The 110,717-nt window shown below is 42.0% G+C and overlaps 1 protein-coding gene across 6 annotated transcripts; it reads left to right on the forward strand.

Annotated features, from left to right (window-relative positions):
- The first annotated feature begins 284 nt into the window (after positions 1 to 284).
- On the forward strand, positions 285 to 94,004 carry LOC106565273 (ral GTPase-activating protein subunit beta). Of its 6 annotated transcripts, none has more exons than XM_014132196.3 (30): positions 285 to 502; positions 8,532 to 8,745; positions 16,381 to 16,583; positions 30,042 to 30,211; positions 30,512 to 30,698; positions 32,717 to 32,848; positions 33,259 to 33,440; positions 38,340 to 38,485; positions 38,757 to 38,973; positions 46,259 to 46,460; positions 50,568 to 50,735; positions 53,253 to 53,367; positions 53,698 to 53,845; positions 54,033 to 54,097; positions 54,430 to 54,568; positions 56,067 to 56,188; positions 56,701 to 56,883; positions 57,297 to 57,448; positions 65,742 to 65,929; positions 66,229 to 66,332; positions 66,968 to 67,123; positions 68,128 to 68,337; positions 71,265 to 71,423; positions 75,486 to 75,654; positions 77,160 to 77,282; positions 78,427 to 78,563; positions 89,579 to 89,684; positions 89,927 to 90,005; positions 91,263 to 91,411; positions 92,199 to 94,004. In XM_014132196.3, the coding sequence occupies exons 2-30, from the start codon at positions 8,569 to 8,571 to the stop codon at positions 92,411 to 92,413; spliced, it is 4,503 nt and encodes a 1,500-aa protein (XP_013987671.2). In that variant the 5' UTR covers positions 285 to 502; positions 8,532 to 8,568; the 3' UTR covers positions 92,414 to 94,004. The 6 variants fall into 6 exon arrangements, 5 of the variants coding, with proteins under 5 accessions (XP_013987671.2, XP_013987672.2, XP_045547378.1 ...); XM_014132197.3 differs by having other exon boundaries at positions 66,971 to 67,123; XM_014132192.3 differs by having other exon boundaries at positions 286 to 502; positions 56,055 to 56,188.
- Positions 94,005 to 110,717: the final 16,713 nt, after the last annotated feature.

Consider the following 110,717-nt stretch of genomic DNA (forward strand, 5'->3'; position numbering starts at 1 on the left):
AGCATAGACATGACATGAGTCAAAACACATGGAATCCTATAATCTGTCTATATGAACCAGAAAAAAGGAGCCAGTGAAATGTCTCGCTTTTTATTCTATCTCTGGTTCAGTTGCATAGAAATAGATAGAGGACGTATCTTTGTATCTGTGGCATTATAGCGTCTCTGACAGCATGGGCAGTGCCATTGAGACTATCTCTGCTCCCAACTCGTAGGAATCCCCACCCAGTTGACTACTTTAAAATGGTTGAAGCCCGCCATGGCAATTTTCATGCTAAAATGGGTATTATCCATGATGATTACTCTATCTATCTATCTCTATGTTCAGTTGCCAGTAGCTACTGAGGCTAGCCGTCAACCGGATGACGATTCGACGATTGACGTCGAATGTATGCTTGTCATTGGATGTGAATTTGCTTCAAAGATGGTTCTGTAATATCCTCGATAGTGTACAGTTTTCTGAAAACGGACGGTTGATATGACAGTATTTCCTTCCGACACAGGTAAATAGCAACACACAGCCAGCTGCGGTTGATCTGTTGTGTTATTGTTTTCATTAGCTTAGCCAACTAGCTACCGTTAGCTCCAGCTAGCCCGTGCGGCCTTCAATAACAGTGAGACACTGCTTCTCACAACGCTGGCTGAAACTTGCTTGCTAGCCCGCTTTGCTGGTTGTACAGGTTGTGACAGCGTAAGTTGCCTATAGCTAGCCATGCATTATGTTCATTTTCGACTGTGTTAGCTATATGCCATAACGCAAATTTTGCTACTTAGCTAAATGTCCCAATGCATTGGTACCATTGAAGACATAGCTAGCTCGCGTCTGTTGAAGATATCATCAGCTAGCTAACTTGGGTGTAACTAACGTTAATCATTAGTCCAAACATGTGGGTTTTGCAGAGAGAACGAGTTTCCATTAGACAAATTCATGTAGGTCCCTCCCCTTAGTTCGGGTTAAGGGTGTTTTCACATTTGATTCCTTTCAAATTTTGTGAACTCAGTGCGGTTCTCTTAATGTTTTGTTCAGTGTGAACACTGCAACGGAACTCAGACCCATTAAGAGCCCCCGAAGCGAATCGAACTGAGACCATTCCGAAAGTTGGTCTGAGTTCGGTTCGCTTGAGTTCCGCGATCCGGTTCCCTTTTTGGGGCATTGTGAAAACAAAGTCCCCCAGGTTCGCTTGTCATCAATCCCGCACCACACACCAGACCAGGGTTTTCCCAAACTCGGTCCTAGGCCCCCCCCCTGGGTACACGTTTTCGTTTTTGCTCTAGCACTACACAGCTGATTCAAAATAACCAACTCATCATCAAGCTTTGATTATTTGAAATCAACTGTGTAGTGCTAGGGCAACAATCAACTTGTATTGAGAAACCCTGCACTAGATGGTGCCACAAGACAGAAGATGATGTGCAGGTTCGGAGAAAAAAATGTCTGCTGTTTTTGGATATTGATTAGCGATTGTCAACGTGTGGAGTTTTTAGTTCTGATTATTTGTTTGCAATATGTAATCTATACGTTTAAAAAAAAACAACATTTTAGTAATTTAGCAGACTAATCCAGAGCGATTTACAGTAGTGAGTGCATACAGTTTCGAACTGATCCCCCGTGGGAAATTAACCCATAACCCTGGCGTCACAAGCTCCTTGGTCTACCAACGGACCACCTATAGGCTAAGAGAGCTTCCTAAACTGTTTATTAGATTGTGGAGTATGAATAGTGTGAGAAGACTACATAATTGGTGAGAATCACAACATGGGGTACAAAATTAATTCTAGCTCTTAAATGGGCAGTAGCCTACATTGGGTGTACAATTTTTCATGACAGCATTATTTAATCTGCATTTATTCTTCAAATAAAATAATTGTATTTGTCACATACACATGGTGAGCAGATCTTAATGTGAGTGTAGCGAAATGCTTGTGCTTCTAGTTCTGACCATGCAGTAATATCTAACCTAACAATTTCACAACAACTACCTTATACACACACGTGTAAAGGAATGAATAAGAATATGTACATAACAAAATATGAATGAGCGATGGCCGAACGGCATAGGCAAGATGCAGTAGATGGTATAGAGTACAGTATATAAGATGAGTAATGTAGGGTATGTAAACATTATAAAGTAGCATTGTAATAAATGTATCACTAGCCACTTTAAACATCAATTTTTTCATTATTAAAGTGGCTAGAGATGAGTCAGTATGTTGGCAGCAGCCACTCAATGTTAGTGATGGCTGTTTAACAGTCTGATGGCCTTGAGATAGAAGCTGTTTTTCAGTCTCTCGGTCCCCGCTTTGATGCACCTGTACTGACCTCGCCTTCTGGATGATAGCGGGGTGAACAGGCAGTGGCTCGGGTGGTTGGTCTCCTTGATCTTTTTGGCCTTCCTGTGACATCGGGTGGTGTAGGTGTCCTGGAGGGCAGGAAGTTTGCCCCCGGTGATGCGTTGTGCAGACCTCACTACCCTCTGGAGAGCCTTGCGGTTGTGGGCGGAGCAGTTGCGTACCAGGCTGTGAAACAGCCCGACAGGATGCTCTCGATTGTGCATGTGTAAAAGTTTGTGAGTGTTTTTGGTGACAAGCCAAATTTCTTCAGCCTCCTGAGGCAGCGCCTTCTCCACCACGCTGTCTGTGTTGGTGGACCATTTCAGTTTGTCCGTGATGTGTACGCCGAGGAACTTTCCACCTTCTCCACTGCTGTCCCGTCGATGTGGGTGGGGGGCTGCTCCCTCTGCGGTTTCCTGAAGTTCATCTCCTTTGTTTTGTTGACATTGAGTGTGAGGTTATTTTCCTGACACCACACTCCGAGGGCCCACACCTCCTCCCTGTAGGCCGTCTCATCGTTGTTGGTAATCAAGCCTACCACTGTAGTGTCGTCTGCAAACTTGATGATTGAGTTGGAGGCGTGCATGGCTACGCAGTCATGGGTGAACAGGGAGTACAGGAGAGGGCTCAGAACGCACCCTTGTGGGGCCCCAGTGTTGAGGATCAGCGGGGTGGAGATGTTGTTACTAGAGGTCGACCGATTATGATTTTTCAACGCCGATACCGATTATTGGAGGACCCAAAAAAAGCAGATTTTTATATTTAATTTAATTTTTATTATTTTTTATAAATGTTATTTTTTTTTATGTAAAATGTATTTCTTTTAATCTTTTTTGTTTTATTTTTTTTAAATTATTATTATTATTTTATATTTTATTGTAATAATGACAATTACAACAATACTGAATGAACACTTTATTTTAACTTAATATAATACATCAATAAAATAAATTTAGCCTCAAAGAAATAATGAAACATGTTCAATTTGGTTTAAATAATGCAAAAAAAAAAAGTGTTGGAGAAGAAAGTAAAAGTGCAATATGTGCCATGTAAGAAAGCTAACGTTTAAGTGCCTTGCTCAGAACATGTGAACATATGAAAGCTGGTGGTTCCTTTTAACATGAGTCTTCAATATTCCCAGGTAAGAAGTTTTAGGTTGTAGTTATTATAGGAATATTTCTCTCTATACGATTTGTATTTCATATACCTTTTGACTATTGGATGTTCTTATTGGCACTTTAGTATTGCCAGTGTAACAGTATAGCTTCCGTCCCTCTCCTCGCTCCTACCTGGGCTCAAACCAGGAACACATCGACAACCGCCACCCTCGAAGCAGCGTTACCCATGCAGACCAAGGGGAACAACTACTCCAAGTCTCAGAGCGAGTGACGTTTGAAACGCTATTAGCGCGCACCCGCTAACTAGCTAGCCATTTCACATCGGTTACACCAGCCTAATCTTGGGAGTTGACAGGCTTGAAGTCATAAACAGCGCAATGCATTGCGAAGAGCTGCTGGCAAAACGCACGAAAATGCTGTTTGAATGAATGCTTACGAGCCTGCTGGTGCCTACCACCGCTCAGTCAGACTGCTCTATCAAATCATAGACTTAATTATAATATAATAAACACACAGAAATACGAGCCTTAGGTCATTAATATGGGCTCAAACAAAACGTTTTTTTCTTTCAGTGAAATACGGAACCGGTCCGTATTTTATCTAACGGGTGGCATCCCTAAGTCTAAATATTCCTGTTACATTGCACAACCTTCAATGGTATGTTATAATTACGTAAAATTCTGGCAAATTAGTTCGTAACGAGCCAGACAATGAACGCAAGAGCAGTGACACAATTTCATGTTAGCAGGCAATATTAACTAAATATGCAGGTTTAAAAATATATACTTGTGTATTGATTTTAAAGAAAGGCATTGATGTTTATGGTTAGGTACATTGGTGCAACGACAGTGCTTTTTTAACAAAGACACCGCATCAATTATATGCAACGCAGGACACGTTAGATAAACTAGTAATATCATCAACCATGTGTAGTTAACTAGTGATTATGTTAAGATTGATAGTTTTTTTTATAAGATAAGTTTAATGCTAGCTAGCAACTTACCTTGGCTTCTTGCTGCCCTCGCGTAACAGGTAGTCAGCCTGCCATGCAGGCTCCTCGTGGAGTGCAATGTAAGGCAGGTGGTTAGAGCATTGTACTAGTAACCAGAAGGTTGCATAAACGAATCCCACCTGAACAAGGCAGTTAACCCCCGTTCCTAGGCCGTCATTGAAAATAAGAATGTGTTCTTAATCTAACTTGCCTAGTTAAATCTACAAAAAAAAAAAAAAAAATCTGCAAATCGGTGGCCAAAAATACCGATTACCGATTGTTATGAAAACTTGAAATTGGCCCTAATTAATCGGCCATTCTGATGAATCGGTCAACCTGTAGTTGTTACCTACACTCACCACCTGGGGGCGGCCCGTCAGGAAGTCCAGGACCCAGTTGCACAGGGCGGGGTCGAGACCCAGGGTCTTGAGCTTAATGACCAGTTTGGAGGGTACTATGGTGTTAAATGCTGAGCTGTAGTCGATGAATAGCATTCTTACATAGGTATACCTCTTGTCTCGATGGGTTAGGGCAGTGTGATTGCGATTGCATCGTCGGTGGACCTACTGGGGCGGTAAACAAATTGGAGTGGGTCTAGGGTGTCAGGTTGGGTGGAGGTGATATGGTCTTTAACTAGTCTCTCAAAGCACTTCATGATGACGGAAGTGAGTGCTACAGGGTGATAGTCATTTAGCTCAGTTACCTTCGCTTTCTTGGGAATAGGAACAATGGTGGCCCTCTTGAATCATGTGGGATCAGCAGACTGGGATAAGGATTGGTTGACTATGTCCGTAAACACACCAGCCAGCTGGTCTGCGCATGCTCTGAGGACGCGGCTGGGGATGCCGTCTGGGCTGGCAGCCTTGCGAGGGTTAACACGTTTAAATATTTTACTCACGTTGGCTGCAGTGAAGGAGAGCCCGCAGGTTTTGGTAGCGGGCCGTGTCAGTGACACTGTGTTGTCCTCAAAGCGAGCGAAGCACTTGTTTAGTTTGTCTCGGAGCAAGACATCGTAGTCCGCGACGGGGCTGGTTTTCCTTTTGTAGTCCGTGATTGACTGTAGACCCTGCCACATACCTCTCGTGTCTGCCAATATTTACGTTAATAGTATCTTCTGTTTACAATTGCTTTTAGTTAAAAGATTGTCTAATCTATTTGCTTCCAAAATGTAAGTAGGTATATCTACAAGACCATGGTGATTGCCTACGGAGCTGTGAAGGGAACGGCACCTCCATACCTTCAGGCTCTGATCAGGCCCTACACCCAAACAAGGGCACTGCGTTCATCCACCACTGGCCTGCTGGCCCCCCTACCTCTGAGGAAGCACAGTTCCCGCTCAGCCCAGTCAAAACTGTTCGCTGCTCTGGCACCCCAATGGTGGAACAAGCTCCCTCACGACGCCAGGACAGCGGAGTCAATCACCACCTTCCGGAGACACCTGAAACCCCACCTCTTTAAGGAATACCTAGGATAGGATAAAGTAATCCTTCTAACCCCCCCTCCCCCCTTAAAAGATTTAGATGCACTATTGTAAAGTGGTTGTTCCACTGGATATCATAAGGTGAATGCACCATTTTGTAAGTCGCTCTGGATAAGAGCGTCTGCTAAATGACTTAAATGTAAATGTAAATATCTAGCTGCATGTTCTTTTTTATGTTTCCAAATTATTTCCAAAAAATGAACTGAAATATTACATTTACATACGTTTTCAGCCCTTTTACTCTCAGTACTATGTTGAATCACCTTTGGCAGTGATTACAGCCTCAAGTCTTCTTGGGTATGATGCTACAAGCTTTGCACAACTGTAATTGGGGAGTTTGTCCCATTCTTCTCTGCAGATCCTCTCAAGCTCTCAGGTTGGATGGGGAGCAGCGTCACTGCACAGCTATTTTCAGGTCTCTCCAGAGATGTTAGATTGGGTTCAAGTCCGGGCTCTGGCTGGGCCATTCAGAGACTTGTCCCGAAGCCACTCCAGTGCTGTCTTGGCTGTCTACTTCGGGTCGTTGTCCTGTTGGAAGGTGAACCTTCGCCCCAGTCTGAGGTAGTGAGTGCTCTGGAGCAGGCTTTTATCAAGGATTTCTGTACTTTGCTCTGTTCATCCTTCCCTCGATCCTGACTAGTCTCACAGTCCCTGCCACTGAAAAACATCCCCACAGCATGATGCTGTCACCACCATGCTTCACCGTAGGGATGGTGCCAGGTTTCCTCTAGATGTGATGCTTGGCATTCATGCCAAAGAGTTCAATCTTGGTTTCATCAGACCAGAGAATCTTGTTTCTCATGGTCTGAGTCTTTACGTGCCTTTTGGCAAACTCCAAGCGGGCTGTCATGTGTATTTTTTTCTTCCATTTGTCCACTCTACCATAAAGCCCTGATTGGTGGAGTGCTGTAGAGATGGTTGTCCTTCTGGAAGGTTCTCCCATCTCCGCAGGGGAACTCTGGATCTCTGTCAGTTCTTGGTCACCTCCTTTCTCCCCTGATTGCTCAGTTTGGCTGGGTGGCCAACTCTAGGAAGAGTCTTGGTGGTTACAAACTACTTCCATTTAAGAATGATGGAGGCCGCTATGTTCTTGGACCTTCAATGCTGCAGAATTCTTTTGGTACCCTTCCCCAGATCTGTGCCTCAACACAATCCTGTCTCGGAGCTCTATGAACAATTCCTTCAACGTCTTGGCTTTATTTTTGCTCTTATATGCTCTATGGGACCTTATATAGATAGGTGTGTGCCTTTTTCAAATCAAGTCCAGTCAATTGAATTGTCCACAGGTGGACTGGAATCCAGTTGTAGAAACATCTCAAGGATGATCAATGGAAACAGGATGCACCTGTGCTCAATTTCAAGTCTCATAGCAAAGGGTCTGAATACTTATGTAAATAAGTTATTTCTCTTTTAAACAGTTTTATAAGTGTGCAACGTTTTCTTAAACCTGTTTTCACTTTGTCATTATGGGGTATTGTGTGAAGATTGAGGGGGATTTTTTTTTTAATCCGTTTTAGAATAATGCTGTAACGTAACAAAATGTGGAATAAGTCAAGGGGTCTGAATAATTTCACTATGCACAAAGTTGTTTACATCCCTGTTAGTGAGCATTTCTCCTTTGCCAAGATATGCCACACCTCTCAGGTGGAAGGTCTATCAATAAACTGATTTAAACAGCACGATCATTACACAGATGTACCTTGTGCTGGCAACATTAAAAGGTCACACAACACAATGCCACAGATGTCTCTAATTTTGAGGTAGTGCGCAATTGGCATGCTGAATTGCAGGAATATCCAACAGAGCTGTTGCCAGAGAATTGAATGTTAATTTCTCTACCATAAGCCAATGTTGTTTTAGGGAATTTGTCAGTATGTCCAACCGGCCTCACATCCGCCCTGGGGGGCTGGCTCCCTGCCCAGTCATGTGAAATCATAGATTAGAGCCTAATGAATTTATTTAAATTGACTGATTTCCTTCTATGAACTGTGCAACTCAGTAAAATCTTAGAAATTGTTGCATTTGTATTTCTGTTTAGTGTTGCCTAACCTTGAGTCAAAACATCTTTAGGCAACTTGGCTGGCTAGCTAATATGTTACTTCTATTTTGTTTTTAGGCTCAGCTAGCTAGCTAACTTATCTCTAGAAAGAACTGTGCACTAAATTATTGCACTAAGTTATTGCTGTGCACGTCTTCTATGCTTTTCAAGATGACCTTTTACTGTTGTGCACCTGAACAGTATCTGTGTCCAGTCCACTATTTGGCACTTGCAAAGTGCATTTGGCACTCTCAGTGTAGCCCTTTTTGTTAATATTAGCATTCCTTTTAGATAATTCTGGCGATAACACGTCAAGCCTCTCTCTGTTCAATGTCGTATTCACAGCGTGGGTCTACTTCAAATGTGCCTTTTCACACAGTTTGCCTTTGACATATTTGTACTTTTGAAGCTACATGAAAAGGTCAAACTGAATATGAACTTATGGGAATATCAAACATCAGGGTTCACCTTATATGTAATGGGCATTTGTTGTTGCTTGAATAAGTCTACTTCAGGCTAGCTCTGAGGCCACTTTGTTTACGCATATGCTGACTCCACTCCTCTGTACACACAGGTAACAATTGGACCCAGTAGAAGCAAAAGCCACCACCATGTATTCGGAATGGAGGTCTCTGCACCTGGTGGTGCAGAGCGACCTAGGCCACCTGAGTGTCCTTCACTCGTACCCTCCGCTGGTGGGACGCGACGTGGCCAATGCAGTGGTTAGACCTCTGGGGGTGACCCTGGGCACCCCGTCCACCGATAGCCTGCTCAAGACCGACAAAGAGGTAGGCAGACTGTGTGCTGAAAACAACCCAGATTATTTTGCATGGCTGAATCAGATGTGTATGTAGATGCATGTGTATGCCATACGGGTGAAGACTTTTTTTTTTTTTTTTTGACTTGGGCCATCTAGGGGAACTACCCTAGAACCCCAACATTCGAACTTGCATTTTACGCTCAAGGGGAATAAGCTAGCTACAGCTGTCAGTTGAAAGTGAAGTTGGAATGTTGGATTTCTAGGGTAGTTACCCAACTAGGCCTACTTGATTCTTTGCTGTAGGTATGGGGAGGGTATACTAATGTCAAGCTCCACTTCATTGCCACTCATTAGAATTGAAAAGTATAATTGAAAGGTTTCTTCCCTCTTTAGCTCCAAGTTCTTCTGACATTGTTCTGCCTATTTCCTCAAAAACATAGGCTACATGATACATCCAACACACCTTTCATAGGCTAGGCTTTGTCAGTCCCTTATTTTTAGAAAACCAAAGAGGCTGAATGGTCACCTGCACATTTGGACTAAGGCTACATCCTGGAAATTGAAATATTATATATTTTTTCTACTGTGCTTGATTGAAAAACACACCACCACCTCCCTCTCTAAATTTTGTTGTGTTTTCAAATCTCTTCTCTCTGATTGCTGCTGGGTGAAAAATAGCATTTTTGTCTGTGGAAAATGTGCTGCTCACTTCCCCATCATGTTTGCCTTGTAGCTCAGATAACCCCAGGCCTCTGGGCTTGCTTGATAACATAACAGGATTTCCTGAGTATACCCCCGGGGCATTCGACCCCTGCGGCTTTATAGTGAGTGTTTCTCAACCCCAGTGGAAAACGTCTCTTTGAGCCCAGTCCAATCTCAGTAGCCAGATCAGGCTTGTTTGTAATAGACGAAGGAAAATGTAAGCCATCTGCCAAAGAAGGTACGCATGGCCTTAAGCCCCTTCTCTTTCCTGCTAATTTTAGTTTGCCAGATAAGTCTCTTGTCATGCACTTATTTATATAGTACCAGTCAAAAGTTGACACATACTCATTCAAGGGTTTTTATTTTGACTATTTTCTACATTGTACAATAATAGTGAAGGCATAAACTATGAAATAACACATGGAATGTAGATACCAAAAAAGTGTTAAACAAATAAAAAATATATAGCCACCCTTTGCCTTGATGACAGCTTTGCACATTCTTTGCATTCTCTCAATCAGCTTTACCTGGAATGCTTTTCCAACAGTCTTGAAAGAGTTCCCACATGCTGAGCACTTGTTTGCTGCTTTTCCTCACTCTGCACTCCAACTCATCCCAAACCATCTTAATTGGGTTGAGGTCTGGTGATTGTGGAGTCCAGGTCATCTGATGCAGCACTCCATCTCTCCCCTTGATCAAATATCCTTCATACAGCCTGGAGGTGTGTTTTGGATCATTGTCCTGGTGAAAAACAAATGATAGTCCCTCTAAGTGCAAACCAGATGGGATGGTGCATCGCTACAGAATGCTGTGGTAGCCATGCTGGTTAGGTGTATCGTGAATTCTAAATAAGTCTGATGGTGTCACCATCACACCTCCTCCATGCTTCACGGTGGGAACCACACATGCGGAGATCATCCGTTCACCTACTCTGCACCTCACAAAGACACGGCGTTCGTAACCAAAAATCTCAAATTTGGACTCATCAGACCAAAGGACAGATTTCCCCTGGTCTAATGTCCATTGCTCATGTTTCTTGGCCAAGCAAGTCTCTTCTTATTGGTGTCCTTTTTTGTAGTGGTTTCTTACAGCAATTCGACCATGAAGGCCTGATTCACACAGTCTCCTCTGAACAGTTGATATTGAGATGTCTGTTACTTGAACTCTGAAGCATTTATTTTGGCTGCAATTTCTGAGGTAACTCTAATAAACTTCTCCTCTGCAGCAGAGGTAACTCTGGCTCTTCCTTACCTGTGGTGGTCCTCATGAGAGCCAGTTTCATCATAGGGCTTGATGATTTTTGTGACTGCACTTGAAGAAACGTTAAACATTCTTAATGTTCTGTATTGACTGACCTTCATGTCTTAATGTAATGATTGACAGTCGTTTCTCTTTGCTTATTTGAGCTGTTCCTGCATAATATGGACTTGGTCTTTTACCAAATAGCCCCATCTTCTGTATACCACCCATACCTTGACACAACCCAGTTGGATCAAACGCATTAAGAAGGAAAGAAATTCCACAAATGAACTTAAAAAGGCCCACCTGTTAATTGAAATGCATTCCAGGTGACTATCTCATGAGTAGTGGTTGAAGCTGGTTGCCAAGAGTGTACAAAGCTGTTATCAAGGCAAAGGGTGGCTATTTTGAAGAATATACAATTATATTTTGATTTGTTTAACACTTTGTTACTACAGAATTCCATATGTGTTATTTAATAGTTTTGAAAATAAAATAAATAATAATAAATAAATAAATAATAAATAATAAAAATACAGAAAAACTCTTGAATGAGTAAGTGTTCTAAAACTTTTGACCGGTTATTTATTTATTTATTTATATATATATATACACACACACACACACAGTTGAAGTCGGAAGTTTACATACACCTTAGCCAAATACATTTAAAATCAGTTTTTCACAATTCCTGACATTTAATATGAGTAAAAATTCCATGTCTTAGGTCAGTTAGGATCACCACTTTATTTTAAGAATGTGAAATGTTAGAATAATAGTAGAGACTAATTTATTTCAGATTTGATTTTTCATCACATTCCCAGTGGGTCAGAAGTTTACATAAATTCAATTAGTATTTGGTAGCATTGCCTTTAAATTCTTTAACTTGGGTCAAATGTTTTGTATAGCCTTCCACAAGCTTCCCACAATAAGTTGGGTGAATTTTGGCCCATTCCTCCTGACAGAGCTGGTGTAACTGAGTCAGGTTTGTAGGCCTTCTTGCTCGCACACGCTTTTTCAGTTCTGCCCACAAATTTTCTATGGGATTGAGGTCAGGGCTTTGTGATGGCCACTCCAATACCTTGACTTTGTTGTCCTTAAAACCTGTTAGGGACAGATGTTCCGCTAGCGGAACGCCTCTCCAATATCCAATGGTATAGAGTGGCGCGAATTACAAATACCTCAAAAATGCAAAAACTTCAATTTCTCAAACATATGACTATTTTACACCATTTTAAAGACAAGACTCTCCTTTATCTAACCACATTGTCCGATTTCAAAAAGGCTTTACAACGAAAGCAAAACATTAGATTATGTCAGAGTACCCAGCCAGAAATAATCACACACCCATTTTTCAAGCAAGCATATATGTCACAAAAACCAAAACCACAGCTAAATGCAGCACTAACCTTTGATGATCTTCATCAGATGACACTCCTAGGACATTGTTATACAATACATGCATGTTTTGTTCAATCAAGTTCATATTTATATCAAAAACCAGCTTTTTACATTAGCATGTTTTGTTCAGAACTAGCATACCCACCGAAAACTTCCGGTGAATTTACTAAATTACTCACGATAAACGTTGACAAAAAACATAACAATTATTTTAAGAATTATAGATACAGAACTCCTTTATGCAATCGCGGTGTCCGATTTTAAAATAGCTTTTCGGTGAAAGCACATTTTGCAATATTCTGAGTGGATAGCCCGGCCATCATGGCTAGCTATTTTGACACCCACCAAGTTTGGCACTCACCAAACTCAGATTTACTATAAGAAAAATTGGATTACCTTTGCTGTTCTTCATCAGAATGCACTCCCAGGACTTCTACTTAAACACCCAATGTTGTTTTGGTTCCAAATAATCCATAGTTATATCCAAATAGCTCCGTTTTGTTCGTACGTTCAAATCACTATCCGAAGGGTGATGCGTCGGCGCGTTTCGTGACAAAAAAATTAAAAATATTCCATTACTGTATTTCGAAGCATGTCAAACGCTGTTTAAAATCAATTTTTATGCGATTTTTCTCGTAAAATGGCGATAATATTCCAACCGGGAGACGTTGTATCCATTCAAACACTGAAAGAAGAAAATGGAGTCGTCACATGCACGCGTGCGCCAGTGTCATTGTTCTCAGAAGTACCACTCTCCAAAACCCTTACTGTTTTTCGCCCAGAGACTGCAGTGTCATCATTCAACGTTCTGGCACCTTCTGAGAACAAATGAAAGCCTTAGAAAATGTCACGTTACAGCAGAGATCCTGTATTTTCGATAGAAGCTACAGAAGGCCAAGAAATGGTCAGACAGGGCACTTCCCATATAGAATCTTCTCAGGTTTTGGCCTGCCATATGAGTTCTGTTATACTCACAGACACCATTCAAACAGTTTTAGAAACTTTAGGGTGTTTTCTATCAAAATCTACTAATTAGATGCATATTCTAGTTTCTGGGCAGGAGTAATAACCAGATTAAATCGGGTACGTTTTTTATCCGGCCGTGAAAATACTGCCCCCTATCCCAAACAGGTTAAGCCATTTTCCCACAACTTTGGAAGTATGCTTAGGGTCATTGTCTATTTGGAAGACCCATTTGCGACCAAGCTTTACCTTCCTGACTGATGTCTTGATGTTGCTTCAATATATCCACATAATTTTCCTCCCTCATGATGCCATCTATTTTGTGAAGTGCACCAGTCCCTCCTGCAGCAAAGCACCCTCACATCAGGATGCTGCTATCCCCGTGCTTCACGGTTGGGATGGTGTTCTTCGGCTTGCAAGCATCCCCCTTTTTCCTCCAAACATAACGATGGTCATTATGGCCAAACAGTTCTATTTTTGTTTCATCAGACCAGAGGACATTTCTCCAAAAAGTTCAGTCATTGTTCCCATGTGCAGTTGCAAACCGTAGTCTGAATTTTTTTATGGCGGTTTTGGAGCAGTGGTTTATTCCTTGCTGAGTGGCCTTTCAGGTTATGTTGATATAGGTACTTTTGTACCTGTTTCCTCCAGCATCTTTACAAGGCCTTTTGCTGCTGTTCTGGGATTGATGTGCATCTTTCGCACCAAGTACGTTCATCTCTAGAAGACAGAACGTGTCTCCTTCCTGAGCGGTATGACGGCTGCATGGTCCCATGGTGTTTGTACAGATGAACGTGGTACCTTCAGGCATTTGGAAATTGCTCCCAATGATGAATCAGACTTGTGGAGGTCTACAAAATTTTTTTCTGAGGTCTTGGCTGATTTCTTTTGATTTTCCCATGATGTCAAGCGTAGAGATATTGAGTTTGAAGGTAGGCCTTGAAATGCATCCACAGGTACACCTCCAATTTGACTCAAATGATGTCAATTAGCCAGAAGCTTTTAAAGCCATGACATAATTTTCTGGAATTTCCAAGCTGTTTAATGACAGTCAACTTAGTGTATGTAAACTTCTGATACAGTGAAATGATCTGTCTGTAAACAATTGTTGGAAAAATGACTTGTGTCATGCACAAAGTAGATGTCCTAACCGACTTGCCAAAACTATACTTTGTTAACAAGACATTTGTTGAGTTGTTGAAAAACGAGTGTTAATGACTCCAACCTAAGTGGTATGTAAACGTCCGACTTCAAATGTAAATGGTATAGTCGTTGTGCGTTCCCAATGGACATTCGGATGCGTTCGTAAATTCGCTATGGCTATCTACACCGATTTCAGAGCACTCTCGTCTGAGTGTACCGGAGAGAAGAATAATTAATTTACGAGCGCTCAACACCTGTTGAATATGGCCTGCAACAAAACCTAATTAAATTGTTTCCAGCAGCACAATTAGTCACCTACACTGTAGTTAACACAAACTGCCTAACCAGCTCTGCTAGGGCGAGTGGTCTCATTTGTGTCTGGAAGTAGCTAGCAAGCTAGCCAACGTTAGCTTGGGTGCTTGACTGCCGTTGTAAGGCCAGAACGCTCAAACCAACCCTACTCCTCTGTCCGGTGTGTGCTCCTAGAGCGAAACAATCTGAAAACGCTCTGAGTTTGTGAGCGCAGGCACTCCCGATTTGAATTTAAGAACACACCCAATAGTAATTTATGCTAGCAAGAGGTTGCAAAGCAACAGCATCAACTTCCAGTGGAGAAGTAGAAGTCAAAGAGCAAGTACGCTCAACTGAAAGTTCGGTTACACTACAATTAGGGTTTGGAAATGTTATACCCCTTAGATATTAATTTCGAATCCTCCAATCCTCTTATGCTGTATCCTACTCCCGACCGTCACGTTGTACAGCGCCATATTTTCCATTCCATCCTAACGGAAACCCTGTTGGTTTCATTTTTTGTTTTTCTCGGAATAGAAACACCATAATATATTAATCAAATGAATTAAGACACATTTCTTAATCAATCCCACTTACTATGTTATTACAAAAAAGGTTTTACATTTTCTGGTAATGCCAATATGGAAGACTAATGCTTCTCAAAGATGCCCTCTGGTAGTCAAACTAGCACTAGCAGAAAAAATGGCTGACAAATAAATAACGTGCCACAGAATGCTGCAGCAGCCCGCAAGGTGTGCTGCAGTATGACACAACTTTTAAAGGAGGAACCACTGTACATTTTTGGCAATTAAAAAAAATATATATATTATTTTAAAAAATGTTGAATTTTCTTCTATAGGCTATTACAACAATTTAAATATAGAATGTAGGTCCTTGAAAATTACAGTTAAGTCCTCAAATTTGACTTGTCAGTATACTTGCCTGGCCCGTAAATGAAAGATAAAATCACCTGCTATTGAAATTATGCACGCATCATTCACTGTAGTTGGTAAAAATGTAAAATGGTCCCCTTGTGTGGTTTTAAGCATTGTTGTGAACTTAGAACATCCAATTTTGTTGTTTTTCTATTAGTATGTTTTTGAGAGTGAAAACCTAAAAAAATCTGTCCTCCTGGTTTTTCTTTTTTTTTGTAATTTTTTTGCTTTGATTTCGTTTTGGTATCAAGTATCGTTTAGATTCTGCACTCTAGAGGATTTAGCATTTCACACTTTATGTCTCTTCTTTGGCTGTTACATTGATTTGGAAAGATTTACTGTAAGAACACAAGGACATGCTCATTTAAAAGATGGCTAGTCATTATTTGCCTGGTTCTGTATGGAATGCAGGCACATTATGGGACACAGGTCAGGCCATTATCCATTTTTAGTGTGACCAAATCATGGGCTGGTGCCACCAACTGAAAAAGTAAGTGTAGAACACTGTAGTTTATAAAGGGGCAGTTCACCTAGCTTGGCAGAACCACCCTGATTGCTGTGTTTTGAGACATGACATGACAGAATGTTGAACACCGCAATCAGGCTGGTTCCACTAGGCAATAGGCCTAGTTCACCTACATTTCTGAATGATTTGAATTCATTTTTGAAAGTAGCCTTGATCCACACTCTAGGTTTAGAATGCGACATATAGTCACGGTCACTCATGAGGATGAACCATCACTTTACCCCTGTGTTTGAAATTAAGTTAATTTCACTACAATCAGCATAATTAAGCCTAAAGAAAATTGTTTACCTCAATGCATCAATAGTTAATCATATTGTGGTCATCTTTCAAGTGTTAAGTCATTCACCCTTTCCCCAAGTACTCTGACAATGACTGACATGACATCTGACTGTCTAGCTTGCAGCAGTCCAATGCGCAATGTCTCTTTCTAACGACAGAGTTCTTGGTGTGGTGTGATTGACAGGTGAAGTGGACAATGGAGGTGCTGTGCTACGGCCTGACCCTGCCTTTGGACGGGGACACGGTCAAGCTGTGCGTGGATGTCTACACGGACTGGATCATGGCGCTGGTCGCTCCGCGCGACTCCATCCCCCAGCCAATCGCCAAGGAGCCCAACCTCTACGTGCAGACCATCCTCAAACACCTCCACAACCTCTTCCTGCCCAGGTACAAGCTAACTGTGTGCCTACGCTCTGGCTAGCCGCTAATTGTGTGCCTACGCTCTGTTAACCTCTAACGGTGTGTCTAGATTGTGTGTTGCATTTTCTTAATAGATACTGGCCACTCACAAAAGCTGTTGACGGATGTATGAGGTTGTGTATTGATTTGGTTTGATGAACTAATGGAGGGTATCTTATGTAACGTATTACAATTTCTTGACCTCAGGGATAGCTCACCCAAAATACAAAATTACATATTGGGTCTCTTTTCAAATACTCGTTTCAATGTATCACATATGGGGGTTCACTAAGGACTGCCTAATCCCAAAAGTACCAATCAAAACGTCTGTTGGAGACAGGTAGAATGCTGAATGAGGTGAGACCTTCACTTCCATAAAAGGAGCCACTCTCCAGGGCTCTGGTAATTCTCATTTCTCTTCCTCACAAAGAGTATCTCTATTCTAGCTCTCCTCATATTGACTGGATACCTGTTTTCCTGCTCACAAGTGAACCGTGAAGAATATCGCTGCCGAGCGTAGGTCTTCAGACCCTGTTGAGTACTAACCGGAAGGTTTTGTGTTGACATTTATTTTTACTTCTCAGTTACTGTTGGTAGCTATCTCCACGGCTAGCTTACCCTACCCACAACATGGTAGCATTGTTAGCTCCCTTCACCCTGAGGTAGCTGCTAGTTAGCTAACACCCAGGCAAGCTAACCAAACCAGCATTACTGCCTGCAACACAGTAAAATTGCTAGCTCCCTTCTCTAGAGTAGTTAAACCTACATTTATTTGTTTGTGTTAACTAGACTTACTGGCTAGCCTCACGGCTCTGTGGTTGTGAGAGAATACCTACCCGACGTCAAACTGCCCCCACGTGGATCCCTTCAGCCAGCACTATGCTAGCTACAGCATACCTTAGCCACGAGGTAATTACTAGCAAGCTTACACATTACTATGCTCATCCTAGCTAGCATTAGCCGTAAGGCTTCTACTAGCTAGCTTACAGTGGCTAGCGTTCTGGAACGCAAGCTAACCACACTAGCATTCCTACCTGCACATATGGTCGCATTAGCAGGGCTAGGTAACTCGGAAACAAGTTCCCTTACTGCCCAGACTGTAGTATTGCTAGCTCCCTTCTCTTGTTTAGTGCAACTTACATTCACTCGTTTGTGTTGACAAGACTTCACGTTTTGGCCTTACGGTATTATGGTCATTGGGAGATTTTCATCACAAATTCTAACAACGCACCCATGCTGTTCCCTTCGGCGAGCACAGTGCTAGCTATAGCTTACCCTAAGCCTCGAGGTCGTTTCTAGCTAGCTAACGCCTACCCTAGCCTCACAGCTATAGCATTCATACACAGTGCTCACTCCAGCTAGCCATTAGCCGCAAGGTATCTAATGAAAGCAGTGGGAGTATTTGTAGCCAAAGATTTGCAGCCCTATTCGGTGGTTACTGACTTGGGATTTCGTCACCTGTTGATTTTTATTTTTTACCGCGTTACAATGTCAGCTCCCGCACACATTTCAGCAGCAAAGTAATTCCCAAACTCTGAAACATCACAGAGAGAAATTGAAAACGAATTGACACGGACACGCTATCTAGCTCTCTCCACTGATAGTTGGACCTCCAGAGCAACTCAAAGCTACCTCACTGTGACGCTTCACTATGTACTGGATTGGGAGATGAAGAGCTACGTGTTGCAAACTCGTCCCCTGTATGACAGTCATACAAGCGCACACTTTTCTTAAATTAAAGATACCGTACTGTTACCGTGGGCAGGGGCGGTTCTGGGGGGGTGGGGGGGGGACAGTTTTGGACCCCCATGTGGCCCCCCTAAATGTGGAGTATGAAATAATTTTTACATAACTCATTTTTGCTATCGTTCTTTTTTTACATCCGTTATTAGACAGTGGCAACGCGGAACACTAATGATTTTGAACATGGTCTTTTGCCTGCTAATGCCTGCAACGCAGTGAAGAAAACGTTATGACAACAATAACATCTAATGTAACTGGCCCCTCTAACAGTACAACTGGCCCCAGCTTGGCCCCCCCAGTTGAAATGGTCTAGAACCGCCACTGACCGTGGGCCCACTGTACCGTTGCATCCCTAGTGAACACTAACACCAAATGCCTCACAGCTAAGCGTCGACTAGCACACGCATAACTCGGTTAAGCAATGCTTGTCCCTCTGAGTTATTATGGCCCTGCAATGGAAAACTAACTTGCTCATACAGGTCTCCAACAAGCCCTGCGAGTGTTAAGTTTTACAGAGTACCGGCTTGTGCTAAGCCAACAAGCACTGTCCCCACTCCATGCCTAACAGCACTGTGCCTCCAGAAATGCAAGGGCATAGGGCCATGATATTTCGATCAAAGTGTCTCTCTTTGATGCCAATAGAGGGTGCCACCCCACTACATCGGTTGAGTGCGAGTCATCAGGCTTGTGGAAAAGCTCTTTCTCACAGCGGAGAATCGACACGCAAGCACAGTTACTCCCTAAGGGCTGTCTACTATTACGAAGGGATACAAGCTTCAGTTCGCTATGAAATGACCCATTTTTCTACTGGGTTCTATTTCATTTTGTACTTTACTGATTTTATTGTCCCCATGGGGAAATGTTGTTGTAGTGTCATGTACATGTTTAAAGTGGCATTTTAAATACAAAACAAATTGACAATACAACTTTCATAAGTTACATACCAATAAAATGAGACTAGCCTGCTGGCCTTACTGGGTCGATAGGAATATTAGCCTGAGCTATTTAGGAGGGATATGGCACAAATGATTGTCTAGTTCTGTTTTTCCTGCCGAGGGGTGCCCTATACCTGCACCCAGAGGGGAGTATTTCAAATTCTGGGTACAGGGGGTGGCTTGGGTCTAAAATGATTGATTGAGCCTTGCGGAGGGCCCTGACCTTAAAGATCTCATCCAGGCCTTCCTGCCTGTCTGTTTGACTCCATGTACCTTGCTTGCTGTGGTGATAATCCTTCTCAGCATATTTCTCTGGCTGACAGTGGCATTGCCAAACCAACAAACAATACAAAAAGTTAATACTCTCAATGAAAGATTTGTTAAACAGAGTCAGTATAGTACAGTCAACATTAAAAGATCCCAGCTTTTTGAGAAAGTAGAGTCTCTGTTGACTCTTTTTGAAGATCAGGTCTGTACATTTACTCCACTGAAGCTTATTGTCCAAGAGGACACCCAGATATTTCTGATGTTCTGACCGGCAACATCTATCAGAGGTAGGTGCTGTACACTTCCTGAAGTCTATGCACATCTTGTTGTTATTGAGGACCAAGTGTGATTCGTCACACCACTCTACAAAGTCGTAATTTAGGACCGGGCCATAGTGTTCCACATTATCATGCAACAGGCTGATCAAACCAGTTTCATCAGCAAACTTAACGAGGTGTTTGTCAGGATGGGAACTAGTACAACTATTAGTGTACAGGAGTGGGGACAAAACACATCCCTGAGGAGAGCCTGTGTTGGTGGTGCGTATGTCTGACACGTGGGGACCTACTTTGACCCGCTGTGACCTCTGGCTCACCCACAAAACCAGCCCCCTATCTAAGGAGAAGTCCGTTATGAGTCTCTGTGCCAGAATGTAAGGCTGGATTGTGTTCAAGGCAGAAGAAAAGTCAACAAACAGAACCCTGACCCTCTAGATGTTTATAGACCATGTAGAGGAGAGTAAGTATGGCATCACCGAGTCTTCTGATGGGCAAGCTGAAACGGGTCGAGGAGCTTCTGGGTGGCTCAATTTTCTCAAGGCATTTCATTACTTACTAAGGATGTCAAAGTGACAGGGTGGTAGTCATTCAGCACAGATGGATTAGATGCTTTAGGAATGGGTATAACTATTGAGTTTGTTCACCAAACTGGCACGTTGTTGGTCGAGAGAGGGTTGGAAAATGTCTGTAAAAACACCAGCCAATTGTTCAGCACAGTGCTTTAACACATGTCTACTTATTTTGTCTGGGCCTGGGCTTTTGTGTGCGTTACTTCCCTTAAACAACTTCAAAACATCATCCTGCTTAACAACAACCCTCTCAAACATTTTGTAATGATGCTTCCATTTGTTTTACCTCTGACACAAAGTCGTCAGAATCAAATCTTGAGACAGTCAGTCAGTTCATTAGCCATGTTCTGGCCCTCATGTCTCCCAAGGTCAGCATTTGCCCCCCCCCCCCCCCCCCCCAGTACCTGTCTTTTGATCTCACGTTGTACATCTCTTAAAGCCTGTCTATTACCCTCAGCATGAACTGCCTTCTTCCTATTAAGTAGTGATTTTAGATTATTTTGATACCCACGGGTTATTGTTAGGATAGATATTACAGATTTTAGTAGGCACAACTGACTCAACACAAGTTTACATAGTCTGAAAAAACATCTGTGATCAGAGCTGCTGTTGCGCCATTTGAACCTAAACTTTGTTTTTTTTATCAAAATGTGTTTATTGGCAGAAATGCCTTCTTGAACATGTGAACTTTCAAGTGCCTTAACCTCTTACATCTAGACGTTCCGCTAGCGGAACACCTGCTCCAATATCCAATGATAGGCGTGGCGCGAATTACAAATTCCTCAAAAATACTAAAACTTCAATTTTTCAAACATATGACTATTTCACAGCATTTTAAAGACAAGACTCTCCTTTATCTAACCACACTGTCCGATTTCAAAAAGGCTTTACAGCGAAAGCAAAACATTAGATTATGTCAGCAGAGTACCAAGCCAGAAATAATCAGACACCCATTTTTCAAGCTAGCATATAATGTCACAAAAACCCAGAAGACAGCTAAATGCAGCACTAACCTTTGATCTTCATCAGATGACACACCTAGGACATTATGTTATACAATACATGCATGTTTTGTTCAATCAAGTTCATATTTATATCAAAAAACAGCTTTTTACATTAGCATGTGACGTTCAGAACTAGCATACCCCCCGCAAACCTCCGGAGGACTTTGCTAACAATTTATTAAATTACTCACGATAAACGTTCACAAAAAGCATAACAATTATTTTAAGAATTATAGATACAGAACTCCTCTATGCACTCGATATGTCCGATTTTAAAATAGCTTTTTGGTGAAAGCACATTTTGCAATATTCTAAGTACATAGCCCGGCCATCACGGGCTAGCTATTTAGACACCCGGCAAGTTTAGCACTCACCAATATCAGATTTACTATTATAAAAGTTTGATTACCTTTTGTTGTCTTCGTCAGAATGCACTCCCAGGACTGCCACTTCAATAACAAATGTTGATTTGGTCCAAAATAATCCATCGTTATATCCGAATAGCGGCGTTTTGTTCGTGCGTCCCAGACACTATCCCAAATGGTAAATAAGGGTCGCGCGCATGGCGCAATTCGTGACAAAAAAATTCTAAATATTCCATTACCGTACTTCGAAGCATGTCAACCGCTGTTTAAAATCAATTTTTATGCCATTTTTCTCGTAGAAAAGCGATAATATTCCGACCGGGAATCTCCTTTTCGGCAAACAGAGGAAAAAATCACAAAGACGGGGGCGGCCAGGTCACGCGCCTAAGCCCACAGTCCCTTGATCGGCCACTTGAGAAAGGCGATAATGTGTTTCAGCCTGGGGCTGGGATGACGACATTCTGTTTTTTCCCGGGCTCTGAGCGCCCATGGACGACGTAGGAAGTGTCACGTTAGAGCAGAGATCCTTTGTAAAAGATAGAGATGGCAAAGAAGTTCCAGAAATGGTCAGACAGGCCACTTCCTGTAAAGGAATCTCTCAGGTTTTGACCTGCCATTTGAGTTCTGTTATACTCACAGACACCATTCAAACAGTTTTAGAAACTTTAGGGTGTTTTCTATCCATATATAATAAGTATATGCATATTCTAGTTACTGGGTAGGATTAGTAACCAGATTAAATCGGGTACGTTTTTTATCCAGCCGTGAAAATACTGCCCCCTAGCCATAAGAGGTTAATAACAAACTTGTATGCCATCTGTAAATACCAATACAATTGTTAAATTACGAGCCTAGTTGGTTTAGCCATGGAAAAAGAGGGGAACCTTCCTGTTAGCCATGATTGGCTGAGATATTGAGTGGGCTGGACATGCCGAGAGATGATATGAGTTTGGATTAGTCTGCCATGTAGCACGCTTCTGTCAATAATATGAGCTGGTCAGTATGTGTAGGTAATACTTTCTAACTCTTTTTTTGAAAGATATCACATAGTAGAAATGCATAAGTGTTGCTCTCCACTTTTTGGAGGACCGAGTTTTGAAATCAGTGGCATTAAAGTATGATAGCTAAGGAGATGGAGAAAATTATGGCATTTGATTGCAAATATGCAGACTGAGTCGTAAAAGAGAACACACAGAAGGCTGGTGTTTTTATAAAACACCTGTATCCAGATTACATCTTCAAACTAAGGCAGCCATGGCATCCGTGACAGAGGGAGAAGCGTCCATCCATGTATAAGGGTAAGAGTCTAGCTAGCTACATTTTCAGATATTACAAATGTTGTCAGTCATTTTCATTTCAAGTTAGTGTACTGTTAGCTAGCTAATGTTATCTGGTTGGCTAGCATTACGTGTATGATCTGTGTAGCAATATTATTCATATCTCAGATCCATTTGCATTGTTAGTTATCCTAATCTTAGCTAGCTAACATTGAACCTGGTTGGTTAGCTACCTGCTGATTCACGCAGGGTAGTAATGTTATGAGTTGGGATTATGATTCGTTGTTTAGCTAGCTAGCTACATGCCTTAACAAAAGACTCTACAATGCAAGTAACTATTTCAGTAGAATGTTTACGATGTCACTGCGACAACTGTCGATAGACCTAGCTGGTAAATTCGCTCTGGCCATCTACTCCTGATTTCAGAGCACTCTTGTCTGATTGGGCTAGAGTGCAGAACAACTGACCAATTTACGAACGCTCAACACCTGTTGCATATGGCCGGTGTCCGTAAACGTTGGCAAAAAAGTGTAATTATAGTTTTGCCAGCAGCACAGTTGCAGTCCCCAACGGTCTGGATAACATAGCAACAGCCTAAAGCCAGTTCTGCTAGGGCAAGTAAAATGGTCAGAGTGAGCTGTTCTCTCATTTGTGTCTGGAAGTAGCTAGCAAGCTAGCCAAAGTTAGCCATTTAGCTTGGGTGCTTGACTGCTGCTATTAGGTCAGAACGCTTGGATCGACGTTACTCCTCGGCCAGAGCGTCCAGTGTGCACTCTGAACGCTCCGAGAGCGGAACACTCTGAATTTACGAACAGACAATCTGACAACCCTCTTGAGTTTACGAATGCCCAGAGCACACTCTGGCTCTCCAGATTAAATTTACGAACATACCCGTAGTATAAGCCAGCCTTTATTCTTGAAATCTTAGCCTCACGTGAATCCTTAAAGAGATTTGGTGGGGCTAAAGCTTAAAAGGGTGTGAACGATGCTGAATGGGTGTAGACAAAGAAGAGCCCTCCAGAAGGTACCAAAACATTCAAGGGCAATTTTCTCAAGTGAGGTTACAAGTTTATCAACTTTCAAAGCAGACTTACTTTCCAATTGTTCCTCAACTGTAATGTATGATATACCATTTTCTAGCTCTGAGTCTCTACTTTTATCCAATGTAAAAAACACCATTTCAAATTTTGCTACTTAAGATCGAGCCGGTCGGTCACATATGTGACTCACCACCTGGATTCGGTCTTATGTAGCAAAATTTGAAGAAAAAAAAAATGATGTTGCTAAACGTAGACTCAGAGCTACAAAATGGTATATCATACACTGCATTTTTTAGGAACCATGGGAAAGTAATTCTGCTTTTAAAGTTGATAAACTTGTTTACTCACTTTTGAGAAACTTAAATATATAAATCATTTCAAATTCATTGTTAAACCAGACTGCCAAATTTTTCTTTCTGTTATTGACGGATAGCCAGGGGCACACTCCAACACTCAGACATACTAAACACAAATGCTTTGTTTGTAAATTGAGTCTGCCAGATCAAATGCAGTAGGGATGACCAGGGATGTTCACTTGATAAGTGTGTGAATTGGACAATTTTCCTGTCAAAATGTAACAAGTACTTTTGGGTGTCAGGGAAATTATATGGAGTAAAAAGTACATTTTCTTTCGGAATGTAGTGAAGTAAAAGTTGCCAAAAATATAAATTAGTAATGTACAGATACCCCCCCAAAATACTGAAGTAGTACTTTCAAGTATTTTTACTAAAGTACTTTACACCACTGCCCAAATGCCTTCACACCAGTACATTAACATACAGTATATACTGTTACAAATGCACTTATCACATAGTATTCCATATATAAGTTAAGGCCATGCAACCTGAGATGAAACCTGAGTGAGGTGCACATGTAAAGTACATAAACAGATGCGTGTGCCATATATTTATGTGGTGGATACTTGATACGGTCACATGATATTGTTGTGGTATGTCACAAAATCATGTTATGACCACACGTATCAATTATTTATATTTATATATCAATATTTTTCTAAGTGGATGGGTCTCTACAGAAGGTGTTAACAGTACCAAATTGTTACTTGCATAGTAGCAATATCAGAAATAGATCCTGTCAATATAAATATACAGAATGTACAAGAACAGTATCAATAACAATATCAGTGATAGACAAGGTAGTTATGCATACAATCAGGGGTAAAGTGGCTGAGCAGCAGGATAAACAAAAGAAAATAGTAGCAGAAACCTATGGCTTGTGTGTTAGGAGAGAGTCATTTGAATAGAGGCACTGCAGACAGTGCTGATGACTGGTCCGTCACAAAACTCCCTGATCTTCTCAAAAAGATACGTTGTGTTCAATCCAGGTGGTGCTTGTATAGACAGACCATCTATGGGAGGAAGGATGTCAGCGTTGCGCAGCAGCTGAAACCTGGTCCCGACTGAGTTCGAACGCTCCTTGGCGACAACACCAGGCTCCAGAGCATCGAAGCTGTAAAACAGGGAATAATAACAAAACATCTGAAGACATTACAACCTTGCACAGCATCAATTCACCTCCCAAGTTTATATAAGAAGAATAACCTCATACAATTCAATGAAAAATGATTTTTCACCTGAAGTGCTGGTACTGCTTGATCTGTGGCAGCGGCCTGAAGTACGGAGTCAGGTGTTGTTGCCTGCAATAGCTTTCCACCAGCACCGTATTATCCTCCAGTCCAACCAGCTGTGGGATGTTGACCCCTGTCACAGTTGACCCCTTCACAACACCAGCAATATCAGACAAAAGTGTTCACTCTGGTCTTTCGGAAGCGCTGCTTTATGAGGCTGACACACCAGCCGGGGGCAAACTTGGTGTGGTTGCCTTTGCTGGATGTCGTGCCTTCATCAATCAAGTAGATGACTTGTTGTATTCCGTCACAGCAGACACCAAACAAGCCACACTTGCGACGAGTTAAAAAGTAGATGGGACCTGGAAACAATAGTGCACCTGAAAACAACAAAAGAACAGTAAGAGAAATTACAATGAATTATCTCACCCCTGTCAGTCTGTCTTCACACAGTTTAGTGAAAGGTATTTGCCTCCCTCCCATATATATATATATATATATATGAAATGTTGCTTACTTGTTGAGAAAAATCAAAGTTGTAATGCATCCTTATGTCTTTGCTTGCTGGTTCAGTGGGGCCCCCGAGAGACAACTGCAGGTCATGACAGGTGGTTTTGCAGTCAGCAACCATCTTCTGGTAGACAGACCGCTCTCTCTGAACAAGCAGGAGATGCTGCTCTTGCTTCTTCAGCTTGGCTGACTTAACAGCTTCTGGAAAATACAGAAGTAATGTGAGATCAATAAAAGTAGTGCCAATCATCTTGGAGGTCAATTAAATAATCAAAATGTGTTTATGCTTTACATACCAAGTGTTGTCATCGATTCCTTGTAGAGACGCCACATTGCTGCTTTTGTCACATGGGATGGCAGCAGCTTTCCACCAAAGTGTTTGTGTCCTGGGTGGCGTCCTGGTAATACTATTGCATTATTCTCTACGTAGTTGTTGAAGTTCACCACTCGCTGCAAGTCCTCATGCTTCAGGTGTAACCTGTGCTTGCTTGGGCCAGCTCTCTTTTTGATGAGAGGCATTAGACCATTCTCTTTGTGTGACTGGTGGAGGGGAGTGAAGCGTGTTCTACTGATACAATAGATGCGAAATGGCATTCTGAGAGAACCCCACTACACACAGTTCATACATGTCATGTTAGCTAGCTAACAGCAAGCTTCTTAGGGATAGGCGTCCCGCTAGCGGGACACCAGCCGACAACATTCGGTGAAATTGGAGGGCGCGCAATTCAAATAAATCATCGTAATATTAAACATTCATGAACATACAAGTATCTTATATAATTTAAAATGCGACTGTTGACATCTAGTGGAAGCCATAGGAATTGCAATCTGGGAGACGGATTTACATAGAAACAATAGGTTTCCATTATAAGAGTCTGGGGAGAGAAAAAATAGAAAATTCCCGGGTTGGATTTTCTTCGGATTTTCGCCTGCCATAACAATTCTGTTATAGTCTCAGACATTATTTTAACAGTTTTAGAAACTTCAAAGTGTTTTCTATCCAATGCTACCAATTATATGCGTATCCTGGCTTCTGGGCCTGAGTAACAGGCAGTTTACCTTGGGCACGTCAGTCAGGCGGAAATTCAGGAAACTAGACCCTATCCCTAAGAAGTTGTTAACTTGGGGTCTTTTGTTTAGACATGTAGCCAGCTAGCCAGCTAAACATTTAACCATAATCCCAAACCATAGAGTACTAGCAATACAAACCGATTGTCATAGCTAAAGTTAACAAAATAGGTTCAGTGTTAGCTAGCTAACATTAGGCTATAACAAAAGCAATGCGAAATTGCGTTGCACACAGTTCATACACTTAATTTAATGTTAGCTAGCAAGCCAGCCATCGAACCTCAGCTAATGTTAGCTAGCTAACAGCAAGCTTTAACTTGGTCTTTTGTTTAGACATTTAACATTAGCTAGCTAAATAATGAACTATAATATGGATACTTGCATACTGGAGTCTTTTTGTTAACCTGTTAGGGGTAGGGGGCAGTATTGACACGGCTGGATAAAAAACGTACCCGATTTAATCTGGTTACTACTCCTGCCCAGTAACTAGAATATGCATATAATTATTGGCTTTGGATAGAAAACACTCCAAAGTTTCTAAAACTGTTTGAATGGTGTCTGTGAGTATAACAGAACTCATTTGGCATGTCAAAACCTGAGAAGATTCTGTACAGGAAGTACCCTGTCTGACCATTTCTATCCAAAACAAAGGATCTCTGCTGTTACGTGACACTTCCTACGGCTCACATGGTCTCTCAGAAGGCGGCAAAAAGCTGAATCGTGGCTTTGCAGGCTCTGGCTGAAAAAAAGTAGCGCGTTTGGGTAGTGGCTGGTTACAGTACTGTGAGACTCAGGCGCGTGCCCGCGTCGACCGAATGCTTTGTTTTCTTTCCTCTGTTTACCTAAACGGAGATTCCCGGTCGGAATATTATCGCTTTTTTACGAGAAAAATGGCATAAAAATTGATTTTAAACAGCGGTTGACATGCTTCGAAGTACGGTAATGGAATATTTAGACATTTTTTGTCACGAATTGCGCCATGCTCGTAACCCTGATTTACCATTTCGGATAGTGTCTGGAACGCACGAACAAAACGCCGCTATTTGGATATAACGATGGATTATTTTGGACCAAACCAACATTTGTTATTGAAGTAGCAGTCCTGGGAGTGCATTCTGACGAAGACAACAAAAGGTAATCAAATTTTTGTAATAGTAAATCTGACTATGGTCAGGGCTAAACTTGGTCGGTGTCTAAATGGCTAGCCGTGATGGCTGGGCTATCTACTGAGAATATTGCCAAATGTGCTTTCACCGAAAAGCTATTTTAAAATCGGACACCTCGATTGCACAAAGGAGTTCTGTATCTATAATTCTTAAAATAATTGTTATGTTTTTTGTGAACGTTTATCGTGAGTAATTTAGTAAATTGTTAGTAAATTCCCCGGAAGTTTGCGGGGGGGTATGCTAGTTCTGAACGTCACATGCTAATGTAAAAAGCTGGTTTTTGATATAAATATGAACTTGATTGAACAAAACATGCATGTATTGTATAACATAATGTCCTAGGTGTGTCATCTGATGAAGATCATCAAAGGTTAGTGCTGCATTTAGCTGTCTTCTGGGTTTTTGTGACATTATAGGCTAGCTTGAAAAATGGGTGTCTGATTATTTCTGGCTGGGTACTCTGCTGACATAATCTAATGTTTTGCTTTCGTTGTAAAGCCTTTTTGAAATCGGACAGTGTGGTTAGATTAACGAGAGTCTTGTCTTTAAAATGCTGTAAAATAGTCATATGTTTGAGAAATTGAAGTAATAGCATTTCTAAGGTATTTGAAAATCGCGCCACGGGATTCAACTGGCTGTTGCGTAGGTGGGACGAATTCATCCCGCCTAGCCCAGAGAGGTTAAGTTTTAATACGCGATTAAAAAAAAACCTGCGTTAGACAGGATTACCCACCCTACACATACTGACCATCTCAAATGGACAGTAGTGTCCAGCCCACTCATTATCTCAGCCAATCATGGTTAGTGGGAAGGTTGCCTACTTTTTCTGTGGCTTAACCAACTAGGCTCCTAATTTAGCCATGTTATTCGTATTCACAGATGGCGTAAACGTTTGTTATTAAGGCACATGAAAGTTCACGTGTTCGAGTAGGCATTTCTGACAAAAAAACGCAATTTGATAAAAAAATGTTTTGCGTTCAAACGGCTCTCTTGTGACGTCGTGACTTGCGGCAGTTTCCTGAAACGGGTCACATGTGGAATGTGCCCTATCAGCTACTGTTTGCGCCTGCTGTCTTCAAAGGGGGTTTTCAGGTTTATTTACCTAACCCCTGTCTTTGGCTCGGGTTGACTTTTTCCCATTGTCGCACCATGGATCCTGTTGCCTTTCCTTGAATGGTGTCGTTGTCCAGTACGTGCGGTCCGCATCTAATTAGATTGTAGGCGAGCTCAGGCAACTGTGTCAGGCTCTTTGCATTTGTTGCACAAATCCCATGCAAGTCATTGTACTTAAATTAGCATATTTCGCACGTCGTAAACAAATCTTTTTTTTTTTTTTAGCTAAACAATTTGTTATTTTTATTTTATTTTGTAAGGTGGGTGAATTATCCGTTTTAAGGCCTTACCAACAATATCTTCTAAATATGTGTATGCGACTAAGATTTGATTTGAACCTACATTGCTTAAATAACATGGTAATTCTAAATAGGGACAGATACCCTCCATTAGTTCATCAAACTAAATCACAAGGCTTAGGGGAACGGAGCATTGAAGAGGGAATGGTCAATGGAGTGTATATTTTCGCTTCCTTTTACAGATGCGTTCCATTACTGTCTCTTTCTTTACCTCCTTCCCTCAGGCCGGAGCATTACAGCCCCATGCACTTCCGGCTGTGCCAACAGGTGCTGACGGCGGTGCAAAAGCTGGCCAGGGAATCGGGCGGCGGCATGGCCCGGGAGACCTGGGAGGTGCTGCTGCTCTTCCTGCTGCGCATCAACGACACCCTGCTGGCCCCGCCCACAGTCGGAGGTCAGCCAACTGGAACAGATGCAATTAGAGTACTTTTTGTAGTATTGTGGGGCAATTCCTCACATCTGCTTCGGTCACATTTTAGTCTTCCATTGATATCATACCATGACTAACATGTGGATGTTAGGATACGCCGCATAATCTTTTTGGCTTTGGTTAAATTAAATAACTTTGTTGCTAATATTACTATTTAGATGCAAATGATGATGTAGTCTGGGAGCATTTTTCCCCACCTAGACATTTTGGATGATGCAAATTCATCCTTACTCCACCATGTCCCCCATCCCCCAACTCGTTCAGGTGGGATAGCGGAGAAGCTGGCTGAGAAGCTGATCAGCGTGCTGTTTGAGGTGTGGTTCCTGGCCTGCATGCGCTGCTTCCCCACACCGCCCTACTGGAAGACGGCCAGGGAGATGCTGGCCAATTGGAGGCATCACCCGCCCGTGGTGGAGCAGTGGAGCAAGGTCATCGCATCCCTCACCTCCAGGTAGCCACACCACAACAAGAACAGTGGTTTCCAACCCTGGGATTGCAGGCTTTTGTTTAAGCTCAGTGCTTAAACATATGATTTAGCTTTTTTAAACAATGTGAGTGGATTTATTGGACACCTTCAGGTAAGACCAAATTAATTGGATAACAGGCAGTAGGAGTGTTTTCTGTCAACCACTAACCTGTGTTTTCTACAAGCACATGGAGTATCCAGCCAAATAGAAAATCAGCCAGCCAGAATCCCCTCAGGTGGTTAAGACAAGCCTCTGGTACATTCTAATGCCTTGATTCCATACGAAATACACAGTGAAATGATTGAATTGGGTTTACTGGTTTTACCTCCCAGATTGGAAAAATTAGTTGTGATATAGTGTTCACAATTTAAGTTACTGAAAATGTATGGATTCAGTGTATTGTTTGTTGTTTTGGATATTGTCTAGGCCTATACTATATGATCAGGACTATTTTCTGGATTTTTTGTTTTTTATAACCTTTAACCTGTTTTCTCTTGATTTAGAATGATCTAATATAGACACTAAGTAGTCAAACCCCTATGCTATGACACTCCAAATTGAGATCAGGTGCATCCAATTTCCTTTGATCATCCTTGAGATGTAACTAAAACTTGATTGGAGTCCACATGTGGCCAATTAAATTGTTTGGACATGATTTAGAAGGAAACACACCTGTCTATATAAGTCTAAGGAACTGTCCGTAGATCTCGGAGACAGAATTGTGACGAGCCATCTATCTGGGGAAGGGTGTAAAACAATTTCTAGAGTGTTGTACGTTTCCAAGAGCACAGTGGTCTCCATCATTGGGAAATGGAAAAAAATATGAAACTACACAGACTGCCTAGAGCTGGCTGTCCGACCAAACTGAGCAAGAAGGACCTTGGTCAGGGAGGTGACCAAGACCCCAATGACCACTGTGACAGAACCACAGAGTTCATTGAAGTACAACTGCCTCTACAGCACTAACCCAATCTGGCCTTTTTGGGAGAGTGGCCAGACAGAAGCAACTCCTGAGAAAAAGGCACATGCCAGCATGCCTGCAGTTTGTAAAAAGGCACGTGAAAGACTTAGAGCACAATGGAAAATATTCTGTGGTCTGATGAGATAAAAATGGAACTCTTTGGCCTAAATGCAAAGTGTTGTCTGGAGAAAACCAGGAACAATTCATCACCCGTCTAACGCCTTTCCTACCGTAAAGCATGGTGGTGGCACATCATGCTATGGGGATAATTTTCAGCGGCAGGGACTGGGAGACTGGTAAGGATAGAGGGAACAATGAATGGAGCCAAATACAGGCAAATCCTTGATGAGAACCTTCTTCAGAGTGCAAATGACCTCAGACTGGGGCGAAGATTTACGTTCCAACAGGACAATAACCCCAAGCATACAGCCAAAGCAACGCTGAAATGGCTTCAGAACAAGAATGTGAAACTCCTTGAGTGGCCCAGCCAAAGTCCAGACTTGAATCCCATTGAAAATCTGTGGAAAGACTTGAAGATTGCTGTTCACTGCCGTTCCCCATCTAACTTAACAGAGCTTGAGAAAATCTACAAGGAAGAATTGGAGAAAATCCCCAAATCCAGATGTGCAAAACTGATAGACACCCAACACGACTCAAAGCTGTAATCGCCGCCAAAGGTGCTTCTACAAAGTATTGACTTAAATAAATGAGATATTTCTGTGTTCCATTTTCAAGACATTTGTAAACATTTCTAAAATCATGTTTTCACTTTGTCATGGGGTATTGTGTGTAGAAAAAAATGTTTATTTAATCAATTTTGAATTCAGGCTTGTAACACAACAAAATGTGGAATAAGTCGAGGGCTGTGAATAGTTTCTGAAGGCACTGTACACGTACATGCAGGAATATTTATAAACACTTTACTAATGGTTAAAGTATTTGATAATGGATTATTAGCTGATTATAAGCACAAATTAATATCAAGCATTAATTATGTAAATGTATTCATAAGATTCATTTAAATGTTCTGTTTTGGCACAGACTGTTGCGGTTCACCTACGGTCCATCCTTCCCTCCATTCAAAGTCCCAGAGGAGGACGCCAACATGATCCCTACTGAGATGGACAATGACTGTGTGGCTCAGACCTGGTTCCGTTTTCTTCACATGCTGAGGTGAGTCCCACGGAGCTAGCTATATGTATATGTGTGGTACATTATGGGAGGTATTGCTGTTCAAATCTATACTGTATTCTGTGTAATTGCTCCCCAATGAAATAGTATAACTTTCTTCAATCATCATTTAAGAAACTTATCCTGGAAGTAACTTATTGTGTCTTTTTGATGAAGAACATACAAAAAAGTACATGATACATGATTCTAGACTCTTAATGGACCTCCAAAATTGTAACCTAAAGATCTTAGGCTACATCAATTTAACTGTTACTCTCTAGCAGTTGTTTTCGGCTAGGTTGTGGAGAGAATGAACATATTACTTTACCTACAGACTTTGGGAAATCCAGCCCAGAACCAATGTTTTTGCACCCCTATGCTAACAGTCCCCTCTACCTCTTTTCCTCTTGCAGTAACCCGGTGGACCTTAGCAACCCGCTGACGGTCAGCTCAACGCCAAAGTTCCAGGAGCAGCTGCTGGGGGTGAGCGGCGTGCCCCAGGAGGTGATCCAGCAGCATCCCTGTCTCAATCAGCTGCCCCAGATCTTCTTCAGGGCCATGCGGGGGGTCAGCTGCCTGGTGGATGCCTTCCTGGGTAAGACTACCTCACTTTATCATTTTTCTTTCTCCACATACTGTTACATTTGACTTTGGCCCTGTCCAGAGACAACCCCCAGCCCTTTCCCCTAGGCACTTCATGTAGATCTGGTCCTGTATTCAAGAAACAGTTCAGAGTAGGAATCTGGGTAGGAATGCTGATCTAGGATCAGTTTAGCATCATAGATCATAATGAATAAGATTACATGGACAGGGGGACCTGATCGTAGGTCAGCACTCCTACTATGAGACACTTTCTGAATACGGGCCCTGAAAAAATTGGATAGTTATGGTAGTAGTTCCTTCTCCCATAAGAGGCTGGAGATTTTTGCCCTGTTGCTTGAACCTATCCAATACTTTCATATCCTCATGTTTTGCTGGATCACATCTGACTAAGAGGCCACGTATATGTTTCCTTCTGGCTAGGTGTCGGACTTGCAAAAAGAGAGATTAGAGAGAAACTGCCTTAGGGTACTCAATAAACTTCAGCATTCAATTCAGGAGTAAAAGGGTTTAGATTCTGTGGACATTGATAATGTGAAGAAAATAAAAAAACATCAAGCAGACCTCCCTGCATTTTTGCCCTATACTTTATCTAAGCACTGTCACAGTGAAGGCTATATACCTCCCTAAATCTCTTGACATCCCCATGTTTAATGAAACGGCAGCGCAATGCCACTTTGATTTTTCTTTTGGTTAATGTATCAGTTTTCATTTTGAAAATCACAAACTAGTATTAGTGCCATCCGTTTTGTCACCAAAGCCCCATATACTACCCACCACTGCGACCTGTACGCTCTCGTTGGCTGGCCTTCGCTTCATAATCGTCGCCAAACACATTGGTTCCAGGTCATCTACAAGACCCTGCTAGGTAAAGTCCCCCCTTATCTCCGCTCACTGGTCACCATAGCAGCACCCACCTGTAGCACTCGCTCCAGCAGGTATATCTCTCTGGTCACCCCTAAAGCCAACTCCTCCTTTGGTCGTCTCTCCTTCCAGTTCTCTGCTGCCAATGACTGGAACGAACTACAAAAATCTCTGAAACTAGAAACACTTATCTCCCTCACTAGCTTTAAGCACCAGCTATCAGAGCAGCTCCCAGATCACTGCACCTGTACATAGCCCATCTCTAATTTAGCCCAAACTACTACCTCTTCCCCTACTGTATTTATTTATTTTATTTATTTTGCTCCTTTGCACCATATTATTTATATTTTAACTTTGAACTTTCTTCAAATAACAAATCTACCATTCCAGTGTTTTACTTGATATACTTTATTTACTCTGCCACCATGGCCTTTTTTTGCCTTTACCTCCCTTATCTCACATCATTTGCTCACATTGTATATAGTCTTATTTTTTTCTACTGTATCATTGATTGTATGTTGTTTTACTCCATGTGTAACTCTGTGTTTTTGTATGTTGTCGAACTGCTTTGCTTTATCTTGGCCAGGTCGCAATTGTAAATGAGAACTTGTTCTCAACTTGCCTACCTGGTTAAATAAAGGTGAAATAAAATAAATAAATAAAAATTAGCTATGTGGCCAATTATGTTCTACAGTGCCCAAACACACAGAATGTCTCAAATAAATACCTAACATGGCTTGAGTTGTTGAACAGTCATTTAACCCAATAACTAACCCTCCATTTTGTGTTTCTACTTCAGCTTTTGTTATTTTACTTTCTTTCCCAGAAACACCACTAGTGGACCAATATACGTGACAAACTTCCCCCTCTAGGTACACTATTAAACCAGATCTAACCCAATGAAATCCAATCACTAACATTATGTATATAACAAACAAGATTCCCTATAGTGTGGTGCCACACTTCTACAGTCACAAAAACAACCTATTCATACACATCTAGGAAAAACACATTATTCACTCTGTCAGAAAGACAAGCTGCCACGCTGTTTGATTCTTAATTTTGATCGATGGCCTTGTCAGCTGCCAAAAGAATTGGTTCATTTTGTCTTGGTTGGTTGGTCTATGTTGTGATTTTCCAGGCTGTGCTTTGGCCGCTGTCTTTCCTTCAGGTTTCGCTGTGTCTAGGAACAACTTCAAAGAAAGGCTTCCCTCCATGCCCTCCTATGGTACTCCATAGTAGTGTGCTCCCAACCAATGATAAAGGGAACTGAAGCATTTTGTTGGATTTGCTGGGGCTCGCAAAAATCTGACTGTGTGGTGAAGCTAGCTGGTGCATGCACTTAGTGGCTGTGTCCAAATCAATTGAATCTATAATCACTATCAGGACAGCAGTGACAGACAGTCTCAATCCTGAAAACTTCTTCTCTACCCCAGTATTTCTTGTTATTTTTATATACAGTGCCTTCAGAAAGTATTCACACCACTCAACTTTTTCCACATTTGTTGTGTTAAAAAGTTGGATTAAAATTGATTTAATTGTCATTTTTAGTCAACGATCTACACAATACGAATGTCGAAGTGGAAAAAAAACTCTAAAATGTATGATTAGATAAGTATTCAACCCCCAATGCATGCTAGAATCATCTTTTGGCAGCGATTACAGTTGTGAATCTTTCTGGGTAAATCTCTAAACACTTTCCACACCTGGATTGTGCAACATTTGCCCATTTATTCTTCAAGCTCTGTAAAATTGGTTGTTGATCATTGCCGTACAACCATTTTCATGTCTTGCATAGATTTTCAAGCAGATTTAAGTCAAAACTAACTTGGCCACTCAAGAACATTCGCTGTCTTGTAAGCAACTCGTGTGTAGATTTGGCCTTGTTTTAGGTTATTGTCCTACTGAAAGGTGAAGTCATCTCCCAGTGTCTGGTGGAAAGCAGACTGAACCTGGTTTGCCTCTAGGATTTTGCCTATGCTTAGGACCATTCTGTTTATTTTTTATCCTGAAACTCCACAGTCCTTAACGAGAACAAGCATACCCATAACATAATGCAGCCACCACCATGCTTGAAAATATGGAGTGGTAGTCATTAATGTGTTGTCAGTGTGGACAGTAAAGGGAACAGTAAGTACAGTTGAAGTCGGAAGTTTACATACACCTTAGCCAAATACATTTAAACTCAGTTTTTCACAATTCCTGACATTTAATCCTAATAAAAATGTCCTGTCTTAGTTCAGTTAGGATCACCACTTTTAAGAATGTGAAATGTCAGAATAATAGTAGAGAGAAGGATTTATTTCAACTTTTATTTATTTCATCACATTCCCAGTGGGTCAGAAGTTTACAGACACTCAATTAGTATTTGGTAGCATTGTTTTTAACTTGGGTCAAATGTTTCAGGTAGCCTTCTACAAGCTTCCCACAATGAGTTGGGTGAATTATTGCCCATTCCTCCTGACAGAGCTGGTGTAACTGAGTCAGGTTTGTAGGCCTCCTTTCTCGCACACGCTTTTTCAGTTCTGCCCACAAATTTTCTATGGGATTGAGGTCAGGGCTTTGTGATGGCCACTCCAATACCTTGACTTTGTTGTCCTTAAGCCATTTTTGCCACAACTTTGGAAGTATGCTTGGGGTCATTGTCTATTTGGGAGACCCATTTGCGACCAAGCTTTAACTTCCTGACTGATGCCTTGAGATGTTGCTTTCAATATATCCACATAATTTTCCTCCTCATGATGCCATCTATTTTGTGAAGTGCACCAGTCCCTCCTGCAGCAAAGCACCCCACAACATGATGCTGCCACCTCTGTGCTTCACGGTTGGGATTGTGTTCTTCGGCTTGCAAGCATCCCCCTTTTCCCTCCAAAGATAACGATGGTCATTATGGCCAAACAGTTCTATTTTTGTTTCATCAGACCAGAGGACATTTCTCCAAAAAGTACAATCTTTGTCCCCATGTGCAGTTGCAAACCGTAGTCTGGCTTTTTTTATGGCGGTTTTGGAGCAGTGCCTTCTTCCTTGCTGAGCGGCCTTTCAGGTTATGTTGATATAGGATTCGTTTTACTTTTCTTGTTTTACTTTGCACTTTTCGCACCAAAAGTATGTTCATCTCTAGGAGACAGTACTCGTCTCCTTCCTGAGCGGTATGACGGCTGCGTGGTCCCATGGTGTTTATACTTGCGTACTATTGTTTGTACAGATGAACGTGGTACCTTCAGGCGTTTGGAAATTGCTCCCAAGGATGAACCAGACTTGTGGAGGCCTACAATTCTGAGGTCTTGGCTGATTTCTTTTGATTTTCCCATGATGTCAAGCAAAGAGGCACTGAGTTTGAAGGTAGGCCTTGAAATACATCCACGGGTACACCTCCAATTGACTCAAATTATGTCAATTAGCCTATCAGAAGCTTGATATCATTTTCTGGAATTTTCCAAGCTGTTTAAAGGCACAGTCAACTTAGTGTATGGAAATTTCTGATCCACTGGAATTGTGATACAGTCAAATAATCTGTCTGTAAACAATTGTTGGAAGATTTTCTTGTGTCATGCACAAAGTAGATGTCCTAACCGACTTGCCAAAACTATAGTTCGTTAACAAGAAATTTATGGAGTGGTTGAAAGATTTGTTTTAATGACTCCAACCTAAGTGTATGTAAACTTCCGACTTCAACTGTATATGTTTGACAGGCTATGCCAAGCTTCTGAATAAATGAACTGTTGTCAATCAAAATTGGTCGTCAAAGCAATGAAGCGAAAATGTGAATCTTTTTCTCTGTAGATTTTTACTTTTAACGTTCCTTTATCTGTGTTGAGTATCTTGCAACAAAGACATCCATCCATATGAGATGGCTTGTGCATTTTAAGCATTTTTTTTCTGTCTGTGGAGGAAAGGAGAAACACAAAAATTACACGCTGCCAACATTGACGTTACTAACATCGGGAAACAGGCCGTGATTGGTTGTTGCTGTTTTCACTTCAAACACTTGAATGTCCTCTGTGCCTCGTTCCTTCTCTCTCTCCCTCAGGTGTCTCCCGTCCCCGGTCGGACAGTGCCCCGCCCACACCTGTCAACAGACTGAGCATGCTGCCACCCACCACCAACACCACGCCCCCTCACAGCCGTCGCCACAAACCTACAGGGGTCACAAAGACGGCCAGTAAAACCTCAACGGTAGGTTCCTACCCCAGAGTTTGTTGTACTTCTTTTGAGCTGCTGTTTATTAGTCTTTCCTAATTTGGCCCATTTGTTTCAGATTTAAAATGGAGAACTGAATTAAAATGGGGAAAAGACTTCATACCTTTGCCAAATAATGTTTTTTCCAATGTTTAAAATAAGGACTAAATCTTAATGTGACTGAATATTCCTATTTTTACTGTGTCAGTTTGATAGCCAGGAATTTATTAAATTAACTATCTACCACCCCCCTCCCCTACCCACCCAGGCAAGCATAACACACCAACCCAAAGTGTCCCACCAGCCGTCCTCCACCTCCCCCCTGTCCAGCCCCAACCAGACCAGCTCGGAGCCCCGGCCGCTGCCTGCCCCCACCAGGCCCAAGGTCAACAGTGTCCTCAACCTTTTTGGCCAGTGGCTTTTTGACGCCGCGTTGGTGCACTGCAAGCTCCACGCAGGCCTGAGCCGGGACAACAGCATGACTGGTAAGGCAAGGGTCAGAGGTTAAGGGTCAACAATTGGTCACAAACTGGTTTGACTAGAATTGTGTTGTACTGTAGTCAATAGTCTAAAGAGTCTTCCTCTCCTTTATTGTAGCCTCTTCTTTAGCTTTGAAAAATGTGTTCAGCAGGGCATGTTGTGGAACATTCATATACAGTGCCTTCGGAAAGTACTCAGACCCCTTGACTTTTTCCACATTTTGTTACGTTACATCCTTATTCTAAAATGGATTAAAAACTAAAAATCCTCAACAATCTGCACTTGATACCCCATTATGACAAAGCGAAAACAGGTTTTTAGACATTTTTGTATGTATTAAAAAGAAAAAACACATACCTTATTTACATAAGTATTTAGACCCTTTACTATGAGACTCAAAATTTAGCTCAGGTGCATCCTGTTTCCATTGATCATCCTTGAGATGTTTCTACAATTTGATTGAGGTCAACCTGTGGTAAATTCAATTGGTTGGACATGATTTGGAAAGGCACACACATGTCTATATAAGGTCCCACAGTTGACAGTGCATGTCAGAGATAAAACAAGCCATGAGATTGAAGGAATTGTCCATAGAGCTTCGAGGCACAGATCTGTGGAAGGGTACCAAAACATTTCTGCATTATTGACGGTCCCCAAGAAGAGGGAGGTGACCAACAACCATCACAGCCCGCTTGGAGTTTGCCGAAAGGCACGTAAAGACTCAGACCATGAGGAAACAAGATTCTCTGGTCTGATGAAACCAAGATTGAACTCTTTGGCCTGAATGGCATGTGTCATGTCTGGTGGAAATCTGGCACCATCCCTACGGTGAAGCATGGTGGTGGCAGCATTCATGCTGTGTGGATGTTTTTCAGGGGCAGGGACTGGGAGACTAGTCAGGATCGAGGCAAAGATGAACGGAGCAAAGTACAGAGAGATTCTTGATGAAATCCGGCTCCAGAGTGCTCAGGACCGCACGACCCTAAGCACACAGCCAAGACAACGCAGGAGTGGCTTTGGGACAAGTCTCTGAATGTCCTTGAGTGGCCCAGCCAGCGCCCGGACTTGAACCCGATCGAACATCTCTGGAGAGACCTGCAAATAGCTGTGCAGCAACGCTCCCCATCCAACCTGACTGAGCTTGAGAGGATCTGCAGAGAAGAATGGAAGAAACTCCCCAAATACAGATGTGCCAAGCTTGTAGCGTTGTACCCAAGAAGACTCAAGGCTGTAATTGCTCCCAAAGGTGCTTCAACCAAGTACTGAGTAAAGGGTCTAAATACTTGGGTAAATAAAATATTTCAGTTTTTTATCTTTTAATACATTTAAAAAAAATTCTAAACCTGTTTTTGCTTTGTCATTATGGTGTATTGTGTGTAGTTTGAGGGGGGGAACAATTTAATCATTTTTAGAATAAGGAATAATTTAACCATGTTCTGTGTTTTCAGTAAATGTATGTAAATCATGAAGCTCATCTGCATTTCCTGCGGTACAGGAAAATTCTCAGCAACAAGAGTGATCAAATTAAGATCCTACATCCTATATACATGTGTTTTCTGGGTCTGCGGCACTAACTGCTGGACCACACAAGCCACACTATTGAGCCAGTTTTTTTTATCATGGGAAATGAGCAAGTGGCGGTCTTAAGTTGGATAAAGTAGCAGGCAGAGGTGTGTGTGAAGGTAATGGTGTTGATTTATCCTGGATTGTAGGCCGAGCTCAGGCTTCCACTCAGGTTTGTAGAGAGGCGTCTCTACAAACAAAACCCTGAGCTGGTCTTACTTTTATTAATGGACAGTTCATAGTTTCAAGTTACCAACGGGAATTTCAGTTGGGAATTCAGTCAATCTTAATGTGTTTTCCACCACCTATTGCAGATTATGCTAATATTAGTATTCATCTTCAATTGTGAGAAATGGGTAGGATGGCTGCCAGTATCATTGTTTTAAGTTCTATCCTCCATTTTGATGGACTGTGGTTTTTCAGTTGATCTAGGCCAGGGGTCGGCAACCCGCGGCTCTTAAGCCACATGCAGCTCTTCAACCCTTCTCTTGCGGCTCCCTGGTTATTTATAGATTACAGTGCATTTAGAAAGTATTCAGACCCCTTCACTTTTTGCACATTTTGTTACGTTACAGCCTTATTCTAAAATTGATTAAATAGTTTTTTTCCCCCTCATCAATCTATACACCATACCCCATAATAATAAGAAAATACAGGTTGTTTTTTTGTTGCAAATTTATAAAAAAAAAATTAACTGATTTAAATTACATTTACATAACTATTCAGACCCTTTAGTCAGTACTTTGTTGAAGCACCTTTGGCAGTGATTACAACCTCAAGTCTTCTTGGGTGTGACGCTATAAGCTTGACACACCTGTATTTGGGGAGTTTCTCCTATTCTTCTATGCCATCCTCTCAAGCTCTGTCCGGTTGGATGGGGAGTGTCGCTGCACAGCTATTTTCAGGTCTCTCTAGAGATGTTCAAGTCCGGGCTCTGGCACTCAAGGACATTCAGAGACTTGTCCTGAAGCCACTCCTGCGTTGTCTTGGCTGTGTGCTTAGGGTCGTTGTCCTGTTGGAAGGTGAGCCTTCGCCCCAGTCTAAGGTCCTGAGCACTCTGGAGCCGGTTTTCATCAAGGATCTCTCTGTACTTTGCTCCGATCATCTTTCCCTTGATTTCCCAGTCCCTGCCGCTGAAAATCATCCCCACAGCATGATGCTGCCACCACCATACTTCACTGTAGGGATGGTATTGGCCAAGTGATGAGCGGTGCCTGGTTTCTTCCAGACGTGACGCTTGGCATTCAGGCCAGAGAGTTCAATATTGGTTTCATCAGACCAGAAAATCTTGTTTCATGGTCAGTCTTCCGTCTGGCCACTCTACCATAGTGGCTTCCGTCAGGCCCCCATAAAGGGCTGATTGGTGGAGTGCTGCAGAGATGGTTGTCCTTCTAGAACAGGGGGGCCTGATTTGGTGTCACAGTTTTTCCCCAGCCCCAGCTAATACACCTGTCTCCAATAATCACCTAATCATGATCTTCAGTTTAGAATGCATTTGATTAATCAGCTGTCTTTGCTAGGGATGGAGAAAGTGTGACACCAATCAGGCCCTCGAGGACTGGAGTTGCCCACCCCTTTTCTAGAAGGTTCTCCCATCTCCACAGAGGAACTCTGGAGCTCTGTCAGAGTGACCGTCGGGTTCTTGGTCACCTCCCTGACCAGGGCCCTTCTCCCCCAATTGCTCAGTTTGGCAGGGTGGTTAGCTCTAGAAAGAGTCTTGGTGGTTCCAAACTTCTTCCATTTAAGAACGATGGAGGCCACTGTGTTGTTGGGGACCTTCAATGCTGCAGAAATGTTTTGGTACCCTTCCCCAGACCTGTGCCTCGACACAATCCTGTCTCGAAGCTCTTTGGACAATTCCTTTGACCTCATGGCTTGGTTTTTGCTCTGACATGCACTGTCATCTGTGGGACCTTATATAGACAGATGTGTGCCTTTCCAAATCATGTCCAATCAATTGAATTTATCACAGGTGGACTCCAATCAAGTTGTAGAAAGAGCTCAAGGATGATCAATGGAAACAGGTTGTACCTGAGCTCAATTTCGAGGCTCATAGGAAAGAGTCTGAATACTTATGTAGATAAGGTATTTCTGTTTTAATTTTTTATAAATTTGCAAACATTTCTGAAAAACATTTTCCCTTTGTCATTATCAGGTATTGTGTGTAGATTATTATTTTTATGACATTTTTCAAATCGGAAAAGTTAGTAAACCCCCCCCCCCCCCACCACCCCCCCCAAAAAAAATAAGGTTAATAAAAAAATTACTTCATTTCGTTAGGAATGCAGCCAGGCACCTGCACCTACTGGTGTGAGGCTATTAGATATATTCTCACGCAAAGCTGCAAAAGGCAGCAATACACAGTGTCCAGTCTCGCCAACATACAGGAAGGACAAGGACATATGGGTGTCGAAATTCAAAGGCCTGAGAACAATCTTGTGCCAGAAATCGCACTGAACCAGTAAATTCTGCTATTTATGTATTAATTTCATTTGTAAGAATTTTTCATAATACTGTTAGAAATACCAGTTGTTTAGATGTGAATTAATAGAATATTTGTAATCTAGCCGACACAATCATTTGTTTTATAGGCTCACAGCTGGCACTCAGAGGGGAGCAAAGAAAAAAGGTGGACCTTTCTTAGAAAACCATATTTATTTGTTATTATAGGGCCTCCCGAGTGGCGCAGCGGTCTGAGGCACTGCATCGCATTGCTTGAGGCGTTACTACAGATCCGGGTTCGATCCCGGGCTGTGTCGCAGCCGGCCGAAACCAGGAGACCCATGAGACGGCACACAGTCAGCCCAGCGTCGTCCGGGTTAAGGGAGGGTTTGGTTGGCTGGGATGTCCTTGTCTCATCGCGCTCCAGCGACTCCTTGTGGTGGCCGGGTGCATGCACGCTGACTTTGGTCGCCAGCTGTACGCCTCTGACACTTTGATGCGGCTGGCTTCCGGGTTAAGCGAGCAGTGTGTCAAGAAGCAGTGCGGCTTGGCGGGCTCGTGTTTCGGAGAATGCATGGCTCTCGACCTTCGCCTCTCCCAAGTCCGTACGGGAGTTGCAGCGATGGGACAAGACTGTAACTACCAATTGGATATCATGAAAAGGGGTTAAAAAGAACAACATATATTTAAAAATGTAAAGAAAAAATGTGATTAACAAATCAGCCATTGTAATCAAAATAGGCAGCTCCACGAGAGATCACTTTCTCCAAAACAATATGGTCGCTGTCGAGGCCAGAGGTGTTGAAAATGGTCTGCAGTCTGCAGTTTTTTTGAAACAAGTTATTTTTTTCATTTCACTTCACCAATTTGGACTATTTTGTGTTACATGAAATCCAAATAAAAATACATTTTAATTCCAGGTTGTAAGGCAACAAAATAGGAAAAATGCCAAGGGGGGTGAATACTTTCGCAAGGCACTGTATGTGTTATTTCATAGTTTTAATGTTTTCACTATTATTCAACAATGTAGAAAATAGTAAAAATAAATAAAAAGCCTTGAATTTCGCTACACCCGCAGTAACATCTGTTAAACACATGTGATGTGACAAATTAAAATTCGATTTTGATTTGTGTCCAAACTTGACTGGTACTGTATATTTATTACCATCAAACATTATTTTTTCATTATAATACTTGTGTATCTGTGTTTGATTATTACATTTCTTGCTGGGCTTGATGTTGGTATTTCAATTAATTCCGTTTGTTGGTAGGTTTTTAAATAAAAAAGTAATGTCACTATGTTATTGTATGTTCACAAGATTCGATTCTCTCCAACTTCACCAGACAGCCGCTGTGCTCTGCTCTGTGACCCTGAATGTCAGATTTAGTGGTAATTTAATCTGACTGGTATCTGTGGCACTATTGCCCCCTTTGCACATGAAAAGGGCTTGAATGTATTGTGCGGCTCCCTGAACACTTGGCTTTTCCAGTCATAAAAGTTGCCGACCCCTAATCTAGGCTGTTGCATTTTTCGTTATATTTCATTATCTTCTAGTTTAGTTTTAAATTTCAGTTTTTGCATGTTGGTTATTTGTCATGATGGTTGTTTCGACTATCTATCTTTGTTGACAATGATGTTAAGAGCACTTAGAAATATCACTATGAAAGTCCTGAAAACAAAACAAAGAACCATTTGAGAAATTGAACCACGAATAAGACTTCATCATATCACTGCTGTTCTATGATTTGTTTCCCATTTTTTTATTTCTATTTTGCAGCTACATTTGTCCAAATTCTTCTTTCTTATTCTTGTAAGTAGGAATACAAGCTTCCCGTACCTTTTTTAACTTGCAGTTTTCCTGTATTTGATTGGCATTTTTTGTTTAGAATTTTCTTTGTGCCCATTGTCATCGCCACTGAGTCGTTATACATTTACATTTAAGTCATTTAGCAGACGCTCTTATCCAGAGCGACTTACAAATTGGTGCATTCACCTTATGATATTAGGTTGCCAGGGGTGTATTCATTAGCCACCAAATGGAAGAAAACAGATGGAAACAAGGAGAGGGACTACCTGAACCTGTCCGATAAGAAACACTTGTTTTTGTTTTCCGTCACAAACCATTTTGCTATGGTATGCTCTAATGAATACGACCCTGAACTTCCCAGTCCCAAATCACCCCCCATTCTGCCTGGAATCAAACTGACCTGCTACACCTGGATCATACCCATGTAATCTCCCCCCCAGAGGATCTCACACACTAATACTTGTTTTCCAAAGAAACCAACAAACGTTCCGTTTTTCTGCCGTAGCTTTCTTTGCTCCTCAGTTGATGACCTTGAATTTGTATGTACTGTATGTTACATATGTATGTGGTGGATGTCTGTTCCATATATTTGTGCTATATATCGTGCCTCGTGTGCACTTCCAAGGAGCTAATAAGTAGACATGGCAAACTGAATTTTGCCATTGATGAGAAAATATATTCACCTGTGTCAGTTCTTTGTGGGCTGCTACACAGAGCTCACAAAGAGGCTGCTGTGTGTTTTACATATCTCTTTTTGGCTCAGAAAACATAATGAAACTTTACGTAATCCAAATCGGTTGTTGTCGGCAGAGCAAAATGCCCAGGCAGAAGTATTGTAAATGCTCCCTTTCAAACCGTATGGGGTGCATTCCAAATGGCACCCTGTTCCTTATTAAGTGCACTATATTTGACTGGGGCACATAGCACTGCTGTATGGAATAGGGTGCCATTTGGGATGGAGACCTAGAGTGCAGCTTCACATGAAAGCACCGTAGCGGGGGCGCACCATCCTGGCAGGACATTTCATCAAGGTTGCAGCAGTAGAGCAGTCAGGCCAAAGTAAGTAACAATGGACTTGAAAGTAAATATCCTCCACTGGATGAATCCATTAGCACATCATATTTTGGGATTAATTATTCATTTTACCACTGAGCTACCACCGACCTCAGAGGCCTTATTGGAAATTATGGAAAATTACCTAACTTTTTAAGTTCCTTTTCAATTGAAAAACAGGTACTTCACATATCCACTTTGTGTCAGTGGTTTCTGCCTTTGACCTATGACCTAACACAATTTTTCTCTCATTCTTCCCGTCTTCTGTCCGCTCTCACCACTTTCCTTTTCCTCTATCGGTCCTCTCTTTTCTACCCCCACCCTCTCTCCTTCACCCCCTCCATTCATGTCCTTCTCTCTCTCCCTTATTTCTACTCCCCCTCTTCCTATGAACCTCTCTCTCTCTCTCTCTCTCTTTTGCCAGCCCTGGCCACTCAGACAGGTGTGGAGCTGAGGAGGAAGGGCTCCCAGATGTCCACAGATACCATGGTGTCCAATCCCATGTTCGACGCCAACGAGTTCCCCGACAACTACGAGTCGGGCCGGGCCGAGGCCTGTGGAACCCTCTGTAGGATCTTCTGCAGCAAGAAGACTGGCGAGGAGATACTGCCCGTTTATCTGTCCAGGTACCCACATGTTTTACCCTGATACAGTCAAAACAGAAAGGCAATATAGTAGTTTTATATAAGTATTCTTTTTAAATGAGTACCCAAATCTCCACAGATTACGTATTTTATTTTTGTAAGTATACTGAACAAAAATATAAAAGCAACATGGAACGTGTTGGTACCATGTTTCATGAGCTGAAATAAAAGATCCCAGAAATGTTCCATACTCACAAAAAGCCTATTTCTTTCAAATTTTGTGAACAGATTTGTTTACTTCCCCGTTAGTATTTCTCCTTTGCCAAGGTAATCCATCCACCTGACAGGTGTTGCAAATTAAGAAACTGATTAAATAGCATGATCATTACTCAGGTGCTTCTTGTGCTGAGGACAATAAAAGGCCACTCTAAAATGTGCAGATTTGTCACACAACACAATGCCACAGATGTCTCAAGTTGAGGGAGCGTGCAATTGGCATGATGACTGCAGGAATATCCACCAGAGCTGTTGCCAGATCATTTTATGTTAATATCTCTACCATAAGCCAATGTCGTTTTAAAGAATTTGGCAGTACGTCCAACTGGCCTCACAACTGCACGCCAGCCCAGGATCTCCACATCCGGCTTCTTCATCTGCGGGATGGTCTGAGACCAGCCACCCGGACAGCTGATGAAACTGGGTTTGCATAACTGAAGAATTTCTGCACAAACTCTCAGAAACCGTCTCAGGGAAGCTCATCTGTGTGCTTATCGTCCTCACCAGGGTCTTGACCTGACTGCAGTTGGCGTTGTAACTGACTTCAGTGGGCAAATGGTCACCTTCGATGGCCACTGGCACACTGTAGAAGTGTGCTCTTCACGGATGAATCCCAGTTTCAACTGTACCGGGCAGATGGCTGACTGTGTATGGTGTCGTGTGGGAAAGCGGTTTGCTGACATCAACGTTGTGAACAGTGTGTCCTATGGTGGGTTTATGGTATGGACAGGCATAAGCTACTGACAACTAACACAATTGCATTTTATCGAAGGCAATTTTTATTTTGTTTAACCATTTATTTAACTAGGCAAGTCAGTTAAGAACAAATTCTTACTTACAATGAAGGCCTACATCGACCAACCCCGGACAATACTGGGCCAATTGTGTGCTGCCCTATGGGACTCCCAATCATGGCCGGTTGTGATACAGCCTGGATTCGAACCAGGGTGTCTGTAGTGACGCCTCTAGCGCTGAGATTCAGTGTCTTATCTTAGACCGCTGCGCCACTCGGGACCTCCACTTGAATGCACGGAGATACCGTGACGAGACCCTGAGGCCCATTGTCGTGCCATTTATCCAACATATGCATATCTGTATTCCCAGTCATGTGAAATCCATAGATTTATTTTTTTATTTCAATTGACTGATTTCCTTACAATGAACTGTAACTCAGTAAAATCTTTGAAATTGTTTCGTTTTATATTTTAGTTCAGTGTAGTAACATAGTTAACATGGTAAAATGTTAAAAGCACGTTTATCCTACCAACGGGACATCAAAAATGGTAATATCTTATGTTTCACTGAGTCGTGGCTGAACGACGACATTATTAGCATGAAGCAGGTGGGGTTACCCACTGCATCGACAGGATAGAACAGCAGCCTCTGGTAAGACAAGGGGTGGCGGTCTATGTATATTTGTAAACATCAGCTGGTGCACGATATCTAAGGAAGTCTCAAGATTTTGCTTGCCTGAGGTAGTGTGGTCTACAGCTTATCATGAGATACTCTATCTACAGAGTTTCTGTATTTTTCATAGTTGTCAACATACCACCACAGACCGATGCTGGCACGAAGACCGCACTCAATGATCTGTAAACCGCCATAAGCAAACAGGAAAACGCTCATCCGGAGGCGGTGCTCCTAGTGGCCGGGGATTTTAATGCAGGGACACTTAAATCAGTTTTACCTAATTTCTATCAGCAGGTTAAATGTGCAACCAGAGGGGGGGAAAAACTCTAGACCACCTTTACTCCACACACAGAGACACGTACAAAGCTCTCCCTCGCCCTCCATTTGGCAAATCTGACCATAATTATATCCTCCTGATTCCTGCTTACAAGTAAAAATTAAAGCAGGAAGCACTAGTGACTCGGTCAATAAAAAAGTGGTCAGAAGAAGCAGATGCTAAGCTACAGGACTGTTTTTCTAGCACAGACTGGAATATGTTCTGGGATTCTTCCGATGGCATTGAGGAGTACACCACATCAGTCACTGGCTTCATCAATAAGTGCATCGATGACGTCGTCCCCACAGTGGCTACGTACATACCCCAACCAGAAGCCATGGATTAAAGGCAAAATCCACACTGAGCTAAAGGGTACAGCTGCCACTTTCAAGTAGCTTTAAGAAATCCCGCTATGCCCTCTGACGAACCATCAAACAGGCAAAGCTTCAATACAGGACTAAGATCGAATCATACTACACCGGCTCCGACGCTCGTCGGATGTGGCAGCAAACTATTAGACCACAAAGGGAAGCACAGCCGAGAGCTTCCCATTGACACAAGCCTACCAGACGAGCTAAATTACTTCTATGCTCGCTTCGAGGCAAGTTACACTGGAACATGCATGAGAGCATCAGCTGTTCTGGATGACAGCGTGATCACGCTCTCCGCAGCCGATGTGAGTAAGACCTTTAAACAGGTCAACATTCACAAGGCCGCAGGGCCAAACAGATTACCAGGACGTGTACTCCGAGCATGCGCTGACCAACTGGCAAGTGTCTTCACTGACATTTTCAGTGAAGACAGTACAGACTCTCCCTGTCTGAGTCTGTAATACCAACATGTTTCAAGCAGACCACCATATTCCATGTGCCCAAGAAAACTAAGGTAACCGACCCTAAATGACTACCGACTCGTGGCACTCGCGTCTCTAGCCATTATCATTATCCCAGAAACCCTAGACCCACTCCAATTTGCATTCCGCCCCAACAGATCCACAGATTATGAAATCTCTATTGCACTCCACACAGCCCTTTCACACCTGGACAAAAGGAACACCTATGTGAGAATGCTATTCATTGACTATAGCTCAGCATTCAACACCATAGTGCCCTCAAAGCTCATCACTAAGCTAAGGACCCTGGGACTAAACACCTCCCTCTGCAACTGCATCCTGGACTTTCTGACGGGCTGCCCCCAGGTGGTAAGGGTAGGCACCAACACATCAGCCAAGCTGATCCTTAACATGAGGTCCCCTAAGGGGTGCGTGCTCAGTCCCCTCCTGGTACTCCCTGTTCACTCATGACTGCAAGGCCAGGCATGACTCCAACTCCACCATTAAGTTTGCCGATGACACAACAGTGGTAGGCCTGATCACCAACGACGAGACGGCATATAGGGAGGAGGTCAGAGACCTGGCCGTGTGGTGCCAGGACAACAACCTCTCCCTCAACTTAATCAAGACTAAGGAGGATTGTGGACTACAGGAAAATGAGGACCGAGCATGACCCATTCTCATCAACGGGGCTGTAGTGGAGCAGGTTGAGAGCTTCAAATTTCTTGGTGTCCACATCACCAACAAACTAACATGGTCCAAGCACCCCAAGACAGTCGTGAAGAGGGCACAACAAAACCTATTCCCCCTCAGGAGACTGAAAAGATTTGTCATGGGTCCTCAGATCCTCAAAAGGTTCTACAGCTGCACCATCGAGAGCATCTTGACTGGTTACATCACTGCCTGGTATGGCAACTGCTTGGCCTCCGACTGCAAGGCACTACAAAGGGTTGTGCGTACAGCCCAGTACATCACTGGGGCCAAGCTTCCTGCTTTCCAGGACCTCTATATCAGGCGGTGTTAGAGGAGGGCCCTAAAAATGTCAGACTCCAGCCACCTTAGTCATAAACCGTCCTCTCTGCTCCCGCACGGGAAGCGGTACCGGCGAGCCAAGTCTAGGTCCAAGAGGCTTCTAAACAGCTTCTACCCCCAAGCCACAAGACTACTGAACATCTAATCAAATGGCTACCCAGACTACTTGCAAATGGCTACCCAGACTGCTATGAAGTTTCTAAATCTGTTCCCCTTTTCCACAGCTTTTCCATGCACGTGTTCTAGCTCCAGACTGACTCCTCCAGTCTCTTTCCTCCCCCAGGTTCTACATGGTTCTGATCCAGGGCCTCCAGATCTCCGACTACATCTGCCGACCGGTGCTGGCCAGCATCATCCTCAACTCCTCAGCCCTCTTCTGCTCCGATATTAAGGGCATCAATGTGGTGGTCCCCTACTTCATCTCAGCCCTGGAGAACGTCCTCCCTGACCGGTGAGGAATGCAATGTCTATATTTGGTGTGCTTGTTGAAAGAACACTTATTCCCCATACTTCTCATTATTCTGCACTCTCCTGCGCTGACTCCACTTATACTGCTTATAAGAAACGATATTACAACAAACAATTCGGTACAAGATTTGTTACTTTCGGTTCTTCTATTAAATGTCTCACGCCATACACTGAATGACAGGATCAAGTCTGTCTAGTAATTTGTCGACCAGGCCAGTAATGTTTCAGCACATTTGGTGTTCTAGTTAGACATTTATGTGCTCTGTCACAGTCTGCCATAGAAAACTGCTAGTGTCACTTCCTAGTCAGTGCTGCATTGTTTAGATTACACATGGAAAAAGCTATAATTGAGCAATATGATTGAATGAATGGCCAAACACCACCACGCGAGTCACAATTTAATAAGCAGTACATGATTGATGCATTCAACATGGCACACAGGAACTGTCCAGACTAGCAAAACTTTCAATTATTAATATATTAGCAACTTAGGAATAGGCTCCAGAAAGACGCCTAGCATTCGTCTTCGCTACTGTAGCCAGATCATAGAGATGGATAGAGGACTCTAGTTCCCAAAAGCCATTTTTAGAATGGGCTGAAACCCATATGGGTTAAGGAAGGATCACATGATTCCATCCGGGTCATCAGGAGGCTGGGCTCCCGACAGTGACCATTAAGTCGTAATTTGCGACCTTTTAAATTGGCTGTGCGAGTTACATTTTTTTATAATTGGTCACATCGGCGCGAGCTGCACGTTCACCTCACTTCAAATGTCCTATTATTTTAGGAGGCTAAAACCATGATTTGGTCAAACAGTAATGTGCATTATCCTTATGATTCCTGTAATGAAAGTCTCTGCCCTGCGGCTGTTTCACTCAGGCCTGCTGCTCTGATGAGAGTGCCACTCTCTTCCTCTCCCCCGCACTCTGAGAGAAAATGCATTTGTAGGCTTTAACAGTTCAAAATCCATTTGGGGGAAAGAAAATACAGCTTTGGAAGCAACTACTGTTGTCACTTTATTTAGCTCTATAGCAACTATTTTACAACCAAGATATTTGATATGGCTTCAAAATACGCAGCGAGCGAAATTCGCAACAGCCTTTGCGAGTGCGTCGGACTCATTGGGTACTGCTGAAACGTTTTAAGACCTTTAATTTTCTGTTAGATTAATACATGGCTACCAGCAGTGGGTATTATGTTTAGCGTTAACGATCCAGTTAGTGTGTTTTGAGTTTCCACTTACTCATGCAGTGAATTGGCCCCAAATAAATTAGCCTATGATATTGGTGCCCATAAAGATATAAGCAAATTCATCTCTATTGAACGAAATATTCAGATAATTCTGGAGCCGTATTTTGACAGAGCAAAAATGTTTCCGTTGACATCACTGGTGTGCATCGTGTGATTTTAACCAATTTTGAATAGGCATTGCCTACTAATTGGTTGATGTCATTGGAAACATCTTTACTACAAAACATAAATGTTCTATTTTCACATATGTTGATGTTAGGGTGGTGCTGGAGATGATGAATATAAAGTAGACATTTAAAAAAATATATATATATCTTATTAACTTCTATGGGCTAGGTGGGACGTTTGCGTCCCACCCTAGTCAACAGCCAGTGGAATCGCGTGGCGCGAAATACAAATACCTCAAAAATGCTATAATTTCAATTTCTCAAACATATGACTATTTTACACCATTTTAAAGACAAGACTCTGGTTAATCTAACCACATTGTCCGATTTCAAAAAGACTTTACAGCGAAAGCAAAACATTAGATTATGTCAGGAGAGTACCCTGCCAAAAATAATCACACAGCCATTTTCAAAGCAAGCATATATGTCACAAAAACCAAAACCACAGCTAAATGCAGCACTAACCTTTGATGATCTTCATCAGATGACACTCCTAGGACATTATGTTATACAATACATGCATGTTTTGTTCAATCATGTTCATATTTATATCAAAAACTATCTTTTTACATTAGCATGTGATGTTCAGAACTAGCATACCCACCGAAAACTTCCGGTGAATTTACTAAATTACTCATGATAAACGTTGACAAAATACATAATTATTTTAAGAATTATAGATACAGAACTCCTTTATGCAAACGCTATGTCAGATTTTGAAATAGATTTTCGGCGAAAGCACATTTTGCAATATTCTGAGTACATAGCTCGGCCATCACAGGCTAGCTAATTTGACACCCACCAAGTTTGGGGCTCACTAAACTCAGAATTACTATTAGAAAAATTGGATTACCTTTGCTGTTCTTTGTCAGAATGCACTCCCAGGACTTCTACTTCAACAACAAATGTTGTTTTGGTTCCAAATAATCCATAGTTATATCCAAATAGCTCCGTTTTGTTCGTGCGTTCAGGTCACTATCCAAAGGGGACAATTGATTGTTGGTTAAACATGGTATCTGACTGCTGTATCTTTTGAATGTTTGACATTTGAGTTAACTTAACTTGTTCTTTCCTCCCCCCAGAGAGCTGTCAAAGTTTAAGACATACGTGAACCCCACTGACCTGAGGAGAGCCTCCATTAACATCCTGTTGTCCATGCTGCCTCTGCCACACCACTTTGGCAAGGTCAAGTCAGAGGTAAACCTGTTAATTATAAGAGAGTTTAAAGGGACATCACAGTTCAAAATTGAAATTTGAATCACACCATCAGTTGTGTAGAGACCGCTAATATGCTTCATATCAACCCTAAATACATGGAAAATATTAGCATAAAATGAGGAAATGATATAGCTTTTATAGTTAACATTCAATTTCGATTGAGGCGTATAGATACAATAGATGGACTTGGACTTATCGCAACATTAGTGTTTTGTTCTGGCTCTGTTTTAGTTAATCATTTGCAATGCCCTGCAGTTCTGAGGTTGCCTAAGTGCAAAGTAACCCTTGTGTATTATTTGTATGTTCCAGGTGCTCTTGGAGGGCAAGTTTAGCAATGATGACAACTCGCTGCACGACAAGGCCGTCACCTTCCTCTCCTTCAAGCTGCGATTGGTCAACATCCTAATAGGAGCGTTACAGACGGAGACGGACCCCACCAATACGCAGATGATTCTGGGTTAAGTTGATCTCAATTTTATCTGCAGCAATTTTTTTACTTTGATTGTTTACACTGAATAATGTGTTATAAATGAAATGTATTTTGTAATTTGACATCTTTCTCTTTTAAGTAATACAGAATCAATGAATTGCAATAACTATTCCATAACTAGAATGGAATGACTAAAGGCCTTTTTTCTGTACAGGTGCCATGCTCAACATTGTCCAAGACTCTGCTCTCCTGGAGTCCATCGGTGCCCAAGCGGAGGTGGTAAGACCTAATACTTTTGTACTCCACGCTGTAGAAGTGCTCACTCAACTAGAAAGAAATGTGTAAGTAGCTAAGAGGGATCGTTAAAAAAAAGGTTGTAACCTTTATTGAACAATGAAAGACCCCTTGACGTTAGAAACCTCTTTTATGGGGGCGACCTGGCAAGAGGTCATCAATAAATCAGTATTTAAAGGATATTTTACTCAAACATATATATTTTTTAATTTTGTTCATTAGTCCACTGTTTATCCAAAATGCTTTTTGAGTAAAATATCCCTTTTAATCATCTGAGCAGACTATGACCACTGAACATTCTAATGCCACCCCAATAGGGCAGTGTGGATGGCAGCCATGCGCTGGCTAAAAGCCACAGCAGGAACAACAGTGGCATCAGCAACGCCAGCGGGGGCAGCTCTGAGGCCACCACCCCTGACAGCGAGAGGCCCGCCCAGGCCCTCCTCAGAGACTACGGTGAGCCCCTTCGAGAACGCACTCATGAGCCCTTTTTCCAAAATCCTGACCTGGGTTAATATGTTTAATTGGCAAAATTGTGCCGGGGAAATTCAATCATGCGCACCTGAAGAATCTTAAAAGGAAACAAATTTATATTTGGACCTAGGTGTGCCAAAAATCAACCAACCGTCAGCCCTTCCTTGTTAGTAGCTCTGAAGATGAGGCCTTAGCAAAGTTTCTTGACTAGTGTAACAAGCTAGATGTGCGCAATGTAAAATCAAAATTGTTTTGAATGTTGACACTGTGTTTTCACCTTTTTCATTCCGGTCAGCCATGCTTTAATTGTATAGTGGACATGTATGACGTTGACTAAAGGTGATTCCATGATGAACCAAAAATGCATTATTATTCTCATATTTGCAGTGATGCCGTGTCATTTGAATGATACTATACTACTGTTATCAGAATGGAGAAAGTTCTGTGTATTGTCACTTGCTAGATTTTCTCCCTATACAGTGTGCAACTTGTTCATTAACGTCTTCTTTAACTGCATGCGTTATGGTATTCAGCATATGCATGTCGTTTTATGGGAGCTGGACTATGAACCAAGACCTGGAGTTGAATGTTTAAGTATTTCTTTGATTCCTCACATAATCCTTGCTTGTCTCCTTCTCAAAGCACATTGGAGCAGAAGATCTAAGGTTCCGTCCCTAGGATCTTCTCCTCCAATGCATTTTGAGTAGGTGGTGAGAACACGAGGAATCAAGCACATATACAATTGAGATTCATCCCATGTTATTCCCACTGACTGGCTGCAAATATATGATAAAATAAGTAGATAATGGGCAAAAATTCTGAAAATCCACAAAAAATCCACTAAATGCAGGCTCCCTCTTGTGTGCAGCAGTTGTACTGCAATTTCTTGTGTTCTCTGACAAGTTCATTTCAAACAGAATCTTCTAAAAACTTTGTTGAAATGTTAAGTGTTTGTCCATCTTCATTTTAACACCGACGCGTCTGAAAGACAATTGAAACACTTACATGCAACACTATTTGTTGATTCTTTGATTATTATTATACATTTTTTGTAAAGATGCATGTTCTTGGTCGATAAAATTGTCCAAGTTTTGGCTACCACTTTATTGGCATCGTGCACGGTTGGACATGGTTTATACCAGTGTTGGTGTGAATTCACGAATGTAACATTTCTAATGGGGATTTTTAGATTTCAATGAGTTGAAAACTGAATTTGACCCCCAACCCTGGTTTACACAACCACAATATCTAACCTCATACCTAACAAAAAAAAGCCATTACTTCAATTACCAATGGTTTGAGTATGCCCGTTTGTCCTCATACGGTACTGTCGACATGCCGATTGCTGTGTATCTGATGCTTATTAGACATGTTCTGCCTGGTCCGGTAGTTACTAACCCCAGCTCTCCTTCTCTGCTTGTGGCGTGACGTGGTATGGTGTCGTCATCTGGGGGTGTCATATCCCTAGCTCTCCACACAGATACAGCCGCCGGCCTACTGATCCGCAGCATCCACCTGGTCACCCAGAGGCTCAACTCCCAGTGGAGGCCCGACATGAGCATCTCCCTGGCCGCCCTGGAGCTGCTGGCTGGCCTAGCCAAGGTAAGAGCCCCCGGGGTCTTGTTCATTAAGGCACGCAACATTTTAAAACGTCTTGCAACGGGATCAAGAATGAGTGTTTCAGGTAGGTGGACATGCGTATTTCCTTAGGGTTTGCAACATTTGAACCAAGGTCTCTTTTACAGAATGACATAAATTACAGGAAATACACACATCAATATAATTGCAAGCAGAAAGAAAAACAGTCAAATAAATGAAGACATTCATTAGTAAGGTCCTCAATCCGCTTTCTGAATTGCCCTCGAGGCACCAAAACGTCAAATTTAAGAAAATTTTGAAGATTGTTCCACAAATAAGATGCAAAAAAACTAAAAGCTGATTTATCTAACTCAGTAGAGACCAAAGGAATTTCCATTTCCTATAGGGTGGTGGGACATATGGAAAGGCTACGAAAATGAACACAAGTGTTGCAATGAAAATGAAGGAGTAGGCAAAAAAGTGAATAAGAACCAGTCGTAGTTCACTGATCCCTGCTGTATCTCCCTCTTCCTCAGGTGAGGGCGAGTGTGGAGTCTGCGGACCGTAAACGTGCAGTCAGCTCGGTGTGCAGTTATATCGTGTATCAGTGCAGCCGGCCGGCCCCCCTCCACTCCCGAGACCTGCACTCTATGATTGTGGCGGCCTTCCAGTGCCTGTGTGTGTGGCTGACAGAGCACCCCGACATGCTCAACGAAAAGGTAGGGGAACACCACCTGCTTTCTACCTACAGTACTTCCTGCTAGTCTTATTGTTCTGTCCATCTAAGCATGTGGTGGTGAATCGTAACTTCCGTTTAAGTCGATTTTTCACTTAGTCTCTCATTGATTTCAATGTATGACGGTGGAAATTAGACTTAAAGGGAAGTTAGGATTCACCCCTTGGACTACGCTGCTGCTACTAATACTATAGATGCAAATATCGACCTTTGAGGTGTGGGTCAAATCTTCCCTTTTGAATCATTCATCATTCAAATGGTCACAAATCCTCCATTGGCAATGTCATGATTTACTATTTTATCGTCATTATTCTCTGCCTTATGAGCTGCGCTCTCTAAAGACTAAACTCACCTCCCGATTTTTGTGCCATGCAATTACATAGTGTTTTGTTGCAGGACTGTTTGATAGAGGTGCTGGAGATCGTGGAGCTGGGAATATCGGGCAGCAAGTCTAAGACCAGTGACCAGGAAGTGCGGTACAAAGGGGACAAGGAGCACAATCCGGCCTCCATGAGGGTGAAGGATGCTGCCGAGGCCACCCTGTCATGGTGAGTGCCACCTGACAGGTGTAATGGGAATATACAGTTACGTTTCTTAGGGAAAAATGCATTGCCTTTTGCTCTCTCTTAAAGGGGCAATCTGTGGTTGGTATATACATTTTTTTAAATTTAAAGCCATTGATTCTTGAAGAATATAACTTATCCATGGAACGCAGGACGCTTTCATTGGCACACATTCAACAAATTTGATATTCGTAATAATCCATCATGGTTTATGTATTGTAATAACAGGCCCACAATGTGGTTACTAAAGTGCAAATGTGGATATATTTAGCTGATTTCACTGCATAACATTTAGAAGTTGTCCTTTAAGCTGAGAAGAAGTGAAGCTAGTATATGGCCCTACAAATTCTGCAATATGGAGAACGCGGACGGAATCACTGAACCCAGATATTAAAGCGGAATTCACATTTTTATTTTTACTCATTGAACTTAGCAGGGGATTGAACTTAGTAACACAGTTTATCATAAGACATGAACAGAAAGCATCAGTGATTCGTAATTCCTGCAACTTTCTGAAGAGACAATGAGAATTCCTTGTCTGTGTATGTGCGGATCTACCACTGTGTAGTCATTAGCGATGATGCTAAGGAAAAGTCTTCTGGTAGATGGAAAGGTTTTCTCAAAAACCTCAATTAAATAAAGGAAAACTTAATTTAGATTAAAATGTGTGGGTTGTGTAAACCTTTAATTCCAGTGTGCACCAGCAGGAGGCTGTTTTTGTGGCTGTGTTTTTGCATACGTGATGGTAGCGTTTGCAAAACAAATACCCATGATATCATTCTGCCAGGTAAGCATAGACTACTTTGTAGTTAAAGGAAATGTATCACCCCAAAACTATCTTTTGGTATTTGTTTCATTAGTCCATTGTTAAAATATTCCCAAAATGTTGTTTGTCAGCAATCAAGTTTAAGATGTGTAACTTTCAAAATACAGAAATCAACCCCGTATTATGTATTTTGAAAGTTACATATCAATCCAGTGGGTATTTGTTTTGCAAACTCTACCCTCACATGTATGCTAAAACACTGCTAATAAACACTCTTGTTGGTGCACACTGGAATTAAAAGGTTACTACACCCAAGAATGAAGTATTTTTATTTTATTTCTCCCAGACATCAAAAGTGGACTCAAGCATTGTTTTGAACTTAGAAAAACAACTAGTTAGAATTCTCTATAAAACACTTTTTTTGAGAGAGAGAGAGCAGAAAACGGCAATTGGGGGAAAATGTGATGGATTTTATAGGGCCCTACTAGTAGTGATGTGCATCTTTTCCTTTCAAGACGATTTGATACGCATCTAGATACATGGGCTCCGATACAGGAACGATAAGGTTTAGTTTTACCCAGCAGCGTTGCAGTTCTTGATACAAACCAATGAGCCTGGCACCTACTACCATACCCCATTTTTAAGGGCACTTAAATATTTTGTCTTACCCATTCACCCTCTAAATGGCACACATACACAATCCTTGTCTCAAGGCTTAAAAATCCCTCTTTAACCTGTCTCCTCCCCTTCATCTACACTGATTTGAAATGGATTTAACAAGTGACATCAGTAATGGATCATAGCTTTTACCTGGATTCACCTGATCAGTATGTCATGGAAAGAGAGGGTGTTATTCATGTTTTGTATACTCAGTGTACACTGATTGTTTAAAGAAAAACTACTAAAACTATTGCTGATGGTGAACCTTATCAAAATGAAATGTATTGTAAGCCTCGTTCAGCAGGTATAGCCAGGTGAGAGTTGTCTCCGATAGCTTACCTTTATTCCAATAAAAAAAAAAAAACGTTTTCAACAGCGCATAGATAATAACCTAGCAAATGACATAGGTTGTCACTCAACTAATAAAGCCTAATATGATGCAAGCCATTTTAGCATTTGAAGGCTGAAGGTGCCGCGCCGATGTGCAAGAATAGAAGCAAGCCGCCCATCTCGGGTTGGTCAGCGCGTAAGACTGGGCACAGTGCATAGCTTGACGAAGCTGCTGATATTGCCTGGGGATATTGCCGGCATGCAAAATGACTTGTAGATCAATGACTGTCAACACAGTTGCATGCAGTTCGACAGGACGGATCAGTTGTCACAAAATAAGGTACTTTCAGAAGCTAGAATGTAATATGAACAAAACCTTTTAGTGAGCCGGTGATTCATAATGTTTGAATCGATTTTCGGCCCGATGCATGATGTATTCGGATCGGTTCAGGATCTGCGGACCGATGCGCTTGTATTTAAAACATTTGTAGGCTATGTGCTAAAAGGACTGTCCATATTAGGGCTATAAGAAAGAGCGTGTATAGAAATGTGTTTTAAAGTTCAGATTGGTGGTCAGCTAGAGCATTCCATAGGCAAGGGAGCAGAAGGCTCGGTCCCCCATAGTACGAAGATGTGTCTTGGGGACACTACGTCTTTACAGCATGTATAGCCCAAAACATTTTTTAAACTATACTTTTGATGTCATTGTTCACCACTCCTTGCATCTATAGCTCTGTCTATGAATTTGAGGTTACATTTCTCCAGCCCCATCCATCAGCTGTTTAGCAAAACCGCTTTGTTGCTGATTGCCCCGTATCCCTTTACACTTGAACCCGTATATGGGTTGAAAATAGCAGATTTGGACACTGATAAGCGCCTAAATTGGAACGCAGTGCCTGTACAGTAACATGCTATGACGTCAGAGCTCGCTGTCTCTGCTTCACAGCGCTGTATAGGTTGACTGACAGCCGTTCGAAACTTGAGCACTGCGCGCGACAAGAAGTTGTCCCAATCCCTCCTGTTAATTGGCCAACTTTTGAAATAGTTTTTCATGGAAATGCTGTAAATTACGAGGACTATGTATTTTGAAATGAGACGTTAATGGATTATAATAAATACCACTGATGTGCACTTCACATTTCCTTATCATAAAACGCATGTAATATATACAGTGTTTAGTTTATTAGGTACACCTCTCAGTTAATGAAAATGGATTTGGAGTCACACTCAAAATTAAAGTGGAAAACCACACTACAGGCTGATCCAACTTTGATGTAATGTCCTTAAAACAAGTCAAAATGAGGCTCAGTAGTGTGTGTGGCCTCCACGTGCCTGTATGACCTCCCTACAACGCCTGGGCATGCTCCTGATGAGGTGGCGGATGGTCTCCTGAGGGATCTCCTCCCAGACCTGGACTAAAGCATCCGCCAACTCCTGGACAGTCTGTGGTGCAACGTGGCGATGGTGGGTGGAGCGAGACATGATGTCCCAGATGTGCTCAATTGGATTCAGGTCTGGGGAATGGGCGGGCCAGTCCATAGCATCAATGCCTTCCTCTTGCAGGAACTGCTGACACACTCCAGCCACATGAGGTCTAGCATTGTCTTGCATTAGGAGGAACCCAGGGCCAACCGCACCAGCATATGGTCTCACAAGGGGTCTGAGGATCTCATCCCGGTACCTAATGGCAGTCAGGCTACCTCTGGCGAGCACATGGAGGGCTGTGCGGCCCCCCAAAGAAATGCCACCCCACACCATGACTGACCCACTGCCAAACCGGTCATGCTGGAGGATGTTGCAGGCAGCAGAACGTTCTCCACGGCGTCTACAGACCCTGTCACGTCTGTCACATGTGCTCAGTGTGAACCTGCTTTCATCTGTGAAGAGCACAGGGCGCCAGTGGCGAATTTGCCAATCTTGGTGTTCTCTGGCATATGCCAAACGTCCTGCACGGTGTTGGGCTGTAAGCACAACCCCCGCCTGTGGACGTCGGGCCCTCATACCACCCACATGGAGTCTGTTTCTGACCCCTCTCACTGGTGCTGTGAAGACACCTGCATCAGAGGAAAAGCAGAGAGAGATCAACACCACCGTGTCTCTCATAGACACTGGAGCAAATCAAATGTAACAGTAGCGATGAGTCAAAAGAGTTCATGCAAAGGGGGGGGGTCAATGCAGATATTCCGTGTAGCTATTTCGTTAACTATTTAGCAGTCTTATGGCTTGGGGGTAAAAGCTTTCGATAACGCTTGCTGTGCGGTAGCAGAAAAAAGGTCTATGACTTGGGTGACTGGAGTCTTTGACAATTTTTAGGGCCTCCCTCTGACACCGCCTGATAGAGGTCCTGGATGTTAGGGAGTTTGACCCCAGTGATGTACTGGGCTGTACGTACTACCCTCTGTAGCACCAAGCAGTTGCAATACCAAGCGGTGATGCAGCCAGTCAAGATGCTCTCAATGGTACAGCTGTAGAACTTTTTTAGGATCTGAGGGCCCATGCCGAGTCTTTTCAAATACAGAAATATGTCATTTACATCCCTGAGTCTACTTTGTAGAAGCACCTTTGGTAGCGATTACCGCTGTGAGTCTTGCTGGGTAAGTTTCTAGATTTGTCCTTGTGTTTTATGTTATCGTCCTGCTAAAAGGTGAATTAATCTCCCATTGTCTGGTAGAAAGCAGACTGAACCAGGTTTTCGTCTTGGATTTTGCCTGTGCTTAGCTCAATTCCGTTCTTTTTTTTAATCCAAAACGTCACCAGTCCTTAACGATTACAAGCATACCGATAACATGATGCAGCCACCACTATGCTTGAAAATATGGAGAGTAGTTCCATAATGTATTGCATTTGCCCCAAACATAAGACTTTTTTTTCAAGTTAATAAGTAAAAAATGTGCCTTTTTTTTCTCTTCTCAGTATTACTTTAGTGCCTTGTTGCAAACAGGATGCATGTTTTAGAATATTTGTATTCTGTACAGGCTTCCTTCTTTTCACTCTGTCAATTAAGTTAGTATTGTGGAGTAACTACATTCTCAGTTTTGTGCTATCTCAGCCATTAAACTAACTGTTTTAACATCACCATTGGCCTCATGGCGAAATCCCTGGTTGGTTTCCTTCCTCTCCAGCAACAGAGTTAAGAAGGACACCTGTATCTTTGTAGTGACAGGGTGTAATTACACGGTATTACTTTACTCACATGAAAACGTGGTTACAGTTCCTTTACCATGACAACCACCAAACAATGTAATGTCAGGTCGTGCAAAAAAACTAACTTCAGTGCAAAAAAAAAGCAGATCCGAGCGTTCAGACAAGGTGTGCAATGGGAGGGTATATTACTGTTAACTTTCTAAATTTACCAGTAATCTGCCAGAATTTTGTTAAATTACATACGATTCTTGAAAGTTAAAGACATCTAGTGGCTGTTTTAGGTACTTCAGATTATCACAGGTATTTGTAATTATCTCTCGGCCTCTGTGTGGCCTTATCACATGTAAAATAAATGAAGTAAAGTTTAAAAGAAATGGAATGACAAAGCTGTAAAACATTATCCTAAATATAAACCAACTTAGTGAATAGCATTTGGTGTTTTAGCATGAAATATCCAGAGGTGCGAGGGGGCTTATTTTATTATGCCATTATGTATTTGTTGTCAATGTTTTTGCATTAGACTGGTGGCAGCTGTGAAAAACATAAATAGTTGTATTGTCAATGTGAATTAGATGCTTTTTTCCCCATTAATTTGGCTATTTTTAGCTACAACCATATGGTCTATCCACTAGAAACTCATGGACAATATGGACAGATATAAAATATTTATTTATAAGAAGTAACTTTGCAACCCGAGTCCAGACAGCGGTTGAATATGGAGGATCGGGTTTGTATCCAGATTCAGATCCACATATGGAGGTGGTATAAATTGGAAGTCAAAATATCAGATTCCATGTTTTCTTTACTGTTTACACATTAGGGGAAGGTCATATGGGTATCAAATATGGAAATAATTGGCAAAAGATCTGAATAGGCCTGATGGCCCTGATGCACTATAGCCATTGTGCGTCTGGCATTGCCGTCAACCATTAAGGAAATGCTTCCTTTGAAGTCAATGAAAGCTGCTTCACTGCCCATATTGTGCTCGCGTTGCGTCGTCCAATGGCAGCATCCAAGTCCAGACAGAGCTTGGATTTGGCCGAATCGTCGAGGTTCAATTCTTGATGGCTGACATGCTTCTATCTTGTGAATTTAAATAATTTTAGTTGCATATGGCCTCGACTATACACCACTGGTTATTTTACTAAGATTTATAAAGTCAAGAAGCTACTACTACTAGCTAGCTACATTGAGTAGCTAGGTTCACAATGTAGGCAAAAGCAACTTGTGCAATTAGAGGATAATTTAGTACAACCACTAGCAACAATTCAATGAGTACTTGCGAAAAACTGGACCAAAGCTATTGTACTTACACATAATCAATTAATATGGTACAGTAGGGGAAAATAGAAGAAAGACTGTCTTCCCCTCCGCTCCTCTCCACTTTCAAAACAACGCGCTCTGTGCAGCAGGTAGAAGGTCACAGTGACAACGCTGATGGAAATGCAATGCTTATAGTGGAGCTGCAGTGTTACTGATGTGGACATGTCAGGTGTGTTGTATTATGTTGATTGGTGTGTGAGAAGCAGTACCTGTAATTGGGCTGTAGGCTTGGCCGATGTTTGTAATGACATTGGAGTAGACCAAAATGGTTTACAATAGGGTCCCATTGTTCTATCTAAAGCAGCGAAGAATGCCACCTTTGGCCACTCTGTGAACACAGGGAAGGGATGCAGATTTCTTTATATAGAGCACAATATACACTTGACTGACTGACTGACTACACCTTACTCCTAGGGCTAAAAGATTCAGAACCACATTAAGCATTGTTTAAATATGATACATTGGGGAAATTAAAATCATACGATCCCATTTCTCTAAGTAGAAATAGAGACAACACATTACATACCTAGCGTCACTACTAGAATGACCATGTATGACGTTAAAAAGATTGTTTTTCATACCTGCATTCTCTCTCTTCAGCTCCTCCACCTCCCTCTCACTGGCTGTCAGTCTGGCCTCCAGAGCTAGAATATGTCAAAAAATACAAATGAAATGTTAATGAATTCAACACACCACTGTTTTCCTAATCATAATACAGAAGTCGTTTAAACAAAGCTGCCTCACTTTACCTGCGTTCCTTCTCTCCAACTCCTCCAACTTGTTCTTGTGGACCTGTATTTCATTCTTATTAACGCTCAGCTCCACTCTCTGATCCTCCACCTGGCTCTCACTAGCTGTCAGTCTGGCCCCCATGGCTGAAAGTTCTGTGGCTTGGGCTGGAAATACAAATATAGGAAACATGTCTTGAGCATTGTTCTGATACTAACCAAATGATCAACAAAATCCTCTTTTTATACTATCATATCCCGACATTTACCTGTGTTCTGTCTCTTCAGCGTCTCCACCTGGCTCTCACTGGCTGTCAGTCTGTTACCCATGTACCTCAGCTCCACTCTCTGTTCCACCACCATGTATCTGAGCTCCTTCAGCTCAGTCCAGATGTCAGGCTGGGTGGTCAACTGTTGAACATCATTCTCCCTGCTCCCTCCCCTGTCACTGTTACCCTGTTGAGGGATGTCACTCTCTCCCTGAGCCCATGACCCAGACAGACAGAACAGCATCACCAGCAAAGCTACAGCACCCCTCATTCTGAAACAATGCCTCTTCAGAACTGATGTAGTCTACTGGGCTCAGGCCCTGTCTTTATATACAAACTGGTCTTGGTGAACCAGTACATGGGAACTTTAACAGGTGATATCAGTGGAGCATTTTGAGAACATTACCAAGAACGATGTGTGATGTAACACAACACAGATGAAACATATGAGGTGTTTTAAGGACATGAGAAAATCAAACCTGTAACTCAGTTTAAAGTCTCTATTTTTCTCCTTAAAGGGGCAGCAATTTGGTATTCGGTCACTTGTTTTGGGAAACCGCTAAGGGATGGGGCTGGAGTAATGTAACCACTATCAAATTCATAGACTGAGCTATGGATGCAAAGACCATGTTTTTTTTAAAGCTATCAAGTCTTTGTTTACAATTACACTCTTTGCAAACAATGAATTAAAACAAGCATATATTTCAGGTTCTGTTTGGGTAAGACAGTTGAACTAAGCTCATGAGGCAATTATAAGTTATATTTTTTCAAGAATCTATGGCTATATATTATTAATTTAAAAGTAAAAAAAAAAATGTATGTACCAAATGCGGACTGTAGCTTTAAATTCATTTCAACCATTTTACCTGCCAGTATTTATGGATAATTCCCTTTTTTTCCCTCTTTTTTTTTTGTGACCAATCCTGTATTCTTATCCGCTTAGTTCAGGGTTGCTATTTTTATTCATACAATTCTGCTTTTGAAAATGTTTTATAGTGGGGATTCCTGCCTCGTGTATATTTTGTCTTTTGAATGCACAGCACCTCTGTCCCTGTCAGCATAATGCAGGTCCTGGGGGCGTTCCCGTCGCCCAGTGGCCCCGCCTCCCCCTGCAGCCTGCTGAACGAGGACACCCTGATCAAGTACTCCAGGCTGACCTCTACCAGCCGCAAGAACTTCCGCTACTTCGTCCTAGACAACTCTGTCATCCTGGCCATGCTGGAGCAGCCGCTGGGCAACGAACAGAGTCAGTTATGTTACCCCAAATCCACTTCAACAAATATCTTTGACATATTATTGGCAATCCTTCACATGTTATCCCAGAACCATTTTGACAGTCGTCATCCACATGTTATCAGTCATCAACCACGTTTTCAGTCATGTTTATTAACATTTTAAATGTTTAAAAGTGGTTTTGCACTATAAAACAAAAATTGGAGTTTCGCATTGGACATGTCCAATGTCTTCTGTTTTGTGCCTAATGAACACAACCCTGTTGACCTGGTTGCCGTGTGTGTGTGTGTGTGTGTGTGTGTGTGTGAGCAGATCCCTGTCCATCCGTGACCATGTTGATCAGGGGGATGTCTGGTAGACACGCCTGGACCATGCAGCTCTTCCACCAACCCAGGGGGGCCCGTGCCAGCCAGAAGGTAACACACACTTTAGCTAACCCTTTAGATTCGTTATGTTGATATGTTTCCGTACATTTCTATTACGCGCCAGTCACAAGGTAACACACACTTTAGCTAACCCTTTAGATTCGTTATGTTGATATGTTTCCGTACATTTCTATTACGCGCCAGTCACAAGGTAACACACACACTTTAGCTAACCCTTTAGATTCGTTATGTTGATATGTTTCCGTACATTTCTATTACGCGCCAGTCACAAGGTAACACACACCGTAGTTAACCCTTTATATGAATTATGTTAGTATGTTTCAGCACATTTCTATTAGTGTCAAGGTTCACATTGACATCTTATTAACCAGCAACTCCATTGTTAGGAACCAGGTTTTCACATTGCTGTAATGAACAAATGATCTCTAATCTCATTCAACGTTAACCATGATTGCTGGTGCCAGATCTGTTTGGAAAACATTTCTGCATCAGGGAATTGATATTCATCAGATGCTTATCGTAGACCTTTAACAATGCTAAATGATCACATGTCAGTCCGTGTTTCTTGCTGAGTTTTCCCAGTTCCTTTCTCAGGGGTCTGTATCTCATCAGAAGTGTCTCCCTCTTTCTCCCCCCCCTTCTGTCTGTCTCGCTCTTCTCTGTAGCAGGTGTTTATACCAGAGAGTCGGCCCACTCCCAAAAATGATGTGGGGATCCGGTTAAACGTCAAACACAGACCCTTCCCGGAAGAAGTGGACAAAATTCCATTTGTGAAAGCAGACCTGAGCATTCCGGACCTACACGATATCGTAGATAAGGAGGTAGGCTGGCATTGTTTGTCCATCCTTATTAGAATAATGTTGTCTCCATTGCCCTAATGAGAATTGTATTGTAGCGTAGAGGTGGTGTTTGCAGCAGCCATTGCCTGGATTTACAAAGTGACTCAAAATAGAAGTGCTTATCTAGAATCAAGGTCCCCCCTGTTATTTATTATTTAGTAAAAACGGATCTAAGATCAGCACTGCTATAGACCCATAGGAGTGATGGGACACCTGAATCCACTTTGCACAACTAGGACAACTAGCCCATTTAATGTTAAACAAAATGTAGGCTAACCTTTGAGTTTCATTCTCTGTGAACTTGTCCACTTCAATGAACAAGTCTCTGTCTGAAAGAAATGTAAAAAAAAATATTCTCAACTGACAAGCCAAACACTTCATGACACATAGCTACTACACTGATGTACAGTGATCCGGACGTGAGTTGTCCTCACACACGAAATGTGACATGATTCACTAACGTCACCTACCACCAAACCTTTTTCTCTTTATCAGAGCCAGCTGATATTGGTTACTCCTCAGTATTTTCCAGTTTGACTATGACTGTGGGAGAGAAAAGGTGTTGGGATTGGGTGCGCACTGTATTGATTGTGTGAGATTTTATTGGGTGTTTTGGGAAGGTTTGTCTGCGTTGATGGTTCATTCATGTCAGGTGAGTGGTTGTGGGTGTTTGATGTTTTGTGAGGTGCTTTGAGGAGGGGATTGTCTGTGAATGGGTGCATTTCGGTGGATGTATGCAATGACACTTGCCAGCAATGCAATGGCATTCTTTCTTTTGGGGTATCCACAATAATGACTATTTGTCATTACTACTATAAGATGAAGATCAGAATGAGCAACAGCCATAGGATCCACTCCCATTGACCTTTGGCACCGATCTAGGACCAGCCACTTCTAATCTTAACCATTTTTAGAGGGTGAAAAATGTCAAACTGACCTTGGATAAGTGTCAAGGGGCGATACCATCATCCATTCCTCACTCTCAGCTGGAGATGCAGCACGACAAGCTGCGAGGTGTGATGGCCAAGCAGATCGAGTACGAGACGACGCTGGAGCACGGCAGCGAGGAGCGCAGGGGCAGCAAGAGCTTCCCAGACGTGCTGACGGACTGCAAGCCCCCGTCTCCCTCGCAGGAGTTCCAGACGGCCCGCCTCTTCCTGTCGCACTTTGGCTTCCTGTCGCTGGAGGCACTCAAGGTACTGGGGAAAGAGAACTGCCTATGTGGCATCGATATGAGTCAAACAGTTATTCTAGTGGCAGAATTGACTATAAAGTGTAAAGATGATAATTCTGGTCAAAAAGTCAGTCTCATCTAACTGATTTTGGAAAATCCATGCTCCACAACAGGTAAACGAAGGTTGGGTTTTAATTTGACGATGTCCATTTGCCCACTAACATGGGGTGAACAGTTGCGGTGATTGCTCTCTATCCAATAGCATAGACAGTGTGACAGACCTGCTCAGGAGCACCAACTGTTTACATAAGACAACACGTCGCGCAATACTGCACCAAACACCTTAGTTAGATGAAAAATTGCGCAACTGAAACATCCTCTGTAAAAATGTCTAAATTAATTTTAGATTTCTTGAGTTATCTTAAATTCATTCTGGGGATTTTGAGTTATTGAAATAGGCTTCCACATCTACAGTGTCTCATTGGGGACAAACATTAACCAAACACTGAATCGTTTAGGAAACACACCTCCAAGGCTGAAATCTCGTTTTCCTAATGAGCAACAGAAAAACACACATGCGAATCAGCGTGTTCAGTGGCTCTAAGGGATTTAAAAGGATGTACATGTGTAGTGGAACTAGGATTTAACGATTCACCGATACGCATCATCTGGGGTTCAAATGTTTAAGATACAAGTGCATCTGTCCGCGGGAGCCCAAACCGATCCAAATGAAGCATGCATTAATCAGAAAACCAATTCAAAAGGTTCCTAATGTTGTTTTTTTTATTCATATTTTATTCTGAAAATACCTCATCTGTTTTGACTGAATTGATGCGTCCTCTCCTTCAGATCTATAGACTATTAAACTTCTTTTTTCCCCCTTTTTTTTAACATCTAACTGCTGATTGAAAACTCCAATCATTCAAATGTTATTAACATTGTTCAGGTTCACCATAAGACATCGTTTTCGTAGTTCTGCTTTAAACAATCAGTTTATTTGTTAATTTCATGAAGGACAATCATTTTTGCGAGCTATGACAAAATTCCAAAAGTCTAAACCATTTCTCTTTTGAGATGGGGGGGGTAAAATCCAGTTGCATTTTATTAATTGGCTAAATGTCATTCTAATTTCAAAAGATAAATATTGACATAGTACTAGCTCAAAAACAAATATCTGCAAAATGACACGTGAATCAGTAAATTACAGTGATTTCACATAGAAACTGGGGGGATAGTGGGGTGGTACGCGCTCAGCCTGCTCTAAGGCTGCTTAGGTGCCTACACATACCATTGAGACACACACACACACACACACACACTGAGGGCCACTCAGCTTAGAGAAGTAATCTCAGACAGATCCAGCTCAGAGAGGCCCAGCTCCTGAGCTCCCATTGGCAGCAGATAAATCATTTAAAAATGGAAAATGTTGTTATGCCACAAAAGAAAAAATGGTGTATCGAACCGAATCGCATCTATTATTGTTCCTCTAATCAAACCGAATCGCGGCGAATTGTTTCAAACTAGACTGAACAAAAATATACACGCAACATGCAACAATTTCAACCATTTTACTGAGTTACAGTTCATTTAACGAAATCAGTCAATTGAAATGCATTCATTAGGCCCTAATATATGGATTTCACACGACTGAACAGGGGTGCAGCCACGGGTGGGCTTGGGAGGGCATAGACCCACCCACTGGGGAGCCAGGCCCAGCCAATCAGAATGAGTTTTTCCCCACAAAAGGGCTTTATTACAAGACAGAAATACTCCTCAGTTTCATCAGCTGTCCAGGCGGCTAGTCTCCGATGATCCGCAGGTAAAGAAGCTGGATGTGGAGGTCCTGGGCTGGCATGGTTACACGTGGTCTGCAATTGTGAGGCCGGTAGGACGTACTGCCAAGTTCTCTAAAACAACGTTGGAGGCAGCTTAAAATAACATTAAATTCCCTGGCAACAGTTCTGGTGGACATTCATGCAGTCAGCATGCCAATTGCACTCTCCCTCAAAACTTGAGACATCTGTGGCATTGTGTTGTGTGACAAAACTGCACATTTTAGTGGCCTTTTATTGTCCCCAGCACAAGGTGCACATACGACACCTGTCAGATGGATGGTTTATCTTAGAAAAGGAGAAATGCTCACTAACAGGGATGTAAATACATTTATGCGCTTAATTTGAGAGCAATAAGCTTTTTGTGCGTATGAACATTTCTGGGATCTTTTATTTCAGCTCATGATACATGGGATCAACTCTTTACATGTTGGGTTTATATTTTTGTTCAGTTTATATCAACTAGAAAGTATGCAATCAATGACTATTTATTCAGTTAAAACATAATTTAAGACAAACTCACATTTTAAGCATTTATTAGAAAATAGATGACAATGCATTTGGTCTTGGTGTTTTTGGCTCTGTTCCTTCAGGGGAGCCTGCTGCTAGAGCAATGCATCAATTATTATCATTATAATCAACTACAGGCAGTGAGCAAGATACCAATCCCCCTGATGGGGGGAAAAAAGAAGAACCAAACAGGTGGAAGCTGGGGTGGTGGAGGGCTAGCCAAAAACAGTACACATATCTGGTGGCAGCAATGTTACAGCAGCAATATTAAGCAGCCAAAAAAAGCCTATTGCATAGCTTAGCGCAGCAGCAAGGCAACAGCAGAGGATGTGGGTGCAGAGCTGGTCAACTTAAATAGAACGCCATATTAAGGTGAATCTGATTGGTGCAATCTCAGCTGATGCTATCACAAACACTTGAGTTTCCCGTCTGAAATGGCTTCGCTTAATTTAGCTTATTTTGATCCTCGGTGTAATCACCAAGTAGCAAATTATAGTCAACCAAATACAGCAGCTAAACCGGCCAATTCATACGTGAAGTCATTTTAAGGTTGTATTAGCTGATGAACCAGCCAATTACATTTAACTTGATGTTTCCTGCCTTCCAGGAGCCCGGCAACAGTCGCCTACCTCCCCACCTGATTGCACTGGACTCTGGGTTGCCGGGCTTCTTTGACGACATGAGCTACCTGGACCTGCTGCCCTGCCGGCCCTGTGACACGGTCTTCCTCTTCTACATGAAGGCCGGCCAGAAGAGCAGCCAGGAGGTGAGAAGTTTTAAGGGGAGGGCATCAACAGGGTTGTGTTCAGTAGGACTAGTCACTTTAAACAATGTCATTTTATATAATGTTTACATACCCTAAATTACTCATCTCATATGTATAGTTGAAGTCGGAAGTTTACATACACCTTAGCCAAATACATTTAAACTCAGTTTTTCACAATTCCTGACATTTAATCCAGTAAAAATGCCCTGTCTTAGGTCAGTTAGGAACACCACTTTATTTTACGAATGTGAAATGTCAGAATAATAGTAGAGAGAATGATTTATTTCAGCTTTTATTTCTTTCATCACATTCCCAGTGGGTCAGAAGTTTACATACACTCAATTAGTATTTGGTAGCATTGCCTTTAAAATGTTTAACTTGGGTCAAACGTTTCGGGTAGCCTTCCACAAGCTTCCCACAATAAGTTGGGTGAATTTTGGCCCATTCCTCCTGACAGAGCTGGTGTAACTGAGTCAGGTTTGTAGACATCCTTGCTCGCACATGCTTTTTCAGTTTTTCCCACAAATTTTCTATAGGATTGAGGTCAGGGCTTTGTGATGGCCACTCCAATACCTTGACTTTGTTGTCCTTAAGCCATTTTGCCACAACTTTGGAAGTATGCTTGGGGTCATTGTCCATTTGGAAGACCCATTTGCGACCAAGCTTTAACTTCCTGACTGATGTCTTGATGTTGCTTCAATATATCCACATAATTTTCCTCCCTCATGATGCCATCTATTTTGTGACGTGCAACAGTCCCTCCTGCAGCAAAGCACCCCACAACATGATGCTGCCACCCCCGTGCTTCACGGTTGGGATGGTGTTCTTCGGCTTGCAAGCCTCCCCCTTTTTCCTCCAAACATAATGATGGTCATTATGGCCAAACAGTTCTATTTTTGTTTCATCAGACCAGAGGACATTTCTCCAAAAAGTAGGATCTTTATCCCCATGGACAGTTTGTCCCCAACTGTAGTCTGGCTTTTTTATGGCGGTTTTGGAGCAGTGGCATCTTCCATGCTGAGCGGCCTTTCAAGTTATGTCGATATAGGACTCGTTTTACTGTCGATATGATACTTTTGTACCCGTTTCCTCCAGCATCTTCACAAGGTACTTTGCTGTTGTTCTGGTTTTGATTTGCACTTTTCGCACAAAGTCCGTTCATCTCTAGGAGACAGAACACGTCTCCTTCCTGAGCGGTATGACGGCTGTGTGGTCCCAAGGTGTTTATACTTGCTTACTATTGTTTGTACAGATGAACTTGGTATCTTCAGGTGTTTGGAAATTGCTCCCAAGGATGAACCAGACGTGTGGAGGTCTACAATGTTTTTTCTGAGGTCTTGGCTGATTTCTTTTGATTTTCCCATGATGTCAAACAAAGATGCACTGAGTTTGAAGGTAGGCCTTGAAATACATCCACAGGTACACCTCCAATTGACTCAAATGATGTCAATTAGCCTATCAGAAGCTTCTAAAGCCATGCTATCATTTTCTGGAATTTTCCAAGCTGTTTAAAGGCACAGTCAACTTAGTGTATGGAAACTTCTGACCCACTGGAATTGTGATACAGTGAATTATAAGTGAAATAATCTGTCTGTCAACAATTGTTGGAAAAATTACTTGTGTCATGCAGAAAGTACATGTCCTAACCGACTATAGTTATACTATATAGTTTGTTAACAAGAAATTTGTGGAGTGGTTGAAAAACAAGTTTTAATGACTCCAACCTAAGTGTATGTAAACTTCCGACTTCAACTGTATATACTGTGCTCTATACCATCTACTGCATCTTGCCTATGCCGTTCGGCCATCGCTCATCCATATATTTGTATGTACATATTCTTATTCATTACTTTACACTTGTGTGTATAAGGTAGTTGTGAAATTGTTAGATATTACTGCATGGTCGGAACTAGAAGCACAAGCATTTCGCTACACTCTCATTAACATCTGCTAACCATGTGTATGTGACCAATAACATTTTATTTGATTAGGAACAAACAGAAGAAAAAGGTCAAACTGTTTTTCCATTGCTGAAACTTTTTAACTTTTTGCTACAATGTGCCCTAATGAGCATGGCTCAGGAGTTATGGACCAGTGCAAAAGTCTTGATTAACTTCTTTCATGCCCTGATATTATAGTCTACTTTCTCTGAAATTCCTTCTAGACAGTTGCGCTAAACTATTCAAAAATGGTTGAAAAAAAAAAAAACATTAGGTGCCCGAGTCTGGTCTATTGGTAAATCTGCAGACTCCTTCTCATTTCAAACCTATTAATAAAACCAGCAAAATAAAACTGAAATTTTGACCAAAAACTTTTAGTCTAAAACCATTTACAGAAAATGAAATATTTCATGTTCACGTCTCCTCTGATAATGGACTGTCTGCCCCTGTGTCCCATGCATAGAGTTAGTTAGAGGGCGGATCTTTGTACCTGTCCCATTATGGCTTCTGTGAGAGCAAGGCCACGCCATTGAGTCTTATCTCCATTTTAAAGTAGTACATTTTCTTATTCTTTTTGTTTGAAAAAAGTAGTAACGCTAATATTGATGATTTCACCACCATCTGGCGTCCTGAACAAAAATCTTTTCATTCATTAATTTTTGCCACTAGATGGCGGTGATATAGTTTCAAGCCATTTGTGACTCACAACCTGGATTCGGTCTTATGTAGCAAAATTTGAATTTCTGTTTTTACATTGGATTAAAGTAGAGACTCAGAGCTACAAAATGCTATATCATACACTGCATTTTAGGAACAATGGGAAAGTAAGTCTGCTTTGAAAGTCGATAGACTTGTAAACTAGAAAATTGTATTTTAGTGTTTCGGTGAGAGGGGTTTTCTTTGTCTACACCCATTCAGCATCGTTCACACCCTCTTAAGCTTTAGCCCCACCCATCTCGTTTCGTTCTCGGAGCAGACACTTGACGCTCTGGCCGATGATTTGTTTACCACTGGAAAACATGAAAACAGCCTAACCAGCTCTGTTGGCAGCAATTTTATTATGCTTTTTTGCCGACTTTACTGACACCGGCTATATTTAACGGGTGTTGTACACTTTAGCTTAACACATTAAACAATGAACCTAGCTGGGTAAAAACATGTAAGATCACACACATCAGCTAACGAGCCAGCCACCTAACGTTAGCTGGGGAGCCAGCAAGCTAACGCTACCTAACAGTAACTACACGTTAGCTCAAGACATGTAGCTAGCTAGCTAGGTAGACAATGAATCTAGCTAGGTAAACAACGTGTAATATCACACATCACGAGCCAGCAAGCTAACGTTAGCTAGTTAAACAACAATGAATAATGTCATACACATATTAAAAAAAACACTTTGTCAAAATTAGAAACGTGTAATATCTGAAAATGTAGCTAGCTAGACAATCTTACCCTATACATCATCATGCATGATGGACCCGTCTCCCTGTCACGAATCCATGCCACAAATGCCCTTAGTTTGACGATGTAATCAGGAAACGGGTGTTTTCGCCATCTCTTTAGCTGTCATACTCTCATTGCACTAATTTCAATACTCGATCCTCCAGAAAGTGGAGAGCAACACTTATGCAGCTACATAAAAAAAAATAATATCCGTATTCAACAGGATTACCAACACAGACTGAGCTCAAATATAATCCTGTCTCGGCATGTCCAGCCCACTCATTATCTCAGCCAATCATGGCTAGTGGGAAGGTTACTGGCTTTTTCTGTGGTTTACCAACAAGGCTCATAATTTAACAATTTCATTCGCTATTTAAGGGACATGAAAGTTTACATGTTCAAGAAGGTATTTCTGCTCCAAAGAAAACACATTTTGCTAAATAAATACAAAAACATTAAAATGGCTCTCCTGTGAAGTCGTGACTTGCGACATACGCCTAGTTTCCTGAAACGGGTCACATTTACAAACCATAGCACCCAATTTGTATAAGACAATGCTCTGATCATTGGCTGATCACTCCCAACCCATAGGAATCCCTACCCTGTTGACGCTCTCAATGTCCGTGCAAAAACAGGTTATATCGATGATGAGGCCTCTAACTCTATGGTCCTATGCCAGATCCTGAGAAATGTGGAGTCGAGCGCCAACGTGCAGCATCACTTCCTGGAGTTCCTGATGTCGCTGGGCTGGCCCGTGGAGGTGGGGCAGCACCCGGGCTGGACGGGCAGCGTCTACACTAGCTGGTCCATCAACAACAACAACAATAACGGAGACAGCATCCCACCAGGTGAGGGAGAGAGCATTATGCTAACCTGAGAATATACAGTACCAGTCAAAAGTTAGGGTTTTTCTTTATTTTAACTTTTTTCAACTTTTTTTTTATAATAGTGAGACATCAAAACTATGAATTAACACATGGAATCATGTAGTAACTGAAAAAGTTTTAAACGAATCCAAATCAAACTCATCAATCTGCATCATGCTAGCTGTCCCTCAAATGGCAAGGGACTGAAGCACATTGACTGGAACTCGAATTGATAGGGGCTGACCTACGTGGGCCAAGCTTGCATTACTCAAAATGGCGCTGCACAGCTTCCAGTAAAGTCGCTTCCAAACTAGGGATTTTGTTTCTAATTGAGGTAAGACAGTAATGCCGACCCTATTTGACACATTTCCTGCCCTAGAGCGTAAATGCATTTTTAGGTTCCACCTCCAGGCTCCTCATACAGTACCAGTCAAAGTCTGGATACACCTACTCATTCCAGGGTTTTTTATTTGTATTTTTTTCCACATTGTAGAATAATAGTGAAGACAAAAAAACTATGAAATAACACATATAGAATCATGTAGTAACCAAAAGTGTAAAACAAATCAAAATATATTTTATATTTTAATTCTTCAAAGTAGCCACCTTTTGCCTTGATAACAGCTTTGCACACTCTTGGCATTCTCTCAACCAACTTCATGAGGTCGTCACCTGGAATGCATTTCAATTAACAGGTGTGCCTTCTTAAAAGTTAATTTGTTTGAGGCTTTAAAATTGTTCTTACCCTATGATTTTGAACATTCAAAGCATCTGGAAAATGTCCATCACAGGCATTTAGCTTGCTAAATAACTTCTGAGTGATGGGAAGCACAAGCACCAACACCAATCTGCCTACAACACTGCACACACACACCAGTTCTTACTATGACAACTAATGTAGCATTGTCAGCAAATGACTGAGGTCTCAACACACATATCCGATTTGGTCACTTGTAACTTGCTGTTTGGACATTCAGTAGTCCAAAATGGATTTCAGAAACAAAACTGATTTGAACATTAAGGCCTGCAGTGTGAACAAGGTTTAACAGTCAAGAGGCTCCATATGTAGCCTAGCAGATGAAGTGGGATATTTCTAGTCAATGAAAATTGGAATAAAAATTACAAAATTATTAATGGTGTTGTTGTAGAAAAGGACGAGAAGCGCAGCTAAATGGCTTCAATTAGCCTTCACTAACTTAGCTGGCAGCGTAGCTAGCTCCTTGACATTCTTGATGCAGTCAAGACTATCGATGTTATGATAGATATGGCCACAACAAGTTTGTCTAACTAGCGCAAGTATGGCGCCCTGCTGCTCAAGCAGAGCAGCACCCTCTCTGCCGAGTCGCGCAGCAAACAATATTTATTTTTCGCACGTGTGTATTTCGACTGTCAGGATATCCGGAAAAATGTAACGATATTATTTGAATAGTGAAAATATTTAAAATGCCAAAAACCTAATAGTAAGGAAGTTCTTTTTGTCCCCACAGATGATACTATCACCCTGGGAGACACAGGCGGGGGCGTGTTCAATGGAGAGAAGCGGGTGCTGTACTACGCCGACGCCCTGACCGAGATCGCCTTTGTCGTTCCCTCGCTCACAGACTGCTCCGGTGGGCCTCATCCCTTTCTCCCATCTTCCTCTATTACTTTCTCTCCTGTACTCCTCATCCATCTCTCCCATCATCACATCTTATTTTCTCTCCTCCACTCCTCATCTGGATTGTGTTGTTTGGGAGGGGAGATCAGCTATGAAACTAGCAGACAGATTAGTCTATAAAATAACATTACTTGCATCATTTCTTATCCCATTTTTTATTTTTTACCCCTACCACCCCATCCCCTGGTTGGAGGACCTGGTGGAAAACATTCAAATTCAACATATATACACATGTAGCCTTATTTCTACAGGACTCCCAAGTGCATCGTCAAATCAACCAATCCCTTTAATCTTAATTCCATCCCTCAGATGTCCACAGACTAACCCATCTTTCCCAGTATTGCCATTTCACTATTTCCCTTTGCAATACAACCTTCTATTTTACTGTGGTGTCTTACGAGGGTCTTGAACCTCTCCATTTGTACTATTTCTATTGAGTTTGCCCTAAAAATAAATACTTTACCTAAGAATATAATCATATTTCACATTGATTGATTGTGGTTTTTCAGATCTCCTAACAGTACTGTTTGTAGGTCCATCTGAACACAGACATTATGACTCAACAACCACTCTGGACCTGACTCCAAAAGCGAGCTATCAAAGGACAGTACCAAAAGAGATTATCTATTGATTCTGTTTCTTCATTGCAGAGTCTGCACAGGGCTGACTGTTTAATCCCCCATATATTGAGTGTTCTTTTTGTGGGGAGAATTTTACATAAGTTTAAATTAAATTGATTTCCTTTAATTTTATCAACAAATGTTCTTTTAGAGCTTTGTAACTGTATTAGAAAGTCATTGAGCAGGGGTGTATTCATTAGGCACTAAACAGAAGAAAATGGACTCATCTTTTTTTCTGTTGTCAAACATTTAGCCACATTATGCCGTGACTGATGAAGTTGCGTGGGTTCATCTGTGTGTGTCTCAAATGTCACCCTATTCCCTATATAGTGCGCTACTTTTGACCAAAACCCTGGTTAAAAGTAGTGCACTAATGTTATATAGGGGTCCTGCTCAAAAGTAGTGCACTATCTAGGGAATAGGGTGCCGTTTGGGGTGCAGACTGTGTTCTCACTTGTCTTTGTGTTGTTCCTATAGCTGAGTCGTCGGAGAGCAGTTTCCCCACAGTGGACTCTGACTCTCAGATGGAACTGCTACCCAACCTGCTGAAACAGTCCAACCTCACACTGGAGCTCTTCCCCAACCACTCTGACAACGTGGCCCCCGCACAGAGGGTAAGACGCACTTCAACCCATTATAAGGGACACTTTTTTTTTTTACATTATTATCATTATCTCCAACCATACCAGTGTCTACATGAAGTGTGTTCAGAAAGTATTCATACCCCTTGACTTTTTACACATTTTGTTACGTTAGCCTTATTCTTAAATGGAATAAATGCATTTTTTCCCCTAATCAATCTACACACAATACCACATAATTAAAAAGCAAAAACAGTTGTTGTTTTTTTTACCTTATTTACATAAGTATTCAGAGTCTTTGCTATGAGACTCGAAATTGAGCTGAGGTGAATCTTGTTTCCATTGATCATCCTTGAGATGTTTCTACAACTTGATTGGCGTCCACCTGTGGTAAATTCAATTGGTTGGACATGATTTGGAAAGGCAAATACCTGTCTATATAAGTCCCACAGTTGACTATGCATGTCAGAGCAAAAGCCAAGCCATGAGTTCGAAGGAATTGTCTGTAGAGCTCCGAGACAGGATTGTGTCGAGGCACAGATCTGGGGAAGGGTACCAACAATTTCTACAGCATTGAAGGTCCCCAAGAACACAGTGGCCTCCATTCTTAAATGGAAGAAGTTTAAAACCACTAAGACTCTTCCTAGAGAAGGGTCTTGATCAGGGTGGTGACCAAGAACCCGATGGTCACTCTGAAAGAGCTCCAGAGTTCCTCTCTGGAGATGGGAGAATCTTCCAGAAGGACAACAATCTCTGCAGCACTCCACCAATCAGGCTTTTATGGTAGAGTGGCCAGACGGAAGCCACTCCTCAGTCAAAGGCATATGCCAGCCCGCTTGGAGTTTGCCAAAAGGCACCTAAAGGACTCAGACCATTACAAACAAGATTATCTGGTTTGATGAAACCAAGATTGAACTCTTTGACCTGAATGCCAAGCGTCACGTCTGGAGGAAACCTGGCACAATCTCTACAGTGAAGCATGGTGGTGGCAGCATCATGCTGTGGGGATGGTTTTCCGCGACAAGGACTGGGAGACTAGTCAGGATCGAGGGAAGGATGAACGGAGCAAAGTACAGAGAGATCCTTGATGAAAACCGGCTCCAGAGTGCTCAGGACCTCAAACTGGGGCGAAGGTTCACCTTTCAACAGGACAACGACCCTAAGCACACAGCCAAGACAACGCAGGAGTGTCCGGGCTCTGGCAGGTGTGCCAAGCTTGTAGCGTCATACACAAGAAGACCCGAGGCTGTAATCGCTGCCAAAGGTGCTTCAATAAAGTACTGAGTAAAGGGTCTGAATACTTATGTAAATGTATTATTTCAATTTTTCTATGTATTTGCATACAATCCTAAACAGTTTTTGCTTTGTCATTATGGGGTATTGTGTGTAGATTGATAAGGGGGGAAAAAACAATTTAATACATTTTCGAATAAGGCTGTAACTTAACACAATGTGTATTATTTTCCTGTCAGACCCACCTGGTCAATGCCCAAAGCCCACCTGAACCCTACCCCAGTGTTATTTGATTCTGGTCCTGGAGGGCCAAAACAACCCTAACCGTTTCATTCAATGTAACAGTGTAGGTTCCGTCCCTCTCTGCCCCAACCTGGGCTCGAACCAGGGACCCTTGCACACATCAACAACTGACACCCCACGAAGCATCGTTACCCATCGCGCCACAAAAGCCGCGGCTTCTGAATAGGGACGCTGTGCCTTTTCCGACTCACAGCTTTTTAGATGGGGTCAATGAATGGTGATAGCCAGGGGTCGAATCTTTAAAGTTAGCAAGGGATAGGAGCTACAGTAGCGGGGTCCGGTTGGCATGGCGCCGACAGAGGGCTGCCGCGCTTCTAGTCCTGAGGAAGCTTTGCAGTATTTGTTTTTTTATGTTTTATTTCTTACATTGTTAGCCCAGAAAATGTTGCGTTATTACATACAGCCGGGAAGAACTATTAGATATCAGAGCAGTGTCAACTTACCAGCACTACAACCAGGAATACTACTTTCCCGAAGCGGATCCTTTGTCCGAACTACCTAGGGCATTTGAGCTGATTCCAGAGGCTGATCCAAAACAACACTGCCAGAGAAGAGGTAGGCGGAGCAGTCTTCTGGTGCACACACCACCCACCTCTTCCGAGTATATTACTCGCTAATGTCCAGTTTCTAGATAACAAGGTAGACAAAATTAGGGCAAGGGTGACTTTCCAGAGAGACATCAGGGATTGTAACATGCTCTGTTTCATGGATACATGGCTCTCTCGGGATATGCTGTCGGAGTCGATACAGCCACCTGGATTCTTTGTACGTCGCACTGACAGGAATAAACATCTCTCCAGGAAGAACGGCGGGGGTGTATGTTTCATGATTAACGTCTCATAGTGTAATTGTAACAACATAAAGGAACTCAAGTCCTTTTGTTCACCTGACCTAGAATTCCTCAATCAAATGCCGACCGTATTATCTCCCAAGAGAATTCTCCTCGGTTATTGTCACAGCTGTGTATATCCCCCCTCAACCAATACCACGACGGCCCTCAAGGAACTTCACTGGACTTTATGCAAACTGGAAACCATATATCCTGAGGCTGCATTTATTGTAGCTGGGGATTTTAACAAAGCAAATTTGAGAACAAGGCTACCTAAATTCTATCAGCATATTGACTGTAGTACTCGTGCTGGCAGAACTCTGGATCACTGCTACTCGAACTTCCGCGATGCATAAGGCCCTTCCCCGCCCTCCTTTTGGCAAATCTGACCACGACTCCATTTTTCTCCTCCCCTCCTATAGGCAGAAACTCAAACAGGATGTACACGTGTTAAGAACTATTCAACGCTGGTCTGACCAATCGGAATCCACGCTTCAAGATTGTTTTGATCACGCGGACTGGGACATGTTCCGGGTAGACTCAGAGAATAATATCGACATGTATGCTGATTCGGTGAGTGAGTTTATAAGGAAGTGCATAGATGTACCCACTGTGACTATTAAAACCTACCCTAACCAGAAACCGTGGATAGATGGCGGCATTCACGCAAAAGTGAAAGCGCGAACCACCGCATTTAACCATGGAAAGGTAACTGGGATTATGGCTGAATACAAACAGTGTAGTTATTCCCTCCGCAAGGCAATCAAACAAGCGAAATGCCAGTACAGGGACAAGGTGGAGTCGCAATTCAACGGCTCAGACACGAGATGTATGTGGCAGGGTCTACAGACAATAAAAAGAAAACCAGCCACGTCACGGACAACGACATCTTGCTTCCAGACAAACTAAACACCACCTTATTTGCCCGCTTTGAGGATAATACAGTGCCACCTATGCGGCCGCTACCAAGGACTGTGGGCTCTCCTTCTCCGTGGCCGATGTGAGTAAGAGATTTAAACGTGTTAACACTCGCAAGGCTGTCGGCCCAGACGGCATCCCTAGCCGCGTCCTCAGAGCAAGCGCAGACCAGCTGGCTGGTGTGTTTACGGACATATTCAATCTCTCCCTATCCCAGTCTGCTGTCCCCACATGCTTCAAGATGGCCACCATTGTTCCTGTACCCAAGAAGGCAAAGGTAATTGAACTAAATTACTATCGCCCCGTAGCACTCACTTCTGTCATCATGAAGTGCTTTGAGAGGCTAGTCAAGGATCATATCACCTCCACCTTAACTATCACCCTAGACCCACTTCAATTTGCCTTCCACCCCAATAGGTTCACAGACGATGCAATCGCCTTAACACTGCACACTGCCCTATCCCATCTGGACAAGAGGAATACCTATGTAAGTGTGCTGTTGACTATAGCTCAGCATTCAATACCATAGTACCCTTCAAACTCATCATTAAGCTAGAGGTCCTGGGTCTCAACCCCGCCCTGTCCAATTGGGTCCTGAACTTCTTGGCAGACCGCCCCCAGGTGGTGAAGGTAGGAAACACCATCTCCACTTCGCTGATCCTCAACACTGGGGCCCCACAAGGGTGCATGCTCATTCCCCTCCTGTACTCCCTGTTCACCCATGATTGTGTGGCCATGCATGCCTCCAACTCAATCATCAAGTTTGCAGTCGACACAACAGTTGTAGGTTTGATTACCAACAATGACGAGACAGCCTACAGGGAGGAGGTGAGGGCTCTCGAGTGTGGTGTCAGCAAAACAACCTCACTCAACGTCAACAAAACAAAGGAGATGATCGTGGACTTAAGGAAACGGCAGAGGGAGCACCCCCTATCCACATCGACGGGACAGCAGTGGAGAAGGTGGAAAGTTCCTCGGCATACATATCACGGACAAACTAAAATGGTCCACCCACACAGACAGTGTGGTGAAGAAGGCGAAACAGCACCTCTTCAACCTCAGGAGGCTGAAGAAATGTCTTGTCACCTGAAACCCTCACAAACTTTTACAGATGCACTATTGAGAGCATCCTGTCGGGCTGCATCACCGCCTGGTACGGCAACTGCACCGCCCTCAACTGCAAGGCTCTCCAGAGAGTGGTGCGGTCTGCACAACACATCACCGGGGGCACACTACCTGCCCTCCAGGACACCTACAGCAACCAATGTCACAGGAAGGCCAAAAAGATCATCAAGGACAACAACCACCCGAGCCACTGCCTGTTCACCCTGCTACCATCCAGAAGGCGAGGTCAGTACAGGTGCATCAAAGCTGGGACCAAAAGACTAAAAAACAGCTTCTATCTCAAGGCCATCAGACTGTTAAACAGCCATCACTAACACAGAGAGGCTGCTGCATACATCGACTTGAAATCATTGGCCACTTTAATAAATGGATCCCTAGTCACTTTAATAATGTTTACATATCCTGCATGACTCATCTCATATGTATATACTGTATTTTATACCATCTATTGCATCTTGCCTATGCCGCTTAGTCATTGTTCATCCATATATGTATATGTGACCAGATTCAGGGAACTAAGGCGTATGTCGCAAGTCACGACTTCACTGGAGAGCCTTTTGAACTTACTTTTTTTATTTATGTTTTTATGAAAATGCTTTTTTTTTTGGCAGAAATGCCTTCTCGAACATGTGAACTTTCATGTGCCTTAATATCAAACGTGTATGTCATCTGTAAATATGAATACAATTGTTAAATTACAAGCCTAGTTGGTTTAGCCACAGAGAAAGCCTGCAACCTTCCAGCTAGCCATGATTGGCTGAGTTAACCTGTTGGGGCTACAGGTTAGCAATGAACCCCGAGTCGGGATTGCTAACAAGGCTGGAAATTCAAAACATCAAAAATCTAATAATTTCAATTTCTCAAACAATCAACTATTTTACACAATTTAAAAGATAAACATCTCCTTAATCTAACCACATTGTTCGATTTTCAAAGAGGCTTTTCGGCAAAAGCATAAAGTTAGATTATGTTAGGATAGTACATAGCCACAAAAGTACAAACATCCATTTTCAATTCAAGGTCAGGCGTCACCAAAAGCAGAAACCAGCTAGAATTATGCACTAACCTTTGTCAATCTCCATCAGATGACACTCCTAGGACATTATGTTATACAATACATGCATTTTTTGTTCCATCAAGTTCATATTTATATCCAAAAACAGCATTTTACAGTAGCGTGAAATTCAGATTTTTTTCTTCTCTGAAATGCTTCCGGTGAACATAACAAAATTACTATTCGAAAACATTGGTAAATTATAATATTGTCATTCAAAGAATAATATATTATCATCTCGTAATTGCTACCGAATGGCCAGATCTCAAAATAACTTTACTGGGAAATCACATTTTGCAATAAACGGGGTGCTATGCTAAGAACAATAAGCTATGCTATACAGTTAGCATCATCTAATATCGATAATAACATTGTAAATATCCCCTTACCTTTGATTATCTCCATCAGAAGGCAGGCATCCCAGGTCCGGAAGGCATCCCAGGTCCAGAACAAATGTGGTTTCTTTTGACAAAGTTCATAATTGATGTCCAAATAACACCAAGTACTTAGCGTTCATTATGCTCCCACAAAACGTGGTGGGGGGGGTGTAAAATCACGCTGAAAAGCTAAAAAAACCTAGTAAATAATCTATTTACGTTCGTTCAAACATGTCAAATGTTGTTTAGCATTAATCTTTTGGTCCATTTTTAACGTTAAACATCAGTAATATTTTCACACAACCTATCCTATGTCTAGATAAACAATGATGACAAACTCACGCTTCTCAGATTTATGCGCAGGCGCAAAAAAATGAAGTGATGATGTCAACTTCCTCGCATTCTAATTTGCTCTCTGTTTATCATAGACGCTTCAAACAACTTTATAAAGATCGTTGACATCTAGTGGAAGCCGTAGGTGTTGCGAAATGAATCGTTTCTCACTATGGTATCTATAAAACAATGACACTAAATAGTACAGTCACAAAATTCAAATTTTTTTGGATCTATTTTTCACAGGTTTTTGCCTGCAATATGAGTTTTGTTATACTTACAGACACCATTCAAACTGTTTTAGAAAATTCAGAGTGTTTTCTATCCGAATGTGTTAATAATCTGCATATCCTAGCTTCTGAGTTGGTGTAGGAGGCAGTTAAAAATGGGCACATATTTTTTTCAAAATGTCTCAATACTGCCCCCGAGCCCCAACAGGTTTTAATGAGTGGACTGGACATGCAGAGAGATGAGTTTGGATTGGTCTGCGGTATTGCATCTTGTGTCGATAAAATGAGCTGCTCATAATGATTAGATACTCCTTTCTACTGCATTTTTTTTTTAGATAAACGTTAGCCGTGGAGAACTGCAAATATTTTGCTACTGCTCTCAATAACATTTCTGCCCAGAATTTATTAGGCGCTATCAACAAACCTTTGTTGATAGCGCCTGATAAATTGTGGGAAAAAGTTGTGATGGACTACTTTCTGGATGACGATCGTGCTATGCAATGGTGACTCTCTCTGAAAATAACATGTTTTGAAATCAGCGGAACACAATGGGCCAAACAAGCTGTGCAAACTAAACGGGAACAACACCGGGTGTCTTTTAAAAGGCGTTGCAGTCTGCCGTGAACCTTTCATCCATGTATACAGGTAAGAATCTAGCTATAGATTCAGATATTATACATTTGTAGTTTTGTCAGAAAGTTGTTTTCATTGCAAGCTAAAGCTTGCTGTTAGCTAGCCAGCTGGAGTTCGATGGCTGGCTTGTTAACCAAATAACATTAGGTTCAATGTTAGTTAACTTTAGCTTGCTATGACAATCAGTTTGTATTGCTAGTAACGTTACTCTATGGATTGGTATTATAGTTAATTGTTTTGCTTGCTAACGCCATCGCTCATCCATATATTTATATGTATATATTGTTATTCATCCCTTTACATTTGTGTGTATTTGTTTGTATAAGGTAGTTGTTGTGTATTTGTTAGATTACTTGTTAGATTTTACTGCATAGTCGGAGCTAGAAGCACAAGCATTTCGCTACACTCGCATTAACATCTGTTAACCATGTGTATGTGACCAACAAAATTTGATTTGATTTTGAAGACACCAGCTTGCTGTTAGCTAGCTAATGTTAGCTGGATTTCTATCTAACATTAGCTTATGTGTATGAGGTGTGTGTAAAGTTAGTGATTTCTCAGAATGCCATTTCGCATTGCTTGTTATAGCCTAATGTTAGCTAGCTAACTATCTAACATTGAACCTATTGGTTAACTTTAGCTAGCTATGACAATTGGTTTGTATTGCCAGTTAAAGCTTGCTGTTAGCTAGCCAGCTGACATTAGATGGCTGGCTAGCTACAGTAGCTAACATTACCTGTATGAACTGTGTGTAGTGATATTATCTCAGAATGCCATTTCGCATCTATTGTATAATTATGCCAAAAAAATTGTCTTTGGAATTTGTCTTTCAGCATCAATCAGTAGAACCGGCCTGACTCTAATCCGCCAGTCAGTCATCAAAAAGAGAGCTGGCCCAGGCAAGCAAAGGCAGCAGCGCAGTCATCAACTACATGCACCATTTCTTCACCAACTACAGAGTTGAGAAAACATGTGTGGACATGAATTGTGATAACTGCAGTGGCCAAAACAAGAACAAGTTTGTGCTCTGGTATTGTGCCTAGTGGACCATGCACAAGCTCCACCACAATCTGGACCTTCACTTCCTGATCACAGGCCACACCAAGTGTGCCCCTGACTGGTGCTTTGGCCTCATCAAGCAGTGATTCAGAAAGACCAGAGTGAACACTTTGTCTGAGATTGCTGGTGTTGTGAAGGACAGCACTGTGACGGGTCAACATCCCACAGCTGGTTGGACTGGAGGATAATACGGTGCTGGTGGAAAGCTATGGCTGACTCCGTACTTCAGGCCGCTGCCACAGATCAAGCAGTACCAGCACTTCAGGTGAAAATATTTGAATTGCATTGTATGAGGTTATTCTTCTTATATAAACTTGGGAGGTGAATTGATGTTGTGCAATGTTGTAATGTCTTTGATTTGTTGTTGTTATTCCCTGTTTTACAGCTTTGATGCTCTGGAGCCTGGTGTTGTCGCCAAGGAGCTTTCGGACTCAGTTGGGACCAGGTTTTAGCTGCTGCGCAACTCTGACATTCCGTAGATGGTCTGCCTATACAAGCACCACCTGGACATAGCTAGACAAACGTATATTTTTGAGAAGATCAGGGTGTTTTGCGACGGATCAGTCATCAGCACTATCTGCGGTGCCTCTATTCAAATGACTCTCTCCTAACACACACGGCATACGTTGCTGCTACAATTTTTGGGGTTTATCCTGCTTCTCAGCCACTTTACCCCCGATTGTATGCATATAACTACCTCGTCCATCACTGATATCATTATTGATATTGTTGTTGTACATTCTGCATATTTGATTTATATTGACACTATGCAAGTAACCATTTGGCTGTACCATTTACAGCTTCTGTAGAGACCATCCACTTAGCAAGACTTAGCAAAATATTGATATATATAAAGTTAATATTTATGTGTGGTCGTAACATGATTTTGTACATACCACAACAATATCATGTGACCGTATCAAGTGTCCAGCACATAAATATATGGCGCATGCATCTGTTTATGTACTGTACATGTGCAAAATAAATAAACATATGTATGGAATACTGTGATAAGTGCATGTGTAACAGTATATGCGAATGTTCTGGTGTGAAGGCATTTGGGCAGTGGTGTAAAGTACTTAAATAAAAATACTTCAAAGTACTACTTAAGTAGTTTTTGTGGTATCTGTACATTACTTTATTTATATTTTTGGCAACTTTTACTATAATACATTCGTAAAGAAAATATTTACTTTTTACTCCATACATTTTCCTTGACACCCAAAACTACTTGTTACATTTTGACAGGAAAATGGTCCAATTCAAACACTTATCAAGAGAACATCCCTGATCATTAAACACAAATGCTTTGTTTGTAAATTATGTCTAAGTGTTGGAGTGTGCCCCTGGCTATCCATCAAAAAAATAAAAATAATTGTGCCGTCTGGTTTGCTTAATATAAGGAACTTGAAATGGTTTATATTTTTACTTTTGATACTTAAGTACATTGTGCTCCTGGCTATCCGTCAATAAAAAAAATACAATTGTGCCGTCTGGTTTAATATTAGGAATTTTAAATGATTCATACTTTTACTCAAGTATGACAATTTAGTACTTTTCCCACCACTGGATCTGGCTGGGGGTTGTAGCATTTAGTTCACATGACCCATCAATTTAGACAAGTGTATTTGGGTAAGCGTCATCTAATATTTATAAAATATTTTTATCTGGACACTTTCTGTTTACTTGGAATGTTTTCTTATTGTAGGCTACTACCACTTTTAGTCTTAATTTTTACTACACTACTCACTGTTTAGCACATGCCCTCGTGAATCCTTAAAGAGATGGGTGGGGCTGGCTTAAGAGGGTGTGAACAATGGGTGTAGACAAAGGAGAGCTCTCTAGTAGGTACCAAAACATTCAAAGGTCCTTTTCTCAAAAGTGACTTTTCAAGTGTATCACCTTTCAAAGTATAATTACTTTCCCATTGTTCCTCAAAAATGCTGTGTATGATATACCATTTTGTAGCTCTGAGTCTCTACTTTTATCCAATGTAAAAACATTGCTGCACTGTCGTAACTAGATGCACAAGCATTTCGCTACACCCGCAATAACATCTGCTAACCATGTGTATGTGACCAATAAAATGTGATTTTATTTGCTTGTTTCTAGCCTAAAGCATCGCTGATTAAAGTGTAGTTATAGATCGGTTATTGTAAACTGTGTGGTTCGAGCCCTGAATGCTGATTGGCTGAAAGCCGTGGTATATCACACCATATACCACAGGTGTGAGAACATTTCATTTTACAATTCTAATTACGTTGTTAACTAGTTTAGAATAGCAATAAGGCACCTTGGGAGTTTGTGGTATATGGCCAATATACCACGGCTAAGGGCTGTATCCAGGCATTGCGTTATGCATAAAAACATAACACCCCCTTATTGCTTAAATATATTTGGGATATGTTTTTCCCCCTCAAACTAGGGGTGTGCATTTTGCAAATTTTTTCAAACAAGGGGTACAGCGTACCCCCTCAATTCAAGCACTAATAATAGCTAGGCATAACTTTGTAAAGGCCCCATATTTGTTTTTGTTTTTCTGCTCTTTTGCACACCAGTATTTTTACTTGCACATCCTCATCTGCACATCTATCACTCCAGTGTAAATTGCTAAATTGTAATTACTTTGCCACTATCGGCCTATTTATTGCCTTACCTCCTTAAGTTGCACACACTGTATACAGATTTTTCTCTTGTGTTATTGACCGTACGATTGTTTATCCCATGTGTAACTCTGTGTTGATTTTGTCACACTGCTTTGCTTTATCTTGGCCAGGTCGCAGTTGTAAATGAGAACTTGTTCTCAACTGGCCTACCTGGTTAAATAAAGGTGAAATGAAAAATATGTAGGTTGGATTATTTCGACAATCTGGAATTCAAACATCAACAAAGCACTTTTCTTGTTTTTCCTTTTTCTAGCTTGTTTACATGATTTTGGCTTGTCTGTCCCTCAGAGTCCTACAGTGAAGTCTAAGAAGATGCCTCCCGGCAGGACCATCCCTCCAATGGGACCAGAGACCAAAGTACTGGTGGTCTGGGTGGAGCGCTACGATGATATCGGTAGGCTAACCTCCTGCGTCACGCTGGAACTGACCTCAATTGGCAGCCATTTTGGTTCTTTATAAAATTATTGGATCCAGTTGATGAGTCTATTCTATAGAACTGTTAATTTTGATATTTTATTGAGAAGTATTTTATAGAATGTCCTCATTTCTGGTAATTACTGACTTCAGTTCATCTTAATAGATTTTGTGCACCTAATTTGTTTTAACCGCAGTGTATGTTGAATTATTGTATTGTAGAGAACTTTCCCCTGGCTGACCTGCTGGTAGAGACGAGCACTGGAGTGGAAACCACGGCCAACAGTAGCACCTCAACAAGGTACTACAGGCTCCCATCCATCACTTCTTAACACAGAGACTGTCTGACATTTTTTCCAGCTGTGAAGTCCTTGCTTCCTCCTCCTTCTGTTCCTCGCCTCCCTCTCAAAGCTCATTGGAAAAGAAGGTCAAGGGAGGGACCATTGGATCGTCAAGGATTTGACAGCTAGAAACTTTTTCAGACATACTTAGAGTTGAGTCGATAGAGAATTGAACTGAGAAAGCAGTTGCTACAACAATTATGGAGCATTGCAGATTTGAAGAATTCTCAATCAGTCAAACAAAATTGTATTTTACTTATTCATATTCACGAAGTGGTCATACTTTTTTTTTTAGCAAGCGAGGGTGACAATGATAAGGACAAAACCCTAGAAATAAAAGTATCCTCTTCTGACATGCTAGGTAGAAGCTCCAAGTATATACACCACAGCAAAGTCCTGTACAAATGGCATGTATTATTACGTCAGTGCAAGGTGTAGTGATGTGGGCTCAGCATGGTGGCGGGGGGACCAACGGGGTCAGACGAGTACTAGTGTTTATGTAGCAGAGACAGGGCAGTGTAGGTCAGGGGGCTGGGTATCTTGCCAGGTCAGCATATAGAACAGGAGACAGGCGCAAGGGGTCGAACTAGAGGCCGTACAGAACCAAAGCCTAGCTAATGTGGATGGTGGCTGACCTCAGAAGGCAGGATGGTAAGAGGTGCTCATAGCACCTCTGCAGCGGGGACAGTGTCTCATATCTGCTCTGTTCCACTTTTCTTCTCTCCCTCGTCGTCCGATCTGCCTCTCTCTCCCTTTTTCTCAAATACATTTTATGTCATATGCACCGAATACAACAGGTGTACACTTTACTGTGAAACGCTTGCTTATGAGCACTTTCCCAACAATGCAGAGTTAAAAAGTAAGACAATTTAGCAAAAATGGAAATAGTAACACAATAAAATAACAATAACGAGACTATATACTAGGAGTACCGGTACTGAGTCAAGGTGAAGTGGTATGAGGTAATTGAGGTAATATGTACATGTATGTTGGTATAAAAGTGACTGGCCATTCAGGATCGATAATAAACAGAGTAGCAGCAGTGTATGTGAAAGTGTGCGTGTGTGTGTGTGTGTGGGACGGTCAGTGTAATATGTGTGAGTGGAGTCCAGTGAGTGTGCATAGAGCCGTTGCAAGAGAGGCACATTAACCTCTCTCTCTATGCCTGTCCAACCCTCTTCCTCCTCCTCCACCCCCCCCCCCCCCCCCTTCCTCAGACCCACGACGTCCGGTCAGGATGTGCAGGTGATCTTCATCCACCCTCTGAAGACGGGCCTTTTCCGGATCCGCCTGCATGGGGCCCTGGGAAAGTTCAGCATGGTCGTCCCCCTGGTGGACGGCATGGTAGTCAGCAGGAGGTCACTAGGTGAGAGAGGTTGGGGGTGAGGAGGTGTTTTGGGGCAGGGGGGTGTGTAAAGGTATGGGGAGGGGTGAAAGGTGTGTGTGTGAGCTACCACGATGACTTGTGACTAGTACAACTGTGTGCGTGCCTGCGAGAGCAAACTGCGAGTGTCTGCAAGAGATGCTGCACTCTTCAACAGTGTTGACTAATAGAACATTACTATTGAAGAATAGGAATTAGTTATGCCAGAGAGAGAGGTTGCTACCAGGCGGTGATCTTAGAGACCCCAGTCCCCGCTTCTCTTCTTCACACATGCCAAATGTGGGTGTGAGTCATCCCAGATGCAGAGGCCTAGCATCAGGCCTAGCTGCACCACGTCTCTCTCCAAGTCGGTGCTGAGCCATCGGTCGCCTCTCTCCCTCTCTTCTATTCTCTCTTTTCTCTCATTTTGAGTTCCTGGTGAGGCAGACTGTAATAATATATGCAGTTTAGTAGACGCTTTTATCCAGAGCAACTTAGTCATGTGTGCATACATATGGGTGGTCCCAGGAAACCAACCCACTATCCTGGCTCTGCAAGCACCACAATCAACTGTGTGTGTGTGTCTCTCTCTTCCACTCGCCCCCACTCTCTCCCTTCTCCCCAACTCTCTCCCTTCCCACTCTCTCCCTTCCCACTTTCTCCCTCCCCCCTCCTACTCTCTCCCTCCCCCCCTCTCTCACTCTCTCCCTCCCTCTCACTCTCTCCCTCCCTCCCACCTCTCCCTCCCTCCCACCTCTCACTCCCTCCCTCCCTCCCACCTCTGTCTTAGGGTTCCTGGTAAGGCAGACGGTGATCAACGCGTGCCGGCGGAAGCGGCTGGAGAGTGACTCCTACAACCCGCCACACGTGCGTCGGAAACAGAAGATCGCCGAGGTGGTGAACCGCTACCGCAACAAGCAGCTGGAGCCCGAGTTCTACACCGCGCTCTTCCAGGAGGTCGGCGTGAGCAGCCTCGACCGTGACCCCACCCCCGATGAACTTTGAACTTTCACCGCCCTCCCCACAAGGACTGCAAAGATTCTTTATATTTATAAATTGTTTCTCTTCTTCTTTACTTTGATATTTATATTATCAACACTTGGTGGCCACGTTCCAAGTCGACAATTTTGTTTTTTCCCACCCTGCGCTGCAACACTGCTTATCTGCAACTTATTCTAGTTCTACCCAAGCCTTGTAGGACTCTTTGATGGGGTCTGATTGTGGCACTAACCTCACCTGGCTGCGAGGCGTCAGGCTTGGGCAAAGGACCACTTAGCTGTGAGGAGAGGGTATATGCTTAAACAACTGACTATAAACTTGTGACACAGCACGTGGCAAAGTGATTGCTGTCGGCGCTCAATTCAAAATGGCTTCCACTCTGTGGCTGTGACTAGTTCCCACAGCCGTCTCACTGTGGTTTTTCAAGTCTGATTCTTCTGTTTGCTTTTCTATGAAATGCATCAGTCTGTCCATTTCCCATATTTAACAGTTTTTTTGGTTATTTGTTGTTGGTCTGGAATGGATAAGAAAGGTCGAAATATCCAACTTTTTCATTGACTAAACAACGACACTACAAAAACTAATATTGACAAAACTCAAATCTCACTTCAGTAAATTGTCATTTTTGACTTTTGGTTCTCTCTTCCCACATACATAATTGTACCAGTTAGCGAAAATGTAGAATTCTGCTTTTACTTTAAATCTCAGGTAGTTTGAGCCTTTTATATTCATCGGTATCTGGATTGTTTTCTTTAGGCACGAAAAGGAAAAAAATATATACTAAAATAGGGAGAGACTAGCGGAACAAGTGTGTTTTCCATTGCGAAGCATTTTGCTAGTGTGCCCTAATGAATGTGACCCTGGTAATGTACTGAATGCACTCCCAACCAACTGTGACTAGGGTCTGGTTTCAATAATGGACTTTTTTGGCATAGAGAAAATACGTCACTGCCTACGCCACTACTTTATCCGCTTGAATAAAATATAAAATAGTAGCTAGCAAGATGAAGATCACGGAGGTCATTTTTAATGAGTGCATTTCGCAAGTGGCTAGTTTGCATCAACTACCTTAATTGAAACCCCTGCAAAGGTGTTGCCTGCCAACTGGTTTTGAATTGCAACGTTCTGGCTTGTCTGCCTCGTCATTTTTTGGGGAGAGTCCCCGGATATTTGTTTATTTTCTTATCAACGTAAGCAGTGACGTACAGTAGTTCTTCTATCCCAAAATATTCCATAATTAAAACCAGACCCTAGTCACTGTGTTGCCAAGGGTCGGGTTTTCGAGAGTAACAAACTGACCTTGTTTTAGGCATTATTCACTTTTAGTGCACTCTAAAACTTGTGGCATTTCACATTCACTGAAGCTGATGGTAGTCTCGATATGGAACTTCAGGAAGTCAAAATCACTGATGGATTATACTTTTTTTGGTATGGATTTGAAAATGAAATCCTTTATTGGTTTGTTTCTTCCCGTACCAGATAAAAATGCAAAATACATTTTGATTATTGATATAAAAGGTGAGTTTCAGTTGATTGTTTGTTATTCACAGTTGGAAAAATTATCATGTTGGATGATTAAAAAAATTATTTGTCACGAGCACTGTGTTTAACATCCCATTCCAGATGTGATACTTCAGAAGCTGATACATGCCGCCATTTTATGTCTATAATATTTCCATGCCAATATGTCCAGCCTAAAACCAAATTCAGAGCATTAAGTCACTAATGTGTCGCTGCAGAGGTTGTACTCATCTTTTTTCCACCAATTAGTGTCTTTATTTGTGCTCGACTTTATTCGAGACAACGTAACAACTTATCGCTATTAAGGGCTGAAACATCAGTTTTATCAAGTTATTTTTTGCAATGTTCTGTTAAGGGTTGGACGGATGCAACTGACGCCTCGTTCACTACTGTGTATGTCACTGAATCTGTCTTAGACACTGATTTTATACATTGAACAAAAATATAAACTCAACATGCAACAATTTAAGATGTTACTTAGTTACAGTTCATATAAGGAAATCAGTTAATTGAAATAAATTCATTAGGCCCTTATCTATGGATTTCACATGACTGGGAATACAGATATGCAGCTGTTGGTCACATATACAGTGCATTCAGACCCCTTGACTTTTTCCACATTTTGTTACGTTACAGCCTTATCCTAAAATGGATTAAATCATTTTTTCCCTCATTAATCTACACACATTAACCCCATATTGACAAAGCAGCCTTGAGTCTTCTTGGGTATGACTACAAGCTTGGCACACCTGTTTTTGGGGAGTTTCTCCCATTCTTCTCTGCAACTCCTCTCAAGCTCTGTCTGGTTGGTTGGGGAGCGTCGCTGGACAGCTATTTTCAGGTCTCTCCAGAGATGTTAGATCGGGTTCAAGTCCAGGCTCTGGCTGGGCCATTCAAGGACATTCAGAGACTTGTCCCGAAGCCACTCCTTTGTTGTCTTGGCTGTGTGCTTAGGGTTGTTGTCCTGTTTGAAGGTGAACCTTCACCCCAGTTTGAGGTCCTGAGTGCTCGGAACAGGTTTTCATCAAGGATCTCTCTGTACTTTGCTCCGTTCATCCTTCCCTCAATCCAGACTAGTCTCTCAGCCCCTGCCGTTGAAAAACATGCCGACAGCATGATGCTGTCACCACCATGCTTCACCGTAGGGATGGTGCCAGATTTCCTCCAGACGTGAGGCTTGGCATTCAGGCCAAAGAGTGCAATCTTGGTTTTATCAGACCAGAGAATCTTGTTAGGTACCTTTTGGCAAACTCCAAGCAGGCTGTCATGTTCCTTTTTCTGAGGAGTGGCTTCCGTCTGGCGACTCCACCGTAAAGGCCTGATTGGTGGAGTGCTGCAGAGATGGTTGTCCTTCTGGAAGGTTCTCCCATCTCCACAGAGGAACTCTGGAGCTCTGCTAGATTGACCATCGGGTTCTTGGTCACCTCTCTGACCAAGGCCCTTCTCCCCCGATTGCTCAGTTATACCGGGTGGCCAGCTCTAGGAAGAGTCTTGGTGGTAACAAACTTCTTCCATTGAAGAAAGATGGAGGCCACTGTGTTCTTGGGTACCTCCAATGCAGCAGAAATGTTTTGGTACCCTTCCCCAGATCTGTGCCTCGACACAATCCTGTCTCGGAGCTCTACGGACAATTCCTTCGACCTCATGGCTTAGATTTTGCTCTGACATGCACTGTCAACTGTAGGACCTTATATAGACAGGTGTGTGCCTTTCCAAATCAAGGTCAATCAATTGAATTTACCACAGGTGGACTCCAATCAAGTTGTAGAAACATCTCAAGGATGATCAATGGAAACAGGATGCACCTGAGCTCAATTGAGTCTCATAGCAAAGGGTCTGAATACTTATGTAAATAGGGTATGGATCAGAAAACCAGTCAGTATCTGGTGTGACCACCATTTGCCTCATGCAGTGCAACACATCTCCTTTGCATAGATTTGATCAGGCTGTTGATTGTGGCCTGTGGAATGTTGTTCTACTCCTCTTCAATGGCTGTGGGAAGTTGCTGGATATTGGTGGGAACTGGAACACGCTGTCATACACGTTGATCCAGAGCATCCCAAACATGCTCAATGTGTGACATGTTGGGTGAGTATGCAGGCCTTGGATGAACTGGAAATGTTTTTAGATTGTGTACAGATCCTTGCGACATGGGGCCGTGCATCATCATTCTGAAATATGAATGGCACAACAATGGGCCTCAGGATCTCGTCACAGTATCTCTGTGCATTCAAATTGCCATCGATAAAATGCATTGTGTTCATTGTCTGTAGCTTATCCCTGCCCATACCATCACCCCACCGCCGCCATGGGTCACTCTGTTCACAACGTTGACATCAGCAAACCGCTCTCCCACACAATGCCATACATGGCTGTTTGCCATCTGCCCGGTAAAGAAACTGGGATTAATCCGTGAAGAGTACACTTCTCCAGCGTGCCAGTGGCCATCGAAGGTGAGCATTTGCACACTGAAGCCGGTTACGATGCCGAATTGCAGTCAGGTCAAGACGCTGGTGAAGACGACGAGCACGCAGTTCAGCTTCCCTGAGACGGTATCTGAGAGTTTGTGCAGCCCAGATCCTGGGCTGGTGTGGTTACACACGGTCTGTGGTTGTGAGTCCGGTTGGACGTAATAATTCTCTAAAACAAGGTTGGAAGCGGCTTATGGTAGAGAAATGAATATTCAATTCTCTGGTAAAAGTTCTGATGGACATTCCTGCAACTTTACATGTTGCGTTTAGATTTTTGTTCAGTATAAATCTGTTTTTTTATATGTAAAATAATGCAGAACTAGATCTTTTGCATGATATTTGAAGTGGTGATCCATTGTGACATTTGGATTTTCTGAAAATAAGATTTCCTCCACTTTCATTCCATAGATCACTGCTTATGTGTTTCATTATGTTACATTTAATTTGAAAAGATTTACATGTTCTTTACTGTTAAAGGAAAAGCTCAATCGTATATAAGACTGACCAATTTAAAGACTTACTGTATCTGGGGAAGCTAAAAGCTAATTTGAGTTGTTTTTCCCCCAGAATAATATTCGTTATTTTTTTAGGTTATTTGCTTTTTGTCCTGTGTTTTTATGAGGATCAAGAGGGGGAAAAAAATACAATAATGTAAATTCAGTAAAATGTTAGCCCAGTCCCAGATCTGTTTGTGCTGTATTAATTTCAACATAAGAATTTGTGATTTCCAGCACAAACAGATCTGCGACCAGGCTAGTAAAATGTCACTTAAGGCATTAATTCTGGTGTCAATTTCCTAGTGTCAATTTTTTTTAATCTGGAATGTCCACTCTATTGCTGATCAAATGGCTTCAATTAATATCAATTATCAAATTAATCGATACTCTAGCCAGCTATTGTGCTCTGCAAATATTCTACCATCTCGATGGAGCCACATGGAACTGAACTAGATTTTGTCCTGTTCTTCGTAAACGTCTAATTTGTTCTGTAAATATTGAAGGTATAAAGTTGGAAGATATGTACATACTGAGCGCGTGAAGTACATTTCAGTCGTCTGTCCCTCCATTATGAAAGGCACAAAAACTGCTTGTTTGTATTTATGGAGTTTTATTATGTGTTCATAAGAAACACATTGGATATTGAATGTAACACAATGTAATGAATAAACATTTTAATTAACTTCTTATGATTTTTATGCTGTGTGGTTCTCTTCTTACACAGTTGTAGTTAAAATAGTCTGTTTCTATGTATGATCAAACTTTAAATAAACAGAACTTGATGAGCAGAAAACACAATGATGAACTCATGTTATGTCATACCTTTCTGTGTTGCCTCAGCCTGAGAGTTGACCGACCATGCTTAAACACATTTTTTAACCTTTCCAAAACTAATTATTGTGTTTCACCTGAACTGCCCTACTCAGACTTAGTGGTAGTCACGCCCATAAAAATGTAATTACAGTAGAATTATAGTAATTGTTTTACATAGTCATATGGGGCTATAAGTTTATGTTCTCATATGAATAGGCCAATAAAAGTGTAGGCCAGTTGGAATTTATGTTAATCTCCCATCCCAAATAAAGATGGGAATTATAAACCGGTATGCAAAAACTAGGGTGAGGGTGTTCATAGACACTGATCTTGGGTCAGTTTTGCATTTTCCCACTAAGGGTTAAGGTTAGTAATGCTAGATAAAAGCTGATCCTATGGGAAACGTTACCCCTGAGGCAACAATCTATCTCTGTGTGACTGGAGCCAGTGGGGGGCAGCAGAGAATCAAGTTGTATTGGTCATGCTTTGTAAACAACAGGTGTAGACTAACATTGTATTTCTATCTTGAAGTGTTGTAAAAGGACCTTAAGTAAGCATTTCAAATTAGAAATAGTGAGGTGATGAATAAATACACAGTTAATAAAAATGAGTAAAAATAACATGGCTACAGTGCTTTCGGAAAGTATTCAGACCCCTTGACTAACATTTTGTTATTTCAATTTTTTGTTTGTTTAACAAGGCAAGTCAGTTAAGAACACATTTTTATTTACAATGACGGCCAAACCTTCCCCTAACCCGGACAACGCTGGGCCAATTGTGCGCCGCCCTATGGGACTTCCGATCACGGCTGGTTGTGATACAGTCCGGAATCGAACCAGGGTCTGTAGTGACGCCTAGCACTGAGATGCAGTTCCTTAGACCACCGCGCCACTCAGGAGCAGTCTTATTCTAAAATTAATTAAATGATGAGGGGAAAACAAATCTACACACAATACCCTATCATGACAAAATGAGAACAGGTTTTTAGACATTTTTGCAAATGTATTAAAAATAAAAAACAGAAACCTTATTTACATAAGTATTCAGACCTTTTGCTATGAGACTTGCAATTGAGCTCAGGTGCATCCTGTTTCCATTGATTATCCTTCAGATGTTTCTACAACTTGGAGTCATCCTGTGGTAAATTCAATTGATTGCACATGATTTGGAAAGGCACACACCTGTCTATATAAGGTCCCACAGTTGACAGTACATGTCAGAACAAAAACCAAGTCATAAGGTCGAAGGAATTGTCTGTAGAGCTCCGAGACAGGATGGTGTTGAGGCACAGATCTGGGGAAGGGTACCAAAAAAATTCTGCAGCATTGAAGGTCCCCAAGAACACAGTGGCCTCCATCATTCTTAAATGGAAGAAGTTTGGAACAACCAAGACTCTTCCTAGAGCTGGCCGCCTGGGGCAAACTCAGCAAAAAAAGGTTTGCGTCGAGAGTTTCAAGTTCCTTAGTGTCCACATCACCAACAAACTATCATGGTCCAAACACACCAAGACAGTCGTTAAGAGGGCACGACAACCTCTTTTCCCCTCAGGAGACTGAAAATATTTGGAATGGTTCCCCAGATCTTCAAAAAGTTCTACTTCTGCACCATCGAGAGCATCCTGACCGGTTGCATCACCGGCATCCGACCGTAAGGCGCTACAGAGGGTAATGCGTACAATTAATCAAATGGCCACCCGGACTATTTACATTGACCCCCCAACTACTCGCTGTTTATTATCACCTTAACCCTATCTACATGTACAAATTACCTCGACTAACCTGTACCCCCACACATTGACTCGGTACCGGTACGCCCTGTATAAAGCCTCGTTTTTGTTATTTTATTGTGTATACTTTTTATTCTTTTTTACTTTAGTTTATTTCCAAAATATTTTCTTAACTCTATTTCTTGATCTGCATTGTTGGTTACAGGCTTCTAAGTAAGCACTTCACGGTGAGGTCAACACCTGTTGTATTCGGTCAATGTGACAAATAAATGTTATTTGAAAAGTCTATTCAATAGACATGTATAAAATCAACAGATACCATTAATAAGAAGGGGCTAGAAGCATCTTATTTGGTGAGCTACCGAGTGGTTAGGACAGGCAAGCCCCATACTATTATGGAGGACTTAATTCTTCCTGCTGCTGCGGATATGGCTGGGAAAAGGCCAAAAAAAACTATACAGACAATGACTACTTCAGCTGGATGAGTCAACAGACGTGGCGGGCCTGACACAGCTCCTGGTATATGTCCGTTACATTTATGGGGGGTCAATTAAGGAAGACATCCTCTTCTGGAAACCAGGACAACAGGAAAATGGACTTTGGTGGTCAAGATGTGTTGGTATCTGTACTGATGGCGCAAAAGCCATGACGGAGACGTAGTGGAGTGGTAACGCGTGTGCAAGCAGTTGCTCCCGACGCCAATTGGGTACACTGCAACATCCACCGAGAGGCTCTTGCTGCCAAGGGAATGCCTGACAGCTTGAAACATGTTTTGGACACGACAGTGAAAATGGTTAACTTTGTTAAAGCAAGGCCCCTGAACTCTTGTGTATTTTCTGCATTATGCAATGATATGGGCAGTGACCATGTATCGCTTTTACAACATACAGAAGTGCGCTGGTTATCAAGGGGCAAAGTATTGACACGTTTTTTTTAAATGAGAGACGAGCTTAAAGTTTTCTTTACTGACCATCATTTTCACTTATCTGACTGCTTGCATGATGACAAGTTTCTCACACGACTGGCCTATCTGGGTGATGTTTTTTCTCGCCTGAATGATCTGAATCTAGGATTACAGGGACTCTCTGCAACTATATTCAATGTGCGGGACAAAATTGAGGCTATGATTAAAAAGTTGGAGCACTTTTCTGTCTGCATTAACAAGGACAACACACAGGTCGTTACATCATTGTATGATTTTTGAGTGCAAATGAACTCAAGCTTATGGACAAAGTCAAATGTTATATAGCGAAGCAACTGAGTGAGCTGGGTGCGCAATTACACAGGTACTTTCCAAAAACGGACGACACAAACAACTGGATTCGCTATCCGTTTCATTCCCTGCCTCCAGTCCACTTACCGATATCTGAACAAGAGAGCCTCATCAAAATTGCAACATCCGGTTCTGTGAAAATTGAATTTAATCAGAAGCCACTGGCTGATTTCTGGACAGGACTGTGCTCAGAGTTTCTTGCCTTGGAAAATCGGGTGTTAAGACACTGATGACCTTTGCAACCACGTACCTAAACTCAGCAAAAAAAGAAACGTCCTCTCACTGTCAACTGCGTTTATTTTCAGAAAACTTAACATGTGTAAATATTTGTATGAACATAACAAGATTCATCAACTGAGACAGAAACTGAACAAGTTCCACAGACATGTGACTCACAGAAATTGAATAATGTGTCCCTGAACAAAGGAAGGGTCAAAATCAAAAGTAAAAGTCAGTATCTGGTGTGGCCACCAGCTGCATTAAGTACTGCAGTGCATCTCCTCCTCATGGACTGCACCAGATTTGCCAGTTCTTGCTGTGAGATGTTACCCCACTCTTCCACCAAGGCACCTGCAAGTTATTGGACATTTCCGGGGGTGAATGGCCCTAGCCCTCACTCTCCGATCCAACATGTCCCAGATGTGCTCAATGGGATTGAGATCCGGGCTCTTCGCTGGCCATGGCAGAGCACTGACATTCCTGTCTTGCAGGAAATCACGCACAGAACGAGCAGTATGGCTGGTGGCATTGTCATGCTGGAGGGTCATGTCAGGATGAGCCTGCAGGAAGGGTACCACATGAGGGAGGAGGATGTCTTCCCTGTAATGCACAGCGTTGAGATTGGCTGCAATGACAACAAGCTCAGTCCGATGATGCTGTGACACCGCCCCAGACCATGACGGACCCTCCACCTCCAATCGATCTCCCTCCAGAGTACGGCCTCGGTGTAACGCTCATTCCTTCGACGATAAACGCAAATCCGACCATCACCCCTGGTGAGACAAAACTGCGCCCGTCAGTGAAGAGCACTTTTTGCCAGTCCTGTCTGGTCCAGTGACGGTGGGTTTGTGCCCATAGGCGACGTTGTTGCCGGTGATGTCTGGTGAGGACCTGCCTTAAAACAGGCCTAAAAGCCCTCAGTCCAGCCCCTCTCAGTCTATTGCGGACATTCTGAGCACTGATGTCCCGCAGGTGTGAAGTTCGGATGTACCGATCCTGTGCAGGTGTTGTTACACGTGGTCTGCCACTGTGGGGACGATCAGCTGTCTGTCCTGTTTCCCTGTAGCACTGTCTTAGGCGTCTCACAGTACGGACATTGCAATTTATTGCCTTGGCCACATCTGCAGTTCTCATGTCTCCTGCAAGCATGCCTAAGGCACGTTCACGCAGATGAGCAGGGACCCTGGGCATCTTTCTTTTGGTGTTTTTCAGAATCAGAAGAAAGGCCTCTTTAGTGTCCTAAGTTTTCATAACTGTGACCTTAATTGCCTACCGTCTGTAAGCTGTTAGTGTCTTAACGACGATTCCACAGGTGCATTAATTGTGTATGGTTCATTGAACAAGCATGGGAAACCCTTTACAATGAAGATCTGTGAAGTTATTTGGATTTTTACCAATTATCTTTGAAAGATAGGGTCCTGAAAAAGGGCTGTTTCTTTTTTTTGCTGAGTTTATGTGAGAGTGGATTCTCGGCCCTCACTAGCATGAAAACTAAATACAGGCAAATGATTTAAGACTGAGACTCTCTCCAATACAACCCAACATTGCAGAGATATGTGCATCCTTTCCAGAACACCCTTCTCATTAACCTGTGGTGAGTTATTCACAATTTTCGATGAACAAATAAGGTTTTATATGTACGATGCTTAAATATAGAGCAAAAGTATTGATTATTATATTATTATTTGTGCCCTGGTCCTATAAGAGCTCTTTGTCACTTCCCACGAGCCGGGTTGAGACAAAAACTCACACTCATTCTTAAGTTTAATAAATGTATCGTATAGTGTGTGTTTGGCAGAATTACAATGATGGCAAAAAACAACATTTGAGAGTGCACTGACCCTGGTGCTAGAGGGGGTACGCAGCTGGAGGTTGAATGTTTGAAGAGGTACGGGACAATACAAAGTTTGGGAACCACTGGTCTATTGGTATAAGACATGCTTTAAAAAATTATAAAAAGTTAGACTAGTCTATCTTTTCCTGCATGGAACTCCAAGAGCTAATGAGCGTTTTTTAAGGTTAGGCCAGCGGAGAGTCAAAGTTAGCTTATTATGCATAACTCATCATTAATTAGACAAATATAGGGCTAATACTGCATTGAATGTATTACCTGAAAGAGGTAGGCTAGAACATCTATATATAGGGCTATATATCAATCTTGAACAGGAGTATCTATTTTGGATGCAATTTGAATGGAGTTGATGGAGAGACAGAAAGACTGCGAGAGAGTGATCATGCGTGCACTGTTTAAAGGAATGATATTCGAATGATAGGCGGTTTTAAAACTCTGGGATGGCAGGTAGCCTAGTGGTTAGAGTGTTAGACTAGTAACCGAAAGGTGGCAAGTTCAAATCCCCGAGCTGACAATGTAAAAATCTGTCGTTCTGCCCCTGAACAAGGCAGTTCCTAGGCCTGGGTCACTGTTCTAGGCTGTCATTGAAAATAAGAATTTGTTCTTAACTGACTTGCCTAGTTAAATAAAGGTAAAAAAATATATATATAATCTTTGCAATTAAAAAAACAAGGTGACCCCCAAAAGCCAGATAGAGATGGATAAATTACTCAAATGTGGTCTTTATATTACTGTAGCATAGGCTATCACAAGAAAAAAAGTTACCATGATGAGATGATACTGTAGGTCTACATGCATTGTGAACAGTGCTCTACACAGAGATGGGCTGTCTGTCCCCACTCTGCGCATTGATTCATCATGCATAGGCCATAGAGAAGCCAGATTTAGACATTGCATGTAATTTAACAGTTACATTTCACACCATGCTGTTCATATAAATAATTTATTATAATTAACCAGTTTCTCAGTTATTTATCCTGGGAAAAGGGAATGTTTTTGGGCGGTAAATCCCGGTGGATCTCGGAAACCGGGTTCCCTCCATTCAACCCTAGTGTGAATATTTTCTGATGGCACTTAACCTTGTCCTTAGGACCATAATGTAAAGTGAAATGTGAGCTGACACCATAACGGCAATGTATCTAAACAACACAACGTTGTCCTCCAAACAACGCCCCTAACGCATGTTTCTCTTCTCTATGGTTTTTAAGTGGTCCCCGCGGCCTTCACACACAGCCCTATGCAGCTCAAGAGTGTTAATTCACACTCACAGCAGCTCATAACGCCTAGAATTGGTGTGAGCGGGGGGGGGTGGCTAACTATGCAGGTAACCTTCAAATAACTACATTCCTTTTTTTATCATTAATTCTGAGCCAGTTGGAATATTGCCAAATAGAACAACGTAGCATATTATACTGCACAGTTATTTATAAAGCATTATAAGGCCTCGTGCTCAAAGCATTAATACTGTATGCTCAAAGTAAAGTGTTACCATTAAGGCAATACAACATAGCTGGTAGGAATGTGACAGACAGAATGTGACAGTGTTTGTAGATTAATATAAATGATGAGAGACAGGGAGGCTGCACAAAATGACATTGAGCAGGTACTGTCCAAAGGTAAGATTTGAACAAAGCTAAATTGGTACGATTTAAATATTTTCATCTTTAGCTGCAATTTTAGTGGCTTATATTTAAGCAATAAGGCCTGAGGGGGTGTAGTAAATGGCCAATATACCACGGCTAAGGGCTGTTCTTACGCACGATGCAATGCGAAGTGCTAGGACACATTCCTTAGCCGTGGAATATTGGGCATATATCACAAACCCCCGAGGTGCCTTATTGCTATTATAAACTGGTTACCAACGTAATTAGAGTAGCAAAGATAAATGTTTTGTCATACCCATGGTACATGGTCTGATATACCACGGCTTTCAGACAATCAGCATTCAGGGACCGAACCACCCGGTTTATAATGCATAACATACTCTCTAGCTGTACTTAAAAGCATGGCAATGTTTTCTGTAGCGGAGTTTGGCGAGAAATACTAGAAGATATATAGTCTGAGCCTCAAATATACAGTCTCTATCCCCTATATAGTGTACTACTTTTGACCAGATAGGGAATAGTTAACTAAATAACTGAAAGTTTTTTGCACAGTCAGTCAATCTCCAGCCATACTGATGCCGGAGCAATTTTTATCCACTATTCTTCATATTCTACTTGAATACCGGTAACCAAGGTAAACATTGTCAGAGACAACTCCCCCTAATTGGGTAAGAAGATGCTGTATCATTTGCTTTTTCAATTTAGGTATTGAACAATTCACCTGGGGACTTCACTATTCCACAGTAGTCTTTACCTCCAAATCTAGATTGAAATCCAGTGTGTGTCTGTTATACTATTATTAGGCTGTGTACAGTACACCTACCGACAGTATCTTTCCCAAGGGACATTCAGGCAAAGCTGCTGAGTCATGGTCTACCTCTTGGGGAGTAGTTTATCATAATTTACATTCCTCCTCCACCTCCCTACCTCCCACAGTACGCTCCTGCTGAATGTGCACCCCCCTCACCACGTCCACGACCCCGCCCTCGGTCCTTCCTGACCCGGTCAACCTCCCCGGCCCCTTCGTCAATGTCAAAACCCCACATTAACTGGCAACCCGCAGTCGACCCCCACAATACCTGGCAACCACAGCAGTGGTATAGCTGCAGTGGCGGTGCCTTGCTTTCTCTCTCCCAGTGTGGGGATGGGTCAGCATCTTGGCAAGGTCTGCAAAGGCCTGGGCCAGTTTCATGCCACATAATCTTAGCCCTCCGAAGCACTGCTGCAACCCGTTATGCTGCACTTTTCTACCCACAAATCACCCCTTTTCTTCTCAATGTCAGCAGTGTTTTAGCGGATTTTAAAATGAAGAAGGGGGTGGAAAAATGCCCTCTTTTCAATTTTATGCACACAACCGAAAAGTGGAGGTAAGCTACGGTCCCTGGGACCACAGTGTTGATAAAACCAGGAGGACAGAGAGGATGGAGGGAAAGGACTGCAATATTACATGTTATAAGCAGCCTTTATAATGTCTTATAAGGTTAATATGATACATTTTATGCACCAATTCCTTAAAGTAGAACTGACAGCATTTTAGCAACATGAAATCTTTTAAAATGTGTTCATATACTACACCCCCAGGAAGAATGACACTTTTTAAAAATATTTTCTGGCAAGCAAGCGCTTAGATATGGTCATTTTCATAAATTCTTAATGTTTGGGAATTATGTATACTAAGGCATTTGTGAAAATTCTATAGCAATATAGCGTGGGAAAGCAGCCGTGCGTTTGGACAATTAATAGAAACTGCAGTAAATAAAACATCTGTCTCGTCCAGGACCGGAGTCTACGTGGACCGGTGCACCATAGCCAACCAGAGCTACAGTAGACCTTTATGCAAAGAAACCATTTGCCACACAGGCTTGCCATCATTCACTTTGAATCGTACTGTGTATTTACAGGCAGTTACAACAGTGTGACTTTAGATAATTAGAATGCATTCGCCAAAAGCCACAAAATACACCTGAATGGATTTATGCAAATATGTCAATAACATTTATGCAAACATGTCAATAACATTTGGGAACTTTACAGTCCTATTAATCAAACAACAATAAAAAGGTAGGCCCTCTCTCCCTCTAACACACAACAAGATCAACAACTAATGCCAGTCAAAGCAAGATGAGCTAAAAACGAAGGAACATTAGATAAACCCTCAAACTTTTTCAGCTAGTTGGCCATCCGAATTACACTGATTAACGATGGGGAAGTGTAGCCTACTCGTCCTTCTGCAGCTTGCCTGCACCCAAGCTAACTGGCTGAAGTTGTTTAGCTTGCTAGCTAGCTACTACCAGACAAATGAGAGAACACCTCACTCTGAACATTTTACTCACCCTAGCAGAGCTGGTTAGCTAGACTGTTTACATGTTACTAACTATAAATTTTTTTGCCTACATTTACTGTCACCGGTCATATTCAACAGGTGTTGCGCATTTGTAAATTCATTGTCTCTTCCTTGTCCTTTCTGCTGTTGTCTATGCCCAATAATGTTTGTACCCTTTTTGTGCTGCTACCATGTTGTGTTGCTGCCATGCTGTGTTGTTGTCTTAGGTCTCTCTTTATGTAGTGTTATCTCTCTTGTCGTGATGTGTGTTTTGACCTAATATTTTTGTATGTATTTTAATTTTAATCCCAGCCCCCCGCAGGAGGCCTTTTGGTAGGCCGTCATTGTAAATATGAATTTGTTCTTAACTGACTTGCCTAGTTAAATAAAGATTAAATAAAAATACATTTAAAAAATCAGTTATTCTATGCTCAGACGAGTGCTCTGAAATTGGAGTTTATAGCCAGAGTGAATTTACGAACGCAGGAGATATGCTAACTGCATAACAGTCTTTCAAGTTATTGCTAGTTAACCAAATGACACCTGCATCTCTAGCTGTGTATACCCACCAAAAAGCGATATTGGGGGGGGGGGGAGTCACTCACCCACTCCTCCAATGACATGACATCTTCCTAGCAGCTAGCTAGCTAACGTTAGGCTCTGTGTTTTTAGCTTGCTACATAAATAGATATGCTAGTCTATTAGCCACATTATGACTGACTTGTGATCAATGCCCTTACTAGTTTGATTATATTGACATTCCCAGTCTTAGTTACATTTGTCCGTTTTTGTCCAAAATATTGAGTAATTGAAAATTACACTGTGCATCCCGAATGGAGGCAGCAAACAATGTACCAGGCCAGCTGTGATTTACAACCTGATAGCAATATTTTTGGGATTACCAAGAAATGTATTGGTGAATTATATTAATCATGCATTGAACTGCATCCGTCTATTCTGCAAACAATGCCTTGGGGTACGTCATGGAATGTTGAGTCAAATATAACCTATTTTTAAAACCTCTTATGAAGTTTATTTTGTAGCATAAACTGGGAATTTGATTTTTTGACTGATATTACGATTGTTTGTTTCATATCTGCAAAGTAGTTAAAATGCTGTCAGTTCCACTTAAACTTTTTTGTTTTTGTTTTAGATAAGACAGTACAAGGGCTCAAAGGTGGGTCATAGGTGCTTATGGCAAGTCTCACAATGCATTATAACGCAGTACACCTGCCTACATTAAAAGAGCCCTTTGAGTGAAATGTTACCGTTCACTGATATTTTATTGATTTACTTATCTGGATTCATTACTGCAATATATGCTCCCCAATGTGTTCATTATAGCAATTCTTGCTCCCTTACTATAAGTTTACAATATCTAACAACGTTCAAGTAAATACCATATGTGAGGGCTAGATTCATTCAGATTTGCGCGGCTCCTGGCGTTATACCTGTCACAGACCTTTCAATTGGCTGAACAGAGTCGCATTATAAATCACAAGTTTGAACACTGGAATGTGTGGTGTAATCTAAACCTCTACTAGGCTGATAGAAATCCCTCATTATTTAGTTCAATCATTTTCAATGTGAGTGTCATTATTTCTTAGTAGCCCACACTTTCTCGTTCTGAACTTCTAGCTCGAGGTTGACGGCTGTGGCTTCGTGACAATGACCATAGAGCAGCCGCTCACTGATTTGACCTCTCCAAAGCAGTTACAACTCGGTCATCTCGCCTAAATAAAAGCAACGATCTGCAGGTACCTGTTATTGCGGGTTAAAGCTGAACTGATTGAATCTAGGCCTGAGTATTTTAGACCTGTTCAAAACAAAGCCATTGAATGCATGTATGTTGTACTATTTATTCTAACTACACACACACACCCCCACAAGTCCAGTCTCACCTACTGTAAGCCCAAATATGACCAAATATAACCCTAACCCTTCTATTCCAAATGTGAGAATGTTTTGTTTTTTCACCCTGTAAACAGCCTGTCTATTTCACTCCTTCGTGAGCAGGTGCACTCCGGCTACGTTCCTGCGGAGCAGAACAGTATCCTGGCAAAGGATTCTGGGCAAGCAGGAAGGCCAGAGGCACCAGCCAGACCCAGCCTGCCACTGAAACAAGAGTATACAATGTGAACATTGGTATTATTCATATGTCTTATGGACGTTATTTCCTAAGGCCCCTATTCAATCAAACAATTTGAAACCCAGCTACAATAAATACATTTACAGTACTGGGTTTCAGGGAGAAGTCAACAACAATATTCCTCTTGAGCTGCAAAAATGGTTGTTTGGATCCATGTTGCCTACGCAACAAAATCATGCTTATTGTGTGACATACAGCTACATAAAATCAAACATGTTTTCCTACTGTACAATATCCTAGACAATCAGATTGAACCCTGGAACTCAGTTATCTTTATAATAATATGACAGACTATCCACTCAATATCATCGTAATCACAAATACGGAAATGATGCATGTATATATAGGCCTACTTGGACTGTTCGGGAACACTTGACATATAGAGGGACTATTCAGAAATGCCATTAATCCACATATAATGATTTAACAATTTTTCAGAGACCTGAGCGAGCTCCAAGGTCACAAATCTATACCGAACAAAAATGTATACCCAACATTTGAAAGTGTTAGTCCCATGTTTCATGAGCTGAAATAAAAGATCCCAGAAATGTTCAAATCAAATTTTATTTGTCACATGCTCTGAATACAACATTTTACATTTACATTTTTGTCATTTAGCAGACGCTCTTATCCAGAGCGACTTACAGTAGTGAATGCATACATTTCATAATTTTTTTTCTCCGTACTGGTCTACAACAGGTGTAGACCTTACAGTGAAATGCTTACTTACAAGCCCTTAACCAAAAATGCAGTTAATTAAGAAAATACAAAAAAAAAGTAAGCGACAAAAGTAACAAATAATTAAAGAGCATCAGTAAAATAACAATAGAGAGGCTATATCTAGGGGGTACTGGTACAGAGTCAATGTGCGGGGGCACCGGTGTCGAGGTAATATGTACATGTAGGTATAGTTTTTAAAGTGACTACGCATAAATAATAACAGAGAGTAGCAGCATTGTAGGGGGGAGGGGGGGCAATGCAATTAGTCTGGGTATTAGATGTTTAGATGTTCAGTAGTCTTATGGGGGATCCCTAGTCAGTTGTACAACTGAATGCATTCAACTGAAATGTGTCATTTAACCCAACCCCTATGAATCAGAGAGGTGCAGGGGGCTGCCATAATCGACATTCACGTCTTCAGAGCCTGGGGAACAGTGGGGTAACTGCCTTTCTCAGGGGCAGAATTACAGATTTTTACCTTGTCAGCTCTGGGATTTGATCCAGCAACCTTTCGGTTACTGGCCCAACACTAACCACTAGGCTTGGGGGTAGAAGCTGTTTAGAAGCCTCTTGGACCTAGACTTGGAGCTCCGGTATCTTGCCATACAGTACTGTAGTAGAGAAAACAGTCTATGACTAGGGTGGCAGGAGTCTCTGACAATTTTTAGGGCCTTCCTCTGACACCGCCTGGTATAGAGGTTCTGGATGGCAGGAAGCTTGGCCCCGGTGATGTACTTGGCCATGCGGTTGGAGGCCGAGCAGTTGCCATACCAGGCAGTAACGCAACCCGTCAGGATGCTCTTGATGGTGCAGCTGTAAAACCTTTTGAGAATCTGAGGACCCATGCCAAATATTTTCAGTCTCCTGAGGGGGAATCGGTTTGGTTGTGCCTTCTTCACAACTGTTTTGGTGTCCATACGCACAAAAAGCTTATTTTCCCAATTTTGTGCACAAATTTGTTTACATCCCTGTTAGTGAGCATTTCTCCTTTGCGAAGATAATCCATCCACCTGACAGGTGTGGCATATCAAGAAGCCGATAAACAGCATGATCATTACACAGGTGCACCTTGTGCTGTGGAAAATAAAAGGCCACACTGCAGTTTTGTCACAGATGTCTCAAGTTTTGAGAGAGAGTTCAAT

The sequence above is a fragment of the Salmo salar genome, chromosome 12, assembly GCF_965601325.2.
Source record: "Salmo salar chromosome 12, fSalSal1, whole genome shotgun sequence".
In the NCBI taxonomy this organism is placed as follows: Eukaryota; Metazoa; Chordata; class Actinopteri; order Salmoniformes; family Salmonidae; genus Salmo; species Salmo salar.

Bases quoted from the DNA above. Each gene is read 5' to 3' on its own strand.
- LOC106565273 (XM_014132192.3), top strand. From the start codon at position 8,569: ATGTATTCGGAATGGAGGTCTCTGCACCTGGTGGTGCAGAGCGACCTA. The intron at 53,846-54,032 runs GTTAAGTTGATC...TTTTCTGTACAG, and splicing joins CAATACGCAGATGATTCTGG to GTGCCATGCTCAACATTGTC. The intron at 89,685-89,926 runs GTAGGCTAACCT...ATTGTATTGTAG, and splicing joins GGAGCGCTACGATGATATCG to AGAACTTTCCCCTGGCTGAC.